At 40.2% G+C, this 134592-nt stretch overlaps 4 protein-coding genes across 5 annotated transcripts; 3 read left to right on the top strand and 1 right to left on the bottom strand.

The window, feature by feature from the left end:
• Positions 1 to 13343: 13343 nt before the first annotated feature.
• On the top strand, positions 13344 to 84171 carry PRKACB (protein kinase cAMP-activated catalytic subunit beta). Of its 2 annotated transcripts, none has more exons than XM_065656079.1 (10): positions 13344 to 13877; positions 66802 to 66863; positions 67816 to 67944; positions 71237 to 71335; positions 71805 to 71887; positions 72414 to 72540; positions 73267 to 73362; positions 74847 to 74969; positions 77029 to 77193; positions 81897 to 84171. In XM_065656079.1, the coding sequence occupies exons 1-10, from the start codon at positions 13832 to 13834 to the stop codon at positions 82020 to 82022; spliced, it is 1056 nt and encodes a 351-aa protein (XP_065512151.1). In that variant the 5' UTR covers positions 13344 to 13831; the 3' UTR covers positions 82023 to 84171. The 2 variants fall into 2 exon arrangements, with proteins under 2 accessions (XP_065512151.1, XP_065512150.1); XM_065656078.1 differs by lacking the exon at positions 13344 to 13877 and adding an exon at positions 49648 to 49834.
• An 11260-nt stretch (positions 84172 to 95431) lies between these two features.
• Positions 95432 to 105646, top strand: SAMD13 (sterile alpha motif domain containing 13). The gene is made up of 4 exons (XM_065657459.1): positions 95432 to 95502; positions 96140 to 96224; positions 100304 to 100415; positions 105503 to 105646. Exons 2-4 carry the CDS (start codon positions 96172 to 96174, stop codon positions 105644 to 105646), a joined length of 309 nt encoding a protein of 102 aa, XP_065513531.1. The 5' UTR covers positions 95432 to 95502; positions 96140 to 96171.
• Positions 105647 to 112116: 6470 nt separating this feature from the next.
• On the bottom strand, positions 112117 to 119151 carry LOC136002144 (uricase-like). The gene is made up of 8 exons (XM_065656978.1): positions 119038 to 119151; positions 118406 to 118669; positions 117519 to 117635; positions 117315 to 117393; positions 114109 to 114295; positions 113444 to 113567; positions 113246 to 113329; positions 112117 to 112255 (listed from the first exon to the last, which is right to left on the bottom strand). Exons 1-8 carry the CDS (start codon positions 119149 to 119151, stop codon positions 112118 to 112120), a joined length of 1107 nt encoding a protein of 368 aa, XP_065513050.1. The 3' UTR covers position 112117.
• Positions 119152 to 120371: 1220 nt separating this feature from the next.
• Positions 120372 to 130360, top strand: DNASE2B (deoxyribonuclease 2 beta). The gene is made up of 7 exons (XM_065656993.1): positions 120372 to 120424; positions 120638 to 120790; positions 124597 to 124774; positions 126057 to 126138; positions 127118 to 127279; positions 128785 to 128982; positions 129546 to 130360. The coding sequence occupies exons 2-7, from the start codon at positions 120678 to 120680 to the stop codon at positions 129899 to 129901; spliced, it is 1089 nt and encodes a 362-aa protein (XP_065513065.1). The 5' UTR covers positions 120372 to 120424; positions 120638 to 120677; the 3' UTR covers positions 129902 to 130360.
• Positions 130361 to 134592: the final 4232 nt, after the last annotated feature.

The following is a 134592-nucleotide window of genomic DNA, read 5'->3' as shown; positions in this document are numbered from 1 at the left end:
TAGAATCCTTTTAGCTTTGACTTGATGGGAGTTGGTTTGTTTGTTTTTTCTAGTATACATGCTTCATTTTTTTCACCTATAAACCAGAAATAATCCTTATAGCCTTCTTTACAAAGGCATGTTAGATCTGTCAGTACCACGTGGCACACAAAGTATTTCCATGCTCACAGTCATTGCCAGGTAGGTGTCAAGAGAAACCGACATAGTGAAATGACAACTGAATCGATACTGCCTTCTCCAGGGCAGCAAGACAGAGAAATTTAATTGATAGTGGAAAAAACTTCATAGCACCAGTACTGCAAGATGCACTGGGCTGCAAAAAGCAAAAACGTTAACTACATGTGCTGAATTCCAGTCCATCAGGGCTGACTTGCTTATACATAGGGTCAGATACTCAGGTGCCTTTACACTGCACTGAGTTTCCTGGGGTGCCTGTTAGCCTGGTGAGGTGGGCAGCAGGTCAGCACACATCACCCCACACCCACACAAATCAGGATGTCACAGCAGAAGACAGAACAGAGACAGACATGGCAAGATATTTCTGGAGAGAGAAAGTGGAAGTTATTGCAGTGGGGACAAGGACTAACCATTTGCATTTATAGGAATAGTCAAGTCTATAAATATAGTAGCCTCTTTTACAACATGCAGTAAATACTATGAAATTTGAGTTTGTACCATACAGTAAGAAGGCAGGATCAGTATCTATTTAGATGAGATAGCTCTGCATGCAAGACATACGGAACACAAGAAGGAATTGAAGGGAAGCTCTCATTGGATCCAGGCTATGGGCAGCAGTCTGAGTCTTCTGCAAACTAAATAAGCCTCTAAGAGTTCAGATTTATATTACAAAGATGCAACATGTCAGGAGGCAGCCAGAGCAGGGCTGCTTGCTAGCAGAACGTAAGCCAAGAGAGATCCCACAGTCACAGGGACCAGCCCCCCTGTACCCAGGCAAGGTAAGCAAGACAGACCTGGAAATGATGCACAGACCCAATTGAGAGCCCATATCATAGGCAGCATCATGGTGATGGGTCAAGCCCGGAAGCCAGTCCATAGGCAAGGATAAGGTCCAGGCAGATCCATATCAATGAAGGAGGGCTGGCACCAGGCTAGGAAACCATCACATGGGCTGAGGACCAGCAGGGGACAGGCTAGGACTGCACAGGAGATCAGCACACTCCAACATAACTTACAAAAACTGAGGGCTGAGGAGTGAACTTAAATAGAGCTCCTGAGCCCATGGTGTGGAGGAGGCTCCAGGTGACGCTGGTCAGGGACATCAAGGCTTATTAGTGCCCTCAGTGCCCTGATTACAAAAGGATACAGAGGAACCTGGAATTCAAGCATTTTTCCTTTGAAATTCTGTAGTACAGATTGTAGGATTTTTCATTTTGTGTTATCTTTCACGGATAATGTTTTTATTGCGTATGTCTTATGAACTTAATATTTGTCTGGATAGGTACATGGGGTTTAATTCAGACTGTAGAAGAAACATCCCTGTTCAGCAATAGAGTTTTGTTTACCCAACCCTTTCAATCAAATCTTGCTTGCTATTTACAACAGGAATATCTGGTTCTAGAAAAGATAAATGATATAGGGGTTAACTCACAGGAGAACTAAGAATACCACAACATAGGTAATATTGTCTACAGGCTGAGTAATGTTTATTTGCTCTTGTCCTGTTATATTTAGAGATGGAAAATTTGTCTTTATTGTGTAGCATTCACCAACAGGAGCTATTGACAGAGATTATAAAGTAAACTGACGAGTATGAAGGGAGGACATGTGGAATAGCACACTCTGAAATGATCTTACTGAGTTCATGTGAATTTCCAATGCAAAAAATTGCTCATGTCTTGAAAGTTGTTTTGTTCTTCCTTAAGGTAATGAGTAGGATGCAAATGTAGAAAGGATAGCCTGATAATAACTCTTATTTCCTTAAAGCATCGTGCTTCTGTTCCAAAATAAATTTTTTTCAGCTGATGATCCAGAGCAGACAGTGGCAGATTATGGGTTTGCTACTCTCCAAGTCCCATCCCACCCCTATGTTGGACTAAAAGTCTGTTGCAACAAAGTTTGTAGAAGAGAAATTACTTGGTACAACTTCACATTTTATAAAAAGTGCACCATAATCAGCAGTTCCATGAAGGCTTTATGAGATTTTACTTTTCAAAGTTTTATCCACAGTTACACAAGATTTAAATTCACATTCAATTTAATGGTTCTGCATTTTTCTCTGGTTTGGCTCAGTTATATATCATGGTTACTTTGCTCTCATTGGAAAGACTACATCAGACTTCAGATTATATGAGTTTGGATTACATAAACAAGAATTGCTTTAATTTCCTTTTTTTTCTCAGAAAAATGAATAGAAGAATGACATTTACAGGATTCAGACAAAAGTTCCAAGTAACTTAATGTTCATTTGTGAGATTCAGTTAGTCTAATCAAGTTACCCCTTCAGGCTTTTTTTCATCATTTAATCACAAACCACGGGTTTTATACATTAAATAATATGACATTGTGCCATAAGTTTTTCATAGCTAAAGTTTAAGAGGTGTATTTCTATGTCAAGTACAAGTTACAGAGCTACAACAATAACAAGAACTAAATGGAGATTTTAATCTTAAATATTACAGACATAAAATAGAGGTCAAAGTGAACTTGTTCATGTATCACCAAGTTCACCTGTCCATATGTCTTCCCCAGATAACAAGTATTTTATAGGTAGCAATGAAAGGGAGCAAAATATAGGAAGAATATCACATTTTAAATCCAGAAAAGCAGTAGTAAAATAACATATATAGCAGTAATAGTAATAATTTTCTGAAGCAACTCGTTGTAATGAAACACTGCCAGGAAAGGAGATAAAGTAGATAAACTTTAAATCTCGTGTCTAAAACACTTTAAAAAAAAAAAAAAAAAAAGTATTTCTAAAGTAACACAGACCTGCCAGATTTTTGGTTTTGTTTGTTTTGGTTTGTGTTTTAATTCTTCAGAATTGTGTATAAGAACCTGTTTCATATCAGTAAGAACAAGCTTTGAAATATTTATCAGCTAGATAATATTTAGCCACTCTATTTATCGTGTGTAATTGGCAGCTCATATTGCAAAGCGTAATATTTTCACTCTTATTTGAATTTCCCCAGTATTTTTAATTAGCCTTCTAATTGTCTTTTCACCTTTCTAAAGTTATTGCCTCAAAAGGCACAATAAATACACACTATCAAAATAAAATGATAAGCACAGTTTTCACTTTTGTATAGTCAAAGTCTTCTTTTTCATATTCTTCTTTCATTATACATAAATACTTAATCAGTAAATGTTTATGTCGCAACAGAAAGCAATATAGAAAACATGAAAAAAAGCTGCTGCCAGAAAACATGTTTATTTTTGCCATATATCACAAATTAAAAGCATGAAGCATTCCCAAAGAAATGTGCAAAATAGGTCTCTGCAAAAGCATCCGTCTCATTGTGCAGGTACGGGCACTCAGGATCTGTCCCTTCCGAAACAACCTAGTTTTTCCTCCAAGTCCCCAGCTTTTTGAAGGCCACATGTTGTTCCACTGATGTTTACAGGAGTTGTCCTAAGCAACCAGATAAACCAGAGAGACTTAAAGGGGCCTGTCCTGTCTGTGCCATAGTCTCCAAAATCACAAAAGGAGCTTTGCAGAGCACTGTGCCTATGGAGAAATGTGCAGCCTGGTGTTTGAGGATCCTTCAAATTCTGCACAATTCTTTTTTGTAGCAAAGAAACGAAAGAGTAGTACTATTATACTTTACATACACATGATAGTTTTTTGTTTTGGTTCGGACTCTGGATTGTAATTTTTCCGAATATAATAGATAATATTAACATAATTTACATTTCCTTATGATCTCATGGGATTCTTATGTCCAAGAAGCAATGGTGATGACATTATTGAGTGTTTACAATTTATTATTTCAATTACGGTAGAAAACAGAGACCCCATTCACGATTAGGACCCTGTTGTGATGCAGCTGTCCAAACATATATTAAAAGACTGTGTCCAGACCAGAGGTCTGCAAGTCGTTCAACTCGGAGCCATCAGGGAGTGAGCAGAGCTCCGCACAGGGAGCAGACACACAGCCAGGGAGGAACCTGGACCGCGCGTACATTGCGGAGTTTGTAACAAAATCATAGGTTCTCCTAGTCATAAGCAGCACTTTTTCTCTACAGATGAAACAGGTCACCTCCCCTACTATTTTCTGTCTTAGAAGACCATATTGCATATTTTCCTGTTGAATGAGGCAAGTTCAACAAGTTCTCTTCCATAATGACTTTATCTGTTTTCCTTTCTCTGCATGTGTATGTGCTCCAATTCTGGCTCTGTTTTCCTCTCTGTTTATCATTCTCAAACCCTCTTCCCTTCTATCCAGCACTATTTCATTCCTTTATCAGTCACCACGTTCTCTTCGCCACGGCAGATGAAGCTGCCCTCCCCGAGGGGTTCTGCTGCTCACCCCACACCTCCTCAGCCTTTCTCATCCCTTGAAATCCCAGCTGCCATGGGACCACTGCTCTCCAACACCACTGAAACCTTCAGAAGCTTCTGACTTCATCTGTCTGTCTTACCCTGAGACACATGGATGAAAAAGCACTGCATAAATGATAAGTGTTGGCATTGATTGTATTTTTAATGTTTGGATGTTAAAGGATAATTGTACAAAACACTTCAGCTGCCCCTTCAAGCAGGTAGTGGATACAAACGAAATATCCCTCCTCTGTCCTCCATAGGGGAAGTGCTTTAAACTGAAGGAGAACAACATAACCTGCATTTGTCATTCCTAAGAAATTATAGGAATAAATTATTTACCCAGGAGAACCATTTCTAACATGTCTTTTGTGCCCATTCAGTATACTGTGCTATGCTAACCTTGAGGGAATGGATATATGGCTAATTATACTCATCTCTGCAGTAAACTGATGGAATGTACAGCACGTAAGCAAAGTATTTTCTTTAAGATAGTTTATGAAAAGTAACAACTGCAAAAATAGAAAACCGACTCAGGCCCAGTGTTGCAGATAATATCCTGATGCCACTGATGGCAAAACTTCAATTGAGTATGAAGAAAGCAGGATTTCATTCAAAACTCTACAAAATTACATCTCTCCTCAGCAACGGCTTTGATGGCCTTTGCCTCAGTGTGTGTGTGCTCAGGGGATTAGAAATCTCAGCTGTGGTTTGTCTTTTCAGCAATGACCACGTCAGCCCCAGCTGATTTAGACATGCCCACGTCTTTATGTTCAACCCTATTAATGAAAGATCTAATGTCCCTGTTACTGGAACGGAGCAAGGGATGCTAAACACCACCATGTGCACTGCTGAATTTCATTAGCTTCGTGAACTCTTTTTAAAAAAAAAAAATAGCAATATGAAAAAGTAAAACTAGGAGGAACAAAAGAAAATTATGTTTAAATCAGAGGATGCTTTTTATTGTGACAAAAATGGAAAGGGATATTTGTGAGGAGAGAGATCAAAGGACAAAAAAGCAGCTGTCTCAAGCGATCTACACATAAAATCCCATTACCTCTGAATTAAAATGTTGCACCAGGACAAAACATAAAGCGTAGACATTATCTGTAACAGGGTCAGACTTCTATACATCCTCTGTTAGAGACCTTGATTGATTGTCTCCACCAGAAATTATTTGAAAGGAATTACAGCACTGGAAATGAGAAACGCTTGAGGGTAATTTTCATATGTAGACATTTATTGGTTAATATATTACTTGGGAATGGATCTACTCTTTGCACAAAATTAAACTAATAGAGTTCTTTCATGTAAATGTAGTGATTTAAATGGTAATAACTGATGCCAATTAAAAAGCTCTGTCTTTCACATTCCTTTGAATAAAAAATGTATTTCGCATGGTTACCATCTTTTAACATGCATTTAAAAAAATGAAAGTTTTACTGGAAGCAGTGTATTTTTTTCAACTATTATTAGAAAATGAGCTCAGCATTTCTGATGTGAAACTGAGTTTAAAATCTGACTAAATGCAAGAAATCAAAGATCCCTGTTTCATGAGATTTTAAAAAATCTCGAAAACATTCAATTTCCTTCGGCTGGTGGATCAGTCACGCATCTATCAAATACACAGAACATCTACTAATATCAAAGCACATTGTGCCAGTGGCTTCTCAGATTCTGGAGTAGAGAAAAAAAGCTTTGACATTGACATTTGCATTACAACCACTTGAAATAGCCACTTCTTTGTGTTGCTGTGGATTAACGTGTTCTTCTTGGCTAGCACCACAGATACTTCTCCTTCTAGCTTTGTCAAACACCAGCCAAAAATAGATCTACAAATATTAAATAAACTTCCTAAGTTGGTTTCTTGGCTGCTTTTTTTCAGATGAAAAGTGGCTTTTACTCTTTGTTTCTTGCATGGATTTTTTTTTCAAATAAATTCATATGTCTGAATAAGATGCTATGATTTTCTTTGTTTATTATTTCTCATAACAAAAGGTTACTGGTGTAAAAGTTCCTTTAGAGGTTTAGCTTTCTGACTTTTAAGTGTGAGGAAAAGGCACTGCAGAAACACATGATTAAAGAACATCTACTGTAATCCTCTGAGTCTGGAACAAGTCCTCATTCATGGCGCTAGCAATAAAAAGAAATCAAAGAAAGAGACTGGGAAGAAATTGGAGCATTTAGAGTCTCAAACTCTGGAAATACCAGAAGCTGCTGGAAAAGAAGGCAAGAACACTTCAATGTACATCTGGAATCAGTAAGTGTTCTTTAAAAGCAAGTCAACCAGAAGGAGGTTTTCCTTCTGAAAATAGCAAGTGCTGATGCATTTGGCATATTTAACAGTTTTCAGCCATCCAGCCAAGGAGGATATTCTTGAAGCTGTTACAAAAAAAATTAGGTGTGTTGCATTCTAAATAAAAATGAAGCATATGAAAGTCCTACGCTTTGAGCCTGAAGATTTTTAAGTACTTCGAAGTTCATAAGACCGGGGAGGCAGCTCTATCTGTTACAAGTGTTATGATAAAACAGGGAATTAGCCTGCCTTAGGCTAAGATCTAAGATATTTAAATTAAAACCAAAAAACAAACAAAACACACAAACACACAAACAAAACCTTCCCATTTTAGAAAGCCACAAGTTTTTGACAGAAAGGCGAGCAAATGATATAGACCCCTGGAAGAAGCAAACTCTGGATGAGGCAATTCAGAATGTGCCAAGAAGCGGGTACTTGAATAAGTGTTGGACGGGACAGTGCTCTGACACCTTAGATATGACCAAGAGCTCAAAATAGCATAGGACAAAGATATTGCAGACAGAAAAGCACGCAGAGCTTGAAATCATAAGCAAGGAATAACACCACAAATAGAGAGATGGGAGAAGCTGAATGTTAAGCGAAAGCTTGTATTAATTCGGCTGCAAGTGCCAGGGGTCTGAACCATGAAAAAACTGCGTGTTGCTGACAGCCCTGCCTTGGATGACTGTTTTCTTAAGATATTTGGGATACTTGCAGAAAAAATATGATGTGTGCAGAAGAAATAATAACCATGAGAGCAAATGAGATGTGAATTACCTTCAGTTAGTCATATGTGCACAACTCCTACTATTTCTAGGAACTGCGTTGTAACCCTAAGAGAAAATCAATAGGTTGTAGAAAGGGAACTGGATAAAATTCCAGGTCTAGGAAAGTGATTTTGTTTCTGTTTAAAACATATGCTTCTAGATACAACTAATAAACCAGAAAAAAAAATCTTAGGCTGTTCTTTCTGGTTTTAGATGGCACTACTAAAGATATTACAGCTGAGAGCTGATTATGCATTAAAAAGCTTGATATGTGACAGTGGGCCGTAACTTACAGGACACAGATTTGAGCAGAATACAGTGAAGCTTAGATTTATATATGTCACTATTAGTCCTCATCATTCTTAATTTATTTGTTGCAGAGTATGTGCAAAAGCCTGGTGAATCCTTTTATGTGAACTCTCTCAGGTAGAATTAAAGTGACCTTCATTTAACAGAGCCTTTTTCACCTGCAAAGTGAGTTAGGCTGAATTGAATTAAGGTAATTTTTAATTCTGAAGAAAAATACATACTGAGGCATTTAATATAGCTTGGTCTCCTTTAAATTAACAGCTGTAACTAACTTGGAGATCTCTGTAGAAAAAAATCTAAAAAGATAAATTAAAAAACACCACTATTTTTGTTTTTAATCTTCTTTATTTGGTAAAAGGTAAGCAATGCAAGGCCACAATATAAAGTAAGAACAAACAAACATCAGTATAATATTGATCACCTCTTGGTTATGGTAAGCATGTAGATAATGAAGTCAACTACCCTGAAAGCGTTTTACTATATAGTTTTTTAAACCTCTATGCATTTGAACAACTTCAACTACACAAGTAGTATTTCTATTCAAATCTGACAAGACTAGAATCTAATGTCAGACAGCTATACCATCAATTTTAATTTAAGTTTCTTTCCTTCTGCAGTTCATGTGCAGCAATCCAAATACATTGCTGAACTACTAAAATACAAGAAAAAAATTTGGAATTATTTTTTGTTGTTTTTTTCTCTACTGGATTTTTGTACACAACCAACTGTTCGGAAGTGCTGCAATTCAAGACAATATAAAATATCTTGCTTTTCTTAGGCTGAGAAATCTAGCACAGATTCAAAAAAAAATGGAACGTGTGTAGAAAAGCAAAGGACTTCTCTTGATATGGATAAGGAAACTTTTAAAATTAGCCTGATGGAGTCTGGATACCCACAAAAGGATCACAAAGTCAGTTAGAAAGGCAAGTAAGAAAGAATTTTCCTTCACAGTAATTAGCGATTTCTGGATCACAAATTTGTAGGCAGTATGCTCTACAAATACGGAATAATCCGCAGAACAATTACAAGCAACTGAAAGCAGGTGCTGCTTGGCTGATAGCAAGAGACTACACCCCCATCCAGAATGATCACAGGAGATAAAGGCCAAGAACTGAGCAGCTGGACTTGGCCATGAAGGAAGTCTGTAGTTTAACTCTGCAAAAAATGTGTCTGGTCAGCAGGACATTGATCACAAAACAACATCTGCCACCTTCTATGAATGAATATTTAGCTGTATCCATAGAAAATTTGACAAACACTATCTTGTCAAGGGACAATACTACTGATGGCAGGCAAAAACAGCCCAAATGTACCTGTTTATATAAAATATGTTTAAAACATCAGAAAAAACCCCCACCTTGCAATTTTATGGGTCTTGAGAGGTTTGTGGTGAAATAACTGTAGTTAAAAATCAATAAGGAAATACATAAACCCTTTGCTTCTGTGTTTACATGTTTCCTTTGACCAGTGGCTATCTTGTGAAACATCTAATGCCAGGAGAGGAAGGGTGGCAGTGGTGAAGTGTTGGCTGCTGGTGTAAACTTTCTTTGGACCTTCTTGCTTTAATTGTACCTAGTCACACTGAAGTAAGACCAAGTTACCCTTATTTAAGAGTCCCTCCTTCTTTGAACTAGAACCTCCCTCAAAATGACAACAGCCACAGTGTGCAGCAGGCTTCCCTAAGGCTCCAGATTCCTTCTGGATTCACAATTGGAGGACATCAAAAAGCATTTTTTAGGAGATCTGGCAGAGCAAGTTGTTGGTCAAGGTGCTCTAGTTTCACTGCAAACTCAGGTGTTGGTAACCTCAGATACTGTGAAAACACAACGTAAGACCTTTTGCTCCTCTCTGTGAGGATGGGTCCTCAACAGGAATTAATTGGGCATCAGCATATCTGGTCCTAACCGCACAAGGATGCATTTCATGGCTCTCCATACAGCTAGTGCAGGGAGCAGGGGGAATTGCCGTACTCCAGCTTTTATCCGTTCCCTTAGCACATCTACATGACATAATTGATATATTCTTGGCAGGTCTGAAATTATGCCGCAGTGATGAATATTCCTGTTTCTGGGTCAGAAGCTGTAAAATTTGGAAAATAACTTCCATATTCACCAAGAGATACATATGCTTCTTGGCACGTTAGCAACCTGCTAGAAAAACATCCCACGCTGGCAGAGTCGGGGTTAGCTGAGAGCAGGAGATGTGCCAGTAGTCTGGAACAACCTGAAAGGAAAACTAAGAGTTAAATGCCAAATATATCAGTCTGTTGAGGAGCAGCCAAAGAGGCTGCCAGGGGTATTCAGATATGCAGGAATGTGGGATTTGGGGAATAGCCATCAAATCCAGTATTCAAACCCTGCCATTTACAGACACTGCTGCAGTGGTAGGGCAGGCTGGCCATATAAAGAGAATTACAACTGAGGCAGGTACATATTCATAACCTGAGCAGAGCCTACATGCTCAGGGTAAGAATTGTCAGTATGGGTGGCAAACCCATCCATCTATGTCTGCCAACCCCTTGCAATACAGGCACACCTTAAATGCGAGGGAAGAAAATTAAGATGCCTGATTTAAATTTAGTGACCTGTTTCAAATGTGTACTGAAAACAACTGCTGTAGTTGCTACAGAAATGCCACTATCTCGTCTAGAAATTGGAATGATTATGAAGTGAAATGATATGTGGCTCCAGAAGTAATTACCGTATGAAAATGGGATTTCTATTAAAAGCACATGAGCACCTTTGACCTAACAGAAATTTATCTTTTCTGTCCTGAAACGACCCTCTCATTTTTGGTTCTGAGTCTACGTAGAGTGAAATATGCAAGTTTCATTGGGGAACTACACATCTGCTACAGAGCTTTAGGCTTTGTCAGAGAAAGATTTGTCTTGCTAGGATATTCCTAATCAATAGTTCCCAACAAATATGTAGAAAAATGGATTAAACCCCACTGTGAGTCACTGAAACTACATCATTAAACGTGTATAGTTCTAAAACTGCTGAGCTGACTTTCTTAGAGTATAGCTATTTTTAAAAATCTTATACAGATCAGCAACACAAATTAAATTTGGATTTTTAGATTGCACCATTACTGAAATATTCTAACATATCCAAACATAACATTTTTCATATTTACATGATTAGATTTTGTAACCAATTTTGCTGAAAAAAAGAAGACAAACTACCTCTGTATGCAGTCATATGAGGTGTTTCAGCATCAAAGGATTTTACATAAGAAAGTTAAGACAGACTGAGGATAGGGCTAAAAGAAGAGCTGATGCTCTGAATACTAAATAAATATATATACATAGCATATATCATCTATATTACATTGGTATGTTCTGCAATTAATTAATGAATATCAACTTGTTAATGTAGCATAGGTTGTGTGACAGGTGCAAATGAGAATGCAAGTGTCCAGCCCTAAGTCCTTGTTTCTTTTATCTTCGATTAGTCATGTAACACTGGGATCGTGGAAGTGCTTCATTTAATGTTTCACAGCACTGTTGACTTACATTTGTTATGGTTTTAATTATGAGACAGTGTATAAGCATTTACGCAAATGCATCAGTGCTGCATGTGTATTCAGAGCATGTGTTTATCCGAGCAGCCCTGTTGTGCATTGCTGCACATCTACCTGCAGTGCTGTGCATGTACATATAGGTTTTTGCTGGAGTACATGCAATGACCAGCCAGCCCTTGTCCAGCAAATCCCAAAGCGCAGTGATGGCTATTGGACCTTGGTGGGTCCTCACATACAGAGCGTACGCTGCATTATTTGCTAGTGAAGGGATGAGCTATAATGCCAAGAATATGCTAAAGATGCTGCAGCGTATCTCATTTGTTAGTGATGCTGCTGCGTCTTCTCAAGGATATCAAAATGCCTGTCAGCACCTGGATGAAAATCAGCTGACTCAGGTTCAATCTGGCCAAAATGAAAATGATGATGGCTGGAGCAGGGAAAATGTTTAAAACTGGGGCAACTTCTTTACCTATGTGTGATAGTGTCTTTGAACATTTACTCAAATGCTACAGCGCCTCAGGTTTCTATTTTTTGTCATTATCTGAGAGGTCAAGGTGGTCGATGGCAAAAGTACCCTCATTTTTTCCCAAGCTTAACCTCTCCTGGTGCAGATCTGGCCATTGCAATGTACGTGCCCTTCCCTGGCAGAATGAATTACCAGTAACCAACTGCACCTCTGGTTAAGTGCGTGAAAGAAAGCAGGGACTCCAGCCTCGGCAAAATGAGACAGCTCTCTTCAACAGTAGCAACTTCACCACCCCCAAAGGCTTGCAGGTTATTTCATCGCTACGTTCAAGACTGGTTTCTGATCTTCAAAGCAATAAAGATCTGGCTTCCTCATAGACCGCTTCTTTAACCATAAAAACACAGGTACTCTTCTGAAGCAAGCAGTATCACACAGATCAGGATAATGCAATTGAAAATGTGAAAATCAAGAGAAAGTCCCTTAACTGTTCATTGATAGAACCTCAACCTACAAAATATCACAATAATTCGGGTAAGTGTTCCCCAGACTTCGCAGCTGGATAATCCAGGCAGGTTGTCAAGGTGGAGCCACGCACTGGCCAGATCAGCCCTGTGTTCGCACTAAACGTACTCCGCTGCACGGCCTGAGCAGACTGGAAATTTCCCAGAGGTATCTGCTTTAGTGCACATTAATCTATGTGTACAAAATCCTGTCTTACAGAGGGCATGGTAATTCAGTATCAGGCTGACAGCGTGTGCTGCACCAGTAGGCAGCACAGGGTGTCAAGAGAGGATTTAGATGGCCCCTGTGAAAGATGGTAGCCAGGATGGCTGCTGCCAGAGCAATTCCTGCAGCTTTGGGGAAAGAATGCTGCCAGAAGAGGCTGGGTGTCACATAAATTGTCCTGGCAGCAGATACACGGCTTGTGATCCATAAGGCTAGCACTTCTGCTCTCCACTCACCCCACTTTAAGGCACATAAAATAGAGCCTTCTTTTTGATTAGCATTTCCTTCCAGAGCTAAAACACCCAAAGCATTCACACCGTAAATATGTATATTTAAAGAGAGCTATCATCGACTTGGAAGCCACAATACGGTAGCTGTAGCTATTTATGACATGAGTGGCAGCAAAAAGGGGGAGGAAAAAAAAAAATCTTTCCTGGCAGCTCGCTTCCTTTCTGTATGTTTTTTCTATAGTCTGTTGAGCCATGTAAATACGATTTGCGAACAGGCGGCAAATGCGAGTTGCCCCGCGTACGCTGCCGGGTGCAGGCCCGGCCGGGACGGCCCGGCCGGCGGCGGCGGCTCCGCGGGGCGGGTGTCCCGGGGATGCTCAGGGGGAGGCGGCCGAGCCCCCGGCGCCGGGCGGGCGCAGCCGCAGGGCCGCGGCGCGCTCGGCCTGCCGGGGTCACCTTGGGCACGGCGCGGCTCGCCCCCGCCTCGGCGGCCGCGCTCCGCGGGCGGGAGGGCCCTGGGACGGCGGGCACGGCGCGGGGGCGCTCCCACGCCGCCGCCCTGTGAGGCCGGGCGCCGGCCGGGGGTACGCGGAGGCGGCCCCGCCACGGCGGCAGGCGCGGAGGCCCGGCGCAGCCAGCCCGCCGCTGCCCTCTGTGAGCCGCGGCAGGCGCCGCCCCGGGCTCCCGCAGCCCGGGCTCTCAGGCCGGGGGGCCGGGACAGCACCCCCCATCACCCGGCGGCAGCGGCCGCGGACAGCGGCGCCCGGCGCGCCCCCGGCAGGCGGCGTAGCAGGGAGGAGGCACCGCCCCGACCGTCATTTCCGCCGTGTATCGGGGTGGGGGAGGGGGGCAGAGCGCTCGCCTCCTCCTCCGCGGCGGCCGGAGACACAGAGACCCAGCGCGGGGCGAGGGGAGCTCAGCCGCCGCCGCGCCCGCGGGCCGCGCCGCCCCGCCAGCCGAGCCCTGTCCCCGCCCGCCGCAGCCGCCCGGCATCCTTCCCGCCGCCCCGGCCTGGCCATGGGGAACGCAGCCACCGCCAAGAAGGGCAACGAGATCGAGAGCGGTGAGTGAGGGGGATCCGCGGCCTCCGCCCCGCGCCTGGCTCCCCTCCCCGAGGAGGGGCCGGCGGGCCGGGGCCGCAGCGCCCGCCCCGCGCCGCCGGCGCAGGCCCCGCGGCCTAGCGGCTGAGGCGCCGAGCCCCCCGCCCCGCGCAGGCCCGGCCGGCCGCCCGCCTGCCCCCGGCTCGGCGCGGCCTGCTGGTCGCCGCGGGGAGCCCGCCGCGGCCCCTGCCGACCGCCGAGCTGCGCTCCCGCCCGCCTCGGGTTTAGTGTCTCAGGAAATAAAGCGGGATAAATCCGCCTGCGGTCGCCGGGCCCAGGCCGCTGTCGGGCCGCGCGTCCGGCTGTCCCGCAGCAGGTGTCCGTGCCCCGCGAAGGAGGAGCTGCTGGCGGGGCCGGGGTGGCGGCGGCGGGCAGGTGTCAGCGCCTCCGCCAGCCGCAGCCTCCATCCTCGCCCCGGCCGGCTCGCTTTCCCCACCCCCGAACACACCCTTGCCGGCGGGGGAGGCCGCCCGCCGCGCCGAGCCCCGCTTGCGGCGGGGGGGGGTTCGTCCCGCAGCGGGGAATGTAGGTCAGAAGCTGCTGGGCCTGCCCGGGTCGCGCAGCCCCGGTGACCGCGCGGGTCCTGCTCGCGACACAGCCCGGGCCCCGCGGCGTGTTTACATCGCTCGGGAGCGCGCTCGGTGCGAACGCTGCTCTCCTGATCCCCGGGTAAAATGGAAGACAAAAGCTTTGGTCTGAACTTGCCATCACAGGGTGCTTTTTGCTAATTTTTTTCTTTTTTTTTTTTTTTCCCCTAAATATTTCATCGTAATCCTTAGATAAACATAAAGCCGATTCAGTTGTTGGGGGCAGGGGAGACACCAACCAAAAAAACCCCCAAACAAAACAGACTCTATTTTTAGTAAGTTTTAACTTCCCTACTTTGCTTCTAGTGGAAAACTTTGAGTATGTTTGTGATGGATAAAAGACAAGACTTAAAGAGCAGCCAGTTGTGCAAGCTCAGTGTTCCTGCAACAATACCTTTTGTTACTGGAAATGCCGTGGGCATTATTAAAATGGAAAGAAGTTTAAGTATTGAAGTTACTTTTCATTTTTTCCCCACTTTGTTTACTTTTTGTGTGTTTACTACTGAGGTCTGGGGCAGGCCAGGGTAACCCGATGTGCACAGGCTGGTGCCTGCCCACACAGCATTCCTCCGGCGTCCCAGAGCTGCACCCGTGTCTCCAGCTGTGGGACCAGGGGCTCAGCTTGACCGACCTAGTTCTGCTGTGTGGTTTTTGTCTTTCAGTTCTTGTGCCTTATTTCATTATTATTATGGATTTCACAATCCAAATGTTTTATGAGTGTTTGACCATTATTGTTTAGTGGTTTTATTTTTTATTTATTTAGCTGAGTGCATTAATTTTTGATAGGAAGTATTTTAGCCTACCTATAAAGATACATGTGGAGAGAGAAGGTGGATTGTTTAAAGTACTTCAGATGACAAAACACTGGATTTTGTATTTCATAGTATCTGTATTGCTATTAGTCCGTGCAGTTAAATAACACTACACCACACAGTGTTTACTTCCATTTAAATTAATTCTTTCCTTATATTACCAAATACAGTGATTTTTAAGTTGCAGAAGGTGTTTACTTCAGAATTCCTCTCTTTTCATTTGCAAACTCTAACAAAGGGAATGCTGTTAGAGACATCAAACTCAGATGTTCAATTACTTGGTATATTTAGCAAAAAAGGTCTGTGATGATACAACTTGTGTAACTAGGAGAAGAAATTGATCATCATTGACATACTGCTGGAAAAGACCAGAATTCACTTACTGTGGAGGATCAATAGTATATGAATACTATACACGTAATAAATTAGAAGCAATATTTGGTTTACTGGCAGTGGAAGTTGTGTAATCTATTAATACAATATATGGCAACTAAAAACTAAAGAAACATAAAATGTGATGGAGCTTTAACACTTCTGATACATATTTACATTGTTGAGCCAGTTTTCCTGTTTGTGTGTTAATGGTCCTTAGTAGCACTTAATTCCAAACTTCAGGACACTGATGAAGCAGTAACAGAAAATATCCAGGTTTGACTTGTAAAAGTGGTGTCATGCCCTCGATCCAAGCATGGAGCATATGGTTTTGTGTGGATCAAGGACATGCTAAGGTCTCTGAAAGAACAATGAAGGGTAACACAGCTTCCACTGATAACTAGACTTACTAGTTCATGGAGTGTAATTTGAGACCTCTTTCACTATCTGTGGTCAGCACAGTAAACGCTGTTCACCTGACTGTGGCCCTTATATTTTTGTTGTTTGTTTTAGCTTTCCATGTGTATTCATGTATCTTCAGTAGTTGTTACTTCGCTCAGGTTGTCGAGAGGAATAAAGCCAGTTTGTGAACGCCAGTAGTAGAATGGAGCAAGTGTTCAGAGTACTTCTAGGCAGAAGTTGCAGGTGAATGAAATCTGAATGCTGGTAAGTTTCTTAAGCTTGGCCACCAAAAAAGTCAATGAGGCTTGCACAGCAGGGAGGGCAAGATAGGTAGGTGGATATAAAGACGGGAAGCTTCAGAGTAGTCTTGTCAGGGTTTTCTTTCTATGCCCTTCTGTTCCAGGTTTTGCTTTGGAGCACCAAAATTAAAAGTGATCCTTTGAGAAGCATAAGGGCTCTGTGGCCATTTTAAATTGTATACCAGTCTTAAATGGGTTCATGGTTTTCCACAGGGCACAGCAGCCTATGAATTCTGAGAGTATTTTAGAATAATAAGTATTTTTCATTTGAGTTATGAAGAGACACAATTGTCAGTTATCTTAAAGTTTCTCTAAGTTTGATACCTCATCGTAATATTCATTTAATTATTCACTTAATTGCTTGTTGGTTTTTTTTCAGCTGCTCAATTTACAGTAGTTGAGAACTTATTTTGCAACCTATGAGTTCAAAATGTCAACGTGTGGTAAGTTATGTATAAAAAAAAGGCCACAGGGAGGCTACCTTGTTGCAATTAATGCAGGAAGATGTTAGCTTTGTTAATATCCATTATGTTGGAATAATTTGTTAAAGTACCACGCAACATAAAAGAAACATAACTACAACACGTGTCTGAGTTTAAAAAAGGTCACATAGTATTTTCTTTAATCCACTAAGTAGATCTGTTACTTTCAAGATCATTATTGGTTTTATATGAAACAGCAACATTTTAACTTTACTGGGACTATTTTCTAAGCAGGAATGAATGTCAGCCCTGAAAACTGTAAAGCTTGTAGAAAGTTTTGGGTTTTTTTTCTTTAGATAACTTGATAATACAGACTTTTGAGGCAGTTACTATATATGGCTCTGAATTATTTGCCCCTTTAGATATGCAAAGTAATGTCATACATAACAGCAAGAAATTTGTTTAGAAATTAATAGTAATCTCAGTGTTTTGTTTGTTTGTTTGTTTTCCTGGATTCAAGAACACTTAGCTGTGATAGTCTGTTTCTTTGTTTTTAATCACCAAACTGGATTAGAGACCTGGTGATTGGAATACACTCTTTGGTGACTGGAAGATTTGTATACTTTCCCTTGTTCCAAAAGATCATGAAACCACACAGGTCTGGCTTCCGACTTGCATTAGCCAGGATTCAGATGGTCTTTTTCGCTTTTTCTGTAGCAATATGTGGTGGTAAATTGCTCTTAAAGTGTATGTTTAAACTCTACATGATTTTCAAAACATACTTCTGTACACCTATCTTTTTACCTGGTAGCTAGATCTCCAGCTTCCAGTGCATGAGGAATTTAGTAGTCTAACATGACTTTACTGACTTTGACTTCCGTGGTCTTTAAATAGCCAGGTACAGTGTGTGTGATGTGTATTCTGTATGTGAGTTTTATGTTCATTCACTCCTCTTCCACTACAGTATCTTCAGCATGACAAGAGTTCATATTATATCATATTATAGTCAATTCTTCTCTTTTTAACTCTTATAATTGTTCTGTAAGTAGTACTCCTTTGAAATGTGCTTGACAGGAAGATGCAATCTTTTTAATTTTCCTTTGCCAGTAGATTTTAACCTCCTCAGGGGCCATTCTTAGAGCCGAAATGCTTTCCCCCTCCCCCCCCCATTTTCATGTGCATTCAGTGCTGGGTCATCTGCTGTATTTACTCATTGAGGGTTAAAAGAGGCCACAAGTTTATTTCTTGGAAAGACTGGATGAGGCACGGCTCTGCCACTGCTGACCTTGATTAGATTAGAATTGGTGAAGTAGAGGTGAAAAGCTCTGTGCCCATTACTGTTCCAAGCTTGCTATCCCTGTCACTTTTCCAGAGACCCTTGGTTTAGTGTTTTTATTCCAAGTGTAGTTTTCTTCAACCACTTATCTTTTTTCTTTTGCTTTTTGTGTTTATACTGTCTGATTTTGAAATGGATAACTTCTGGAGCCTTGTTTACACATTTTAGAACATCAGCAATAGTATGTATTGTATAAAGAGTAATTAACAATATATATTCTAGTGATCCTGGAATGTACTGTGTGGATAACATCTCTAGAAAACATGTTTAAAGCTTCTTCCCTTACATTTTTGAGCTTATATTGTCTCACTATTGATCAATTAGGTTTCAGCAATATGTTACTCCATCATCTGAAAATCAGGGGTAGTTATAATTACTTGCTGAAGAAATACCTAAAGTTCCTTTGCTGTAATCAGCAATGTAAGACTGCCATTATGCACCATCTGAAAAGAGGCACCATCTGAAAGTTCTGCTTTAATTAAAAACAAAATGCTTATTCACAGCTTGGACTAGCAAAGAGAGAGGCTATCAGTGAGTAAATCATAGCCACCTGGTAGCATAACAAAAGGTCAGAAGGACCCCCAAGCGATAAATTAGTTTATGTATTTAGCTGTTGTAGTTAGGCCTTTATTACAGGCTCAGACTGATTTAAAGACAGAATATTTTACATTACCTGATGCTTCCTTGTTGCTGGATTTCTTTAGTTTTCATCCATTTACCCATATATCCACATTCGTAGAAATAATACAATAAAAAATAATATCTTTAAAAATACTCAGATTTCTCATATTTTTTACAACAGTCAAGTTGTTCCTTAGTGTAATTAAGGCTCTGTCTGAGCTGCAAAAATTATCAGGGAGCAGAATGTGGACAGAGAAGTGGAAGAACCATAAGGAGGCAATGCTGCAAGTGATGGTGCTGTGGGCTGCCCTGCCTGAGTGGTGAGCTGTGCTCCACACCGCTTGTCAGGCTGTTGAAGTCTTCTCCAATTAGTTAAGATCTTCCATGACTGGCACATCTCTCCTTTGGACAGAGCTGTGGAAAGGCCTTTGGATGGCTGTCAGATTTCGTGTGTTTTGCCTGCATCCTTACTGTAGACATTGTGAAGGACTGGTTTGCCTGGAAGGTGTTTTTCATTTAGTTGTTTTTCTGGTTTTTTTAACTACAGCTGTTAGTTTAATAAAGAATGTAAAGGATACTGTCTCTGCTATGCACCAGGTAGGTTCTGGATCAGATCCAAGTATGTATTTTCAGTCAGTGCTTCTGGTCATTTAAGCTTGCAGAGTTTTCAGTGTTAGGAACCTTGAGTTGGTGGGGATTTTTTTTTATAAACTTGTGAAACTTAGAGCTAGAACTTGGCAAAGAGTCTGCCCTGCAGTGCTGCTCTTAACCTTTGTCTTTGTTACAGGTGCAAGGTGTTATTTTGTAAACATTTCTTGCAGTTGCAGTTCTGCTTTTCTGTTCCCTGCTACTTTTTTCCTGCCTCTGTGCCCTCAAGTGTGCTGGAGCAGCTATTTATGAGACAGCAAGGTGAACTGAATTTGAGATTGATCTAAGTTAAAAATAACCCTGCAGAAAAGGGAAAGCAGAAGGGACTTAATTAACCTGGATCAGCTTCCTGATCCAGTTCACTGTAGCTGCGCTGCCAGTTGTACCCGTGCAGGTGGAGTGTGGCAGGGGGAGGCTGGAGAGCAGCCACCAAACAGGGGCTGCCTGACCTGCTGCTGGGGAACCCAGAGCTGCGATCTCAGGCCACACTGCGAGTGTTTTCCTACCAAGTAGTTTCTGTGCTATGAGGTTGCTGATATGCTTCCTGGGGAATGTGAAAGAGGACAAAGTAGCAATTGAACTGTGAGGAGGTAAGTGAGAAATGTGTTCTCTTAGGAGTTGCAAAACTGAAAGATAAAAGGAAAAAAAAGAGGTGGTGGTTGTGGTTTTTTTTTGGTTGGTTTTTATTTTTTTTTTTGGTCTTGGTATGATATGATGGGGGAAACGATTATGCATGTTCATCTGTGTAATTTTATTTGTGTTATCCTTGTATTCAGGAGGGCTAGTTGTGGATCAGGACCCCATTTTGTTTATGCAAACACACACAAAAAATTTTCTCCAAAACCCCACATGTTCTGTTTTGGATGATAAGGTGAATACAGACAGATGAGGGTAGCCCTGGCTGTGTTTGGGCTCAGCACCAGTAGATGACAGTCTCTCTGATACTTGGTTGAGCCTGTTTCTTTGGTGTCCTGCTTGCTGTTTCTTTAGCGTCACAGCCGAGTGATGTCGGCTAAGAGTAAGGTTTCACAAAACAGCTGAACCCATCTGCTGGCTCGTACTGTTGAAAAAGATGTTTTTATTCCTAGACCCTTAAAGGGTTACAGTTCTAGTCTTTTTCCCATCCATTGATAAGCTGTTTTACATAGGCAGGAAACTATGTGGGTTTTATCCCTTTGGGTTATCTGTAATTATTTTGCATGCCAAATCAACGCACTGAGGTGTCAGATGGCAACAAACAGGTTCAAAGGAAGCGATGAAAGCACCGTTGGCAATTAAATGGTGAGGTGGCAAGAAAAAGGAATATCTTTTCTTAGCATTGAGCTCTTAGATTAACTCAACAGTTTCCTAAGACCTCGCCCTGCTAACTTCTTGGAAGAATTATTACTCCAAACTACCCCTTTCCTGTCTGCTGTTGTTCATGTAAAGAATTACTTCAAAGCTTGAAGTTTTTAGTAGGAGATGTTAGCACCAGCAGTTGGACTTTGCTTTTTTCAAGCTTTTAGTGTTATATAAAGAAAAATATAGAAAAACATTGCTGCTTTTCATCTCCACACTTATCATATGGATCTTTAAGACAGTAATATTTTAGAAGAGTTTGTTTTTTTCATTTTGTGTTTAGTTTCAGTTCTCTTTTTGCCAATTTTATATTCACGGTAAGAAATGTGCTGAAGCTGTGGGGTTTTTTTAATTCATTCATTTTTTTCATTCATTGAACTATTTTCTGCTATTCTCTACCCAGAGGTGTTCATCTGTAATCATAGCTAGCTTGTGATATGAGTATATATTCCTATATACACATGTAGTAAGGGTTAATCTAACTGTGTGGGTTGCCATTTTGCCATGTAGTAAAGATGTGGAAACACCTTGTGGTTTTTTGTTTTGGGTTGGTGTTTTAGTTGTTTTTATTGTTTTTAAGCCACAATTTTTATGATTTTAGACTATAAACAACCAGTTTGTTTTCAGTGTTCCTTTACATTAGGATATCATCTATCTATAGTTTTGAGGGGTTTAGAAAACCTTTCAGAAAAATCATAGTTATCTAAATACACTCTGCATGTTAGAGATAAATGGACCTCCAGACTCTGAGAAAGCGAAAGTCTTTTCCATGACATAGCTGTTCCCTACTAGAGAAAGCCTGATGAGCATTTTGAGCCAAATTCTCTCCATAGGAAGGGCAAAGAGTTACTGTTCTGCCTTGCACTAACTGTTTCTTCTGAGGGATATGGTGTCTGTGTGATAGACTAACACTGAAATATGACAGTAAGATATCTTACCTGTGATGTTAAAACAAGAGGCATAGAAAATCCTTTTTTGGCATGTTGGTAGATGAATGAGTATCTAATCTGATGGGTAATTTGTAAATGTAAGCGTTATCGTTTTGCCTCTTGTTAACTTTTGTCCTGCAGTTAAAATCCTGTAATGGTTAAACAGAGGATGTCAGGAACTTTTTGTTTGTTTTATTTCATTCAGGTTATGCTGCTTCCAGCAAGTATGTACTTGTTAACCTGCTGCACTTGCTGTTAGCACCCATCTGTAAACCCAGAGATTCCACCGCTCAGTGTGGTTCAAGAAATTAAAACAAAGGAAACTGCATTTCTGGCACGAAGATGGAAACTTTAAAGATAGAAAAGATGGTTATTTTGCCTGTGCCCAGAATCCGTTTGCTCTTCCCTCTCATGAAATGACATAATTAAAGGTGTATGTACTCAGATACATTAGCAGGTGCATTGTAATAGTAATTAAGGTTAGTTTTGATTACTATGATATTAGGCAGTTTGAAATTCTTTGTTTGTCTTCTAGCAGGTAACAGTAATAGGTTTATTGTATATTTAAATTTTAATTGTTAAGCATATGATAATCTAGCCTTACTTTGCACAGGGGAAAATGTGACTTAACTGCACCAAAGTCTATTATTAAGATGAAGTTTTTAATGCAAATTACCTGTATTCAAGCATTTTATTAAGTGATCCATAGAGTAATGTGGAACCTGGAGGTTTTAATCAGAGTTTCTCATTGAAAAACAGGGTAGGTGGTGAGAGAGAGAGGGGGGGAGAAAAGCATTGTGTAGCTAAAATCATGCCAAACCAATTTGAAAGATCATGGTATTTCCTTCCAACAAGTGTCGTGATGATAAAGGGAGATATGTTTCATTGACTTTTCGAGGACCATTTTGTATTAGGCAGTTTTTAAAGACTGAGTGCTTTGGTCATACATGTGGTCCTTGTGAAGACTTGAGGAGGAGAGGTCTCCTTGGAACCCAGGACTGCACGTACTGCAGAGCCCAGCGCTGGGGCTCTGCTGTGGGAATTACAGGTTAAACATCCTCAAGGAGAAGATTGCAACAGTGCAGCCTGTGGTCACGCGGGTTTCTCTCTGTTGGCTTAGAAGTCTACATTTTAGTGGTACTTGTTCACATTAACTGAACTTCAGAGTGAAATAAGGTGCTGAAACATTTAGCTTAATTTAATGGCCTATATAAATATCAAATTGCAAAACAGATAACGTTTTGCAATTAGCATGAGTCTGAAGCAGCTTAATGGGAGGTGGAATCATCTGTGAGGTTCAGGGTGTGTACAGCTTTGTAATGGTTCTTATGATGTCTGCTAGTTCTTTTGCAAATCAGCAGGTTTTTTTTTTCTTTGAATTTCTTGAGGACTGATGATCAGATGCAAAACTAACTCGAAGACAAAATTAGCTTCAGTTTTTCAGACAGATTGCTCTAATACCTAAGAACAGTTCCATTTCTATCTACATTTTGTCTTTTATGGCACGCTTTCTGTCAAAAGATTGCACTTCTGAATCTACCTATGTCATTATCCAAATGTTTATTTAGTATTGAAAGGCAGATTTTATTTCATTTGCTTATTAACTTAGTTTTTTTACATTGCATTCCAAGGTAGAACATTCTTGAACTTTAAAAGAATGTGTCCACTTTTTTTTTTTTAAATCCTGTTTTCATTGCTGAGTAACATTTGTAGGCAACAAAGAGTTCAAACATGTAGCATCTAAGGTGAACACTGGAAAAGGATGGCAAAAGGTACTGACTGATTTCCATATAAAGAATTACCATGTAAGTGACATCTCTTCTATCTAGGATAAGACAATATGAACTGTGAAATTGTGTGGCATAGGAAGGGAGAAGTGTCCTATTCTTGCTTTTCTTTAAGCAGTCACTTCAAGTTATAGTTTCTGTTGGCTTTTTTCTTAGGCACAGGTAACAATTTATTCCTAATAAAGCATTAGAGGCCTCCTTGAGAATGAGGAACTACAGAAAAAGAGAATGAAGAGAAACCAGGCAACAGCTGGTAAAAGGAGGAGGAGTGTGGGTCAAGAAATGTAAAAGTAGGGAGCACTCAGCAGAGTTTGGTCTGAGTCTTGTCCACGTTCTCTTGTCCCAGAAGATGGAGCTGATGAACACTGGCTGGAGATGCCCTGCCTGAGAAGGTAGAAGTAGATGCCACAGGTGTCAGGGTCATCCCATGAAGCTCCTTCCTCCCAGTTGCAGCTTGGCGAGAGCAAGCAGAGTTGAAGAAGATACCCTGCATCACATAGAGCCTTAGAGGGGAAGTGTATAAATATAAAGGTGAGCGAAGAGCATCTTAATTAGATGTTTTGGAGAAGCTGGAGGAGGGGTTGCCACTTGTCCCACTTGGGCCTTGCCACACATGTGTGTTCCACCTTATCCCAGAGGGACCTAAACTCTCAGGACCCTGTGAACAGCAGTATGGATGTACCATCTCTTTGGAGTATTTTTCCTGCTGGGCTCTGGCTTAGCCCAGAATACAAGCAGGTCCATGCTCCTGCTGTCTGGGCAGGGCATAAGGTGAGAACGCGCGTTATGAGCGCACAGTGGAATTTTCCAAGATGAGGTGTGAAGATCAACTGGGTATCATGAAGTCTGCTGAAACACTGCGTGGGGAAGCGTGTGTATGGAAGGGACTACAATCTTCCGTTGATGTGACAGTTCCTTTAATCTTGAAACAAAGAGTTACACAGTTGCTGGAGAGGTGGTGTTGCAACCTCCATGACTGGCTTCATGCCAGATACTCAAAGCCACATTCTGAATTTTGGTTCTGCCACAGATGCCAGGTATTATTGGTGTGTTGTATCAGCCATCGTTAGCATTGTCCTTTGATACCTGTTATGGTTAGTCCCTTATTTACCTACAGTCCTAATGTTCTTTGTGCACTTAACTGCATTCTTAGCAGTCCTCGCCCATGTTTTACTCTAGTCTGACAGTTTTACATTGCACTGAAGAAGTACATTGTTTTCTGTACTGAAGTGGTGCTTTTAATCTGATCTTTTTATCCTGATAATTGTATACCTTTAAACAGGATTTTTTTAAATACATGGTGTCCTTTAGAAGCTTGCTATTTTCAGGAGCTAAACTGATATTATAAAGTTGTTCCCTTCAGAAGCGTTGGATTTTTTTTTTTTTAATCGTGATGGCTTTTGTGTTTTGTTTAGTTTTTTTTTTTAAACAGATGCTTGAAACGATGCCATTTATTAAAGAAAAGCATTTGCTAAGTGGGTGACAGCAGGAATATAGAACATAATTTGGCCAAGTAACTGTTACGGTTTTCAACCATAGGACAGTGTTGTATGATGATTTGGTTGAATTTCTAAATCAATGATAGCCACAATTTGTTGGTATTACTTGAAGTGGTTTTTCAGAACCTCTTTTAGGAGCAATTTTATCATTTCTGCTGGCAAGACCTGTGTTTTCAGAGTAGAACCTGATTTTTACTGGTATGATGTTTTTTGAAAACAGACAAAACATGGTTGTATTGCCTCAAACCTCAAGCTGGAGACTATAATTATGGAACTTTTTTCAACTTGCTGCTTATGAAGTAGTTACGTGACCAAATTTCTTTGACAGTAGAGTTGACTTGAAAAAATCCTGCCCTGATCACACCTGCTACCCTGTTATATTTGCAATTTGCTGCTCTTCCTGTGCTGATACAGCTGTTTGAGGTCTGCTCTGAAGTGTTACTGAAATGGTTAAAATCTTTGCTCGAACCCAGCCCTATTTTAACCCATTAGTTTCATGGACCTCTCTTTAAACATGGCCCCACCTTGTGTTGAACTGATACAAAGGAGAAGAAAGAGTGAAATGTTGTTTCAGTGGATTTTGCCTCTGAAGAAAAGGTACTAAGCTCTTCACTGAAGGAAAAGAAAAAGTGTCATGTCACACGGTGTTGATCTAAGATTTTATATGTGTTAACCTGAGGTGATTATTAATTCGAGAGGCTCATTGGAGCTTTCGCTTCTACCAGAGATGCTGTTAACTGACTTTTGTAACAATGTGCATCAACATGCCATTCTCAAATATTGTTGGCAAAAGTTATTCCATTTTTGCTTACTACTAAGACTAAAATAGTATTTGTAATGTTTTAGTTCTGTTAAATGTGATTGCCCTCATGGTCACCAGAGCAAAATTTATTTTGACGAAGTTAGCAAAAGGATCACCAGCCTTCTGCTTTATATTTTTAATTACTCCAGAATGTAGTTGTTAGGACAAATAAAAGTGGGAGATGACTAATACATACACACTCGTTTTAGATACGGCATGTGAGTAGGGAGTAACAGGAGGAGGAAGAGAGATGTGCAGATCTGTGCAGTAGCAAAATGAGAGGTGAAAGAGCCAGGTATCAAAGCTAGCCTAGACGATACAGTAAGGCTAGAGATATGAGCACTGAAAATTTAGTATGGTATTTGACAAGAAGAATGAAGGCATCTCTTGCATTTACCTTTCCTACAGCTGAACTGAATTTTCCACTTAATGGTGAAAATACCGATTTTCAGCAGGATGTATTTTTCATTTAAAGTGAAAATAAAGTTTGTAGCCTTACTGCCCTTTCGTTCAAAGGATAACTTGTAGTTCTGCCTTTCTTTGTGTGAAAATAATCCCAAATAGAAAACAGTAGCTGGCTGGTTTTCCACAGTTCTATTCAGAACATTGTAATTTTCTCCACCAACTAAATTGACTCATTCATTTCCACTAATACATACAAACTTACTTGTTCCGCTGCCAGCCTTGTCATTAAGAGGACTGGCCCAAAACACAGTGGCTGGGGAAACAGAGTCGTAGATGTTCAGTATGGAAAGCCATAAAAGCTGGCCTTTCACACGCGGTCCCTTCGGATGTGTTACAGAGAAGCCGAGGAGCAAAGCAGTTCTGTTCAGAGCTGGAGATTGTTGTTACTCATGCGGCACTTGAGAGGGGTTTGTAGGAAGTGACTGCAGGTTGGGAAGGAGAGAACAGAGATTGGGTACATTTATGAGAAACAGAGCGGTGGTGAGAATTTGGGCTTCTCTCAGGTGATGTGGTGGTGGTTGGGTAGCATGAAGAGGGCAAGAGTTACATGAAAAGCAGTTTTGATTTCTTGTTGAATGTACATTTAATCACGAAAAAAAGAAACGTAGTGAGTTTGAGGAAAATGTATACTGCAGTTGCAAAGGCTGAATATATTCAGTGTTAAGGGCATAAGACATAATACTGGCAGTTTCCTGAAAGTCATAGTAGTAAATACTGAAGAAGGAAGATGCAAGAGAGTAAAGAAGTAGTATGTTTAGTCCCTGTTAAGTATTTACTAATGATATAGGTAGCAGCAATAACATTATAGCATTAAGAATATTTTTCCTTTTCCAAAATACAGAAGTACACTAGTGTTACAGGAAATAAATACATTTTAAAAACTGCTGATGCATGTAAAAGCCCAGGTTTTTTATTGGTAATAAGGAGCATTAACTTCTCGATGTGGTAGAAAAAAGGTCTGGTCACGCATATCTTAATGTTACTCTTCTTTGGGACTCTCGCTCCCTCACTGACAAGAGGCCATCAGCCCTTTACCCGCGCTCCAAAAAATAGGATAAAACAGTAAATCTCCCTCTTTATGCTTACATCAAGAACTATTGAATAAAAGGTAGCATTAAATTTTTTTCTGGTGTTTCATCATATGGCAGAGCATGTTCTCTCATGAAAGATTAAATTGCAGATGCTGCTGACATCTGTTACTCTTTGGGAAGTTCCTGTTTCTTTGTGTATTTGGAGGAGGATGATCTGAATCATAATTACTTGTCTGCTGCAGCAGCAGCAACTTTGCAGTATCCTTTGATACGAGACAATCTGGAACTACAAATAAAAACAATGCTTCATTTTTATACATATCTGCTCTTAGCGATATGGTTTTGTGGTCTAAACACAGCTTAATTGTCACAGTGTTGGATGATTTCGAAGTAGACTTAGAGGACTGCTCTGTGAAGTACCAAAATACTGTGCTTAGAATTATACATTGTTGCTGTTTAAAAAGTATTTCCAGCTAATGGTTCTTCTCAAGTACTTCCTCAGTGGTGGCAGTATTTAAGAAAGGACAGCAAAATTAGGATAGTTTTGAAAGATGACCTACAAGCAGATATAAATATGGTCCTTCCAAGTTGTTACAATTTAAGAAAGCAAAAATGTAGCCACAACAGTAGGCTAATATATATGGCTTCTTTATACTGAAGTATGCATATACTGTATGTGTAGATGGAATTCACTTAGTAACTGAAGAAAAATCTCTGAACAAGGGGAAGAGGGAATTTCCCCAAGCCCCTTCATGAATTTTCAGGTTAGAGAAAGTGAGCAGAAGGGCGACAGTTTTATTGCAACAAATATTTATGCTCTAGGTAAGATCTTTATTTGTAAACATTTTATTGTATTTTGACAAATAAGATACTGGTGAGTGATACATTTGAGATGAAGTTACAGAAGATGGAAGAAATGGTATTTAATATATCAACAGTTACAGCTTGAAGCATTAATGTGGTAGTTAAAATTCTGTAATATGCATTAATATTCTGTAGGGTTATGTGAGATACTAAGGAAACTGGAGATCAGTTTACCTTTTTTCAAGCAAATGCACAAAAGAGTGGAGATGATGGCTAGTTATTGTTCCATTCACATCTGAAAGTGGTTTTTGCCAAAGCAACCATAATAATAAGCCTGTGTCAAGGGAAGCTCTTTTTTTTTAATTAGGTGTATTTGTTTTATTCATTTATATAAAAGGAAATAAAATATTTATTTTTACTCCTGTAGGTTTTTTTTTTTAATTTGAATCTCAGAATGCATAGATGGTACTGCTATTCCAAACAGCAGTAATTGTGATCAGAAGATAATGCTATGTACTTAAGCTCCCTGTAAATAGACCGTAAATCATTGGCAGTCTAGTGGTGGTGGTGAGGTGGTTCTGTTTTACAATTTGTGTCTGGTTCAGGGTAGGAAAAAACTGGACATTTATGTTCAAAGTTGAGTTTTTAAAATTATATTATTAATAAGTAAGGGATCCGCTTTTCTTCTATTGGCACTTGCTCATACTAGTATGGTACAATTCATTTTTTCTTACCTCAATTTTTTTAGCCTTTTAACAAAAGCATTTTTAATAAGTTGTTTTTAATTAAGAAACTGAAAATATTTTTACAATGAAACACATTTTGTGGTGTCTTGTTAGACAGTATTAATTTCATTAATTCAAGCTGCATGATGCAGTATTACTTGGAAATTTATTAACAGAGAGTCTAGTTTAGGAGCAAGTTATTTAATGAGCATCAAGACAGTTTGTCTTAATTCATTGTTTCTATTTTAGTACACGTGGCAACATCAAAAATGCAAATATCTTCTTTATTGAAGAGTATTTTCTGTTAAGTTTTTTCCTTTAAGTCATTTTAATCACAAACGCTATTAGTATTCTCACTAAATAAGTTGAATTTGGGATGTATCTTTCCTGCCAACAGGTGTTCATACACTGTGCGTCTGTCTCTTTAGTGTCTTTTGTCTTCTAAAATCTAGTATAGAAATTACTGCAGGCTGCCAAGACTGTCACGCTTACTGAACTTAACCCCTCAAATTCTGCACCTACTCCAGTAATCAGGAAGACATTTCACTTTTATGAAAAGAGGACATGTACATCGTGTTGAAACAAAGTGTCATGGGGTACTTTGTAATTCAGTTATGTGTATTTCAAGAAAGTATTTTTATCTCTTATTTCAGGATAATAGGAATTTTTAAAATAGTAAACACTGATGTCTGTTTCAGGTTAGAAACTTTGCATTTTAGTAAGTTTAGCTACTATATATTAGTTACAATATTCTTTGCTTAAAGATTACATTATTTCAGTGCGGTTTTCGGTATCTTTCTTTGCCTGATAGCATTATTCAAACCCTTTGGAGTTACATTTCTTTTGCTGCTCCTTCTTGCTGTCACATTTGTGATATTATGGGATGGATAAACTTTTAGTGACAGTAAAGGATGGAAATGTGTCTGTCTTGTTCTTGGTAAATAAAACAAACAAAAAAATCCACCAAAACTCAAACCAATCAAGTTAGTGTTTTCAAATAAAACAAAACAAAAACCACAATCCAAACAAACCAAAACCCCCATGCAGCACACTGAAATATTTCAGGAAGGAGAACTGTAGCACTTAAGGAGCGTACCTGGCTGTCATTTGGTGCAGGTGTGTGTACATGTGTTCCTGAGGGGGGAATCAAAGACACAGCAAGAAAGCCCCCAGGTGCAGTTTGGGCAAACACTGGAACGTGGCCTGTGAAATTCATAGCAAGGTATTTTTGTCTGAGCACGGCTGAAGAAGCCTTATTATGGTCGTCTTAGGTTCATTTCTTCTTTCTAGAGGTAGGCTTTTAGATGGTCTTGTAAATACCCAAGACTGTGTCAAGATAATCTGCAGAGAGCGGCATCTCACCTGTTTCTGTTCAAGTGGTGAGTGGATGATGGGAACAGGCAGCCAGCTCAGGTCATGCGGGCAGCAATGTGCATTTGTGAAAGCAGCATGGGTTATTTTTCTTTCTTGACTGACTGACAGCTATAATGATATGTACTGTCCTGAAGATTATTTTGTTGTTATACCTACTCATATTTCTTTGCTTTTGATTTATGGTTTATTATTTAAATCAACAAACTTAAACATGAATTTTTCAACTGATGCATCCATTTCCCCTTCTGGACGGTTAAATACCAATGTATGCTTTCTCTATAGAAACTGCTTCTTGGAGTTTGTGGCCGCATTCCACCAGATACACAGTGTGTCAGTTTATTTTGCGAAACTGATGGTTCCTTGCTGCCAAGAATGTTGGCAATTCTTATATAAGTTTATAAGCTATAAAATATTCTGCTGCAACTCTTCCATTTATGTCAGACCTTTATTGTCTGTGAGTAAAGAGCTTAAAAATGAACTTTTGTGGTCATGGAGCTGTGATAAAAGTTCGAGGATTCCTTGCTTGGGCAAATTAAAATCAGTGTCGTGGGGCCAGGGGGAAGGTTTTTATTAAGGAACCAAACTTGATTCTGTATTCCTGTGTATTATTCCTATGATTCTTGAACTTCTTTTAGGTATCATTAGCATACACGTCCTCCTCTCTTTTTTTGTTGCACCTTTTTTTCAAGCTTTCTGTCTAGCTCTGTTTTGACCAGATTAGTTTTGTGTATCCATTATGATTGGAATTTATACAATAACACACACATCACTTCAGACTCTTTTCTATTGAAGTTTTATGTGAAAGTTATTTGATTTAATGTTACCAAAACTTTAGCAAACAATGGATAGAGAATAAAATGAAACCATAATTTCCACCGTGCTTATGTTCTTCCTGTTCTAATCACTTTGTGGAACAAAAAATAATCTTCAGTGCAGTATTGAACCAACTTTCTCCATTGCTTTATGAAGTGAAATGTTCAAGTAGCCTTGAAATCTTAGCAATGTTGACATTACAGAGTTCTTAAGCTGGTATGCTACAACTTTGGTTTATTCCTGTGTGTGTTATGAGTTAGGGAATTGTAAGATTCTGCATCTGTGACTGTAGCTGAACCATAGTGCAGATAAAGTAAATGTGAGGATTAGGAAGGAATCCAAAAAGAAGGCAAGGAGATCAATAGAACTGTTATCAGAAATAAGAAAGGAACGCGGTATTTTCAAAATTTTCCATTCTTTGAAAACTTTTCTGAGAGAGGCTTTCATAGCTGCTGTGGCAGAGGTTTATGGGAGGGTCTGCTGATGAGCCACCTCTTAATCCAGGTGGTGCCATAAGGTGATCCTTGGCTTTTAGGTTTCCTTTTTTAAAAAAACCTCTAAGTTTCTGTAATCAAAATGAGAAAGAAAAAATAGTAATGTTGCAAAATCATATTTTAAATGTCAGGAAGTGCAGAATGAATATTACCTGGGTGACTGTGTTTTAGCTCCCTTGCACCTATGTTGTAAGAGAAAAATTTGCATGATTATATGCTCCTTCTTTCCCCCACCCTTAAAAGATCTTGCTGCTTCCAGTGCACAGGACATCAAGCAGCACTCATTAAGAAAGTTTTATTTTCTTTATTATTTTCAGTGCATGTCTGCCTTATTTACTGCACATTATTGTTTTCCTTGGGAGCTTTTTACAGAAATCATTATCTTGGTACATGACTGTTTGCAAGCATTGAATTTACCTTTACAACATCCTGCTAAATGAGGTTTTCTTATTCCCATCTTACAAACAGGGAACTAAGACACAGAGGTGATGGTAAAATGTTTCCCTTTATTTAGGGAGCCCTGTCTGGTGTGATAAAGGCTTTATTTCTTGGGGCGCATAACACATGAAATTGCCTGAAGTATTCAGGTGCTGTTTATATAGATTTCTGTGGCAGTTACAATTGTTCCTTCTTTGTGAAACCGGCACCCAAATACCCTTTGGTCGGATGAGGGACAGGAAAGCAGCAGCACATCCAGCTGGAAATAGCACAGGGTGAGGAACTTGTCACAGAGCAGGGACAGTGTCCGCTCTCCAAGGATGACATTCAGTAGCCTTCAGCAGCAGCGTGTCCTGCTGCTTCCCAGCGCTGTGTACATCTTGCCACCCTACACAAAGGAGCCCTATAGATAAGTTTCCTTCACCGCTTCATCCTGAATGACGGACGGGGCAGGTCGGTGTGCTGTGCTGCAGGAGGTGTCAGTCTGTGGAAAAATGAGTACATGATGCTGTTACAAAGCACGTGTAAAAGGCCATGCTGAGGTTACTAAAATGATGCTAATTCTGACCTTTTTTATGCTTTTGAATACCAAAATAGGAAACAGGAATGTTTTTAAAACATAGTTTTCTGTTTGAAATAAGTCACATAGACAAGTACTTATTTATGCAGTTTGATTTGTAAATGTCTTCCTATAAAAAGGCAGTAACTTTTACTAGTCAGTTATTGTCTTTATTCATAAATATTCATAATTAGTATGACAATAGGTTGATGGCAAATTAGTTCACTTTATCAAATGTCAGTTGAATTTCTTCTTATTGATTGAACGTACAATAAAGCTAAGGGATAATACAATAGCTTTTTCAGTGGCAAAGTTTGTAGCTTGTATGTTTTTGTGCTCAAGTTGGAAGAATTTATTAAAAAAATTTGACATTGATTTGTATAGATATTACCTCAAGTTAGAAAACTCGGGATCATGCAGAGGGAATAGTTATCGGTGATAAGCCTTTGCTCACTGGAAACATTAGGGAGTTCTTTTGCTAAACTCAGAAGTACTCTTGAAAACCCCATTAAAAGCCCACCCATCTGTGTTCTGTAAGAGTAACAGAAATGTGTCAGGCTATGGTATCACAGCATGAAAATTGTTTGTAGATACGATTTGGCTCATAGCTGAGGTCAAACCACAGTATTTGTTGACCTTCCGACTTGGGCTTGATACACTGAAAATTTGGGCTGTTAGACTTGGGAGTCATATGATTGTCTAAATCCTTACTTTCAGTCGTGATGTTCCAGAAAAACAAGGCAGAACCAGTGCAATCAGACTTAACAGTCCTATTGCTTTTAACCGTTTCTAAGTTTCTTGTAGGGAATGTATAGCTTTTAGGAAAACTATTAGCTTTTTAAAATTAGTTGGCACTATTAAGCACATTTGAAAACTGGAACCTTACTGCAAATATTTATTAAACATTTAACTTTTTAGAAGAATTAGGCATACAGCAATACAGTGAATACTTGTACTACATTACTGTAGGCTTATAGTAACACTTCTAGTAACGTAAAATAATGTGTATCTTCATTTTTCTTTAGTCATGCATTTACATTGGCAAGTCTGTTACACAGAGAAAACTATACCTTATTTTATGGCAATTAGTATATCAATTTACTTCACGTTCTCAAAGTGCTTATTAATTTTAGCTCAAAATAGATCAAATGTACCACATGTGACTGCTGTATCATAATACTACTTATCTATTTTTAAATCTAAATGGACTCTGGGAAAGTACTTTGCAAACTTTTGGCTTCTATTGCAGAGCTGGTTTCCTATGTATTTCTGGGTAAAGGGCCTTCTAATGTATTATCCATTGGTCTTTTCTGGCCATGTTTCAAGGCTTTTATGTTTATTAATCAAAAAAATGAAATAACTCAGGTAAATTGTGTAAATCCTTTTTCAAAAAGAGCAAGCTGTGGAGACTGTCTTTTCCATTTCAGTCCTGAAAATGTTCTGATATTGCAAAGGAAAATGAGATGTATAAGTCTCAGGTTCAGAATTGTATCGTGGTATTTTGTTTTGTAAATGTTTTCTCGCTGAACTTACATTCAAGATCACAAATAATTATTTTTTCTCTGTGTGTATGTTATAAGCTTTTCAAAACAGATTAAATGTCTCATTGAAAATACATTGACTAATGGAAAGCAAACGGTCTTCACCTTTCTTACTCTGTAATCATGGAGTTATGGCTCAAAAGTTATAAGTTAATATTTCTTCTGTAGTGGTTGTGATCTGTTTATTTCTACCACACGTGGTCCAAGTTAAATGTTAGGACTTTTCTAGCAGGATCTCACCTCACCAAAATATCATAGTAATGGAAATGAATAAACTAAGAGAATCTCCAAGGCAGTGGAGAACTTTAGTATTTTCTAGGTTGAAGGCAGCTGTAAAATAAGCCAAATCTAAGGAGAGCAGATGAAATGTTACTGAACTGGTTAGTTCCATGGTTGCATCTGAGTGCTGTTGTGTTATATGCTAATTGTAGTTTGGCTTTTGAGCATAAATCTGTGTAATTGCCATTTGTAGTAATTCAGTCTGAGAGTTACAAAGACAAAAATACTGACAACAAGCAGCACCACAGAGATGATGTCAGTATTTAACAAAACATGATAAAGGAACATTAATTATCTTTGCAGTCTGAGCTGCATCATAATTTGGGATCCAAGGGAGTACCCTTAGGTGACAAACATTGACAAACACAACGCACAATAGACTGCGGATGGTTTCTTTGCTCAGCCTGCAAGCCAAACAGCAGAAGTGGAGTGCGGCTGTTCTGAAGTCGCTCTTCATGCTGCAGTCTCATCTCTCGCTGAAGAGGTAGCACCCTGAAGTCAGGTTTTTTTTCTTTTTTTAATTTCTTATAAAGACATCAACATGTTAGTGATGCTGCAACAACTAAGGTTTATAACTTAAACATCTCCATCTATATCTGTAGCAACATCAAATAGAAATTAAGGAGGATAGCAAACAAACTTAACAAACACTAGTGCTTGAGGCATTCTCTTTTCTCAGTGTGCCCAAAGTATATCTGTAGTTTGGTATTCATATCCTGAGCCAGTTATTGCTAAGTCAGAAGCTGCTAAGATATTGAAGAATATTAAAGTGGGTGTTTTGTCTTTCATTTATGCACAGTTGGCAGTCAGTAACTAAATTCAGTTTTCAGTTTCAGAAATGAAATGAAAAGAGTTGAGATAAATAGATCGTGTTGAATCAGTGTTTGGCCTTTAACCTTCTAAAAATTAGTGTCTAAAACAGAATTAAGGGTGGAATTTTATATATAGACATGGAGTGTTGTCCTTTTAAGTTGAAATGGCTGAAAAATTAGGGGAGTGAGGAAGTAGGCTTTTTTCTTCTTCTCCCTGAACAGTGATATGCAGACCTTTTTTCATCTAGACAAACTTTGCCCACACTCTTGGTGACTTGCATTGTACAACATCTCTCTCTCTTTTTTTTTTTTTGTCTGATTCTGTTTTTTAGTGAGACCATTGTAGGCACTTGATTTTTTTTTTTTTTTTTTCTATGTGAGAGAATAAAACTATTCTAATTGTTTGGGAAAATACTGGTGAAGATGTCTTTTCTCGCTCTATAGCTTACACTCAGACTCAGGTTTCACCTCCAATCCCAGCAGCTGTTGGAGATGCAGAGCCCTTGTCCTTCCTTCGCTCCTTGGTTCAGGTTTCCCTCTGTCCTGTGGCAGCTCCCTAATGCAGTCTTGCGTCAGGACTCAATTCCTTGCCTGTTAGCCCTTCCTCTGCTTTTTAATTATTTCTTTTGTTTGTTTGTTTCCCACCCTCCCTGCCCCCCTTCTCGAGTTCTGTTGCGAAATGTTTATTTTTTACTGAGTGTCAGAGACGTTCTGGTAAATTCCATTATATTCCCTGTGTTTGCATCATAGTTAATCCTGAAGTGGACACTTAATGGCAGAGAATAGAAAAATATTTTCATTTTAAGCTGTGTATTAACAGCTCAGTAATTATTTGTAAGCAAAGAAGAAAACATAGTTTCCTTCATCTTTCATATTTCAGCCTGTCGCATCAATAATTCATCTCAAGGTTGCTCGTGTAAATATTACTGTCATATCTGTAAAAGATCTATTTCAGTCTTTTGAATCAATATATTTTCTTAGTAGGCCCTAATTTGGGCTTTATTTACTTGTGGCAAAAATCAGACCTCATTAAATGTGGCTTTTGTTTCTGTATACTTTTTATTCTCTTAATCTGTAATATCTCAGCCAATTTAAATTGTTTACTGTCAGAAGTCTGATGTTAATCCATGTTCTTGGCTGATGCAGAAAAAAGTTTAACAACAATGTTTGAACTTGACAATGACAATTCAAGCATATGAAACACCTAAATAAGTCTTAATTTAAACAAAAAACATTTAATTTTATTTGCAATTGTTTCCATATTTAAGCCTTACTTTTGTATTAAATTTCTGGCTACCAATTATTTTTAGACTGTACTTATAAATTAATGAAAACAAATGGAATGTATGATTAGAAATTTTGGCATGTTGAGCAGTCAGGCTGATCTGGAAAATATTTGAATGCATAATATGTAGGACAAAATTATATCAAAGAGCTACTTGATTGCAAAACCAAGGGTGTAAAAGGATGCTTTGAAGAAAGGTGGAGAGAACATCCGAGCTCCTTTCTGCTGCGCACTATGAGTACGTGGCCGCCTCTTGTCCAAATGGCTGTGTCCAGTCGGGTGTTGTACTTGTAGCTCTAGATGTGAATTCCCCCCTCTAAGGGTGTGAAACAATTTCAGTAAAACTGTCCAAAGGAGGGGGAGGGAGAGAGATTCTGGTTTTCAAAAATGCTGCTTAACAGATATATATTCATATAATAATGATGCTCCTATATGATGTACAGAATTAAAATATTTACCGAGAAACTTTTTTCTTTTTTTTTTAGTATTGATAAGAACTTGTCTTTGTAGACAAGGAGAAGACTTAAAAGTTCATGCTGAGTTTGTTGCCCTCCATTTCATATGTGTTCTAAGTGACTGCCAGCATTTTGTTGACAGGGTTGTTAATTATGGTTTTGATTGGAGTTCTACTGAAAGTATGTTTTTATTATCTGTATTCCTTGAGCTGGTTGCTTTAAGTAGAACAAAATTTGTACCCAGGATATCAGCTTTTCTTTTCTTAGGGTGGGTATATACATACCCATTTTTCCTTAGAGGGCGGAAGGAAGAGAAACTTTTGTGTTTCAGCATGAATGGCTATGAGGCTGCAAGTTCTCCAGCAAAGTATAAAGCTTTGATCTTTTAGCTGAAGTTGTAATTAAGGAGTAAGAGAAAGGGATTTTAGGTTAGATTTGTAAATTGTTTCTGTTTAGGCTGGGTAGACTGCTAGGAAGGGATAAGCTACATCCAAGTGAATGGGTGTAAAGCAAACGTAACAGAAGGTGGAAACAATTTCTGTGAAATAACAGATTGATAAACTACACACAATTTTAGATGCCACAGTATTGGTGGAGGATGGCAATGGATATTAATAAGGTGCTTTTAGTAAAAACTGTTTTTCAATCTGAACTAGTGGTGTAGCTTTTCCATTATGAGAGTAGGGTGTGCTGCTTTGTCCCTACAGTTCGTGAGTCGGGCGGTCCTACACAAAGTGAGGAGGCAAGATACCTTCAGAGCTGGACATATGGTATATTTTTATGGGGTTTGGAATGCTGTTGTCCATGGAGGCTGGTGCTGCACACAGACTAGTCCAGTTCCTGGTGGATGTAACTTAGAGTTACTGAAGCAGTCGTCATTAGTCCAGTATGGACTGCTGTTGTATTTAATCTGCTCTTAATTAGCTCATGGACATAGGTATTAATGAACAAATACCTGAAGATAGGTACAGAGATGTAGTTAATGTATTAATTGTGACAAGTGAATCTCTAGAAAGAACAAAAAGTGAGCAGGTTATAAACTTAGCAAATCTAGATGAATAATGCATTTTCTAGTGCTGCTTTTGTTTTAGCTAAGGGAAGATCAGCACAATTTGAGTTAGTTCAAATAATTTCCGTCTTGATTGCCTCCTACCCAATTCCTCCTTTCTCTTTCTACTCATCTTTCCATATGTGTATTTTAGCCCCACAAGATCCTTAGCACATCGTTAGGTTCAGAATTGGATCATTGAGGAGTAAAATAATATGTTCCCATTTTAACATGTTTTCCATGACCTATATGTACATTCTACCCTCTGAAGAGTTTGGTTCAGTGTGCCAAAGTAGTAGCGGATATAGTAGGGGTTGCATAGACTTGAGGTGTACCCAAAGAAGTAGTTCAGATATAGATTTCAAACTGAGTAGAACCTATAATTGCGTTCAACACGGAGTCTCAGAAGCCATTAATCTTCAGAACTTGGCCACATTTGGCATCCTGAACGCCCAACAAACCCTCTGGGAACTGCGCAGAGTTGCGTTAGACAGCATATTAGTGTTGTTAACCTTTCACAATTTTTCAGAGAAATTAGGTACCAGCAGTGTTTTCAAAAATTACAATAATACATCATTTGCCTTATTTGGCTGATAAATCACTTTTCTAAAAGTGTTGTCTTTAGAGAGGCAAAGAAATGGAAATGTCAGTAGGTTACCTAATAATAAATGAGCAGTCCTTTTCACTTCAGGTAAGGATTCATTTAGGCTTTCATTTCTGGGTAATTTAAGTGTTGTGTTTCTATCATGTAAGAAAGGTGAGGAGAGGGCTCAGTAATTGCAATTACTAAGTTCATTATTGTGATATTTCACATAAATGGGATGCCATGTGTTTCCTCCCCCTACAAGAGTGGAAGAAGGCGGATCTTTATAGTGGTAATAAGTTTAAAAATTTGCCCAATGCATTGCAACTGGTACCTCATTTTGGCAGTTTTCTTGGGTAGAGTCTAACTTGAGAGGAATTGGAAGAAAACCAGAATCGTCCTACATGCAATCTGACTCCCAGAAATAACAACTCTGTATTGAGCTTGTTGGGAAAAGTTATGAGCATCTGAGAGCAGATCTAAGTGAAACAAACATGTTTGTTCTTCCAGGAGGAAAAAAAGAAGCCTCTGGCTAGGCACAAAATTTTAGGCATTTTTCTCAAAGTGGTTCAAGTAAATAAAGGTAATAAATTCAAGAGAGAAGGCGTCTTCCAGCTCTACCAAATTAGAGGGGTTTTTTTACCTCCCAGAAATTAGCAGGGGCTGCACGATGCTACCATAAGGCAGGCTTTAACTATTCAAAACAGGGTTATTCAAAACCTATTTGTTTAGTGGTAATCATGAATAGGATGCCCCTGTCACTGCAAGATTAAGGATAACACTCCCAGTTATTAGCAGGAATCCCCTCAAAGGGTGAAGCCTGTGTAGGCACGTTCTCTGTTTTCCCTGGGCGTCTGCAGTGGAGGTGTGCAGGGAAGCTGTCAGCTATTTCAGACATGCACATTTTTGCGACTCCAGACTTTTTGGCAGAGACATCTCATTTAAGCATGAAAATATTTGGACGTTTGTCATTTGTCACAATTCTCAAATTCTGACCTGCGTAGGTTTCCCGTGTGCGGTTTGGGGTGGGTTTTCTTTGCAAGAATTCTGCTGATGAGAACAAATCAAAAGAAATACCAGTGGCATCTCTTAAAAACAAATTAAAAAACCCCTGTCTTTGAGCAGTTACTTGTTTTTCTTGGCTTGCTTTCATACGTACAGTAATCAAGTAGTAAGCCTAAGCAATTTATAATTAATCTGTGGAAGGTCAGAGCAAGGCTCTCACAGCTCTTTGCCTGGGAACTGTTCGCTCCCGGCTCTGTGGCAGCTGGTTCTTACCAAGTAGGTCTCTTGGCTTTGGAGACTAAGGTGAAAGTGGAGCTAAAGGTGGGTATATGTTGAGATGACTGACTTTGCCATCAACAGTTCGTTTCTGTAAATATCAGAAATGGAAACCAGTGGAAAGAAAATTGGAGAGTGAACTTTGATAGTTAATATTGTTTGGTATCAAATGCATTGCATCTATGCTGCAAAAATTTCTTTACATGTTGGAGTCTTCATTAGCTCAGAGGGAAAGTTCACTGCGGGGACAGATTTTGCTTGAATATGAGTTTGGGGAATTATTTGGATAACAGTGGTATAGAAGAGCCTTGCAGTATCCTTGTTAAGAAGAATATGGGGTTGAGTGTTGATGCTTTGAGGTGACCTACTGTGAGAAGCTGCTCTTAGTGGCATTTCACAGCATGCAATACAGTGATGCATTTTTAGTTATTGTTTGCTCCTATTTATCTCTAAAGCAAATTAAAGATAAATACAATTACAAGTAATGGATGCTCCTGTATCTAATTAAAAAATAACTTCAAGAATATTTGCTGTTAATTTATATGTCAGTTGAAAGTTTATATTACATTTAAGAAAAGAAATATTTTTAAATCAATACTGTTGAACTGTGGGAAAGGTGGTTCATTGTGCAGTCTAATAGAGTGAGCTATAATAGAATTGGCCAGCATAATGAGAACCTGCCTATTAGAAAGAAAATCTTTGGCTTTTAAGCAAAATGCAGAATTGTCAAACTTCTTGGAATAAAGATGTTACGTATTATCAAACACTGATTTTTGCACTAAAAATAAGGAAGCTTCGTATGTTCAACACAGCTTCTAACTTATTCCCTGTAAGATGGTGAAGGACATCGCTAGTTTCTTTTGATCTCAAAAAAAAAAAAAAAATCTTTGATCATTTTGCTTTGAGAGTGAAAATGCAATTGCAAGGTTGTGACTGCTTGAGGACACAGTGTTAAGGAATTGTATCTTTTCTCTGCTGTCATTCATACTGCATGCAGAGCTGTCATGTCATGTGAATTGTTTTATTTCGTTGAATTACAAATAGTGGTGTATTTTATCCATACTTTCTTCTAAAGCTTTTCTCAAGGGTTCTGTGTTGTGAATAAAGACGCTTACATAGCAACCTTTAGAATTTTGTTTTATGAATTCTTAGTTATTAAAATTGTCTTGTATTAATAAATACCAAGTGAAACAGCAGCTTGGCAAATTCTGCCTACTGGCAATTGCATCTTGCAATCTACAGTTTTCTCAATTTCAAGATACATATCTGAGCTTTAGTTGTTTTGGCCTTTATTGCAAAGTAATGCTTGGGAATGGATACTATGGACTGAGAAGTAAAGAGCCTTGTTGCTTACTGGTAGCTGGAAAACACATTTCATGAACAGCAAAAGGGAAATGTTTCATTTTAGGTGGTGTTTTTTAACTTGGTAAATGATTTCTGTTTTATCAAAATGCAAATACTATTTAATAATATATCTGGACTGCTAATAAATAAACCTTACATGAAACAAACTGGATATAAATTATAATAAAACCCCTCACAGGTGGGGGAAAAAAAAAATCTGTTCACTTTGCTCATACCTCACTGAGAAAAATAGCCAGTAGTTAGAAAGTTGGTCTGGGAATTATTTCCCCTCTAAAAAATCTGAGATATTTCATTGTGTTTATACAACAGATTACAGATGAATGACCAAGTACTTTTAAAGCTTACTGTTTGGTATTACAGTTTTCGTACCTCACACTTTGTTTGTTCTTAAACCAGCAGATAGTATTTGTTACTCCATTTAAGTGTGGACTAACAGATTCTGTAAACCCAGTGTAATTAACTTCAGTATATAGAGAAGTCCTGTTGTCTGAGCTGTACTTCAGATGCCTCTGTATTAATGCAAGTTCTTGTAACTGGGTTATTGCTTACTTAGCACAATGTGTATTAGGAGCATTTAACAAACTTTGAAATATCCTCTTACACATTCTGCAGCCTCTTGTCTTGGGGCCAGCAGCATCCCTTCTACTTTTCAGGGACTTAATGCCAGTTTTCCACTCCAGCTGCTGTGAGGGATAGTGCTAGATCTCTGCTAATGCAGATGTTCCCATGTTTTGTAGAATGTCTGAAGCTGAGCTGGCTGGTAGGAGTGGAGAGCCCAGGACACCCAGGGCAGTCTGTGGTCCAGCGATGAGGTGCAGGAATACGGGATCTGTTCCCAGTACAGAGGTGTGCACATCTCCACACCATATGAGCAAATGCTTTGTACTTTAGAACATACTGTATGAAAGCCACTGCTCTGTTCTGATTTGTGCTCTGTACTCTTTCATTCTCTGAAGAAGCACTATCCCTTCCAATGAAGTAACTTTGGTTTTGCCTTCTTTCTTATTTGGATATTTTCCTAATTGAAACTGTCATATAATTGGGGAACGCTCTTTTGGATGAAAACAACAGTATTAATTTAAAATATTTAGCTCGAAGTGGAGTCAGTCGTTTTTGTTTCGGTTTGGGTTTTTCCCTCTAGGGAATGTGCTGGTGATTTCAGATGCAGACTGGCTTCCTGAAAGGGGTACTGAAGTTATTCTAGTTACTCTACTATTTATCATTCTGGTCTTTTACTGTACAATACAGAATCTGATAGCAGAGCGTAGCTACTACTGTAGTAAAGAATTTTTATCTACAAGACTTTAGTTTTGGTGAGCGTTTTACTACTGTCCCTTCCCTTACTTCCTCCCATTATCCCATATCAGGAATTAGCACTAAGCATGAGCCCAGATCTCTCAGGTTTAATTATCATTTGTTATGTGCGGCACTCTTGACTCGGGACACATAATGCTTAGTGTCCCCTGAGAGCTGTTTTCAAACATAAACGTGCTTCTTATGGTGCAGTTCCATAGTATGACTAAGTAGCTAAACTGAGGGAGGATAGACCAGACCTGCAGATTCTAGAAAAAATGGAGGTCATTAGCTTTTGTAGCCAAGGTCCCCTCCGCAGCAGCTGCTTTACCTGCAGGAGCCTGGACTGGTTCTGTGAGGGAGACAGATCTTCAGCATCCCTGTTCTGATGGGAGGTTGGCCAGAATTCAAGCAGGTAGCTGTTCCTTCCACACAGTCAGATATTGAGCAAAACGTACAAATTTTAGCGTGTTTCTTCTAATTCAGGAACTTCATGGTACTCGTTTTGATGGGTAGCACTTTAATGCTCATTATTAATCAATAGTATATTTTGTTGTAAATTAAGCGAACCAAAACTTTTGTCTGTGTCTGTTAGTTTTTTCAGAGAGACAGAGATGCTGAGCTCATATGCTAAATGTCTTCAAAATTTAACCTTGGATTTTAATTCAAGTAAGTCCATACACTTACCTGTTTTTTCTAGAACTCATTTGTCCAAAAGCAAGAAAGGAGAGGAGTCCAGTTCTCTTTGGCGTGTTGGACAGTTTTGTGCTTCTAATAGAAACAGTTCTCTGTCCACTTCTTCTCACCACTAGATTTGGGACTATGACTACAAGCTATTTTACTTCAAAATAACCGTATTATATGTTGATAGAAATGAGGAAACTTGATCTGCTGCCATGGTGCGTCCGTGGAAAATCACATTGTCTTCAATAACAAATTTGTCAAATTTTGACAAGAAGACTGGTAAGAGTGAGAGCCTTTAGCTTGCGTATAAAAAAATCAGATGCTAAATTTGACTTTTTTCTTCTTAGTTATTTCTTTATTCCTTTTATATCATCATGTATTAAGAATAGATGATGCTGTTGGACCACATGAGCCTTAATTTATGCTTCGTGATGAGAGATGAAGGTATTAAATGTCTGCTGCAATTAAGCTCGTGTACAGTAGATGCCAGTAGAGGTCTACTGAGTCAAAATAGAAATACGACCAGCATTTCCATAGCAACAACTTCCTCTTGGCAAGTCCTATTTATAGAACTGCTGCAGTCCCAGCCCCAGTGCAGCTCTCAGGGGGGCTCTCTAGTAAGGGTTCACCGTTCTACAAAAAATGTACACAGAAAGACACACTGACTGCATGCGGTTACTTTCTTGTGGTTTTTGTTAAACAGCGAAGTTATTGGTTGTGTTTATTTTGTTTATTTACATTTTGATTATTTTTTTTAATGGAAAGCCATTCAGTCTCCAGGATATTAGCAAATTCTGCTCTTCCATGTATTTAAAAAGAAATGCAAGCTGGTAGCATAGAGCTGGACGTATAGCGAGAAGCAAAATACATCTGCTTTTTCAAAAAGCCTTTTTCTGCCTGTTTCTACCCATAATTCTTTCTGAAATATGCATGGTTGGCAACACTCAAAATGGATTCTGTTTAATTACATAATTTCTTATGAAAATGTTCTTTTATTTTTTAGTAATGAAATGCTTATCTGTATACTTTATTTTACGTTCTTTTCTCTTGAGCTTTGTGTAACACATAGAAAATTACCTACATATTTCCTCAGGCTTATATCACAGAACACTCTGGTTTTTAGTATATATTATTTAACAAATTTTAGGCTTACTAAATGTGTATAAATTTTGGATTTTCTAATTAAAAATTTGAAAATTAAATTATTTTTCTTAAATTAGTTGGCTGCATCTTTCAATTTATAAGTATTTTATTTGTCAATAAGAGACCTGCTAAATTCAGCAAGATCCTCCAGCTCTTAAAAATGGAGGAACCCTCACTAACACTTTGTATCAAATAATTGCTCACTCCTTTTGCAATAAATAATAAATAGTAAAGTTGGACTTTGTTGAAATAACCGATGCATAAAGGAAAAGATGTGCTTTATCAAGCCATCAATTTTTAAAGCAAATACTTTCTTTAACCTTTAGAAAAAATGTTCTTTATTATTCATTTATAAGTTCTTTTTTCAATAGATTACAAACAGAATAAATATGCAGAAAAAGTCACAGTATGTCTTTTTTACTCGTGGATGAAGGCCAGTGCTGAAAAGAAGAAATGCTAATTTTAAGTATTTAAAATAAGATAGAAAAGGATATTTTTATTTAGCCCTTAAAGAGAGGTGGAACATGCATAAACAGACAGATTGAGACTCAGCTTTGTAGGTAACCAGGAAAATATTAGGTTTCAAGATTTGGAATTAAGACCTGAATTTTAGTTAGCTATAGGTGGTGTGAAATTTATTTTGCATCATGGATCCATTTTTCAGTATCCTGTCAAGGAATACAGTTAATTCTCAAAAACTCCTGTATGTTTTTTGGTTGCAAGATATTAATGGTTACCCTTGATTCAACAAGATGCTCCTAGTTTTGACATAGGGTGAGGGAATTTCAGTTCTCTGTATGAAACTAAGTAGTATGGCAGTAGATCCTAGGAGTGAATTAAATACATTTCAAATATATAAAGATGTGCTGTAGTGTTTAATGTTTTTCTATTTTGTACTTTAAAATTCAAGAATTTATGGGAACTTTACTTGAGGAATATCTTAAACATTTTAAAATCATAATATAAGTATTTTTTCTTGTTCAGTTAAAGCCGGAGTGTACAAATCATGCAATTACTCAACCATCTAGGTCCTTCAAGGAAAGGAGGGTGCTCCCTTTCTTAGTCCTTAATTTTAAGGCTTGACCGGTAGGGTAGAATTGCTTCTCAGAATTTGTGAAATGATATTTTGGCAGAGATTATTAAAAAGAAGTTGTCTGTGTAGCTACACTATTTCCTGATTCTTTTTCAGGCAGAAGCTGAAAGAGTCAGTGGCCGGGTTACAGTGCTGGATGTTGTGACCTGTGGCTGAGAGACACTGGGCATTGAGTGCTGGGGAACGCACACAAGGTTATGGGTTAGCCATTAGGAAAAGCATAAATGGCTCTGTTGCCGTTGTCACATTAGAGGACCGCAGTGTTCACCATTTTCTATGGCTAGCGTTATTGTGTTGGTTTTTTATACGTTTGTGGGAGAGTACCTTAAAAATTTTGACTAAAATATTATTTATCTAAATACTGTAACTTGCGCATGTATTGTTTCCATTCATAGCTGAATCTGTTACCCACCTGTCTTGGTGTTTTAACATGTTTTAAAATATTGCCAAGATTTCATGGCTAGAATTTAGTGAAAATAGAATTTCTGCCTAAAGGAAATTCTTCATGTTTCAGTGTTGACTTTGGCTGCAAGGAGAAGCTGGAGCTGCATTATCTCTTTTAGAACAGAAATTTTAGAAACCAGTTTTAAATCTTTCTGTGTAACTAACACTTTCCTTGAATTATACACGTAGCCGGTGTGAACTGAGCGTGTTCGGGAGCGCTTTGAGGAGATGGAGCTCTGCGGGCATGGGGGCCCCCGTGCCGGTGCTGAGCCCTGGGCTGATGGTGCTCAGGCCGGCACCGGGCCGGGAGCTGCCGGGCACACACCAGGTAGTGCGTACGCTGTGTAGCCTGGGAAGTTTGGGTTAATTTCACAGTAAATGTGGACAAAGAGGGGATTGTCAATGTTGCCTGGCTGTAGAAACTAATATGAGACCTGGATGGCAACTGACTGGTCTTAATGTTTTCAGACATAATTGTTGTAAACAACTGACCTGAAGTAAGCAAATCTTTTGTAGCGGAAAGGTTTCCTAGGTCACAGACACTGTCTGTAGAGGAAAAGTTATTCAGTGAAAGTTAAATTAACCTAATCAGGCTTGATATTTTACAGGCCATACCTGTGCCCAGAGTTTGACACACACCTGGTGTGACTTGCATTGGGTGGGTAGAACATCTGGATGTTCGTGGTCTGCCTGGAGCACAGCCAGCTTCTGCTCTTTTGGAAGGGTGTACAAGATCTGCACAGCTTTAGATCAAAGCTGGCTCAGGTTCTTCTTCCAGCTCAGAACATAAGTAAGATGACCTCAGGTCTGTTTGCACATCTCTGTATCAGCATTTAATTGTATTTAAAGATTTACAAACTGGCAGTACTGGCTAGCAAGTGGAAATCTGAAGACAAGCAGAGCCACAGAGTTTTGCCTTTGATAAAGCACTATCCATTGCTGATTATTGAGCTTTTGGGCAGTAAGATAGAGCTTGCGGATTCTGTGCTTCATATGTAGCACATAAAATACTTGATGTGGATCGATTAATGTTGAGTTGATTTGATAGATTAGTATGTCAGTAAGATGGAAGATTAGGTAAAAGGGAGTAGGAGATTCTACCTTGAAAAGTCATGGACTTATTTGAAGACATCCAAGTCCACACGGGTTGTGAGGTTCACAGAAAGTCAGTGTGGTAGTTTTGTATTATCATTGGGCAATGCCAATCAATGCCAAAAATTTCTAAGATTAGGAGAGAGTATTACTATTTGTGTATAAATATGACCAGTACTTTGTTTTGCATGTGGAGAGGAACCTCTATAACAGAGTTTGCTGGCAGTAGTTCGTAGAATTCTGGCAAATCCAGGTTTTCTCTTAGGTTGTCTTCTAACAGTCCCTTTTTGACAACCTGTTCTCACTTAAACCAGTTCACTTCTGTGATCCTAGAGGATGCATATTTCTGCTTCCTATTTTTGACACTTAATTCAAGTGTCCGGGTTAGTCACTTGGGTGCATTCAGAGCTCTGAATTTTCATGGGCAGAGCTGCTCTCTGGCAGTTCCTGCATCTCTCCGTTGACACTAGAGGTTGGCAGACTCTAACATATGTGATGTGAATTTTGTAAGTTACTCTCTTTCAGGTCAGGGAAACAAAATTATTTCATTGAAGACATTAGGAAAGATAAGACAACAGCATAAAGGCTCAGAAGCATGGGAGAGGAGAGAGACAAGACGAGCATACCATCATACCAGGTGGCTTTGTGTACCGGAGAAAATAGCCAAGGTCAGAGAAAAAAATAGTCTCTTGGAAGAATTCCCTGGGTGCCCAGAGACTTGCGGTGAACAGGGGAGCACAGCTGTACAATTCCAGAGGGGCTCTTCAGCTCCAGAAAGTCCACCAGTCAGGGAAATAAGTATCTTGTTGTTAAGTATTTCTTACACTGCTTTATGAAAGATGGCATAGCATTACTCTCAAAGTATTTGGTTATGTGTGGTGCATAATATATCCCCATGGCATATTTGTAACCTCTGATAATGCAAACAGATCTCAATGGTCGTCACTAGCTCTTGTTTCTGCCAGCAGAACCTGGAACCGATGGGATGTCATAGACGTCAGCATTGATCTCGTGACAAAGCAGGTGAAAGGGTGGAAAGCATAATGTGGCAAAGGACCTGTATTGGCATCTGGAAAGGTTGCAGCACTGGACCCTGACCAGGGAGAGCAGCCTGGTCACCAACGAGTTAGCAGGTTCTCATCCAAATATGCAGACCGGTGTATAAAATTATAAGTGTTTAGACGGTTCCAAATTTTGAACAGGTGCTGGAGAAAAACTTTACGTTATCAGAGTATTATCCAGACCTTGAAAGCAAAGAGTGTTTCTGTACTTTGCATAGAGTCTAGAAATTTAAACTACTGTGTTGACTGAGGCTGATTACAAGAAGTCTCGAAGTGCCCGTTAGGAGGAATGTAACCAAATCCATAAAGTCTGTCCCTCAGCATTTTTATTGTTTTATCATTATCATAGGCGGTTTGTCATATTTTTTTTTTTCTGAAGCACAGAGCTGTTATGAAATAGTTATGTAATGTCCAAGGCTGGATATCTGCTGACATTTGAAAACTATTCAGTGAGAAGTATGGTGGTGAGAAATGAGAGGTATGTCTTTAACACGTGTTGACTGTAAGACAGGAGACAGATTGCAGAGAAGTTATTTCAATCTTTCTTAAGAATAGCCTAAATTTTTAAGAAGCCACATCTTTTATGTGCAGAAGATATACTGGGAAACCTGCCTAATGCATGTTTCCATTTTCACAAGAATGAATATCTAGTATTACCCCTTGTAACCATGCAAAATAACACAATTTGCAAATTAATATAATGTTAAATGCACCTTTCAATTTATTTCCCCTAGGTTTTGCACCATTAAAAATGATGCTTTCTAGACTTACTCTACAGCTGAAAATACTCAAATTTATTGTGAATGAAAAAGCTTTCTTACGCAATTCCAGGAGACTTGCATGCAAAGCTTTTACATAAGCAACGTCAGGAGCTGGTGATCAGGAGCTGGTGAGTGACCGTGACTTTGTGACTCTCCTTCCATCTGCCTTTGGGGCAGGGAGGGTGAGCATGCTGCTGGATAACGATCTGCCAGAGCTGGTTGTTCTGGTACTTTATTCCTGAAAAAGTTAAATGAATTTGGTTCATTCTTGGAGCAAGTAGAACTCAATTTTGATAAGTACAATGCAGTTGTGTTTATATGTACGTTAGAATTGAACTTCTTCAGTCTGATAATTCTCGAAGGAGGAAAGTATTACTCTTTTTTTCCCCTCAATGATAAAATACTAGTTTATTCAGTAGGTTTTGCAAGTAACCTCCTTGCTTAGAAAGTTGCTTCATTGAAAACATGAGACTACTGATGATGAGATTACAGCTGGTTATGTTTGCTATGATGGTGGTAGTACTCCATCTTCATAACGGGGAAGAGCTGCAGAATGGTCACTTATTTTTTCACGCATGGTTGTGGTAAATTAAAAAAAGATCTACCTTCCGATCTTCTAAACAAGTTGTTTATATTATAATATTTTAACACGTGTGTGTGTGTATATATATATATACACATAATGTGAGGCATTCAAAAAATGTGAAAAGACCTTCTGGAGCAATTATTGCGTATTTTTAAAAGGCAAACTTTTCGATTGACATGAGAAGAGAGTTTTAGCAGTGTAAACCAGACATGATGGAGCTTTTGAGAACAGGAAGCAGAAGCGAGCGGTGGTTGAGCAAACCCTGCCCACAGGAAGCCTGACACATGCACGGCTCCTCGTGCCTCTGGCTTCTCCAGCTCCCTTTAGATATTTTTCTATCTTGCTTTTGCAAAAGTTGCTGGTGTGTTAGATGGCAGCTCAGAGGGAGGTCCCTTGTCAGCAGTGCACAGGGACAGCCACAGCACTGCAGAGGCTGGAAGGGTTTGCTAACCGGCTTTTCCATAGGCATTCCAAGAGCGGTGCCCATGACCAGAGAGCGGCTCTGGAACATGAGAGCCAGCGCTGCTCTGAGCTCGCTGTCCTGTGGGACAAATCGAGTAAGTAGGGGGGTTTTGCTTATTTTAAAGAGATTTGCTCTTGAGTTTGCAGAGTAAGTGAAGAACTTGCATGTTTGTAATCAAATATGGGCACTGGTCTGTGATCGATTTTTGCGGCAGTTTTACAATTCATTACCTAAAGGTATTAATTTGCAGAACAGCATATGGCACCGGGCAAGGGGAAGTGGGGGGCCGGTTCATGGACCTGTGGCTGGCAGGAGAATTTATCCCTCGTCCCTTCTTTTCTCTTAAAGCACAGTTGATTTGTTTTCTCAACCCCCACCCCAATTTTTACTTCTAAATTACTTCCTTTGTTTTCAAATTATATCAGCTAGTTTAGCAGAAATAGAAAACTCATTAAAGATTGTAATGTTTCAACTTTGGAATAGGCAGATGTTGCTGCACAGATTTAACTTTTTATCATTCATTGTTTTATTTTAAGGGATATATACATCAGAATGCTCCGTACAGTGGTAAACAATATAAAATTGTGTTTGGTTTAACTATTACATATTAATTTAGTGTGGGAATACTGACTATCATTTCTTAATTAGTGAACAGTTTACAGTATTATTTGTGTGGATGAACTTTTCATGATTGCATTTTGGGTAATGAAAGTGAGAGATTTAAAAGAATATCCCAATCTAAGTAAATTGACATTTGATTTTCGTGGTTTTTTTTTTTCTTTTAAAGCTGTGCATTATTTTGCAAAGCAATTATTGTCTCTGTGGTTAAGTACTTGTTTTAAAGTTACAATATGGTAATTGACGATTATTTTTTTCCAGATTTCAGATTCACTGATGGATTTGAGATAGCACAATTAGTTGAAAATAGGCCTTACTGGAAGTGCTTAACATCAGTGTTACCATGAAGAAAATCAGTGTTTATACATTTCCCTGCTTGCAATTTAAAATATTGTATTAGTAGGGAGTGAATCTGTTCTCAGAGGATAAGCACTAAACATGGGAACAAAAAGGTGCTAATGCATTGACCTAAAATAGATTCAATCTGGGTCTCCCAAATGAGATGAGAAAGGATCAACTAGTTTTGTTGGGAAGATAAATGATGAAAGTGCATAAATTCTGAGCTTCCTCTTCTCAAAAATATTTTCAGCTTGGTAAAAATAGATGCATACTTCTGTTTATGTAGAAGCTCTTTTTATGTAAATATCTATTTGAAAAAATAACACTGAAGCATTTTTGTTTATATAACATGAAGAAAAAAATGGTATTGACCTACTGACACTTACAAATTGTGACCTGTTTGTCTACAAGTCTCTACTATTTCCCGCCCCCCCTGCCTCTATTTAAGGCTGGCTTCCTCATGTGACATGCTTGATGAGGAAATGGACTGTCATGTCTCTTGATGATAAACATGGTGAAAATGGCTGTTCTGTGAATGCTATTTTAAGTCGCAATTCAGCGCAGTGGTTGCATGCAGTTTTTCTTAGCCAAAGTTACTGAGCTGGTTGCTGAATGGTGGTTGATTATGTAGCTTTGGGTTTGGGTTGAAATTCTGCATCTTTATCCTGAACCTTTACTCTCAATTTGTAGAATTTTTTTTTTTTTTAATAGTAAATAAGAATACTGTAGGTACACGTGGACCGAGTCTACATTTCAGGTTTCTCGTTTCACTACCACTGTAGCCAAATGCGTAATAGAGAAGATAAGGAGTACAGTGGAGGGACTATTTCTGTCTACTACTGACTCCTAACTGTATCTTTACAAAAATACATAATCTGTGAAAATTATTTGTAAAAAATGAAAGAGGAAGTTCTGGTGGTGCTGTGTGTGTTGGTTGTTTTGTTTTTACCTGAGAGTTCAATGTCATAGAATTGTGTAGGGTCACTGAATTCAGGTTGTCGATTAATTTCACAGGAAGTTTAATGACTAAGCCATGTTTTAGAAACATACTGGTGTTTGTCTTGTAAGGATATTTGAATGTTCTCAACTGTTCTGCCCATATCATTGCAGCTTCTGGAATGTTGGTGTAAGGTTTTAGGTGAAGCTACACAGCAGACAGCATGAATTACTACTGATGTTTGAGACAAAAGCACTCTCTTTAATTACTGAAAAAATTTGGAAAGTGATTTCTCAAAATTTTGTTGGTTTAGGTTTGAGGTAGAATCCATTTGAAAACAAAGTTAATATATTTATACCTGCTGCTGTAAGGAAATACTGTAACAGGTCTGTTTCTGTGTATGTCCCTTTACAAGCAGTTACTGTGAAGCTCCAGGTTTGAAGGGAAAGGAGCTGCTGACATTGTGTTGTCGCTCATCTAGTGTTGCGGGTTTGAGTGATTTGCCATGTGGTCCATAGGGGCTTTTCAGTGGTTGGTTTTGAAATTTGGTATCTTTGCTTTGTCTTTTTCATATGTAAAACATGCAGTTTTTCTAATGTGCCTTCGATTCTTGGTTGATGCATGAAACAAATGGATGCGTTCCGTGAAATCCTCAGAACGCAGTAGGGCAGAACCCAGGGCACCGTGGGCCATGGAATCGGTTTTAAAAAGCTGATTGAGCACACGTGTGATGGTACAGCCTGAACTGGTAACCAGGGCGCTTGTGCAGCACAGCCGGAGGCTGACAGGGCTGCGACAGCAGGCACCACAACGCTCCGTTTCGTTCTCCGTTTACGGGTCTTGACTGTGACCACTTGAGCTTATATGGAATATATGGCTTGATTTTTGTTTCGTTTTCGTAGTTGCTTGTTGGTCTTTGTAAGATTGAAATGGGAAAGGAAAGGAGAGACTGCTGTGTTTTGAACATGAAGACAGTAAGATCAGTGTGAATGTTTTATTCTTGAATTGATACAAATATTTTCCAGATCTGTGCATAATAAGAGAACACATTAACAACTTAAATAATTGAAATGGTCAGGAGAGTCACTAGTGCATCTTGGTCGTCTTCATAGTCTCTGAATTGGAAACGAAAGGGTGATGAATAGTCAGAGGAATATTGTTTGGTCTCTGATTCAAAATAACATCAGTTATTATGCTTTCAAATACCATGGCATGACTTGTATTTATCTGAATAATGGCTATATATGTGTGTGTAGAGAAATATCTATATGAAGTATGAAATAATGTGCAGAGTACATTGTGTGAACTGAATAAAGCTTTAGAATAACTATGAGTTGGGTGCAAGTCAACAGATAATTCTGGTCTAAGGTTGCCATGGAAACAACCAGTGCTTGATATAATTGAGAACATCTTAAAACCTCCTGGTGTTTGCATGCTTTTTTCCCCTGCCATTTTGAGTTGCTTTAGACATGAATAGGTAGCACTGGTCAGAACAGAAGTAGTTAATGAGCAAAACCAAATACCTGTGTCCTGAATATTGATTTTGTTTTACTGCTGGTATTTTCTGCTTCATAGTTTGTTGCATCACAAAGAGCTCGTAAGGAAGAGCAGCTCTCTGGATTCTGTGTGCGCTCTCTTTCCATTTAGTGTGTGTGTTTAAAGATTGAAGCAGAGATTCGGTAGACATGAGCATACTTCATCAACTGTTGGATTAATATTAGGAGCAATATGTTTCTGAAAACTAGCTTTTCAGCATGGATGGTAAGTCTTTTCTATTACCTTGGGCACTATTTTTTTTGTTTCGTCTTCACAATCAGGAAAAATCTACCAGGTTTCCCTTTCTTGTCTGCAGAGCTGCATCGACTACTGATTTCTTTGTTTTTGTTTTCAACTCACTGTGGGTTTCTATTAAAATTTACTTGTCTTAAAGATTTGCTGTTTTTATTGAAAATTTTGCTTTGCATAACTGGTATTTAGTATTTGAAATTTTATTTTAAAGCTTTCTTTTGGAAATAACTGCTACAAATCATTAAGGCACAGAATCCGATTTGGAAAATTTTATAATTCAATTATATATATGTCGGTTCCCTTAATTTTCTGTGCCACTTGTGATAAATTATTTCGTGTGAATTGATAAAATCAGAGGGGCCTTCTGAGATCATTGTAATCATCACCTAAAAATTCTAAACTGTCTTTTGTTGTTTTTCATCTGAACCAGCTTATTCATCTATGGCTTTTATTCTTTTTAAATGATGGGGTAGCAGGATAGTTGAGGTCATGGAAGCAGGGAATGGGAGTCTTATTTGAAAATAGATACTGTAATAGGTCTAGTAAACTTAGGAGGCAGGTATTTGCTTTCCAAAATCATTGTGGCTACTTATTATAAGGTACTTTGAGTTTAATTGAATTATGAAGTACTGTATTCTTACTTGGAATATTATTGAAAATTGTACCTAAATATATAAATTCTGTGCCTTTATTTCCTTAGAAAGAGATATCCTTTGAAAATTGTTTGCAAAAAGCCCAAATATGTTAGTTTATGAAACAATGCCCTTTTGTTTCAGGCAGATGGTCTGGAGCTTTGGAAAATTGAGATGATTAGAGATTGCTTGGAAAGAAAAAGCAGATAATCATGTATATGGGGTTTGTGTGTGTCTCTGTGTGGTTTTGCATTATCCTACAAATTTAAAGGACCATTTTTACGAAGGTTTCACTTTTGTGCATGTCATGAGATAAAGAGTGGGAGGAGTCATATCACTGCTGATATCAGCTTCTGTGCACTTATCTCAGGCGAATGTGTGGAGGTCATCTCCCCCGGTATGAGCAGTGTGGCTGTTGTTCCCTTGTGTACAAGGTGCAGTAGACAAATGTCAAAATCGGCACAGTTATAAGACAAGATTTCAGAACTTCATATGTACATTATGAAGACTTTATGTTACAGCCTCGGGGCTGCTCAAGTGCCCCTCGGTGCAGGCTGTCCCCGGCAGAGGTGGCCTGACCGCCTGTGTGTGCCCCCGCAGCCCTGCGGGACGCAGGTGGGAGCCCAGTGGAGCCCGTGTGGCCTCGGGCTGACGATGGCCGGCCTGGGCTCGGCCAGGGTCCCACCGACCTGCTCACGGACACCTGCCCCTGCTCAGCCTCTCTGGAAATGGGGGCCGGTGAAACCGCAGCCTGGCTGCGCCTTCATCTGCCATGGAGAGAGAGAGGTCTCTCGTTGGGTCCGAGGGTCTCTGCTCATCACGTTACCAGGCTGGGTTTTCCATCACCTTCACGCTTAAATTGTAGCTTCCATGGGAATTAAGGTTTATGGAAGTCAGCTTTATGAATTTTGAATTTTGTTGCTTGGGTAGCTTGTTTTGGTGTGGTTTGGTTTTGTTTTGGTATTCTGTTGTGATTGAATCATTTTAAGGGAATACATTTCCTACAAAAGAGGTAAAAAAAGAGATTACAGGTGTTTTGTTTTGTTGGTTGTTATGTTTTGGGTTTTTTTAGGGGATGGTGGTGTTTTTGTTTTGTTTTCCTTACCCTGGGGCTTTGTTCCACAATTTGCATCTGTAGATTTAATTCATCTTGACATCCAGGCTCCTGGTTCCATTAAAAATAGAAATAAATAGCTGCAACTTTTACCAAGTGTCAGTTCCCAGTCAAAAATCTATAAATGAGGAGTCTAATTTTGACAAGGGAAAGGTGACTGTCTTCTGCTCTATCAAGAGAGGATTAGATTAAGTCTTTAGAAACATTTCCCCAGTTAAGCCACTTTTGCTTTTCAGTGCACCTTTGTGGCTCTCTTTACTGCAGCGGTGTTACATTACACCCTGTCAGTGGATAAAATCAGGTGCTCTCCTTGTGAAAGATTGCCGAGATGCAAGTGAAGCCTTGATGAAAAGTGATGTATCTTCTTCAATTGTAAGTACAATTGGCTTTTTTTTTTTTTTTTTTTAACAGGAGTTGTGGTGTGTTGTTTTGGGTTTTGTTTTTTTTTTTTTCCTGGAAAGACTTGAAGGAGAAACTGATTTTAGATTTCTTTGGTTTAGGGTTTTTGTTTTGAACAACAGAACATTCTCGAACAGATCAAAACTGGAAGACCAGGTAACTAACAGCCCCGACTCCCAGTTCTGAAAGGTGCTGCTCTGCTAGATCTCCTGTCTCACTAGGAACAGGCTTAATACTCACAAGTATCACCAAGTACACAACTGGGCTAGTACTTTCAAATACTGCAAATAGAGAGAATTGCTGATACAGAAATTTACACTCGTAAGACAGCACTTACCAAAGGTGTGTGGGACAGAGCAGTATGAGGGAAGGGTATGAGCAATGCTGGTAGGCTGCTGAGTTCCTGTCCAGCTTGGTGTGCACTGGAGTGTTTCAGGAGTGAGGGGGAAGGGAGGTTGGGTAAAAGTCTTAGTTATGTGCACTGGGAATCATACATGCATCTTTTAAGGGCAAGGGACAATAAGTAGCAACTAATTATTCCCACTGCTGAAAAGACTATAGAAAATGGAAGGATGCCATGGAATTTCCAGGTGCCAGAAGCATGCATCTTCCTATATGCGTCTCATGGGACTAATGTTTGTTTTCTTTCAGAAATTCCACAATATTACATGTTACCCTCTGGTAGCAGACTAGGATAATTTCTTAGGTGTTAACCTCGGTTCATGTTTTGTTCTGATTCTTGTATGAAATATTTGAAAAAAAGAAAAGGCAACACAGGCATTGCTGCATTGACGTAGTTCTTAAAATGCATCCATACAGTGAACAGTCCCTCAGGGTGCTTGGTTTGGAGTATAAGCAAAAAATGAGTTTGATAGAATTGGGGTTTCTTCCAAAGGAAAGGGTATTTGTTATGTTGTAATCTTGCATCTCTTGAACTGTGACTTACTGTAGTCCCTGTTGTTACATTTCTTACATATATTTTGCTACCAGTAAGACTTTCTGTGGTTTTTAGTTTACATCTCAAATTGTTTATATAATTATTTGTTCCTGGTTCCTCTAAGAGTTGCTGCTGGTACTGCTGTTGCAGGCTAAAGTTCACAACAGGAGGTTCCCGGCTTTAATTATTGAGGCTGTTAGGGGCAATTTTGTAAATTAAACAATGTTTTTGGTGTCTTCCTTTATTCATTAGAGTTGCTGACATTAATGTGGTTTAGTTTTTTATTTAATTTTTTTTTCAGGATTTGCAGCTCAGTTCTATGCAAGTTTTATGTCTGCATTTTATCCAAATAAGCACTGACTGTAACTAGTTTCTCTCTAGTCCCATTCTTTATCAGAATGGATAGTAGACACTCTTACCTACTTTTTGCCTGCCCCAGTCCTGAGGCAAACAAAATTTTGTTGTTCAATCAATACGTTGAATTGTGAAATGTGTTTATTTACATAAGACTTCCTTATTCAGGAAGTCAGCCTCGCTGCTATTTAAGGTTATAAATGAACTTCTCCTGCTTGGCTGGTTACCGCAGGCAGGCCTTTCCTGTAAATATGGAAAGCGTGTCCTGCAGGAGATATGTCAGTGTAGCGATGTGTCATAAGCTCACATCTTGCGAAGAGATGAAGAGCTGTTTTGCTGATTTACCCTGACAGCTGTGAAGATGTGTCTTACTGATTCCAGCATGTTTATGAGAATTTGAGTGGTTTTGCTAATGCAAGGGCTGGGACAAAGTAGCTTTGTGGGAAGTGGACTTAAACATGAGTGCAGTTAAACTAAGATTGGTGTATCTACTATTATTTCGATACCTCGTATGAAATATTTGAAAAAAGAAAAATAAACACAAGAGTTGCTCTTTTCCAGTAACTTGTAAAGGGCATCTGTACAATGAACAGCGCCTGTGGTTCTTTAGTTTGCAGTATGAAGACGACATTAATTTAGCAAAACTTGGGTTACTCCTGAAGAAGAGAGTTATTTGTGCATGAGTGTATCTTATGAGAGGCACTGCCTGCTTGCAGGGAATTTATTAGTCAATGTGCAATGCTTAACTGTTCCTTATAATCTAACCATGAAACGTGCTCTCCGTGATAGCCACCCAGTAAGATGTTATCCTTTTTAGTTGCTGGACTTTCGCAGAGAGGGAAGGTGAGGTAGTAATATGGAGAGGAAAGGTGGTACCCGGTCAGTTCCAGTGCAGAGGGGTGGGTAGCTTAACTACAGGAAAACTGCAGCAGGTGCTGTAAACATTTTGCTTGGTGTGTGGTTTTGATTGTAAGAGGAAAATCTGATTATTATGTATATTTGCATTTAACTATTAGAATTTGCTAACAAACTTTACTCATGAATGTGATACATTTACATGATATTTTGTAGTAGTGCCCTAGAAAATTTTGTTCTTGGAACTCACATTCTTAAAATGTTTGGGGTTTTTTTAATTGGGCGGGGTATTGTTTTTTGGTTTGTGTTTTGGTTTTTTTGTTTTCTTTTTTGTTTTGTATTGGTTGGGTTGGTTGGTGTTTGTTTTCCACATGGTAACCATGGAAATACATGCACTGCAGAAACAGAAGTGGTTTAGTTTTCACAATTTTAGCAGAGTTTTCAATTTTCTTTCTAAAGTAATACCTGTTTGACGCAGGAAAGTAGTCTTTTACACTATGGATCCTGTGGTAGTTGCAACATTTTAGATTACTTGCTAGATAAAGCTCAGCTACAATTATGGAGAGTGGTACTGGACAGATGAAGCTTAGTTCCTAATTGCTCACAAAGCACATCAGCGTATGATAATTGAGGATTGTACGTGTTAACACTTCATATAACCTTTTATGTATGAACTAATTTTATATGTAGGGAGTGTTAAGTACTGCCTTTGAAAGTAGTTGTATTAAACTTAAGTATTAATTTAAAATTTTAAGTTAATAGAATTAACTTATCTAATAGAATAATTGAAGATTAATAACTTAGAATTATTGCTCAGAAGCCTGTTCAGTAGCGCTACTTTCATGGTCCTGTTACACTAGCACAAACTGGCATTCCTTCAGCAAAGAAGCTGTTCTGTCTACCCCACATATCTGCCCATTTCCACCCTACCTGTCCCCTCCCCAGGAGGAACATTTATGTGATGAAAAGAACTAGGAGCTGTTTTGGATTAAAATTAGCTTCCCTTGTCCTTGTCTGCCTTCTATCCATTACTTTTTAATCTGGCCTGATTCCCTGACCTGGCTGGGCAGTCAGCCACAAAGATGCTTTTACTCTTTCAAGGAAGGTCATGATAGAGCAGCAGTGACTGTGGAAGGACAGGACTGGGGTGTTTTGTGTTTATACCAGCCCATACTGAACACTGGATTGCAGCCTAACAAACCAAACTGCTATTTCTTGGACTTTTAAGCCTTAAAGCATGTGGATTGTTGCAAGAGAGGTCACAGATTTACAAATGTGTCGTCTCCGGCAGTTTGGAATTATTCCCTTCAATGAACACTTAAAGGGCAGGAAGAAGGTGTGTGAGACACTCCTTTCCTTAGGCCAAAGCTTAGTTTTAACATATTCAAGAAGTAACTGGATGCCAGTTCCAACTGGTCATTTTAGAAAACTGGGACAAAAAAAATCAACTCCAATCAGAAAAAGGTTGCTAACAACGCTTTAATTTGAAAGGAAAGCTTGGGCAAGAAAGAGAGGTGCCACCCTGAAGGACCGAGAGACCAGAAAGGGGCAGAACAGCTCTCGCCCACCAGGAATCTGCAAGACACTTCAGGTCATGTCCCATGCTTTGGTGTTCAAATGGAGCTATTCTGCTTGTCTGCATTCAGGAAGTCTTGCATGTAATCAATAATTTCGGGTTTGAATAATAAATCCTAGTTTGGTTCATAGGTTTCAGTTGGCTCTTTTCAGGGTTTTTGGAAGAGAGTCTTTTGGTGTAACTGGAAAATGTAGCATTTATCTGTGTCTTGAGGGACAAGTCACTTTTTTTTAATGAAGTATATTAATTTTTAATTTTTTAATGAGCACTGGGTCTGGGTTCTCTTTTAAATTAAGAAAGCAGAGTTTTTTATCTCTTTTTTTGGTGGGAAATCATTGAATTGGGACATATATGCATGTACAACTCTGCTGAGCAGAGCTACTACAAGACCTGATTGTGTTTGTGACTGAATACCTTTCCTGATTTACATTACAAATTTGAGGTTTTTTAAACAACGTATCAGGGATTCACATTTTAAGTGGCTTGGTGTTAGTTGGGTTTGGTCCTGTCTCCCAAGAGTGGTCTCAGTTATGTTGTACTTCTGGCATTAGCGGGGTTCACTGCCTCTGTTTGGACCAGTACTTCATCATTTAAGAAAAAGAACAAGGAGGAAAGGCTGAAAATTGAAGGGGAGTGGCGCAGTGAGGGAATTGTTGTCTCAAAAATAGAAGGAAGAAGAAAGTCAGTCTGACTGTGGCAGTTGTATGCAGTATGTAGAGTATCTACTGCTCAAAATTCAACAGAGAAAGGCATTATCCCTGATAGCTGAAAACCCAGCTCCTGTTGGTTTGTCTAAATCTGTCATCTCTTATGCAGGCTGTTGCTGTCTAGCCAGCCAAGTAAAGGGCATGAAAATTAAGTAAGACTTCAGCTTTGTTTTATTTACAGCTTAAAGTTATAGTCTGTAGCACTGAAAGTTAAGAACAAAAAAGGAAGAAATGTTGGGCTTTTTATAGAGCTCTTAACTGCTGCAAATTTGTGTTTATAAGAGTGACAAAAAACTGTCTAGCTCAAGACTTCAAAATCACCAACAGGATTAAAATAAGATTTTGCCAGCATTCCAAATTTTGCATTCTAGTGGATGAGAACAGTGCGTATTTTAAAATTCCTGCACATTGTAAATTAATTCCTGAATGTGCTCCCCCAAAAATCAAATTCTAGTTCTGTCTTCTAGTCTCAGGCATGGCAGCTATAATTGCTTTTAATTTACTGCTTATCCCATTTCTCTCCCTTTTTCTCAATGGTTTTTCCATGCCCTTCTCTACTTGTTACCATCCTTGCCAGTATTCCTCAGAAGTGTTTACAGTGTGCGATTAGATTAATTGATGGCACTTCCATTTTAATAGCAAACTTCTATGCAGTTAATAATTCTTATGTGATCCTTCATTTACTCAGAACTTTTAGGTTTTGTGTTCCAGCGAATGAGCTCTTTCAGAACTGCTCCATGTGCTTTGGTTTATTGGGGTGTTGTTGTTTGTTTGGGGGTTTATTTTTGGTGGGTTTTCTTTTGGGTGGTTGTTTTTTTTAACTGAAGGTTCTTAGCCGTTGTAGCTGGGTAAGTTAGCTTGCTCTGCAGCACCAATTTTGAACATAATTAATGTTTAAACAGAAATATAAGATCAAAACCTTACTCTCAAAGTAAAAAAAAAAAAAGAAAAAAAAAAAGAAAAAAAAAAAGAAAAAGGCTAAATAAGATATTAAATTGATGCAGTTCCTTAATCTAGTTTTTGAGACTTTGCATCTCGTAGAGCAGAAAAAAAGACACAATTCTCACTGGTCAGTTTTTCACAAGAGCCAGCAAGTGTCTCGCCACAATGGTGACTTGTCCTCGACCAGGCCTCTATCACACTGGACTCTTTTTTTCATCACTGTTTTCACATTGTGCAAAACAGAGCGTTTTGTTCTTGTTGACGTTTTGTTTCAATGATACTATTTTAGTTTCTGTTTTGAAGAGTTTCCCAGCTATTAAAATGTTAACTGGTGCTCACGCTGCTTCCTTTGAGTGTATTAACACTTAGTTGTGTTTATTTTCAAAGACTTGCCAGGGTAGAAGAATCTTGCTGAAAGCCTTGTGATGTTTTTCCTGCTAATCGAAAGAGAAATTTTAAGATATTTAAGACAAGAGGTTAATGGTGTAAGAGTGGGACTTAGAACTTGAATTGTTGGCTTCTCACTTGCTTCTGAAATGTGGTTACCATAACCACTGGATTCACAGAGGCCTCTATATACATCTCGATAATGTTTAAGGCTATAAATATTGTTTTTATAAAAATGAAATACACAGATATATTTACCAGAATATCTTCATACGCATTTTTTTTCATTAAATGAAATATGGAGATTTAATTAAATAGCTCATTTAATTCCAGACTTCAAGTGATAATATTACAGTTTTGGAACAGAAATTGAATTGTATTTTGATAAAGGGCACTTTAAATACCAAGCAGAGATTGGCATTTAGCACAGCAGATGGGGGTTTGTAGTGATGCCCAATGTTTAGTCTTAATCAGTTTAGTTCTTGCTTTCTTGCCATGAATCCCATCCAAATGCTTTCTGGGGTTTTTTTGTGTGTGTGGTTTTTGGGGGGGTTTTTTGTTTTTCTTCCCCTCCCCAAAAAATTCTGGATTGCTGGCTCTTGTGGGAGATGTGCTTGAGAATAACAATTACAGTGCATGTGGGAGGTGGGAGAAAGGCAGAAAGTACCTGCTAGGAGCTCCTCAGGACTGCGCCGTCCACAGATGGAGCCTTTCCCTCTGCTGTCATTGTACCCCTGCAGAGAGATCCTTAAACTCTTGGATGTTTTTTCTGGAGCTTTCCTCTGATTCACTCACTCTTCAACTGTGTTTTAGGCCAGCACACACTTTATAGTACTGGTATACATTTGTTAACAATTTGTTTTATGTTTGCTAACTCTTTGTACAAAAGTTAATCGATAAAAATATTGTGCATAGTGTGAATATACTGTTAGATAATAAATCTGCTGTTTGGGGGTGGGCTCGGGATTTTTGGGTTTTTGTGTGGTAGGGTTTATCCATTTGGTATTGTTGATGACTGTTTTTTGGTTGGTTTGGGGTTTTTTTTTGGGGGGGGGGGGCGTGGGGAGGAGCGTGGACCTGTGTATGTATGCTTTTGTTTGGTTGGGGTTTTTGTGGGTTTGGTTGGTTGGGCATTTCTTGGTTTGTTTTTCATTAATACCTCTTTGTATGCCAGTATTGCCTGGGAACCTCTTGATCTTGAGTCCTGCTTCCCACAGCAGCCTCTCCAGCGAACTGAGCTGCCGTGTCCGGTTGCCCTGGCTGTGGGCACAGCTCTCCATGGGCCCGGCCTTCCGCTGCCTGTGATACGCAGGGACCACTTTGCTCTTTCTTGTTCAGCTGTGTGTGCACTGGAGCATTGCTTCTGAGCAGGGTTTGAGCTGAAGCAGGCACAAGTTACAAAACTGCTTCAGTTCTTTCAGTTGTAACTCCTTGGCCGTTACCCCATTTCTTACTGCCGTTTCTGAATCTCCCCAGATTTCTGACTAAATGCTTTGAGTGTTTTAGCATTGCATAAAACTTGCTTCTCCTGCCAGCTATCGCTCTTGCTGGTCACAAAGAGCTATGTTTACGCTGTGTGTTTGTGCTTAACCTAATCTCTGGACTACTTGTGCATCCTCCCCAGTTCCAGCTGGTGTCCTTCCCGACACTTCCAGTTGTTTTGGCTGTTGCTCTGTCCCTCATTGTGCCAGTGCTGTCACTTGGGATTCGTCCTCTCCTTCCAGCACCTTTCTCTCTTGTGCAGCAGCTTTTCTTCTTTTCGTTTCAACCTCCTTTGCTCCAACTTCTGCTGTACCAGTGAAACCAGTCTGAAAAGGGTCTGTTTGCTGGTCTTTGCGTACACTCCCTGCATCCTCTTCTTCCCTTTCCTCAGCCACATACGAGCGATCCTTGCTCTTTAGTGCTTATGGCAACCTGTATATTAACGTCTCTTTCCTGGGCTCTGTTTTTCGACAGTCTTATAAAATTAAATCATACTTGTATGGCGACCATACAGGATTCCTGTGTGCATTCCAGTTTGCATACAGCAACTTCAGCTCTGAAGTTGAGACTCTACAAAGAGTTTTGTTGCTGTTGTTGGGTAATGAGACTGAAATTTGATTGTGAATTTTTTTTGGAGACTGCTTGCCATTTCTATGCTATCCACCACATGCCATGCAATTCACACATGCTGTCTTTTGGAAGAAAGTGCCAAGTAGTGGGAAGATCACCCGATTACAGGTTTTATTGTGATCCACCATGCTGCAATGAAGATAGATACACTTGTTAGCAACAGTTCCTTGGATGTGTGTGTCTTGGAATAAATTAATTGTTAAAGATGCCAACTTGATCTCCTGAAGTTTTGTAAGCTGTGCTTATATCTGTGATGCATCATCTCTTTTTTTTGTACTGAATTTAGCTGCCTTTGGGTTTTTTTGTCTTTTCTTTGCTCAAGCATTCTGTGATTTAGCATGAGTCATTCTGTCTGTGTGGGAAAGGGCTGGTATATTACAGGGTCTGTTCTTCAGTGGGGAGGGGAAAGGGTGGAATGTATTTGTGTTTTCTATGTGTTGTGGAAATGCATAAAACTTTTTTCTTCTCTTTCTTTCCTCTCTTCATCATCTCATCTGTGTGGGTGAATGTTCCTGCAACCCTTGGGGAACCTATAGAGACTTTTGGTATGCTCATTCCTTCATTAGTGCCCAAAGTCACAGATGCTAGGAACAGTTTAAAAACTAGAAAAGCGAACAAGAGTCACATTGTAACAATGTAAAGTGGCTAAAAGTGTGCACCTGAGGAAAACTTCCAAGTCATCATCTAATAAACCTATTTGTTTGCATCATCACAACAATACCAGTGGCCACTACTATCCAGTTGGTGTAAATTTTGATTCTGCGCTTGAAAAAGTAGGAACGAAATGTGTTCTCCTGTAGCAAGACCTAACGTTTTGTGATCAAGATGTAATTTTCAAAAGTACTTATCCTGTTACAAATTGTGAGTTCTATTTTCAGAAGTGACTGAAGTGTATGCACTGAATTTGCCTAAATTCTGTTTGAAATCACCTACCAAATTGTGTTGTAGTGTAGGAGCCCAGGTGACCTCTGAAAATGAGAACCAGGCACAATTTGACCCACTTTCTCATTAGGAAAAAATGTAAGTCTAGTAAAACACACTACAGAATATGAAATAGTTTTTAAAAGATAGTGATTTTAAGATAAATGAGTGCCATTAGGTAGCTTTATTTTGCAAATACGTGTTCAATGCTGCTTTCCAAGAAAAGAGAGCGAAAGCAAAGTAGAATAAGTTTTATTGAAGGAGAGATTGTGGCTTATTGAAATTAGAGATTTTTTTTGCATTCTTCTACAATTTGAATATTTCCAACTGAATCACATTTTTTTCATAAACAGCATTTATTCCATGAGTAGAACAGAGACAAAGATGACCACATGTAAATATCATTGTATATTTTTGTAAATACTGAATAATTTTAGTTCAGTGCAAAATATGTAGAAACTTAAATATCCCTCATGTTGTCTCCATTTTTCTTATAAATTAATATTTTAAGACCTATGTACTGCAATTACATGAAAAATGAGACCAATTATTTCATGTTTTGCTTGTGGTACATACTGTTAAAGTTAATGTTCATTTTAAGCTATAGCCAGTTCAGTTTGAAGACTCAGCTTCTTGGTACTCTTAATGATCATCTTAGGTTTTTTCTTGTCAGTAAGAGAAAATAATGTTAGTACTACTTTGACATAAGTTGATGTTTAAAAAACTTTTATCAGTAGTTATCATTTCATCAGGTCATCTCTGTTCTCCTCATGGAACAAGGGTCATCAGGTATAAATTTGGACATCATTAGCTTCCCCTTTTTGTATTGAAAAATTATTTCATGCCACAGGAAATCCTGTCCTTTTTCAAATTATAATAATTAAAAGTCATTACGTGAGTAACCCCAACAATTTAAAAACGATGGAAATATTAATCCAGTGTGGAAAAAATATGTCAAACATTTTACTGATTACCCACTAAAATATTTTGAACTCTTAGTGAGTTTTAATGTCAATGTAAAAGAGTTCCTTTGATATGAACTATGTTATTCTTACTGTACGTAACCATAAGTTTAGGGTAATAAGTGTGTTCCTCCTCTTTGGTATTGCTTATTTCTCTTAAAAATTACTGAGCGGATATTGTGCTTTAAGCAACTTTCAAACCTTGAGGTCTGCCAGAATGCTGCTCCACCAGAGCCAGTGACGGTGGGAGCCATAATCCCCCTTGAGTTTTGTGATAGTTGAGTCCCATAATGCACTTGAGAGGGGGGAAAAAGGAAAACAAGAAAATTCATGACCAGTCTTTTCCTGGGCTGCCATTGTTGTTGCTGTTGCTTTAACTGTAGCAGTAACAGAAAAGCGATAAGAGAATTTTGAAAAGTTCTCTGTGCAGACACTAGTATTCTCTGAAAAGTACAAAAATGTTCTGTTTCATCAGATGATTGTTTACGACCCCTTATAAACTTGATCTTTTAATGACCATCAGAAGGTAAAATACGGTTGCTAAAATCTATGTTCCTAGATACTGACCAGAATAATCTTGGCGCACACTGAGTATTTTTAGAAATTGCTTGTGGCAGAACATCGCAGTACAGAAAATCCACTGTTATTAACATTATATGATGTGAAATGATTCAGAGAACACAAAAACAGTGTGATATTTTCTTCTTGGTTCTGTGACTCTTTTGGAACCACAGTGATGTCTGAAACACCTCCCGTTTATGACTCTGCATTAAGTAATCTCCATTGATCTGGCTGATAATTGATATTCAAAAACCAGAACGGCTGATAGATGATCTGAACAAAATATGTTGGTGCACATTTTAAACGGTCATCCAGAATTTTGCTATTACACATTCCTTCAATTTCAATGGAAAATGAATATTTAAAATATATATTCTCTGACTGTGGGCATGCCTGATGTGCAGTGTCGTTGTAGCCCTGTGCTTTGTCTGTGCTTGCAGTAATGCTGTCCATTTGGTACATGAGCTTGCAAACAGCCTTTAAATAAAGGTGATGGGGGAAAAAAGCAATACGATTGACATTACGCTCAATCAGTTGAAAGAAGATGTAACTTTTATTTAACAAAAATAGATGTGGAGTGGCTATTTATAAATGTCAGGGTTTTTTTCCCAGTCGAATTAAGAATGTCTTACATCACCTTAAAGCCTGCTTGCGTATACAGTATTGTGAGTTATTAGAGCTGATGTAGTTTAAGTAATTTGTGTAGAATGATGTAGTTACTCCAGAAAGCTTAGAGATCACCTGGAGATATTGTAGCAGCTCTAGAGGCATTGGTACTTGTTTTCATACCTGGTGAAAATAGCATATTAGAAGTTGAAGAAAGAAGTTGATAATGAAGTTTACATATTTTGTTAACAAAGCTTCCCCATTGCATCCATGATGAATTACATTGACGAAAATGTACTTTTTTGTGTTTTCAGTGAAAGAGTTCTTAGCCAAAGCCAAAGAAGACTTTTTAAGAAAATGGGAAAGCCCCCCTCAGGTACCAGTTGTTTAAACATTCAATAATTTTCTCTGTTGCTTTTTTTTCTATAATGTCATCAGTGTGTTATCAGTCTGTAATGAGCAGTGCAGAAAACAGTTTAAGGCAATTTTTAAAGAAGTTTCCATTTCTAATGTCAGTTTTGTCATTGAAGGTCATCAGCAAAGTCTCTCTGGTCTTGTCCAGATTTGAGCTGATGAAATGCTCATACTGAACAAGAGCTTTCTCTCATTGACAATGTTGTTCACCATCAACGTGACAAGACTCAAAATCTATTGGCATATTTTATCTGGCTTTTTGTAACATTAAGTATTGGCGCATCTGTAATTTACCCTGTTAATAACTTCCCTCATGCTATTAAGGGGAACTGAGAGTATTAAGTCCTGCCGCATGGGGCTTGGGGGCAGGTTAAGGAGCTTGTTAGAGGAAAATCTCTTAAAAAAGTGAACTTGGGGGTTTGGGTTGTTTGGGAAGAGTCATTTTTGTTTTTAAAGCAGCATTTGAAATGCTATGGTAATTAATATCTGAGGAAAATTTACTCAGTGATAGGCTCTCCGGACAACTCTCATGTAGAACTGTCTCTAGAGCTTGGGGTTTTTGTGTGTTCTAATAATTTTATTTGTGAAACATATGGAGGTTATTTACGTGCATGTTAAATTCATGATCTGTTTACTGCTAAATGTTTCTTACTAAGCATGTGTTATCAGTATGGACAAATTATAGAAGTGTTGATACAATTCAGTTAAGTCTTTTTCTGTTTTAATGAGTGAAACCTAAAATCTCTTATTAAAATTTGACAGGCATGAAATTATAACAACACTATAATTGGCTATAGTTTTCTTTGATAAATGTAATTTTACTCAATTTTCTTTCATAAATTAATTCAGTCCATACAGTTAAAATTGTCTTTGGGTATTAAATTGTAAATAATGTCATATCTTTGTACTTGCAGAATACTGCTGGCCTAGATGATTTTGAGAGGCAAAAAACCCTTGGAACAGGATCATTTGGGAGAGTTATGATGGTGAAACATAAAGCCACAGAACAGTATTATGCTATGAAGATACTGGACAAACAGAAGGTTGGTGTATCTTAGTGGTTTTTTTGTTTACAAAATATTTTTATGTAGACAAAGATTTGGCAACTGGCTAAGCTTTGCGCTTACTGTGCTTTTGCTTATCGCACTTGAATACTGGTGATACTTTAAACAGTTGACTTTCTTTTTCAGTCAGCAGACTTAGTAGTTGGCATTGTGTAGAATTTTTACAATGGCCACTGACATTAATAGCAGGCTAAAGAGGCTCTAAATAGTGTCAAAGTATTACATTTTGTGTGCATAATTATGTAATAATCCTGTTGCATCTATAGTAACTGCACAGGAAGAACAGTTGTGTCTCTCAGAACAGCTGTCACACAACAGACATTTTCTATGTTGAAAATTTACGTGCGGTAGTCTGAATCTGTATTGTTACTCCAGCCTGATTTTAACAGTTTATTACTCTTGGATTAACTAAGCAACATCATTTGATAAAGTTTAAATTTTTAAATAAAATAGAATTCCAGAATAAGTATTTTTAAGAAATGTATCAATACAGTCAGGTTTTGGTGGTTTTGTCAAGTTTTTCAGAAGTACATTATTTAGGTTAGTAGATTTTAAGGTTGTCAATAGAAGAGCTCTTCTGACTTTGTGAGGCACTATGTATTGCTACTGTATAATAAAAATCACGTTGAGAAAATATTAATCTGGCAATGAGAACTTTAATAATCAGCAACTGACAAAATGAAAGTCAGTGTTGCCTCAGTGTGGGTTCTTGCACTTAAGCATTATTACATTCCTGAGTAATTTTATATAACGGAACTATGACAGTGGCATAATCAAACCGTTTTCCCTGAGTTGCAGTTAGAGTATTCTTTATGTGTGATTTGAGGTCCTCGACCTTGAACAATGTGTCATTTAATTAGACTGCTTTATAATGGTCAGACAAGAAGAAACTAAAACTTACCTTTCAGTGTCAATTCTGGCATTATTTTTTTTAATTGGAAAAGCTCAATTTTTTGCAACTTCAGCATTCTCCTGTAACAGTAGTTTCTAACTTTTATTTTAAAAAATATCCAATTAAATTAAAAAGACATTCCAACATAGTACAACTGAAAGAGAGCCCAGACCATTCCCACCTGTGTGGAGCTTTCCCATGCCATTACCTCAGGGTGGCTGGTGGCATCTGCAGGGAGTGTTGTTGGAACACGAGGTGTGATGAGCATCCCGCTGCTGTACCAGAGCCCGTCGGCAAATGTCACATTTGCAACTGTTTTTTCTTTGAACCCTTTTTCATGAATGGCTGAGGCCTTGTCACTGGAGCCGTTTAGGAAATGACATCTTACTGCAGAAACCTGCCATGAAAATAGTCTGAAGCTTAAAAAAAACCACCACCACCAACAAAACCCCATTGCTACCTCTCAGTTAAAATTGGAAAGCTATAGCTACGAAATGATCTGGTAAAGGCAAAAGTTCAACATTTTTAATGATTGTAGTGGACTTGCAGCAAAAGATTCACAGGATTAAAGATGTTTGTGTCCAGGTGTCAGTCCTCTATTGAAAAGTAGATGATTTTGTCTGGAATCAGAAATCTGAAGTTCCTTTATGAAATACTCGCTTTTTCTACTCAGCATATAGTTATATACACATTTCTATCACTTTGTACACTATAGAAAGCATACAGATGTCTGAAATCAGACAATATGCAGGCTGCCTATAATTTTTCATTTACATTTTACTTGGAAATAAGAGCATATTGTGTGTCCCTTTGTTATCCAGTCTTGGTTCATCAGGATATGAAAAGAAAAAAAGTTTAATAGATGTTGATGTAGCAGTAGTTTTGTGCGTAGCATTGTTATTTCTTCATTTATCTGCCTTAATTTCAGAAGGCTTTACCACAACATTGCTTGGCTAGTTTTCTTAGGTAATTGTGTTTGGAAAGAAAATATTGTTAATAAAAGCTCAGACACAAACAAGCTGTTGGAGAATTTACCATGACCGGATACCATTTGGTATGTGACTGACTTGCCCTGAGCTTGAACTTCAGTGTGAGCAAAGCCGGGCTCTCAGAGGCCCTGGTCTGATCCAGTGTCACCGAGCAGCTTCAGCCGGTGGTACTGCTGCCGCCACCCTCCAGTACCCAACGGCACAGGGTGGGAAGGGCGGTAAAGGCTCGCCAGCCCTGCCGCTGAACGCGTCACAATGTCACAGCAGAACCCTCGCTTGCTTTGATTGTCAAGGTAATTCCAGTACTGAGGCCTTTTAGGGGTGAAGGGGACACTTCCCACAAAGGAGGTGATTTTATTTTTATCTCTAAAGGTCTGCTATGCAAAAGAGATTTAATATTTTAAACTCACTATTTAATTTGAGTGACATTTATTTCAAAACAGTAGTGTTTTGGGTTGTTTTTTTTTTTTTTCATAGGAGCTACCTTTTGCATCTAAAAGCTAAATTTAAACAGTTTCAATCAGGGTTGGAATATCTTGCTTATCCATTACTTGCAGCAGTTAGATTTGATTTCTGAACATGCAAAATCAGACTTGTTTTTATCACGCTTGTACACCTTCTCCTTGTTTCCTATGAAAAACAAAACATAACTTTACTTGGAAATCATGCTGTTCTCAAAATGAGAGATAAATTGTGCAACAGGGGTTAGGTAAAATGGAAATAATCAATTATGCAATGGTGGGGTTTAACACAAGGAAACCAATTGTTAGTTACTGAGAGAGCAATTATCAGAAATCTGCCACTTGCTGCCTTGTTAGCAGCTTCATATTATAATGGATTCCAAGAAGGTAGCATTTAATTTTTTTAATATGTTTGCTGAGCAGAAAAGCAAAACCCCTTGAAAGGTCTGGCAGAAGTAACTCTTGTTTATAAGAATGGAAATTTTGAATTTGTATTCTCCTTAGGTTTCTCCTTAGTAATGTGTGAGCTATGTAAATTAAGTCAGTTTACTCCTGTTCACACATAACAAAATTCATAATTAAATGTGTCTGACACAATTTCCTGCCTTTCTTAGCAAAGGGCCTACAGATCAAATGGATTTTATTGAACTGTCATCTTGGCTGCAGAAGGATCTCCTTTACAAACACAAGTGATTCTTACTGGTTCCTATACTTGGCATGTAGAAAGAAGCACTATTTCTGGAGTTATCTGCAAACCGTATTGCATGAGTATTACTCTTTAAAATGTCATTAGACTTTTTAATCCAGTAATCCATAAGGTTTTTCATTATCTATAAAGCTACGAGCTTGTTTTTGGCTAATTGTTTTACACTGAAAAATTTATCAACAACTATAAAATGTCAAACTGAAGATTGGTTTTTCTCTCCTAGGTTGTCAAACTGAAGCAAATAGAACACACACTGAATGAGAAAAGAATATTACAAGCAGTGAACTTTCCTTTCCTTGTAAAACTGGAGTATTCTTTTAAGGTAATCACTATTTTGAAAGTAGTTGTTTGGGTTTCAGAGAAATATGTCTTCAAAATTTAGATAGTAAAACATTTAACTCTTGTAGTACACTAATTGTAGTATTTTTGTTTTCAAAGGTGCTTCACATGGCACTGTTGAACAGGAGTTCCTGCACTTGTGTGCACACTTGCACACACCCCAGTTCACCAGGTGGTGATTAAAAAGATATCTCCAAATAAATAAAAAAAAAAAAAAAGAAATTTAAACTTTTAGAGATTTCCCTTGTTTTAGAGGGAAACTGACTTTTGTACAGCAGGGAGCTTTTAGGCATCATTCTGTCTTTGAGAGAAATCAAAGGATGTATTTCTGTACCAATGTATGGAATGGTAAATTTGTAGTTGTTCTGCAGATTTTTTTGCTTGGGGTTTATACCTGAGGCTGTTCTCAATGACAGTCTTATATATTTGTGTGTGTTTACTTGCTTCCTTAGGACAATTCTAATTTATACATGGTAATGGAGTATGTTCCTGGTGGTGAAATGTTTTCACATCTAAGAAGAATCGGAAGGTTCAGGTAAGAGTATTAATGACCTTATTCCTTTAAAAAGGCTATGTTGCTAATTTGGGAAGATGGTTTTATCAAATTTGTTAGTATTGAAAAAAATTCTGGAGGAGTAAGTGCATTTAATTTACTACTTTTTCAGTGGAATTAAACTAGTCAGGCAATAAAAAACTCATAATTATTCCTTATTTTTCAGTTAGTTAATGCAGGCATTTGTGATCTATGCATGATAGAATCTTGGAATTCCTGTGCATATTGTCACTGAAATTGATAGCTTGTAAAAGTAAAATTTTAAGTCTAAGCTCTGTATTGTGGCATGTGTTAATCTTGATTTGCATGTGTATTTTAACTGCGAGACTTAAATTTAGGAAATGAGTGTATCAATTCTAAATGTTTTGCTGTTTGCTTCTTTTTTCTTGTTACACAGTAAAAGAGCCAGTTAAAAGATACTTAATTTATCTATGCCTGGCAGTTACATGGTTCTTTCAGTATCTTAGCATAGCGTTGAGGTACTTAATATTCTTTTAATTCTTCACAGTGAACCACATGCACGGTTTTATGCAGCTCAGATAGTGCTAACATTTGAGTACCTCCATTCATTAGACCTCATCTACAGAGATCTAAAGCCTGAAAATCTTTTAATTGATCAGCAAGGATACATCCAGGTATGATATTCTTCATATGTTTAGGAAGTGGGGTCTTGTCTTACCATGTAGAGTTAAGTAATTCTCGCAAATATGTTTAGAATAAATGGTCTGAAGCTGGTTGGCATGATAACGTGTATTCAGGGAGCACTGAAATGTCCTCTGCTTAGTAATGGTTAAAACCATGGGATTGTGCTTCCTCTGACTAAAATTAAGCATGCACCATGGAGCTGTCTGCAGTTGAGCAAGTTCTCAAGGTTTCCCTTGGGGTCTGTGGTGAGAGGGGGGTGATTACATGGCTCTGTTCCTCTGACCTATTTTATACATCTGCCCTAGAACAAGATGAAAGGTGCCCTAAAATGTCTGGTTCCCTGCATTGTCTGTATAAGTAGTTAAGGATAACCAGCGTAGATGTCAGCAAGTACTATAGTATGTAGTGTCAGTCAGATAAATCCCACACTTGATATGTTGTTTATTCATTTATTACTAGAAACCTGCTATCTCTCTGAATTAGAAATGTCAGAAGGACTGGCTACTGAAGGTGCCTCTCACTGTATCATAGAATCATAGGATACCAGGTTGGAAGGGACCCCAAGGATCGTCTTGTCCAAACTTTCTATACTGTGTGATTTGAGAAACAAGTTTTTCTTCTGTATAAAATAGCTTTCCAAAATATTTCAGAAGTACTTAATTTTAAATTTAATTATAAAAATGCACTTGCAGTTAATTTGCTTCTTCTGACAACAGGTCACGGACTTCGGCTTTGCAAAAAGAGTAAAAGGAAGAACTTGGACGTTATGCGGAACTCCAGAATACCTGGCACCTGAAATAATTCTCAGCAAGGTACTTTGTCTTGTTTTTTAGCCATGCATTTGATGCAGTTAAAACTTATGACCCGATTATTGTATTAAACTCTGAGATAATTGCTGATACTTGCAAAAATCATATCTTGACTAGTCAACTCTTTATGAATTACACAAAATGTGATTGTTGCATTTTTCTAGTATACTAAAACTTACTCCAAAACATTACTGTACAGAACTTTCTACATATGCTTTCTGTGTATAATAACTTGTGTGGGAAAAAGGGATTTAAAGAATCTGTAATTGGGTTGTTTAATTAGCATCCTTATCAGAACCGCAGATCTGAGTGACCACGTTCTGAAGTGTTTAACAGACTAGAACAGGAGCTCCAGAGTTAACAAGAACCACATATAATAACTAGTTGCAGTGTGTTTCAGGTTTAAGGCACTTTACATGAAATCAAACATGACAAACCACTGGTTTTACACATCAGGTACCTGCAGTCTGGGGTTGCTGTTGATCAGTTTGTGTCTTGTACTTGCACTAAGTCTTTGAACATAGAAGAAATATCATTTATTATAAAGCTGTTCAACTGTAGACCTTCATGTTTTGCAAAGGAAAAGTACCCTTATAGTTTATGGAACTGCTTATGATATAAACAATCATAATGCACGCTGTGAAATTATCACTTTAATATGTGATTTAATTAAATACCCTTTGCAGGTCTTTGAAAGGAAACTGAAAATACTATTATTTGAGGAAAAAATGTTTGTTATTTGCAGCTTTTTTGTCCTTATGCAGTTAAAGCAGCAGTAGAAATTGCAATGTGCCTACTACAAATTCTCCGTAGCAGATTTTTCAGGAAAAACTGAATCTTAGCCCAGAGCTTTGTAAAATATCTCAGTCAAAACATAAAATTGATGTGGTTGGTGGGGTTTTCTGTCTTTTTAAATATTAAATAGGATTTACTAATGATTTTATGTTTAGGCTTTAAAGACCAGGTCATTAGTCTATAACAGCTAATTAACTAAACTTTTAGGCTCTTAAGTCTAGTTTACTAAATATCAAAACAAATGTTCTGAAATGCAGATAGTCAAGCAAAAAGATGATAGTATACAATAGAGGATGTCTTGTATTTCATGAAATTTCCCTAAGCTTTGAAAGAAGTTTCAGTCATTCTGTAACAAGATTATTTTGTTTTTAAATAACTAAGTAAATAAATTGTGCCAATTTCTGTCGCTCAGGGACTCTTGTCGCATCAGTGTAAAGACATCACTGAAACTCAGCACAGGAATATGTGAAAAAGGTTTAACTTTCATCTCTGTTTCAGTGTCATCACCGTATTAGATTTTTAGGTATACTGCTGTTGAAATCTGTGAGCTTCAGTTTGGTTTGAACAAGGTTGTAGGTTCTGTATTAAACAAGCAATAATGCATTTGCTTTCTTTGAATTTCAGAGATACATCTTGAAAATGCTAAACTGTGTTAGAAATGTGCTAACAGTGGTATTTCTTGTTTTATCCAGGGTTACAACAAGGCAGTGGATTGGTGGGCATTAGGAGTGTTAATCTATGAAATGGCAGCTGGATATCCCCCATTCTTTGCAGATCAGCCCATTCAGATTTACGAGAAGATTGTGTCTGGCAAGGTGAGTGAAGCCTCTGTCTGTTTTTGCAAGTGCAGTTGTTTGTCTTTGTGGAACCTGGGTTTTGTGTGGACTAGATGCAGAATTTGCTGGCTACTAGACAGTGAGCCATTTGGAAAGGATATGGAAAAAGTTTGTAATGTATACTTGTTAAGTACAGACACTGCTACCATAATATTAAAAACCAAACTTCTAAAAATCTGTTCCTGCCTTCAAATTTAAAATGCAAGTTATTTAAGTTTACAGGCTTTGTAGTATTATATCATTATATGCTTCCATAAAAATGGTCCAGCAACTATTAACAACTATTTAGCTGTATGCTTAATTTGCCTAGCAATTTTCTTTTCTAGATTTTTTTTTGCAACATTTGAGAAGCTTTTAAGAGTTTCTATAATTCATAATAGGCTTTTTTACTCCTGCAGTCCTGTAGTTGAAGGTATGTCTAATGTTCTGTTCAGCTTTCCTTGTTATATAAAATTTTAAATCAGTGTTTCCAACTTTTTACTTTTATTTTTCATTAATATCATTTAGCGTGACAGCGTGCAAATGTGATCGTTCTGTGGCTTCTCCTGCCAGCCAGTGTTGTATCTTCATGTTTTGTTGTGCTTACTCAATTTGTTATGGTGGTTCTTCCTTGTCCCTACACAAACACACTCTGTGCTGCACCTCCCGTACTTCTGTAATTCTAGTCAAGGGAGGTGCCTCAGCAGGTCCTGTGTGCGCTGCAGTGAGACGGATTCCTGTGTAGGACCTTATTTAAATCAAGAAAGTGGTTGCTCTTTGAAAGATTAATACTGTGACCCTTCAGCCGTCTCCGTGAATATATAGGAATTCATTTACGAAGATACATTTTTAAAGGAATGTTTATCTTCTAAACAAAAAAACTTGGGCATTTTTTGCGGTTGTATCTAATTTGCTCAACATTTGTACAGTTGATCATCTACCTTTTTTACTGAGTCCATGGATGGATGGGTGCAGAAACAGCACTGGACTTGAACTCTGGAAACTCTAACATTCAGTTCTCAGCTAGCAGTATGTTTCTTTTATAACCTTAAGTCTTGTTTTAATCTTACCTCAAGCACTTAGTTCTCTACTTGAAAAATGGAGTTAGTGTTTCCTTACTTCTCAGCTGTCTAGGTATTATATTCATTAAAACCTGTGAATTTCTCATGTACTACAATAGGGCCATATTGACAGGTAAACTGAAGCAATGTCCTTCATTATCAGACCTCTTGATTTTGCAACATGTTTTTATGTTAAATCATTCCATCTTCTGCATTTGCATCATAACCGATCTGCTGAATGTTGTCAGTGTCAAATGCTGAGACTATGGGCATGACAAGTACAACTTTCTGCCTGGTTTTTGTTCCCCTTCTCTCTGCCATCTCAGATGATGTCTGTAGATCTTTTGCTAGTAAAACCCTGTGTAATCGTATCCCATGAATCATCTTTAAATACTTCTTAGCAAGGTTTGAATGAATTGTATTGGCAAGTCACTTGTGTGTTATCTTCAAACAGTGCTCTTTTATTTATTTAAGGCTTTTGATGTTGATGTATTTAGTTATCAGAAACAGATTAGAGTACAGCATAATGTTCCAGATTGGATTTTCAGTTATTTCACAGCATATCTGTATATTTATATGATATACTATACTATACTGTATCTTGTGTGTGTGTATATAAAATATAATCTAAAAATTTTTTCCTAGAAAACAGTTGAGAAAGCCATGAGCTGATGTTGTGTTGGTGAGATACCAAGTTAAATTTTGCTTTTATGTCATTATTACATTAAATTAACATTTTCCCCCAACTCAAACAGATCTAGAAACTTTCAGTTCAAAAAATGGGAAATAGACAAGGTATTAATAAAGGCTCTGTGAAACAGAAAGACATGTGCAACAATAATAATCTCTCCCTTCATGCATTCCTACTTGATTTGTTTGTAGAGGAAGAAGAGAAAATAGTCCAAGTATTTCCTTTTGTGTGAACGTTGTTTTACCTCACTTCGGGAAGAATCAGGTTGTGTATATTGTTTCTTAATGTTGTGGATGTATAATTTTAGGTAAGGTTCCCATCACACTTCAGTTCAGACCTTAAGGATCTTCTAAGAAATTTACTCCAGGTAGATTTGACCAAACGATACGGAAATCTCAAGAATGGTGTAAATGACATAAAGAATCACAAGTGGTTTGCAACTACAGATTGGATTGCCATTTATCAGAGAAAGGTAAGACCTTCCCGTTCAAAACTACTATCCGTCTTTAAGGGGTTGAAGTAAAATTTCTAATTATTTTCATTATTTTTTGCCTCCTTAAATCTGTAACTTTTAATTAAACTGAGAAAAGGTGAAAGTAGTTTAATCTTTAAGACTCTGAAGAGTATATATATTGGTTGAATTGTGTTTGTTTCTCATTAGTATTTTATCCTGGACCTCTGTGTAACATTCATGTTCCCTTAACACATGTTATGCTTTAGTCTATTTCTGGAATAGCTCAGAATGAGCCATCTCTTGCCTCTCTCACTTTTTATTTAACCCCTGCTATAGTGGCATCTGTAAATACTCCTCCACAGCAGAGAGGAATCTGTTTTCCTTTCCAGCTAGTTCTTAGCAGTCAGACTCTGCTTTAGTGCGGAAGAGCTCTAGCCAAAGCTCAAGCTTTTCTTTTGCTGCTAAAGAAGTACGGTCCCTCCTTCTTGCTCTCGCTTTCTCTGTGGTTGAGACCAGGTCAGATGTAGAGAGCATCTACTCAGCCTTCAGTGTCTGCTGAGGAGTTTTTGTCTTCCGACACTCGGCTTTAATGGACTGCAGTTCCATAAGCTGCAGCAATGAGAAGAGCGCTGCTGAAGGCTTTTTTTCTGGCATTTTTAGAATGGTTTTCTAGACCTGCCTGGCCAACATGGTTTGTAATGTGGTTTTTAGAAAGTCCCTGCCCAGTCTGCACTATGAACTTCAGGCTGCATAAGAAAGAAAGCAATAGAGAAATTGGGAATATTTTCAGAGCAGCCATTAACATATTGGCCAGAGGAGAGCACGTTAGTGGCTGCTGGGATGAACGAAGCGGAGCTGAGGGAGGGAGCTGGGGACAGGGATGAGGATGGTGACAGTTCAGTCTAGGTCTGTCTTCGAGTAGCTCCAAAGCTCCCTCTTCCCTTGAAGGCAGAGTCAAATATCTGTAGATGAGTGAGTTTCTAGAAACAGACTCCTAAGAAATTGTCCTCTTAAATGCAGCCTCTGAATTCTTGTTTTTTCAATAGACACAATAAAAGACTAAAATAACTTTGGTGTTGTCCCAGAAGACTCAGGTAGAGAAATAATTTTGTGTCTAGATATTGGTTAAAAGGCTAAATAATAACATTTGAAGGAACTGGTTTACGTTGTTCAGATGCTAACAGTCTTGACTAGAGAGGCATGAACTTGCTGCTGTAACAGCAGTGTGTTAAAGGCCAAACCTAAATACGAACAATAGTTTATAAAAAGAAACTGGTTGTTTGGCTATACAAACTGACAGTACAGTTGTTTTAGTATTCATTCATGTATTAATTATGAGAAGACAGGGTACAATTAACACATTCTGTTTTCTTTGTATTAAGTATAGATGTTTTTAAGGAGAGATTCCCCATTGCAGAATTGTAATTATCTTTCTTTACTTTCTTAGTGCCTGTTTGTAAGGCAGATTTATATGCACTGAGTTTCATTTGCCAGTATGCTGTTTGGGGACATGCAGGCCCCATAATATTAAATTGGATGTTTTAATGCTGTGCTAAATATTCTTAGCATTGCTAGTGCACTGCTGTAGAGAATTACTTTCACAGAAACAAGAAATATTTTTAAATGTGAACTAACAGTACAGTCAGAATAACTGTTACTGGTCCTAAAGGATTGTGAAAGCTGATGCTGAGTAAGTTTGAAGCTTCTAATTGAAAGGAATAAATACTGTAATACTAAGGGTCTGAAACAACAGCATGGATTGTAATACCTTTTAAGCAGTCACAGAAATACAGCAATAAACTTGGGGTTTTTACCAGCTTTCCACAGTGGCTGTTACCACAGCATGTATTTTCCTGATTAAATATAGTGTTCCTTGGCAGCTAATGTAATGTGAATACTTTGTTGTGCTACAGTCATAAGTGAACCGGTGAATTACTTAATATTTCAGATAATATCAAGGCTTGTTTTCTTTGTGCAGTTTATTAAAGTACTGCCTGATAATATGGTTGCACTTAGGGCTAAACAGGTATTTCTTCTATGAACTGGTGTTATCTCCTGCAATCTCTTTTTAACAATTTCCTTGGTGAAGAAAATAGCAAAAAGTCTGAGGTGTCTCATTTGAACACCTTCTAAAATTCCAGCAGTAAATAAGATCTTTCTTGTGCTCTGAGCTTTGCTGTGAGAGAGTAATTGAAAATCAATTTGAGAAGATATAGAGACACAATTCAGATAATGGTAAATGTGTGGCTCTGCAGACTAGGCATGTACACAGAGTGTATATTGTCTCTGGATAGATCACCTAAATACATATATTGTTTTAGGAACAAAAGGATACACACATGACAATTGTAGCACAGTCTATAAATGCAGAAAGTTGGTGTTGTTTCTTGGGAATGTATAGTGTTACCGCCCAAAGTCATCTCTTTAATTTACTGATTTACACACACACCCTCTACCTCAATAATTTTGCTATAATTTTACTTATTGTAAAGGTGGATAAATCAGGCACCTGTTAAATGGAGAAGAGGGATGCGGTGCTGGTAGTCGTGCCTCACGCTCCAGTTTGCCATAGACCTGTTGCAGTAGAACATCTTCTCCCTGGTCATCCCTTCTCTCTGGTCACTTCCTTCCCATCCGTTCTTCACCATTGCCTCTCATCAACCCCGAACCCTGACCGTTCCTTCTTCCAGCCTGTGACTGAGTCTAAAGTTTCAGGTATTTTAGGAAGTAATTAAGCTTAATTTTGAACTTTGAGATGTGAGAGGCTAGAAGGATCAAGATCTGAATTAATATTAGCTGAACGAAAGCAGAATTTAGTAGTCTGATCTCTAAAATTGCATTTCAGTATCTGCAAGTTGAGAACAACCCTCCTTTCCCCCTCCCCCTGCTGTGTGGGGACAGCACAAGCTGTTACCTGGTAACAATGCAGGTGTGTCCCTGTGCAGACCCACACCTTCGTTTTATGTCATCTTCAGTTTAACTTCCAAGATAAGTAGAGGCTGGAAGTAGGGATACAAAGATTGAGACTGTTAAGTTGTAGCCAGACCCAAGGATTTTATTGCAAGGTCAACTTTAAAAAGCTGCAGGTCCCTGCATATGACAACCCCGCAGTTCACACCATGTGTCTGAGGGTGTTGTCCAGTCTCTCCTTGAACACTGTCAGGCTTGGGGCTGTGGCACCTCCCTGGGGAGCCTGTTCCAGTGCTCCACCACCCTCTGGGTGAAGAACCTTTTCCTAATATCCAACCTGAACCTCCCCTGGCACATCTTCCTGCCATTCCCTCAGGTTCTGTCATTGATCGCTAAAGAGGAGAGTTCGGTGCCTGCCCCACCTCTTAGTCTCCTCCAGGCTGAACAAACCAAGTGACTTTAGCCGCTCCTCATACGGCTTCCTCTCCAAACCCTTTGCCAACTTCGTAGCCCTCTTCTGGACACTCTGCAGTAGCTTAATATCTTTTTCTGTACTGTGGTGCCCAGAGCTGCACACAGTGCTCCAGGTGAGGCCGCACCAGTGCAGAGCAGAGCGGGACAATCGCCTCCCTCGCCCGGCTGGCCGTGCTGTGCTGGATGCACCCAGGACATGGGTCCTCTTGGCTGCCAGGGCACAACTGTTGGCTCATGTTCAACTTGCCATTGGCCAGAACCCCCAGGTCCCTCTCAGCAGAGCTGTTCTCTAGCATCTCATCCACCAGTCTGTATGTACAGCCAGGGTTGCCATGTCCCAGGTGCAAAATCTGGCACTTGCCCTTGTTGAACTTCATGCGGTTGGTGATTGCCCAGTTCTCCAGTTTGTCCAGATCCCTCTGCAGGGCCTCTCTGCCCTCGAGTGTCAACAGCTCCCCCCAGTTCTGTGTCATCGGCAAACTTACTAAGCAATCCCTCAAGTCCTGAGTCTAGGTCACTTAGGGCCAGCGCGCTTCAATGTCTTGATAGGATGGATCCCTGCGGAACCCCGCTAGTGACTGGTTGCCAGCCCAACATTACCCCATTTACTAAAACCCTTTGAGCCCGGCCCGTCAGCCAATTGCTCACCCACTGCACTGTGTGTTTCCTCAACTGTACGCTGGCCATCTTGTCCAGGAGAATACTGTGAGACACAGTATCAAAGGCTTTCTTAGAGCTCCACTGGCTTTTTGTGCAGTCTTTTAGTGACCCCTTCAAGTCATTGCTGGTCTCCCAGTTGTGGCCTGCTTTCAAGAAGTTTTCTCACAGTTAGCTCCTGGGAGGAACTTGGCAGGAGATAGAGAACAAATTGTTTTAAACTTGTATTAGGTTAGTTTTTATTTGGAAATAGAGGACTGTTGATAAATAGGAGGACACAGGTTCCAAACTGCCCCAAGATTTTTGAGCAGTGTTGATGGTGATCAATCGACTCCGCTTCCACCATGACCATGCGACGGTGACGTGCAGCCCTTGCCACGCTGTGAACCGCGCTGTGCAGCTGAGGGAGCAGGGTCTCCTGCAAGAAGTAAACTTTGTTTTGAAGTGGAACTATTTTTTAGTTGATGTTTGTCAGTGGCATACTAGTCTTTTTCAACTTGCATTCATAAATCTAAGTTTGCACCTTCTTAGGCTGGGGTTATGTGCCATGACTTTAAGCTGTAATATCTCGTGTCTTGGGAGGATTTGAGGAGTCCTGGTAATATTGTTGTGCTCATTATCACAATGTTAAATCAAAGGCCAGTAATATTAATGTGTGGTTTTTGTTCCCCAAAAAACAGGTAGAAGCTCCTTTCATACCAAAGTGCAGAGGCCCTGGAGATACCAGCAACTTTGATGACTATGAAGAAGAAGATATTCGTGCGTCTCTAACAGAAAAATGTGCAAAAGAATTTGCTGATTTTTAGTAGGAGTAAGAGGACAAGATGACATCAGGGCTCACATTGGGATCTTTGCACTCTGTTAACAGATGAGGTGGAGCTGAGACCATCATATGTCAAAACAGTTACCTAGTTACTTCATTCCACAAAGCTGACTGAGGTCTTTATTGCCATCTTCCATGTGTGCAGTTTGCACCAACCCTTCTAACTAGGCACAATTAAGCAAGCACTGTTTGTGCAGTAACACAGAATAATAGACCACTTTCCTGCTTAACTTTGGTTTCTGTCGTTCTTTGTTTCTGTGTATTGTTCATTTTCCCCTTTTAAAATGAAGTAGTTTTTTACCCAAGAATGCTCCATTTTATTTTGAATAATGTATTATTTGTGTGAGTGAAATGGAAGGTGTTGCGGCTAGTGTGATTTAGACTGAAGTGAAAGATAAATGTTGCTTCTAGTCTGTGCCAGCCAATAATTGTCTGTCTTGTGTCTGATGCTACAATTTATAATAATTTTTTAGTAGCTCAGACTAAACCTAGCCAACATTTTTAGCATTTTTGAAGGTAGTATTTATCGCCATATAAATGTCTGCTAAATTAACTTAAAAACATTTCTTCCTGGAGACTGACCAAAATTCAGTAGAGTCAATTGGATGGCTTGAGTAGGGGACAGTAGCTAGACCCCGTGCCTTGGTTTTCTACATCCCTGCAGTTTTCATCACTGCCTCCTTCCTTTGTCTTTCCCACCTTGGCAGCAGGTAAATTGCCATAACCAGACTGTACCATGGAAAGCTTGCAGTCTTGTGAGAGGGAGTAATTCCACCTGGTCTGGATTTTGGACCATATTTAATCAAGTCAACTTACCAGCATTTCAGTTGGCAGGTATGAAATGGCTTTTTTAAGAACATGAACCCTAAACTCTTAAAGGAAGTTTTGGTCAGTATTGTAGAGAATGATTCATTTTGATTCACTTTTTTTTTTTTTCTTAAAAAAAAGCCAATGTTTGGGCTCCCGACGTATTCCTTGTTTTGAGCTTGTTTTGCTTAAAAAGGCATCCATTAAAATAAAAACCGTCATACCACAAAAAGCAAAATGCGCTCTGTCATTAGCTACGAAAAACAAATGGTTTAGCAAATGCAAAATCATTTTCTAGATGCATCGCTGGGTGAACACGGTTCTTTTTTGTTAGCTGTTAAGAATAAGAGGTTATTGCCAAGTTTTTATTCTGGTATACTATATTCGTAAACTGAGGATGGAGTACTGCTACAATCATGTTCTTTTTAATTACAGCACTTCATTCGTGAAGAAAAGAGACAAAGTTTAAAAACTGCAACAGCTGGGTTTACTTTAGTTGCGTTGTGTCTTCATTTCTAACCTACTTTCTTTCAATCAAACAGAATGTATGGTCACACAGATATAAGTATTTGGGCTTAATTATATTTTGTATACTCTCACCAACTGACTTAAAGGATACTGCTACCATGTGCTAGCTTTGGGCACTTCTACACATTTATTTCAATGTTAATAATAAGTGGCTCAGCACTTTTTTGGGGGTTGCTTTTAAACTTATTCATAGTAGTTTTATTTGTACACTTGATTCTGGCTGTCTCGGTGACCTGTCTTAAAACAGCACATCTAAACAGTTTAAACTAGACTCACATTTTACGATAAATTTACGCGCATACAAGGATGAATTGTTTTTAAAAAAAAAAAAGAGCTATATTGATACATAGCCATTGTATGTGTTTGAATGTCAGTGCAAATAAACCACTGGCATTCCTTCCTTTTAACCTGTTTGGACTCCTTTAAGAAAAGCCTTTGTAGACATTTTACAAAAGAGTATGAAACGTACCATCCAACATTCTGTATGTTTAGGTTGTTGAGCATTTTTGCACAACGTCATTAGGAGGCTGACACTGAATGCAGTCTTTGTCCACCCATATTTACATATGTGCAAGAAAAGTATAAGATACTTTGCTGTAGCAAATTTTATGTAACAAAGATATATCGTCACATTAATAAATTTAAAGAAATCCTTTGTATGAAAATGTTAAAATCTTTTGTATTTCATTTAGACCAAGGACATGCTGCTGTATGCTAGCTGTATGCGATAAATTCTACAGTAACTTTGTTGTCGTTTATGAACTTTAAAAGATTTTAATAAATGTTGGAGATCACAATTTGATTCTGTTATGATTTTAATTTTTAATCATTAGATTTACAATTCTAGTAAGGCTCAGAGATTTTTCTGTTTTGTAAAATACTGTAATCATTCATCTTGCGTGTACAATAAGACAAAAGTCTAGGAAATTGGTTCTGACATGTCTGTCTGATAACCAGATTAAATTCTACGTGGGCATAAGTGGAAAAGTCATCTTGATGCCATGATATTATGCTATTTTTTAATTTTATGAAAATCCTGTTAGAAAGTAAAATACTTTTCCAATATGGCATAATAGACTTCAGTATGGAAATGAGATTCTATTTTGGAAAAGGAGGGGAAGTGTGCAATTTCCAAGGCATTAGTGAGTACATTTGACAATGTGAGTATTATACGGCCCTCTCATTTAAACACAGTCATAAAATATAACTACAGAATATTATGTTACCTGTATTTAATTTGAAAAATTCTTTTCACAATATGGAAAAATTGTATATCTATGACAGTAGAAGCTTGTTAATTTTACACATTTGAGGAATTAAGTGTTGAACTACATGGTATATTTTAATTGTACTCTAGTTGTATGTAACTTTCATTTCCAACATAAAGGATTGTATCTCATTAAGTAAATTGCTTTTTTATTATCTTGTCAGTTGCATTAAAACCCTTATTTTTAAATCCTTTAAAGTATTTTACTAATTTTTGCAAATAATTAGATGTTTTTAAGTGCTGCAATAGTGTGCAATATAGTAAACATTTATATACAGAAGTGCAAATTAAATTATGTACAACACTTGTGCTGCTTCTTTGTGAATCAGAACGTTGTGTGACGAGAGACGTTGCATCTCCCCACACGCTGCAAACGGGGTTTGAAAGTGAGAGGAAAAGGTTATGAAAGATACTGGACATGTTAGTTGGGACCTGTTAGGCTTTATACTAACCAGGCTGTGTGGAGAACATGAAAGGCACTGTGAGAACTCAGTGAGTTGCACTTCTTAGGCAATTGAAGGCGAGCAAGGCGATCGTGATCTGAAATGTTGTCTTCGTATTTTCACATCCAGACTCGAGGCTTTTTATTAAAGATAATTGCCTGTTCCTAAATTGTCTGCAGATCCCGCTGTACAAACTTGTGCTGTGTGTCGTGCTGTGAAACAACTGATAGAAGTAAAGACTGTTCCTGTGCTTGGCCTTGTCTGTCTTGAGGCTTTTTCCGCCAGTGTGTTTGGAGAGGCTCTGGCACCGCGCTGGGGAACGCGGCTGCTCCTTCTCCCTTTCCTGCTGTCTGAGCGGAGCTGCGGCCTCTGTGCTTCTGCTGCTGTGTTCCCGCTGCCTGTGCTTTTGTGTTCTTCTTGCTTTCGTAGTACAAATGCTGTATTACATTTTAAAGACCTTTGTACTTTCTCTAGAGCTGAGCTAAGAGACCACAAAAAGATTGTCTTCTGTTTTCACTAGAGCTCCCATGCAAACAGCATGTCGAGCAGCAGATTCGAAGGTGTCATTCAAATCTGTTGTTCTCATTTGCCACGTGTAAGGAAGACTTAGCCCAGATAAGAATTTGAAAACTGTTCCATAAGAAGCTGGTAAAATGATGATCCGTTCACCAGCTGGAGTGTATATAGCTGATCTGGATGTGTTTGACCAAAAAAAAAAAAAAGTTGTATTACCACCATAGTTTTACAAGTGTGGGTCTTGCACATGTTCGGAAATATATTTTAACTGACAGCTTGAGGAATCAACTGATTTGAGGTCTCAGACAGAAAGGGTAAAATATGAGTTTTCTAATGTGAGGCTGGGCACTGATCACTTCCAGTAAAATCGTTCAAGCTCCACAAGGATGTTAGAAAGTTTATACATAGAAAATACTTGCCATCTTGCACAGGAATTGTGTGAAGTGTTGGGGTTTTTAGAAGGATAAGACGGGTATCTCGGGGCAAGGTAGGATCTCGGATAGCTTCCCTTCCTGACTTTTGAATTTGATGATGTGGATAGAAGTTTGAATTCAATCTGAGGTCTAGTCACATTTTGACCTTTCGTTGTTGCCTTTTTTTTTTTTCCTCTTGTATACTAGAAAAAGGGATGCCCACCTGAAGGAAGGTTGCATGTATTGAAAATGTAGTTTATTCTTATAATTCACTGCTATGAGAAGTTCTTACCTCAGTGGGACTACAGCAGCTTGAGGTTTCCACAAAATCATTGGGAGGATTTCCCAATAGTCTGTTTCAAAGCCAGTAAAAATTCCTTTAGAATCCTTACAGCCTAGTTGTCCTGTTCCCTCCCTTTGAGGGCAAAATACAAATGTCATTGCAAAAATGTATTTATAAAAATTGTATTTATGTGGCTCTTTGCTTTAAATTTTAAAAGCGACATATTCATGGTGTTCATTTGTATTCACTTATTTATGGTCAGTGAAGCATGTGAAAGACCCAGTGACAAACTTGCACATTCCTTATTAGTGCCCAGTTTACAAGATTTAGACTTCGATAGATTGCACAGTAGCAATCTAGTATTGCATTGCAAATTCTGCTATTGCTGTTAAAAAGCAGCTTGTCTGAGGATGAGGCACCTTTGCTAAGGACAAGGCAGTGAAAACACCTTGCCCGGCACGTGGACGTGGTTGCAGCACAAAGGCTCTTTAGGATGAAAAGGCTGTTCCAGTTGGAAGAACTTTGAGGACAGAGGTCGGTGATCTGTTGTCGTGCATCTCAGCCACAGTAAGAGATATTTTCCTTTGCTGGGAGGTAGAGAGCAGAGACTTCTGCCTTTGTGCCTTTTGCTTCCAAGATGCTGTGCAGGATTGGACAGGACACAGCTGTAGGTATGTTGACTCAAATGGAGCAAGGTCTCAGCAGCCTGGCATGTAGCACAGTACGTTCTGAATGTGTACCATTGGTTACAGGAAGAAATACTGGTGATTTGTGCAAGAAAGAGAAAACTGGACTGCTGGAGAGGCTTGCTTAAGTTTCTGAGATTATTCTACCATCAAGATAATTTGATTAAATAAAAAAATTTAAAAAAAAAAACCAAACCAAAACAACAACCCACACCTCACTTACATCTAGTGGCATATCAGTGCTTTGGTCTACACAGCAATATCACAACAATTGTTTTCTACTGGAAGCATTGTTCTTTACTGTGTATGTTTATTGCTGCTTTGAATGTGTATATATAGTTATCTAAGTAATAGTTCAGCAAAATGAATGCTCGATTGGGGTGTCCTTTCAATTTTTTCCATCTTTACTGTCATCTTTCTACTTGATGTTTGAAAAAGTGGGGATCTAGGTGCCAGGACTCCATTAATGGTAGGTAACACCTTGAATGAGTGAAACAACTTAATTCACCTGTCTCGCAAGTGTGTTTATTGACCTTAAACAATACTTGGTTATTTCATAAATGCCCAGAGTTTGTAAAATAATCTATCTTTAAACTGCCACATTAAAAAAAAAAAAAAACAAAAAACAAACAAACAAACAAAAAACCCCAACCAACTATGTCCCCAGTATAAATACATTACATTTATTTCCCTTTATTCTTTTACCGCGCATATGGGGGAAGTTTGCATCTGGCTAGCTTGCTTACCGGTGGGCAAAACTAAGAGAGGAGCTGAGCAGGTAGCCTTGGTAGAGACATTATGTTGCACCAGAAACAAGACCGTGGTGGCAGAATCATTCCAAGGCTTACATGATATAACCTGTATAATGTAGTGATATTGTTTGTTAATGTTAGGATGCCAGTTCACGTCAGGAGTGTGGTTCTCCTGTATAAGTCTCCACTCTGTGGTTTAGGACGTAACCCAGGGACACGGCTCCAGGGGGACATCCACACCAGAGAGCCACCCTCCATGGCCAGAGCACCCAGAGCTTGTTCATTCTGGAAGAGACTTTCTGAACGGGACTGGGCCAGCTGCAGGGTACGTTTCCTGCCAAGAGAAGTGTTGCAATGAATGCTGGAGGGGGGAAATATCCCCCTGCTGTCTCAAAAATTAGTTGGCCTCTTTTAAAGCTACACAAGGAAACCTGAAATGTCAACAGAAATGCTTTTTCACTCAGGATTTATACAACCCAAAGCTATGCTTTAGGGCATTTCTAGTATTAAACTGGTATTAATTCTGCAATTACTTATTGACTAACAACTCAACTTTGACTTTTCTTGAACTTTTTTTATGTCCCAGATTCCTACAGAAACCTGTAAACCAAAATGAATCATGATTCCACCTTCATGTAGCTTTTCTGTGACAAAATGCTCGTTGCATTCATTTGCCGGTAGATGGCACATCTGTATGGTGTGAAACAGTGTGTGGAAGAGACGTCAGCTGCAGAATATAGTAATAACAAGAGACTTGGAAAAATGTTGAAGAGCAGTAGGGAATGAGAAATTTGGACTGTACCAGTCACATAATATGTCAGATAATATATGCAATACCAGCCGTGAGTGTTTGTTTATGTATTAGTAGAATATGTATTTTAGATTAGATATAAGGAAGAAATTCTTCCCTGTGAGGGTGGTGAGGTGCTGGAACAGGCTGCCCAGAGAAGCTGGGGATGCCCCATCCCTGGCAGTGTTCAAGGCCAGGCTGGACGGGGCTGTGAGCAACCTGGTCTAGTGGAAGGTGTCCCTGCCCATGGCAGGGGGGTGCAACCAGATGATCTTTAAGGTCCCTTCCAACTCAAACTAGTCAAGGATTCTATGACTGTCCTTTTATTAAGAAGACGGCAGCCTCAGTCCTGTAAATATTGGCTGAAGAACAAGGAGGAGGAGCAGAAGTGTACACAGTGCCGACCCCGAGAGCACCGCAGGGCAAAGCTGTCTGGTGGGGCCAGGTTCCTGCCTCCTGCAGCAAAAGCAGCTGTGAATCGCACTGTCACCAAGTGGGTCACTGGGCCACCAAGGTATCCAAATCAGGCTTTTGATGGTTTTTCAGTTACAGACAGGTTCTTCGCTCTTGGAGAAAAGCTTCCCAGCAAAGTGGGGGAAAAAAAGCTAGCACTAGTTTCTTAATCTAGTGTTTGAAACGTAGTCGAGATTTCTGCTTGTGTTTTATTGGTATTTTTCTGTCTATAACTGTATTTTTCCATTCTTGTGTGCATCAGCATGTTGTGCTTTTTCATTTGCCTCACTCCATGCAACCAAAGTGCTACCTTTCAGATTTCCCATAAATTTAACAACTATTTCACAGAGATGTGAGCCACATTTATATAAAATATTTTTATTAGGCTGGATTCTGTTTTACAATGTTGGTATTTCATATGAATAGTTTTTATAAGCTTCTTGCTACATTATCACAAGCTAGGTAAATATGTGGCTGGTACTACTGCTCGTATAGGCAGAATGAGTTGTGTTTTATACAATGATTTTTCTATATAAAGTATAAGCTTTAAGATAACAAGAGTTTAGGTCTGGACAGTAGCTTTATTAAACATGAGCAACTACCAGAATAAGAAGGAGCACAATCAAAGAAGTAGGGCAGGAGATTCTCAGTGAAGTGGATGTAATTCACGTGCAGGAAGATTTATTTAAGCAATTCAGTCTTGGAAAACAGAGGAAGGAAAAGCAGAAAGGTACCGCTGGCCTTGCACGGCAGTCAGCTGCTGTACACATTCATTTTTAGCCTGGTGTGCAGAGGGTGCAGTTCCAGTCATCTTCTTGGAGATTCATATGATTACAGAAAAAAGGCTGGATAATGCTGATTGTGTAAAAAGGACCTTAGCATACTTAATGCAAAGATTTAAGGGACTGGCTATCAGGACAAAGCAGAGGGTCTTTGCCATTCTGTTAATTCTTGCCTTGTCAGTAAATCTGAGCGGCGCTCCTCCCCTCCAGGCGTGCAGCAAGGGAGCCATGTTGCTGATTCGGCACTGTGTACCTGCAGAGCTCTTAACCCATGCCTTGATCCTGAAACCCAGAGGTTTTACAAAACTTTTCACACATCTCTGGACCCTGGGATTTTTTACCTTATAAGAGTGTGCCCAGGAAACTGCATGGAGTATAAATAGAGAGTGACTGGGTCTTGTGTTCTGACCTAGTACTTAAACACACACTTCAATTTAATTGCCTTACAAATGAATGACAGGTTGGTACAAGCCACTCTGCTGTATTCTTGGGACAGGTTTTTTGCCTTCCTTCCCTCCACGCTTGCTTTACACCAATGCTATCTTTGGCCTTTTGTCTAGGCTTTATGCAATGCTCACCCGTGCAGAAAACCCCAGCACGTCAGGAGCGGGCTGTGAAGAAGACACAGAACAGCTTTTGGGATGAGCTTCCTGGCCAAGGCAGGAATCGAAGAGAGGAGCTTTGTCGCTGGACTCTGCAGGCGGACGGGAGCACCTTGCTGGGAACTGTCCCTCATCCCCTTATGTGACGCCTAAGTAGGGAAGGGAGAGCACGACAATGGGTATTAAGCTGTTGATGCTGCAGAGCAAGGTAAGTGGCAAAATTCCATTCAAGGAAACTATAAAGAAAATGGACTGGAGTGGAAAAGACATTAACTGAGGAAAGAGAATTTTCTTAGAACGAAGTGTTGGAAAGGTGCAACTTGGACCCAGTAACCGGGATTTTACCTCTTTCTGGGTATAGCGTAATTCCCAGAGACTGTGGAAAAGATCCTGAGGTACTTACTAATCCTGGGATGACTAAAATCATCAGCGCGGTACAGGTGTGATAAAAGAGCTCCATAAGTGTCGTGTGGAGTCACGGGGTCTCCAGAGCAGACAGGGAAGGCAGGAGGTACTGCTGAGACCCCACTGCACCCCGGGGTGCAGCTCCAGATGTCTGCTCCTGGGAGGTGAGTGCACATAAAGAGGAAAGGGAGGTGAGCTCAGAAAACGCAGAGCTTATTTCAGAGAGAGTCTTAAAGGGCCATGGTCATTCAGACAGCTGAGTCTATATAAGCAAGAAAATACCAGAAAAGCAGAGAAGTCAACTATTAAACTAAACAAGGTTACTGCAGGAACAAATGGGTATAAACTGTTCATGTGTTTTGCAAGTTGTAAATGACAAGTTCTCAACCAGCGGCCCGGGGGGCGAGGCCCCCGGTGGGCTCGGGGCCCGCGCTGCACGCGGACGTGGTGGTGCCAGGGCTGGCGGCAGCAGATCCGACGCCGTGCCCGCAAGGGCCCTTTTTAGTCCTGCGTCGCTGGGAAGGAAATGATGCAAAAGGGATTTTTAGACCACCGTTATTAACAGGCTGGAGATAGCTATAAATTAATACAGTCCGGGTGGCAAGCAGTCGCCTTAAACCTGTGTCACTTCCAGATCTGTGACAAGAATTACTTAAAACCAGCCTGTGTCCCCTGTCTATTTCTCCTGCCCCCAGCGCTGCACATTAGGAGGAGCTGATGCTTCGGCCGCTGATCACGTTTGGGTGAAATCTCTCAGCATTTGGCTGTCTCTGGTTCACCGCCTTCCCCTCGTGAGCAGCATTTCCACAAATGATCGGTGCCAGCCCCAAAATGTCTCCCTGCACGCCCGGAGGAAAGCATACCGCCCGCCAGCGTGTGCGGTTCGCTCCTTGCCGGCAGCCGGCTGGGCTCGAACCGCGGTCCCCGCTGACCGCGGGGCCGGCCCGAGGCGGCGGGGCCGGGCGGGCGCTGCGGGACTCCCGTTCCCAGCGGGCCCCGCGGCGGCGGGGCGGGGCGCGCGGTGCCGGCGGCCGTTACTGCCCCTCGCGCCCAGGGCGGCTGAGGGGAGGGCGGCGTCGGGCGGCCCGGCCCGGCCCGGCCCGGCCCGGCCCCTCCCCGGCACCTGCCGCGGGCACGGGCAGCGAAACATTTGTGTTGTACACGGGTGCAGTCCCTTCTGCTCTGCATAAGCGGAGTTCGCGCGGAGGAGCTGTCCTAGCTTCCCTTCAGGTGAAACCACAGAAGTCCTTTGTCGTTTTCTCACTTGACTTGCCCCGTGAATACGTTTAACCGTGTTTTACCCAAGACAGTGGAATAAGAAAGGTTTGAAGGGCTTTATTTTGCCCTTGGGGAGCTGCAATTCACTCCCCACTGCACAGCTAACACAGGGCGCTGCGCTCTCCTTTGCCACACGTGCAATGCACGTTGTCTTCATGTACTGCTGTCACTTCCACAGACAAAAAAAAAATTAGCTTTTCAGTAAAAAAACGGCGTTTTTCAATACCCAGAAAAAACAGGGTCAATTGGTGTCCAGTAACCACAGTCACTTCTGCATGTTTCTCCTCGTGTAACAGCGGAGGTTCGGAAACACTCAGGGCTTGACCCCTCAACGTGCACTCACCTGGGGCCCTGCGTGGCCTGGAAATGTGGTTGTTGGGTTTTTTTTTCTCCCAGAAGCAGGATGCAAATAGTCAAAAGTCTAATTCACTTCCCTACTTTGTCTCCTTCCAGGCATAATATCATTTTAATTAAATTACCTTACCCCAATGAATGAGAATACGAACCACAGATCATATTCCACGTTGAATTTTTCCACAGCCTATTTTCTTAAAATTCCTTTCTCTGCTCTTCAAGGTCTTTTAGACAGAACACATGTGCTGTGTGAGCCTCTCTTCGGATACTCTAAGGATTAATTGAAGAACATGATGGAAGGAAGAGGAGAGCGTGAGTAAAATAGCTGGTTTATATTTTTGTCCTCAAATGTCAGTTGATTACTAAAGTTAGAAAACAGCTGATGCAGAAATCTCAATATGGCCTCATTTAGAATGCATATTTCTTGAGAGACAAAAAATAATTGCCTTGTGTTGCTTACTTGTCCAACACAAATATGCCACATTTTACAGTATGCTTTTGAGATGTGAAGTAAAGAGGTTTTTCTTTAGGGTGCAGTATATTTAATGACCTATTTAACTTGTTTATTTGCATTTATTTAAAATCTAAAGTAGTAAAGACTCTCACTGCTCTCTATTCTCAACATTCCTTATTGATACTCGAGTCACATTATCTGCATAGTTTTTGTGAGTTTTGGTTATTTATTTGGCAGCTTGTAGACCAGGCAAAATCAAATGGTCAGGGAAGTCACATCTGCAGTCCTTTGCACAAAAGTGCAGTTTTCCTGTGACTTTAGTGCTTTTACCAGTGTCTCAGTAGCAGTCAGGTAACTGGGATCTGTGTTCGCAAGTGCAGCCAGGATGCAGGAACCTGCTTCTGGGAGTGGGACAGCTGCACGGTGCCTGGGACAGCCCCATGCCCGCTCTGCTGGCCAGCAGGCTGGGGCTCTCGTGTCACGGACCCGTTTGCAGAAATCAGGCTGAAGTCACCAGCTGGTTCGGTATGAATCCCCCGGTAGCTTGCAATGTCCCGCTTGCCTTGCAGAGAACAGCAAAGGTGTAATTTGAGTGGTTTGACTCAGAAGGAAATTCTGCAAGCAAAACATCCCACAAATTTGTAACTAAGTGTTAAGGATGGTCAGAAGGTCACTGCGTCTGAGCTGTGGCTGGGACGCAGCCCTGGTGCTGAGGGGAGTTCTTCAAAGCCCATGTGTGGGGAGGCACAGGGTATGTTGGTTGGTATCATCTGCCTGCTTTCCCTGACCTTGGCAGTGTGTCATCCATGTAACACTTCTATGCCATTAGAAAACATCCTGAATCAAGGGAAATTTGGAAGAAGAAATTAAAAATTACTGTAATATAGAAGAAAGGTGCAGTTGCTGTAGAAATTTGCCAACATTTCTATTAATCTCTGTGGATGAGATTTTATCGCCAGCAGGCCAGACTTGGTCATCTGTAGGCACTTTGACTCGCACCTTACCTACAGGATTTGCTGTACAGTATCTGTGAGTCTCCTTGTGAAATAAGGCTTGGTGCTCACACGAGTAAGAGATGTGGCTGTCCCTGGGAACTCCTGTCTCCGTGTCCTCTCTTCACTCGGTCCCAGGGGTGGCACGGTTGTGCTGTCCTTAGTGGCTCCTCCTTCCCATCACCCTGAGCCTGCAATGTTCCAGTTCCAGAGACAAGTGTCTACTATTCATCTGCAAGTTGACAAACTCATTCTAGAAATGAGTTTCACGCAACTTTGTCAATTTCCTGACACCTGGCCGTTCCTATTTCTCACCTTGTGTCAGTTTCACGGGATCAGCTACCATACCCTTCAAAAAATATCTGCGGATTTTTTGCCTTTCCCCCCACTCCCGCCGTTACTACGTGCACCCCTTTTGGTAGGAGGAGTAGAAATGTTTACAAGGAGGTCCCAAGCAGCTCAGCTCATGAATCCTGCACTGGGTGCTCCTCTCCGGCCGGGTGCCGCGGGCGGGTTTGCCGCCGCTCTCCCGCAGGTAAGCGCTGCCGGAGGGAAGACGCTCTCCGGAGGTGCCGGTCCCTGCTCCTCCCTCCCGTCCCCAGCCCGACAAACCTCCCCCCGGCTCTCTCCCGAGCCTCCGCGGCGCGGGCGCTTGTGAGGGAGCGGGGGGCGGCGCAGCGCTGCGCCTTTAAAACGGCCGCCATGACGCGGGCGGCGGTTGGCGGGGCCGTGTGTGGCGGCGGCGTCAGGCGGGCCGGGAGCCAGGCGGGGCTGCTCCCGGTGTCAAACTGAGCCGCCGCAGAGCGCCCCGCTGCCGGCGGGGGGGGCGGGAGCGGGGGGCTCCGCCGCTCCGGAGCAGCCTGTAGCAATGCTTTGGTTTAGTTGCTCGTAGGTAGGTTTTTCTGTCTTACTTCCCCCCGCCCTCCGCCAGCCCAAAAATGACAATGTGGTGCAGTGCTGCCTGGCGAACGGGTTCGGAGATGCTTGTGAAATGGTGCACGCGTGTCACGCAGTCCCGGCGGAGCCGCCTCCTCGCCCGCCGGGGGGTGAGGGGAGCCCCCGGAGCCTCCTGCCGGCCGGGTGGCTCCGCGGGAGGTGCCCAGCCCCGAGCCCGGGGCGGCTGCCGGGTCCTGCGCGGCCGGGGCGAGGGGACCCTCCGCAGTCGGGCTGCTGCGGGTGTCGCCGTGCAGTCACCTCAGGTGAACCAAGAAGTGATTCGAGGGAATGCGTCGAGTTATTGGGTCAGCGGTGAAGGAAGAAGCGTCTTTCTGATTACTTTGTCACTGTTTTCTTGGTGCTTTATGTGCTGCTAGCTATATAATAAAGGGTCTTTTTTTTTTTTTCTTCCTTTAACAGCATTATTAATTGTTATCCTCTGTTTTTTGCAAAGTTTTATCTGAAGAGTGTGATTTCCCTATTCTGTACTTCCCAGAGCTCTGTGACATTTCACTGGTATCCGTTAATGCTACGGCAAGAACATCCTGAGTCCTTGGTCAGCTCTTTGGTCCTCTGAGATAGAAATGGCTTACTTGAGAACAGAAAGAAAAGCCTCGGGCCATGCCTGCATGTTTCGTGGAGCGGTGGAAAAAGCTGTGTGGTGAACGTATTCCAGCGCGCTGCGAGGAGGGAAACAAACTGGATTTTCTCCTGTGTCCTTTGTATGCTCCTTTTCATAGTTCAGTATACCGTACCTATAGAAGAAGCTGTGCTAGTGCAGGAAGGATGGCCTTATGAATAAGATATTGATTTAGGCCTCAGGAGTTTGGTGCTCAGTCAGTAACTCTGCCTACCAGCTTTCTGTGTCAGTTGGGTATAAGTCACTTTGTACTCATCTGTATCCCAGATCCTGTATTTGTAAAGCAAGGCTATGGATTTCAAAACCTCACTAGGGATAAGATCAGAGCATATGTCTGTTTGGATCCTCTGTATAGCAAGGTGACTGGAGGCATAGTAAGTCCTTTTGATATCTAGCTATATGTTGCAGGTCAATGTCTGTATGAATATATAGCTCGATCAAAATTTTATTAGTTTCAAAAAGGATCAAATGTAACAGTACCTTCCTTGATTTTCAGGCATGAAATATTTCTTGCGTTTGAAGCGCAGGTCAGCTTTCCATAGTTCATTAGCTATTATCAGCTTTGCCAGGCTTCTGAGGAAAGCAGTCTTTGACAGCATCTTTCCTCTCAGGTGGAAATATGGTTGTGTCCCTCTAGAATGCTTGTTTCTGTTACATTACGTTGCTCTTTTCATATTACCGATAATTAAACACAGCTTTTTTTCCTCCCTATTGATCAGTTGCTGAAGTAAAAGAAACCTCTATCCTCCCCATGCTAACTGTTGACATGGAAAACAAGGAAAATGGCTCTCTGGATGTCAAAAAGTAAGTGAATCCCTAGTGTTCAGTTTGTGTAAACAGCACATGGATTTTGATTACAGTTTTCCTTTGATTTAATGTGGTTGGCAAGGGTGGGCACCTCCATCTTCACTCATTTCAAACCTTCCTTGTTCTCGATTACATTTGTTGTATTTCAGCTTTGAAACAGAAAAGTCTCAGGCATGCAATTGATTAAAAGTGATATGTGGGAGGACTGGTATAGCAATGGAGAGATGTAGAAGCTAGTAACTTAAGTTAGGGGTATATCTTTTCCATTGATTTCTCCTCTCAACCAGAGATTAAAGCAGGCGGTAGCACTGTAACAAATGCTCTACTTCTGCTCACCTGTTTGCTAGTGGCTTGGGCAGAACCAGTGTCTGATGGGTAGAAGTGTCCTATGTGTAAGTCTCCTCTGCTTCTTTCAGAGACACATGTGCCCTTCTCTGCAGACTGCCCAGCCATCTAGAGCTGAGAAGCAGCAGCATCTATCTTTGGTGTCAGTTCTGTTCTGGAACAGATATTTTAAGCTGTTTGCTGGAGAAGCCCTAAACTGCTGGGTTGTTACTTCAGACCTAGGGTGGGAATAAGATGGAAACATGGTGTGCACTGCTGTACGATTTTAATGTGGCAGAATGCAGGCTAAGGGATAGGAGGCATTTCTGTAACCTTAAAGGTCAGCAATTCTTATATTAGGACTAGCAATTCTGAATGAAGTTATGAACTGAGGAGTGGAGTTTGGTGTGGAAAATCTGGGTCTTGCTGCTTTAGGGTTACAGAAGCCATGCTGAGATACATATATAGATATATTAAAAAACAAAACAAACCAAAACACAAAGAAAGGTACTAGAGAGAATTCTTTGTCTTCTCAAACTGCAACATTTCTGCAAAGCTGCATCTCATTCTTTGCATTTAGTTCTCTTTTCCATAAGCCTTCCAAGAAAACTTGACAATGCTTATATTCCCAGGCACTACAGTAGTAGTAGTAATAATAATAATAATAACGATGGTGATGATGATGGTCATTTCAGAGTGCTGATAAAATGCCTGATTATGACACAGCATCAAAAGATCTGACGGTGGCCATTAAAATCAGCATGCTGCCCCTTCGCTTGAGACATTGGTCACAGCACACCAACGTAAAATGCATTTCTCCATTCAGTGACTATGAATAGATTATAGCATGTATGTCCCGCAGAAGCCACCTTCTGTTGGCAAACTTGCTTTCTACAGTGAGAGCTCCATAGTGGGAGGAGAAGGCAGGCAGTCAAAGCAAAGACAGTTTACATTTAATAATTTTCCCCTGAGGCTCAAGTGATAAAGGCTCAATTCTTCATTGTGAAGGTGGCTTCTTAAAACTGGATGGGGATTGTCATTAAACTGACCAGGACCTGTGGTTTCTAAATGAATGTATACAGTATGTATGTGTGCATATCTACAAAGGAAATATTTGGCACTTTCTTGAAGTGGTTATAAATAGCTTGAATAAAACGTTTGTTCACAGCTAGATCCCTTCAGGCCTTGCTGCTTCTGCCACATGATGGCAATAAAGGCACAGGGACAGTGGTGAAAAGCAGACAAGCCTCATCCTTATTCATTAACAGTGCATCTAGTACCTCATTACAAAGCCTAAAATGCCAGTCCTCTTAAGATTTTACAGCATCCAGGATGTGTGGCATAGACCAGTGTATGGCTAAGCCATGGCTGTTATATATTGCCTTTTCTTGTCTAAAGGATAGAACCGGGTGCAGCAGCAGGGCAAGGAGGAGACTGTTAAAGTCTAGAAGCCAAATGAGCATCTGTGTGTGTATATGGGTTAAGATCCAGGCAGCCTCCAACAGCCTGCAACATGCCTGTGAGTCTTCTGCAGCTGTAGCTGTGGAAATTGGCTCCACTTGAGGTCCAGCATGGTGCTATTCCTTGAAGCAGGAACTTGCAATTATTTCCTGTGATTATTTAATGACTAAGGCAGAGCCCCTGAAGTCATTGCGGTTGAGCCTGGCATGGGGCTGGACCCAGTGGTAGTTCCCTAGTGGTAAAAGAGGAGCTACATGAAGAACTAATGCACCTGGGCTGAAATATAAAATTGTGGGAAGGAGGGTTTAGAATTTAGTTTGAAATTGAAGTGTCTTTGGGAAGTCAGCAAAATACAGTTAGGAGGTATCTTTGCAGATTGAGTATTTTGTTTGCTGTTTAGGAGAATTAAATTAAATATATTTTAGGAATTATTCCTTTTTAAAAAATACTGAGTTGTTGGGGTGTTGTTTGTTTATTTTTAAATTTAAGTAGAAGATGAGTCATTGAAAGCGATTGTCTGTCTTAGGCAAAATGCAAAGACTTAAATATAATCCTTCAAATGCTGCTTTTACAAATATGTGTAGGTTTTGTGTGGTGCTTTTCACATTTTACTTCCTGAGCCTCAGAATGTGCACAACACCAAAAATCTAAATTGAAAGGCATTCTTTGATTTTTTTTTTTTTTTTTTTAAAAAAGCAGCAGCTCTGATAAGGCCAGATAGTCTCATTTTCAATTTTGCTGAGTGTTGCCTTTCTATGTAATCACAATCAGTGAAGCAATTACTTGACGAGCGAAAGTGAGAAACTCTGGCCCTTTGCTCATTGCTCTGAGATACGTGTATATTCCATAAGTGAAAGAAACTGCTTTTGGATAGTCAAGTGCAGCAGTTGCAGTGTGAGTCTCTAGGGCTAGAATTTCGTTGTCACATTGGCGGGTACTTCCCAAGAGTTAGGGGAGAAGCAAAAACTGTTGTACTCACGAGCCCTTCTTCCCAGGGCTCAGGTAGTTGTAGAAACTGGGATGTTGTAGAAACTGGGATGTTATAGAAACAGCGATGGGAGGCACCGTATGTGATTCTGTTCACTTCTCTTCATGGCTGGTTGGAAAAATGATGGGCCCTTGATTCACTCAGTTATTTTGCTGAAAGACATAAAAGTCTAGGCAAGACAGAGGTAGTGACAGTTGGAAAAGAAAAATTTGAAGGACAGAACAAAAATGCTGTCAGCAGAGTATAATCTGTGTTTCTTTTCTAGCTGGTGCTGTTGAAAATCAAAGTCCTGCCTCTAAGCTTCAGGACCTGAAATGGACAGGATTCTGAAATCTACCATGATCTGCATGTTTTTGATATTTCTTCATTAGCATTCTGGTTAAGCATGCAGAACAGTAGAAAATGTCTGGCATGAACTTTGGGACTTCTAGCTGGAGAAACACGTTAAAGAAGTTTTTTCTTTTGATGTCTTGCTCTTCATCCTCCTAAATTGCTATAGGAAAGGCAATCACGCTCACTGTGTGTCTTTTTACTAATAATCTGCAGATACACATAGGTTACCTGAGATAGGGTGGTGGCAGGTTGAGGATGAGAAATGCAGAAGAATAGTAATATGAATGATTGGTTGTTTTTGCTACCGTGAAAAACAATTACCTGAGGTCAGTCACAGAAGGAATTAATTCTAATTGTGTTTAACAGATATTTTGTCTGATTCATAGCTATTTTAAAAGTCCATAGATTTGTTCTAGGATTAGTCCAATTTTGAGAAATTTTCTATATTGAGCAATTAGTGCAGTCATTGGTGTTTCTTTTTTGTTTTGTTTTTGCAAGGTAAAAATGGTTTTCAGGAGTTTCTACCCATGTTACAAGGAAGCACAGTTTCATCGGGGAAAAGTATAATCCATGTACTGCAATTCTTTATAACTACTTGGTAGCTGAAAACAAACTGCAGTCTTGAAAGACAGGGGTTTGGTACCTCAGTCACAGTAGTCTTTTTTTCTCCAACTGCAAAGGCAGCGCACTTGCAGGAAAAGATCCTGACTGATTACCTTTGGCTTATGTGAAGATTCATATACTTTCTTCTTTTCTGAAAGGAGAGGTAACTCAGTTGTCCCAGCATCAGGTCTTTGAAATGGAAGAGAACAGGGGTGACTGTTCTGTATCGGGGCAGAGGGGAGGTGTGTCAAAGGACACCTTTCCTGGAGGAACAAGGAAGGAACAGATATGCATGGAGTGTGCACAAAGAAGCAACAGATGCTCTGCATACATTTAGTGATTACTTGTCTGGATTTACACTTTGCAGTTCAGTAGAGAATGGGAGACCTCCGGATCCTGCTGACTGGGCTGTTATCGATGTTGTGAATTATTTCAGAACAGCTGGATTTGAAGAACAAGCCAATGCTTTCCAAGAACAGGTAAATCTGCTAGGAAAAACTTTTTGACTGCCATCAGTTTCTCATATTGCACATTTTTGCTGTGGACCTGGTTATATGCTGTTAAATGGGAGTGAAAATCCCACATTAATGGGAGACTTGAGTTTGTTGTTGAGTGAAAATCAATGAGACTATGATTTTTGAGTAACAATATTGTTCTGCAAGGTGTATATAATGGGTTGGAGTTTAAGACAGTCATCTGAAAGGTGAGGAATCTAAGCAAATTTTCTGGCTTGGACTCAGTCTCCCTGTACAACCCTCTCAGTTTCACAGTCTCATTATTTAAAATGTGAGTGGTAATTCCCTTCTTCCTTAATGTATTGTGCAAATACACTCCTGAGTATTTATAAAATCCAGGGCTCCTAAGAAGGAAATTGCTTTTGAAGACCTAGTGTGAGAAAGGGCCTGCTGTGTTGCATTGAACTTGGCAGTGCAAGTGGACAGGGAAAAGACAAGCTGGCAATAGAGGGGAAGAATCTTCGTAGGTGCAGGAGCAGCATGTTTGTAGGACTTGGTCTGAGAAAGGGGCCGGGTCTTCATTTCTGGGCTTTATAACTGCTGATACTAATGGATGGCTGCTTTCGGTAGTCATGTGACCCTTTGTAACGACCCATCAGCACACTGGTGGGGTGCTGTAGTAGGGCACGATAAGGCAGTTGGCTTACGGGGCCTACAGTCCACCTGTTCTGTGGAGAGGGAACTTGTCCAGGTTGTCAGTTCAGCACCTTCCCGGATATGTTTATAGGTTTGCGTGTGACTGCCAGGAAATTAGTTATCAACGCTTGTATTTAGTATCAAAGTAGATGGGTTGACTTTCCAAGACACTGAGCTAGTGCAAGTTACCAGCAGCTTTGCAGGGAAACTTTACATCTCATGTGAAATAACATGAATGTTGGTCAAGTTAGTCTTGCTGACCTTCAGCACCTGGACAGTGAAATCCCATCTGGTTGTAACTGACGAGTACAACAAAGTATCACAATTTAGCTCTTTGTTTTCAGAGATGAAAAGCCTGGTGGTTGGGTAATTCTCTGGCAGGGTGCAGAGAGAGGCTCTTTCTGCAGCTGCTACTGATTTTTCAGAATTTGAAGATGAGTAAACAGGCAAAAAAATTATTTAAGTGTATCCATTCCTCAATACCAGCATCCATGTCTCCTCAACAGCCTTGGAAATGTGGCCCAGAAAAACACATGGGCAAAGTAATCGCAGCCTCTGGTATTTTTTCCTTATACTGACAGATACCTCTGACTTTCATCAAATATCTTAACCTCTCTGCACCTTAGTTGGCTTGTCAATAATACCGCAGCAATTACTACTGATCTTGCAGCAGCAAGGTGAGGCTAACTCCTGAATTTTGGCAGAGCAATTTGCAACAGCCTGATGGAAAGCAGCATAGAAGTGAGTGTAAAGCTTTTATTAGTATTCTGCAGTGAGGGCAAGTGGCTTCAGGAGGATGGCTGAAGTAAGCTGCTTTTTAGCAATGTGTTGGCAAGGCTCTGCTAGGATAGCCATGGGCAGAAACATGGCTGTGATTCTGCTGCCAACTTCCCTTTGTACCAAAGCCTTGGAGAGAGAGGCTGACAGCTGCCACCAGCATACAGCCAGGAGATGTGGGATGGACACTCACAGCAGAAGCCATTGCCACTTCCTTCCCCCTCCACTACCTTGGCAGCAGGGGGAGCAGCAAGTGCCTGGTTCTCCGTTCCAGCTCTGCCAGCCCGTCCCCTGTCTGACCCAGGAACAACTCTGTCCCTAACCTCTTACCGGGGTGGTGCTCTGTTTCCTCCACACTATTTACTAGCCACTAACTTTGACTCTGTGTACTTACAGTATTTGCTACCAGGATGTCCCAGGCATGGCAGTGCAGTCAGGTTCACTTTGAACACTTAGCCATCCTCTGTAGGGTGACAAGCATGTGGCTAAAGCTCTGGCCATCTCAGTTTTTCTCTGCCATTTGTACCGCAGCTTACCTCGGCCTCAGAAATCTAAATTAATTTGATCTGCCACTGCACTGAATATGTACTGGAAGGGGAATGAGGAATGAGATTATAAATAGTAAAGTGTTCCATTTCACCTACAACACTGGGAAACTGTTTTCAACTGAGCTGCTTCAGTAGGTGTAGCACAACAGTTTCCTTACAAAACATCCATAGACCAGAATGTAATAATGAGATCTATTACTACGTTCAACTTTCACACAACAGTAACTGAGATCACACGTTCTTTTGATGAATCTGAATACATATGGACTTACCCAAAGCAAGTGACTCAGAATTTTTAAGACCTGAATTTTTCTCACAACATTTTAAGGAAAATGGGAAGATGTTGCAAGGACTGCAGAATGTTTTATTTAAGCTATATTGTAAGTGCTGGTAAGAAGTGATGATTGTATGATGATTATACATTATTCCTTCTTGGAGTTCCACTGAGGTCAGAAAGTCAAAAGAGCTCACCGATGAAGACAGATTCAACAGAAAGATATTGCCCACACAAACACATCACATCAGCAAGCAAATCAGACAAGCCAAGAAGTTGGGGGCACAGGATAACTGAAGAGAGAGGCAGACCAGATGCAGGATGGGGGTGTGAACACCTTCAGAGAACCGCTGCCTGCCAGGACATGGCTGAGCTTTCTCCAGGAGGCTTGGGAACTCAGGGGGCTGGAGCTCACTCAAAGGCTGAAGCTGTTTGCTGTGTCTCAAGACAAGCTAGTGCTATGCCTGACCTTCGTTATTGCCCATCTGGCTTCTTGGCCATTAGTATTGCAATAGCCAGATGAGGCCAAGTAACACAGGGGTAGTTTGCTGGCTTCACTGCAAAGCCCTACCTGCAGGGAAACGGTTTGGTGCCAGCTTGTGTCCGCTGTGGCTTTCCAGCAGAGCTGTGGCATGGGGGAGCATGTGGGCATGCTGGCTGCCAGGCTTTCGTGTCAGCTGTATTGAAAGACCTTGCAGTGCTCAGTCACTTAAAGAGCAGAAAGAGTGCTGGGACAACTTGAAGCTTAGCACGATCCTTGGTTATTTGCTGAAGACGATACACTAGTGCTGCTGGCGTCATCCTGACACAGGCGGGAATTGCTATTAGCCGTAGTTGTGCAGAGGAGTACCTCTGCAGATGACATTAAAAAGGTATACGGAAAACTAACCTTGAAGAGAAGTAGCAGAGAAGAAATTCACGGAAGTCACCAAAGCATACAAAATCTTATCTGGTGCCAAAACCCAGGATGGCTATGAAAAATCTACAGAAGCAGGTTTAAGTGGAAAGCTAAAAAGAGCTGGAAGAGGTAAAGCTTATGATACATACAAAGATATAAAACACTTAAATTCTGAATACAGAATTCCTCATTTCTACCCAGATATGTTTAGAGAATCAGTTTTCCGTTCAATGAAAGCATTAGGAGTTGCCAACATTTCTAGAATCCACGGGGAACCCTGTCAAAGAAGAAGGGAAAGGAATAGATGCTTTTTTCCTATTCTTGGAGTTTCTCCTGTCCCAGGTACTGGATTTACTTCATTGGGATCCTACCAAGCTGGAGGCTGTTCTTCCTCTGTAACATCGTTGAACAGAAGCAGCAAAGGCAACTTCAGATTGGTCATAGTAATGAGCAAAATACTCACTGGTGTCAAAACTCCCACAGAAAGAATTGTGATAAACGGAAAAAAGAGAATAGAAACTGGTTTTAACCATGAACATTCTCAACAGTAATTGGCATGAGACATCTGCTATAATTGAGTAAAAAGTTATTTGAAACATTTTTTCTTTTAGAAATAATGTTACATGAGGGCTCAGGAGTCATATCTTTTAGGGAGATTTTAAAGAAATCCCACTTGCAGCTGATCTTTTGACTATGTTGTGGTTTGTCCATGTATTTTGTATTCATAAACTTTATCAAATCATAAGAGAGATCAGTCTGGACAAATTCATTATGAACTCTTATACAAGTCTTCCTCATTTCACTTTGAGTTGTACTCAAGGATGGGATCTCTGACATTTCTAAGGCAACATTTAATATTTCTGAGGCAGATGCCGCAATGGGATAAACGGATCTGTGATGTTTATAATATTTATAAAAATACAAAATTTTGGCAATGTATTATGTACAACAAAAATATATGTAAGCATTTGAACTGGTTGTTGGCTATTGATAACAAATTCAACATTTACTAGTTGTGGTGTGTTTTTTGTTTTGTTTTTTTTAATTGAAAATAAAAAACCCCCATGCAACAGCAGAGTGAGGTCCAGTGCAGGAGAATGCTAAAGGCTACATCCTTCTTTGAGCTATGACAACCTTGGGAGGCCTAGCTGTGTTGTGAGACACTGGTCAATGCATTATTGTGTTGGTGTAGCCCCCGTTTCCTGAGTAGTGCAGTGTGAATGAACAAGCGGGGTTGTTGAGACCTGAGCTGTTGTTTTTAGCTTCTTCCACTGTAAGTGGAAGCCTCATCTAGGTGTTCCTGCTCCGGCAGGGGGATTGGACTAGATGATCTTTTGAGGTCCCTTCCAATCTCTAACATTCTGTGATTCTGTGGAGGAGGAAAAGTTCCCTCAGAGTGTTGAGCTCCACAGTTAGGCCCTTCTAAAATTTCTGATGGCAGAAGTCTATTTTTTTTCCCCCACAGGAAGCATGGGAAGGTTGGCCTTTTAAAGAAAGCACCTGCAGTCAGTAGCAGATGCTGACTAGTCCAAACTTGCATATCATTATCAATGGTAATTCTTCTGAAATGCACTTCATAAGCCACCTTCTTAAGAGTATCCTTACCTTAATGGCTGATAATTAGGCAGTCTGCACATGTACCTATTAATTTGAAACAGATTTACAAGGACAGAATTTTTAAATAAGGCTACTTGGGTTTTGTGCTTGACTAAATGGTACTTATGCCTTAGTCATCACAGGTGAGCACCTGAAAAGCAGGCAGCAGAATTTAGCAGCTACAAACATAGTTTCAGAAAAAGAAAAGCCACTATTTCTTTTCTTATTGATCCTCTGTAGTAGTCTTCCATTTGTTGCATGACTGTTCCCATCTGTTAGATTTGTACATTTGTCTTTATCAGCTCTTTAATTCTTCTTATAGGAAATTGATGGCAAATCATTACTCTTGATGACAAGAAATGATGTACTGACTGGACTTTCATTAAAACTGGGGCCTGCGCTGAAAATCTATGAATATCACGTAAAACCTCTACAGACACAACATCTAAAGAACAACTCTTTATAGCGAATTGTCTAATTGGGGTCGTGTTGTGCCTCAAACAATAAATAAGCAATTTGGTTTCATGTGATGGAACTTTGTAAAGAGAGAATATATCTATTAAGAATTTAAACCAAATTACAATATATATCCTATTGGATAGAGTTGGCAATATACCATATACTGAGTCTGAACTGAGAGAGGTGGTATGTATTTTTTACATAGTACATAGTGATTTTCTCTTTTAGGAATTGTCAATGAGCATGTTGAGATAGCTACATCACTGTATCCAGAACAAAAGGGATGTATGTCATTCTCATTTTTGAGCCAGACATGTTCTTTATTTAATGAATTAAAATACCAAAAATAGAAACCAAACCCAAATAAAGGTTACATGCATCTTTGGGAGAGAAAAACCAATTAAAGTAGGTTTTGGTTTACATTAAAGAACTACTAAAATTACTATTCATAATTTTAGGATGAGACTGACACTTGCCAACTCACCCTTTTTTGCAGAGGGTCCTATTTTGACCTTATTAAGGTTTACTTGTGGTGTGCTGCAATGTTTAAAGCTGTACATACAACTAACATAACCCCTTCGATAGCAGAAGGCATTTCTGACAGGTGAAACTGGGTTGTGTATTTTTTGCTGTCCTTTAAATTTTCAGCTTGTTTTCACCTGTTTTTAATAGTAGTTCTGTGTAAAGCGTAGTTGGTTTTAAAAAGTTTGTGTTGCTTTGCAAAACAAAACCCCTTCATTTTATTTCTTATTTTTAATTTATGATAACTTGTTTTCTAACATTATGCAGAAATTTGTAAAAAGAGTGAAATTCTGCACATTTTTAATATTGTCTGTCATTGGTGTTGTAATGGTTGATTTATTTTTTTTTAAAATGCTTTACTTAACAGTTTGAATACTTGTTTTAAAAACTGAAAGAAGCTGTCTCATCACTATACATCTCTGTTAAAAGAGAGTCTTGTTCAATCTGTTTGTACCAGTTCCCTATTTGATAGGTTGCTTGCTATATTCCAATAAAACATTGCTTATGTTTGGATTCAGTTTATTTTACAGATCTTTTACTTTCTCTGTTTCTTTGTTGTGGTATATTTGAGCTCCTGTTTTTCTCCATTTTTCCATTAAAAAGTACTAAAACTGACTTAATATTCAATGTTGTTGTGATTACTTTTAACGCCACCTATCAAGATATTTAAAGATTTTATTATTTTTGCCTTTTCTTATCTAGTGTTATACACTGCTGAAGGAAAGAATATGGAGCCCTGGTCATAGTTCACCAGTAACATCTGTGCTTCGCTTTCCAGAGCTGTTGGTGGTGCAGAGGCAGGGTGGCTTACCCCAAAACATAGTGCTATGTTACTGAAAGATGAATTTAATATTCTCTTTTTCTCTGTTTACATGTTTGGTGTGGGATTGACACATTTTGTAGATGTATGGATGACACAGAATTTAAAGTAAAACATACTTATTCCATCAGGGAGTAAAATTCTCCACTGTACAGTCATGAGAGCTCATTTGGTGATGACTGAACACTGTGCTTTCTTTTAACATGTTTTAATGAGCAAATGAATTGCATTCGGAACCATCCAGATTGTATTCCCCTTTTGATCAGCACTGCTAACTGGTTCATACAAGCAGAGGCCCAACAGAAACCTCGCAGCAAGTGTGAAAGGGAATTTGGAGGATACTCAGAACTGTAGCAATTTATTTTTATTGCCCCTGATCTTTATTGTAGTTTCCCACTGTTCTCTGAGCTTTCTAATGCTGCTGTTCTCTTTGTGCAGGTGACCATTCTGAGTTTTGTCTGTTACATTCCCCTTGCTGTTTCTGGGAGAACAAAAAATCTTTTTAAAAGAGACTGGAGGGTTTGAAAGAGGAAGTTAAAGCCAGATTATTTTTAGCTACCATTCCTCTTGCAGAAAACACAGCTGCTGTTGAGATGAGGAAGCGACTGGTGTGCAATACTGGATACCATTTCAATACTGCAGTTCTGAGTGTTGCAGAGCTGTGCAGGAATCCAGTTTATAACGTGCCCTTCATGTGCCCGCAGCTAGGTGAGCCACTCTTCCTCAAAAGCCCTCCCTGTGCTTTGGGTGGTGGTTAAACTGCCAGGTGTCCAACTGCTCAGCTGATTCTGGGTGTGAGAGTGACCATGGTCTGAGGCTGTGTTGCTTTTCATATGATAATTATTATAACAAGGTCTTTTTATTTTCTTAGCTCCTGTAGTTAAGAAATTGTTTGATTTAGTGATGTTCCTTTGGATCCTGCATGTGTTGAATACTTACTCCCAGAATAACACTGACTGGTAGATGCTGTAAATTTGGGGAATGCAGCTGTAACCTCAAACACCTGAAGAGCCCAAGGGAAGCACCATGAAGACTGTAAGTGGCCCTTGGTCTCCATGTGAGAGTTTCATTGCTCTGAAGGCTGCTGATGAGTACTGGAGACCACTGTTGTGTTTATAGGCTGCACTCATGAGCATCTTTGTTAAAGGAACAGTCAGCAGTTGTAACTGCTGTATCATTACCTCATCTGCTGATAAAGCAACAGCAAATGTCTTGGCATTGGCAAGCTTGCACTCATCTCAGGATGTTCTCTTCCCCTTTTGAGATGATTGCTGTAATCCAGCTGCCCCTCTAGAAACACTCTGCAGTACTTGCCATGTTGAGGATGGCCCTGACTTTGTAGCAGCTAAATTGTACCAAAAAAGTGAGGAAAGGCTCATCATTTGCACTGATCTCTGATTCAAGAGTAATCTTGCTTTATCTTTTGCTGGTGGATTGCAGCGGGAGGAAGGAAGTAAAGAGTAAGGAACTTGTTGCTGAGTTTGCTTCCCAGCTGGTAGCCAAACTGTAGGGTGAACTGTGGAAGCAGATGTGTACCTGGGTGTAGGAACCCTGTTTTTCAAGGATACTCCTACTCCCTCCTCCTTTCTGTATAAATAACCACATGCCAGTTCACCTGGGCTTCTCCACCTGGAAATATGGGTAATCTAGAAGATTTGGAACATTGCAGGAGTACAAGGGCGTTAAGACTTGATCTTTTCCAGCCAGATGTAGATGTTAATGTGGGAATTCACACCTAATGCTGCTATTGAGAGGCAACAGAAGCCCCCCTCAGTGCTCAGGCACTCTGGTTTCTGCTGTTGTGTTTCCCTCTGCACCAAAGGTTTCTCTCCCCCTTCTTTTTCTAGTTTTGTTTGGTTTGGGTTTTCAGCTCTAAAGCAGCCAGACAGGAGAGATACTTGTCCTCACTGATTTTATCTTCTGTTCTCTCCATTCTTTGATTTGTCTGATATTTTTTACTATTGTTATATTTCTCTGTCCCTTCCTGCTGATTCCCCTTGCCCCTGTCTTTCTTGCTTATCTTCTAGTATCTCTTGCCTCTGTTACTTTATGTTCCCATTCCAGGCTGGCCCCCCTGTGCACCTCCATCCTTCAGGACCTGGGCTACAAATGCCTGTCCCCACAGGGAAGCATTTACTCGCAGCAATACCTGACCTGCTATGGTCAGCTGGCGGACTGAACGTTTGCTTCTCCCCAGGGCTGTGAACTGCTCCTCCAGCTCTCTCTGGCAGGCGGCAATGAGGCGAGTGCCCCTTTCCTGGTTCTCTCCACCACTCGTGTTTTGTGAGCCTGGCAGATGTGAGCTGCTGTGCTAGAGTGCAGAGTGGGCTGGATCTTGAAGGGAACATGGCAGGTTTCAACTCTATGCAGCTGAGAGTTTGCAAGTCTGTAATAAAACTATGTGACAACTAATCCCAGCTCATGTTGTTACTTATTTGATTGCCATAGATCCAGCTGCACACCAGCTGATGTAGTAAGTGTCATTTATACATATATTTTTATATATATACGTATACGTATATGTATGAGACCAGGTATGTGTACATGCATTCAGGTACGTGTGTGTCTTTTCTTTCTCAGCCTCTTATGAATGTTAAGGTTCAATCTCAGAACCACAAACCAGTTCATATCCAAATTATAGCTGAGATGTGAGTTAATATTTTTGATCCTATAACTGAAGACATTCTGTATGTTTCCCTTCTAGATACACTGTGCGCTTTCCAGAAAGAAAATGGTTGGCTGTTTTATGTACACAAATAGTGGGATTCTAACTTCAAAAGTACTTATACTGAGATTTCTAGCCAGAAAGGGTTTTTTTGTCACTTTAAGTCAGCTCAGTTCAACTTAAAATCAGGGTCCTGTACTCCTGATAAAAGCAAGATTATTAAAAAAAAAAAAAAAAAAAAGGACAACTTTAAAGAAGGGGAAAAAAAAAGTGGCTGTAATAGTTAATAAAAACTGACAGGTTTAAATGTATATTGGAAAGTGGGTAGCCTGAATATATATAGAATAATACAGCCAGTGAAGACAGATAACTTGTACTGACCCTGAAGGTGACATTTCATCTCTGGTTTAGATATTGGCTAATGAGTTTAGCTAGTGCCTTTTATCTGTGTGACATCAGTTGCACGTGGAGCACGATCAGCAGCTGAGGAGGATTGCGGTTGAACTGTCCTGGGCAGCTATCAGAACTGAACAGGAACAGGATGCGAAAGAATCAGGCACTAAAATGGTGGTAAGATGTTTGTGCACTCAAAATACCCTGTTTCTTGGTAGGAGGCCCCAGGTGCTATAAACTCCTGGGATATGGCCCAGGGCCAGCAAGGTCCATGTTATCAGCAAGAAGATATATTTTAAATGGCATTTTTACAATCTGATAGCTGCTGCTTATTTTCATCAAGTGTGATTTCATCAGGAAAGCATCACAGCTGCCCCTCAGTAAAACACAGTAAGCAACTGGACAGGAACTGAAAAAAATGTCACTCTCAAAATAATGCAAGTCCATTGCAGAGATTGAATCTAAAGAAGCCAGTGGGAGTTTGGTCAGGTTTCAGGCCCAAGTAAGTCTGGCTAAGTCCCATTTTCAAGAATGATTTATGCCATTGTTATCTGAATCTAATTGCTGTATGGAAAAGTTTGGCTTCTTCTGATTGCCTAAGTACTTTCTTTAGAAGCAGTCTGCCTGCGTCAGTGACTCAAGTCTGCAGTGCTGGATGGAGCTGTGCCGAGATGCCTTTAAAGGCTTGCTGAATGTCTGCATGTTTGTGGAGGTTTACAGGAACCACATTTCATGAGTGCACGCATGTGCTTGTTGCCACAAGTAAGTCTAAATAAACTGGTTGCTGCTTTTTGTCCTTGTTCTGCCATGAAGGTTGGTCCGCTGCTGCCTTACAAGTGTACAAATGAAGTGCAAGTAGTAACAATGTAACAAATTTCTCATAAGGTAGAAAGTGAGTTGTGAAGAACTACTTTGTTTAGAAAGGGCTAAATATTGAAACACTCATTAAGATCCTTTTTCATCTATTTTTAACTGTCATTTGGAAAAAAAGACTGATTGCTTTTTGAGGTAAAATTGGCTGATGTAGAACTTATTTATTTTACTTACAATGTTTGCATAAGTAGTAAATGGTTTCATTTCTTATTTTGGTAAGCAGTCAAATACTAGTTTATTTTTCAGTATTGCTCTTTATTTGCCCTTAAAAGATACATTAATAAATTATAAGCACCTAAAGATGGCAGAAATAGCAAGACATAAGCCCACAAGTACAACACAATCTAACAAGGCAAGAAAAATGTCCCCAGCAAAAGCTAAAAGTGTAATCAAATAAAAAGATAGGCGTTGTTTGTCTGTCTAGCTTTCTCCCTGCCCCTCCTGAAAGTAATAGGGTTACCTAGGTTGACTCCTGCCTGTTCAGAAGTCATGATGAGACCATGAGACTAAAGAAAACTATTTAATTAGACATACAGAGATAGTCCAAAACCTTGAACACCTCAGTGATTAATAGAAAAGTAATTATATAGCAACTGTATAGTCTGAGGAGTAGCAGCAGCAGCTATGCAGCCAGAGTACTTGCAGAGAAATTAGTTAACAGCTGTAATTATTCACATTGCAAAGGAAACAGAATAGAAACTTTTTTTTTCCACCATTTCCTTCACAGTGTCTGACTGATTCCCTGTTCAGTTTCTGGGTCAGACCCTCCACTCTGTAGATCAGTGTGGCATCAAGGGGGTTACACCAATGAAACATCTGGTCTCATGCCTGTATATAAACTTTACTGAAGGAACATCAATAAATAGAATATACAGAGTTGCTGATTTCACATGTCAAAAGCATATTACAGACATTATCAAATTCATTGTTTTGTTAAGAGGTCTGGGAATAGCTGGTTTAAAAATTGACTGTAATGTTTCCGGCTGGGATTTTCAAAAGAGCGTGTGGAGTTTCAATCTGCAAATCACACTGAGATTTAGGGTCGGACTTTGATTTCCAAACTCTTGAGAGTCCTTCAGAAGCCCCAACCTCAGGATTTCATAGAGGGAAAAGCAGTCAGCAGTGGAAGTGGCCGATAAGGAGGTACGTTGCTGGGAAAGCCATACTGTGAAGTTACCAGGAAGGCGTGAGTGTAGCCAAGAGGTTTAGTTTCCCTGGGCAGCTGTCAGTAGAAACTGACTTTGCCTCTCATCTTTTAGCATGTGGGCTTGTGCTTCTAAGAACTTCTTCCTGCCAAGTGTGCAAGTGCAGAAGCCATAAGGAGTTTCCACTGGAATCTGAACCTGAGGGGGATGAGCATAAACAGGTCATTTCTGAGACAGGGGAGTGCCAGCACTGTCACAGCAGGAACTGCAGCTGTTCACCTCCTCTCAAATCACCCCCAGGCCCTTCCCCTCTCCTGTGAACCCCAATGGGAGACGTTGCTGTTATCTCAAGTGAAAGTGGATCTATAACATCCACCTGAAAGAGGGCAAGGGTAGGATAGGATGGCAGCGGAATCATAATACTTAGGGAAGGAGACTAGAAAATGAGCAGGCTATAGACAATTGATGCAAAACGAAATAACCCAGTTTCTCTCTGTCGTGTGAGTATAACACAACAAGCTTTCAATTGGACCTGGCTGTCAGCTAGAGCAGCTGTGGAGGGAAGAGAAAATCCATCTCATCTCCTACATCTCACCCTCTGCCTGATCTCAGGCTTATACCTTATCTGCTGTTGGACCACTCTACTTTGGCTCCTAATGGCTTTGCTGCTCCCTGAGGGCTGGTCCACTGTCACCTGGAGTCAGCCTGTGGCCTCAACAACCTACGTGTGACCCTGCTGCACCAAGGTGCTTCCTGGCCTCGGTGGTGCTGCCAGTGGAGCAGAGAGAAGAGCCACAGCGGGCTGGGTTTCCATGGTGCCTGGCTCTATGAAAGGATGCTGTGATGCGTTCTGCTTGGTTAAAACTGCATGGGTTGATGCTATCACTAAAAGTTAAATTCAGTGGAGAAAACAGGAATGGTTTTTCAGGGGTAGTTTCTGATACAGATCCCTTTGATATCCAAAGTGTTCCACTGTGCTGCTTTAGCTTTTATCAACAACACAAGAAAGCAATTATCCTTCTTGTGTAATCAGTCTAAATCTCTTTTAGAGGTAAGGTGGAGCTTTCACTAGGGTTGAGGGAGAAAGTTTGCTCTCTCTAACGCTGTTCTGTGCAGAACTGCTGCTATGCTTTAAGGCTCAATATTTCCTAAGAGTCCAGGCAAGCTGCGTTTGGAGCATTTACTTACTTCTTTGTCATTGGTCAAGCCCAGGTTCTTCATGTCTAAGACATTATAAAAAACATTGTTCAAGACGGTTTCTATGACCTGTACCTGAAACCATGAAAACAGATGAGACAATGAATTTGGGCACCTTTTCAGCCAACAGCCTGGCAGTCTTGTCACTGACTATAAAGAAAAAAACAGCAGCAGGAGGAAAGAAGATACCTGTGACACTTTGGAAAGGATATGCATCTGGATACTGTTGACAGTCTTCTGGTAAGAGGGTGAATATTCCCCACAGTCAGGTGGCCCAGCAAAGGCTTCAAGGATACATTCACGGATTTTGTTCCTAGAGGTAACACAGGTTCTTACAAAGCTTTGTATCAACTGTTTCTGCCTAGATCCATAATTTTTTACTGTGGTAGTGGGGTAGGAGGGTTTGGTTGGTTGTGTGGGTTTTTTTTTACTTTGTTTTTAATTTTCTCTGTCTTTTCTGACAAAGACATTGCCTAGTGGGATTTCACGGCTGAACAATTTCTTTGTCCTGTTACCTCCAAATTCCCACCCCCTGCCGCAACTCTATAATTCACAAATAGGTGTTTTGCTACAAGTATTGAACAAACTAGTTGTTAGTTTGTTCTTCTAAAGTGCTCTGTACTGAACACCGAACTGTCCATTTAAGTGCTGTCCCTTGATGCACCAGCAGAGAGAGGAGTAACCCCCAGGGCTGCTTCTCGCCCCCCGGACCACGGGCTTGGTGCTGCCACTGAGATCTGCCAGAGTGACTGGTGCACAGCGACTGCAGATCGGGCCCTTACCCCTGCTGTACTGCGTAGAGGGACTTTGGGATGGTAGATTAGGTAATAAGCATTATTTGATTTGACACATACCATATGGAATCAAAGTCAAAATCCCTGCATTCGCCATATGACCATTTGCAGAAGAGCTCTCCACATAAAATCCTGTCGTGCCTTTCAGGAAGCGTGGTGTGTTCATTCTTAAAGAAGCCTTCGAATCCAGACTGTGTTGTTTTCATAAGCTTCAGATCTTTAATTCCAGCAGAAAGAACCAGAGGACCTGTGATCCAAAAATATGAGATGGTGTGAGCTCCTTTTCAGGCAGGGAGAAAGAAACCTCTGGGTACGTACTCGCAGTGACACTCCAGGACTCACTCATGTGCTCCTGTCACAAGCCTAGGTACGTTAAATATTATTTTCTGCACACTGATGTTAGCAGAAAGGTAAGAAATAAGACAGAAACTACTGAAATCAGGGCTCAATCTATAAAACAGAGAATCCCATCAAGTGACCTGCAGTCAAGGTGAGCCAAGGACACACTTTATCTCACCTCCTTGAAACTGGGACATGCAATGGGTTGACTCTCACTGGTGTCAGTGCAGGGACTACTAATTGCTCTAAAGGGAAATGAAATAGGCTACTAGTGCTGCGGGGTACAGGAGAGCTGAGGCGAGCCTTTCCTAGTGACACAGATGAATGTAGAAACTCTCTGTGCAAAGGCTTGAAGCCTCAGCCAAAAATTCACTTTGCATACCCATCCTGTTGTGGGTTTTGCATCCCTAAGAACAAGAGGGTGAGGAGCCAGGGCAAATCCCTGCAGCTCAGCTAATTAGGAACTGGCACTGATGCAGATACCGCCCACGGATTCAAACTGACAGTGTTTTTGCTCTTAGCCACTATTTATAAAATGTGCTGTTGTAGATCACTGTTGCATGGGTGGATTATAATATTCTGAAGACCAAACAGTTGTGTCCTGAACCTTTTCTTTTAACATATTTTGGATGGTGACTAAAAAATTTCAAGCGATCAGTCATTTAGAGCACATGAAACTGATAACTGAAAATTTCACTGACCAGAGCTGCCAAAAAAGCAGATTCAAAGGAGAAACTCCATGGCACAGACGCTTATCCAGAGCCCGTACAGTCAGTGGCTGCAGCCCAAGCTGCTGTTTCTGTGCTGCTCTTGGTGCTCACACCAGCTAGTTCAAAATTAATCCTTGAATACATCTGGTGCAGAGTAATCCTTCCTTTGATTGGGAAGACTGATAGACTTGGTCTTTAAACTGTGTCTTTGCAGGAGTTTATACTGGAAATAATTCCACTGTGATGGATATTTCTAAATGACATGATTGTTTAGAGGGTTTTTTTTTTAAAAAAAAAAAAAACTGCTCTGTCACTGGAAATGATCAAAACTGTATTTTATCTGTTTCTTCTATAGTTTACATTCGTTATTGTTTGTCAAAGGAGTTGTATCAATAATTTCGGCTACATCCCTGTTATTTACTAAAGCTTTAAAAAAATCTGAAGAAGAGACTATCCTTGGACAGGATACTCTGGGGTTTGTTCAGATCTTCATGAACTCATTGCTTGGGTATAAGACTGTAATGCACAGATATTAATGTAGTGCAGATACTATCAATGAATCTGGGGAGGTATGTATCTCATATTCAAATGCGCAGCCTTGTTTGAAAGAGCTCTTTGCAATGAATGCTTTACTGCCACGCTGGCTGCCTCTGCAGCCATCGACCTGAAGCTCACGCAGAAGAACATAAAATGTAGGCAGAGTTTTTGAGGTGAATGGCGTGTGCTGCGCTTTCAGTATGTTTTGTGCTTTCGATATGTTTTGTGCTGTCTTTTCAGTTGTCTAATATTGACTCTATTAAGTTACTTACAATGTTTTCAGTTTCCAAAAGAGTCTGAGCCTTTTATCAGCCAATATAATGGCAAAAAAATAAGCTTGTAATTCTATTAAGTCTCACTAGGTTTCTTTAAATGATGAGAAAAGTGTTAAAAGATAGGATTAACTGAGAAATAAATTTCTGTGTCTGGCTGATATGTGCATAGGAGGGTGCTAAAGGTAGAGAAGGTTCTCTTAAAAGAAAAATAAAAAGCATTTCAAAATCTTCTCTTTGGTTATTGTTCACCTAGGCAAGGAATCCTAAAGAAACAGCTAAAGGACTACATGAAGGGAAGACTAAGAAGGAAAGGCAGTTTCTTCAGTAAGCCTTCAAGGCTTTTTGTTTGTGTAGAAACTGAAATAACAGACTTCCATGCTGAATTTTAAAGATGATGAAAAATTTATATTCAACCTGTACGTTAAGAGCAGCAGCTTTTCAGGAAAGCATAGCCTTTCAGAACTTGTGTCTTGTCTGCAAGGGAAGCTGGTCTTGCCACTTGTACTGACCCTGACGTGTTAGGAATATAGGGAGAGATGGCAGGATGGGAAACAGTTCTAAGTTACGTTAGGACAATAATAGACAGATACTGAACTAAGGCCTAAAACCTTTAAACCCCCTGTGTGAAACCATGGTGGTCTCAGCTCAGTTCCCAGTAGTCTGAGAGATGGGTTAAATGAAACTCCAACACGGAGAGACCGAACTAACACTTTTGTTGTGAGTCATAGTAAGAAGAGAGAATTCTTACTCTCGCTTTGGAATGCTGACTTACAGACAGACAGTTGATCTTGAAAGTCTATGTCTTTTAAGCATCACAAAACTCTTAGTGAAGCCAAGTGATGCTTTGTTTACACATGGCATGCAAAAATAGCAAGCACACTCTGGAGTAGCTTCGTGTGAAAAATTGTTTGCTTGTAGACCTGAGTGCTCACAGTGTTCAAGCCAGCCTGGCTGCAGTAATGAAATTGCACCTTTCCTAGAAATGCATGCTGGCAGGGAATTGGAAATAACTGTAAACTAAGTGATTGGGCTACAGCAGTGTGGTTTCATAGCACATTCTCTAGAGGCTAATGATAATAGTGAGACTGTAATGTACAAAAGCAAGCAGACCATTCTCAGGAGGCTATTAAATCCTGTCACAATATATAGCGGTTCTGTTGTATGTGCTGTTGTAACTGCTGTATGTTTAGGATATACATACAAGTGTGAGCTACATTAGTTCTTCAGACATGTCTCAGAGATCAAGGAGCACAAAATTAGACCATGAAAATATCCTTTGTTTTAGACCTCTGGAGAGGTTTGGCTGTGCTGTAAGCCCCGTGACAGCTTTTGCTGTCTCTAAATCCATCTCTCCTCAGCGGAAGTGTTTACAGAGAAGTAGGGGAAGTTGCAAATTCTCTCTCACCATTTCGGCACTGCTCAGCTTCACAAAAGCGGATTCCATCAGGAACACATATAAATGAGTGGACGTGAGGAACGCTGTTCTGCAATTTAGAGGAGATGTGTAAGTAAAAGTGCAGCAAATAACATCTCAACTTGAAAACAGGAACCGAGAGAATGACAAATGGCTCCAGCATAAACAAACTGAATGTATTAGTATTTTAGATACCTCGTGTAGACGTTGCCATGGCACTTCTTGAACGTAGGTTTTGACGTACGCCACTTGGCAAAATGTTGTCATGAAGTGTTTGCAGATATCTATAGCAAATTGTTCTATAGTTGGGATCTAAGACACAAACAGTATTATTAGAAAGAAGCAATTACCTCATGTACAAAAGTAGACTGTTCTAATTGTAAATACTTGGGAAGGATCAATGTTGTTAAAAATACAGATTTCTTTCAATTCTGGTTTTGTGCACTGTGCCCAGTCATTTGATCAGCTTGCAGCATACACTGCAAATAGCTACAGAGTCATGTCAAAAATCTCCCATTATGTGGTACAGTGAGCTGCAGTCCTTGAACTGAGCAAAACTGCTACAGAAGCCTTATACTTCAAGGATATAATGCTGAAATAATCATAGCAATATCCTGATTAAGCTTTACAGGCTAAAGATGGGATTTCATTACTGTGATAGGATAGGCAATTTGCACACTAAAGATTGTCATTATGATAGACGCAACTGAGGGAGGTAAGAGCACAGATAACAGAATTAAGAGGAGTCTTACTTTGAGACCTTCCGTTGAAAAGTGCTATATAGCAATAATGCAGTATTATATGCTATTAATTTTTTAAAAATGATCTTATATGACAAATCTATGACAAATACTGCTATCTATGAGGAAAAAAAGGCTTTGGAAAACTAAGGAGGAGTCTGCTGGATAAGAACTGGAGGAAGAAAAATTCTCTCTCAAATCAGTGAAGGTGACTTTAGTGCTGATCTGCCGTGCTGATGGAGGGAGAGATTCTTTTGATGCATTTTGAAAATAAAAAGTGTAACAAACACTTCCAAATGAAGTCATAAGAAACAGCAAGGCTAGTTAAAAAATAAAAAATACCCCATTTTTTTTGGCCAACACAAGGACGATATTCTTCATGGTGTCAGTAGGTATCACAAGAGAGTTGTTTCCTTCCAGGTACTCCTGAGCAGAAGTCAGCCGGAGATGCGTGCACACCTCCACTTCTTTAATGAAGTGCTTCTTCCCTTCTCTGTGGAGGCGAAGGAACTTAATTGTGTTCTTGCCATATTCACAGTTGAGGACTTCTACATCCTTGATCTGCAGAGAAAATACGTGACAGTTGTGAAGGAACTCAATGGAAGCCTGAGTAATGCTCAGTCAATGAAACATAAACAATGTTTATGGCCTTTATATCTGAGGTTAACTGTGATGAAAATATTTCCATTATAAATTGCAATGTCCTGATAGGAAGAAAAAAATGCTTTAGGAAGATATTACTACATTAGTAACAGCTGTGATAGAATTTTAACATTTTATGGGCAGATCATTTAACAGGGGTAAGAGTGAACTGGTCTCTCTTGTTCGCCATCTTTGGATTAATCCAAAGACTCTACTGAGCCTCGTGTCCATCACCTGTCTCTGAACCCAGTGTCCCTGAGCATTCAGTCACCACAAGCACCACCGTGCAGCGGGCACCAGCTCTCACACCCGCGTCCTCCGCGGCCGCTCACCGGGCTGGCTGTGCCACTCCAGGTACAGCTCTGATTGCCCTGACACTGAGAACAGGCTTGCACCACCTCCCCCTCCTCTGGCTCCCGGCTCTCACAGCTGCTGTCAGGCTCCATGTGTGCGATATGCGGACCCCTCTCCATTTTCACGCAGAGGCTGACAAGCCATGGTTGGCAGCCTTGCATGGCAGAGCCCCCGTTAGCAGCAGAGCACTCTGTGTCCCCAGCTGTCCCCGTCACGCACGCAGGGCGTGGGGACTTGCTGCTCTGAGGCTGAGTAGAAGTGGTGAGTATCAGAGCAATTCTCCCGTGGGGGTGGGAAGGTTGCTTTGTAAGCACCAGAAGTCCCAAACGGAAAATGGAAACAGCTGTCACGTTGTTGGCATGTTGTGTGTTTTGTCACGCTCCCTATGCACCTTGCAATTCCCGAGAGCAAGAAGACAAGACAGACCGAGCCGGGCTGGGTGAAAGCCTTTCCTCACACCTGTGTTACAGTTCTGATCTCCCACAATAGGGATCAGGAGCGAGTCTGAGCAGCAAAATTCAGGTTTTGATCCACACCTCCAAAATCCTGGCTTTCTGGGATCATTGCTTTTGTTTGCACTAAGCCCTATTCAGTTTGATCTTGTTTCAGTCAAACACACCCTATTTCCACATCTATTGCAGGGTTGGAGAGGCTATACTGGAAAGAAGACAAAATACTGCCAACGTTGTGAGCATTTCTGTTATGCTAAAATATCCAGAGCTTATTGCACTAGACTTTTCTTGAGGCTGAAATATACTGTACTGAGTATAAACATATTTTAAGGTAAATCAGCACCTTTTAATTAAGCATAATGAGGAGGGAGAAAGAATATTCTACACACCAAAATATAAATTGAAGCTTTTTATGTGTGAGTGGCTAAAAGATTATCAGATATAATGTTGCTCAATTCAGACGTTTGCTTCTAAGAGAAATGCTAATGCACTTAAAAGATAATAATAAAAAAAATCTTAACTAATTGTAAGTAAATTACTGCGGCTCAGAGATCAGAGCGTTTTCTCGGACTGTCAGTCCCTGCGGGCTCAAACCCCACAGACAAACAGAAGCCCCAGCGCCAGCACCAGGCAGCGCTCAGCGCTTCCCCAGAAACCCTCTTGGCAGGGACGGAGCAGAGGCTCTGCTCGCTGCAAGGGCTGGGTGGAGTAGCGAGATAGAAATGATGTTGTTTTGCTTGCCTGAACACCAATGCTTTTTTCAGGCAGTTGTAAAAAATTCATACTTCAGTCACGCAGCAAGCACTAAAAAGAAAACAGAAAGTGTTTTGCTATCTGCAGCTTTTTTTTTTTTTTAAAGTGGAATACCTTGAATATTCTAAATAGTCAAAATGCTACCTCCCAAAACACAATGGTAAGTTTTCTCAAAAACATAACTTGACAACTCTCATTTTGCCATTTTGTTGCCCAAAGAAATCGTGAGCAGTTTCCGGCAGATCCTGGGAGCCCTGTCCCTGCAGCGGGAGCCCGACCTCCCAGCTGGCCCTGGTGTCCCAGGAGCCGCCGGGGCCGTGCTTACAGCAGCAGCAGGAGCTGAGAGTTAACGCGACACAACTTCTCCTTTTAGAGTGTACGCAGTGACCGCCCTGTGCAGCTGAGAAACCAAAATGCCCGCGGGATCTGCACGGTGTTACCCTGCTCTGCTGCTGCTTCTCTGCTTCGCGCGCCTGTGGGCAGCTGAGATTTCCTGCAGGAATGAAGATGGGGAGATGGTCGACTGGTAAGTAAACACTGCGCAGGGGAGAAACGCTGGGTGAGTAAATAACACTTGAGATAAAACCGCATGAAGTAGGTGGATCACTGAGAAGTAATGCACAGGAATCACTGTTTTAATCCTGTTTGCCTGTGAATAGTAGCTGAATTTTGCATTTGGGAAACCACAGATAAGTTATTGGAATGTGATTTCATTTCACTGAACCAGACACCTTACTGCATTATGACTAACTGCAAAATAATCACCGTTTTACAGTGTGCATGTCTCATCATCAAAGGCAGCGTAGCCTGTGTTCGGGTGCCAAGGCTGCGCTCGCCAGGGGCAGCCCCAGGGTGCCCGGCCAGGGCCCCAGCACGCAGCTCCTCCGGCTGAGGGAACCGAGCCGAGGGGTGAAACCTTCGTATCTCGCCCTGAGCCTTGTCTCTCGTACCCACACAGCAGCGTGGTGGGACTTGTCCCCTTGCCCCCTTGGGAGGGATGCGGGAGCATCGTGGGGCGGCGGTGCCAGACAGACCCATCTGTGCCTCCTGACTGGGGAGCAGCTCCCACCGCCCGAGCTGCCGGCGCGTTACAGCCGGTACCATCCCACTGCCAGCAGTGAGACCGAGTCTGGGTATTAAATGATTAATTGGATTAATGTGCTTTGAAGATGAAAGCCGCAAAATATAATTACATAATACCCAGCCCAGGTTTAAAAAGTGAAACAAGGGCTCTTAAAAAAGAGCACAGAACCTCCCAAAGATAAATATCAACCAATTTCAAAAGAAACGTGTCTTTCTCACAGAACAATTATTAGTTTGGATAAGAGAGATAAAGAAGTAGGTGCTATTCTTTGCACATCCCTTCCCTTGCACACAGAGCTGACTGAAGGGAAGGCAGGAGCTCCTCAGGCTGCAGGCAGGCCGCTCAAGCAGGGGCATAAAGCTGGCTTGGCTCTGTATCGGTGTAACATCGAATGTATGAGGATCTGGTCCATCCCTGTGATTTGTCTCTCTTGCCAAGGCCCTTCTGGATAATGTGATTTTTTTTTCAGGAATCAGACTCTTACTTGGTGCAGCTACCCAACAACTTAAAGATACGAGTCTGTTTTGTGCTAAAGCTAAAAAGCAAAACAAAACAAAACCACAAAACAAAAAACCAAACCAAAACTCAAACAAACAAAACCAAACAAAACCAAAATTACCATCAATTTCTGAAATGAACACAATTTTTGCATCCAAGTTATCTAAGAAATTATTTGAAAGCTGTAACCAGGAGTCATTCACCTGTGCCACCATGTGTGTGAACACCAGCAACGTGGGACCCATTCCAGGTGGGAGCAGGAGGGTCTGCACAGGTAAAACCCTGCTCTCTTCTGCCAAGTTTAGCAGGGAGGACACGAGGGTTTCATTTTAAATGTGCTGTGATCAAATGAAAGATGCACTTGCCTATCTGCAGGGGTCATCCTAGTTTACTGACAAGAAATTTTTGCCTGATTCTGGATTTGGCTGTTATGAAGCTGATAGGAGAAGCAAAACCAAAACTGCTGATAAAAGCTTCCTCTTAACCAAAAGATGTTGATAGCCTTTCAAACAAACACAGCACTGCAGGTTTTATATTTGGTGAGCAAGAGCTTCATGTGATTTCCTTCTGTTCAGTAGTTCCATCCTGCAACATTCCATGGTTACTCATTATTAGTATTCACACACCCTGTCGTTTGCCAGTAAACCGGAGGAGTCACTTTCCTTATCAGCCCCGCTCCCGCCGGCACTCCCGGCCGTGCAGCAGCCCCGGCCCACGCGCGGGGCCTGGGCTGGGCTCGTCCCCCCGTGTTCCCGTTCCCCTCCGGAGCTCATCCCGCCAGCCTCGCGGCACCCGCACCGGGGCTGCCACAGCAAACAGCCGCTCACCAAGGAGGGCAGAGGGTCTCCCCTTTATTCCTCCAAACACACTGTATTCTGTGGGAAGCTTTTCATGCAAATAAAACCCAAAACTCTGCTTTCTGAGAAATGTTGAGTCAAGGACTGAAACCACAGATGCCCATTGTTTGGGTTTTGTTTTGGTGTTTGTTGTGGTTTGGTTGGTTGGTTTTTTTGGGGAAGTGAAGAACTAAAGCTGTGATTAAGAAGTAAAGATGCAATTATTTGAAGTAAGTTAGTGTTCGGTCACATGCAAACAATGTGACAATGCTAATCAGCTAGAAGCAGATTTGCTTTTCCTCGGTTCTCAGGAAAATAACTTAACACTCTGCTCCCACAAATGCATACGCTCTTGCGAAACTTCCTTGCACAAATAGCAGTGCAGACTTCTATACAATTTTAATTGCTAATACACTCAGCTGGCCTTCTGGAAAGGGCTAAAACATGTATCCACTGGGAGCTGTCAGGCAATTTACTGATAGCTGAACTGCCAGCATTTCCATAACATACCTGCGTTTGGCAGATGCGAGGCTGTAAACACCCCGAGAGCACGAATCTTCTAATGCATTTCAAAGCAGTTTGGAAAGGCTACGTATACTAATTCCTGGATCAGCTTGTACCACTGTAGCTATCGCTGTTCCTCTCCTTTCCAAACCTTCATTTCAAATAAAGGGATTGCTGTGACTCCTCGTGCATGGCCAGCTCTCCCCAACCTTGCTGGGTAAATCACTTTTCTGTGGTCTGTCATCAGCAACAATTTCTCCTGAGATATTTGAGGAATATCACTCAGTCAGTGGCAATGCAGGTGGGTTACCAGGATCACCAGTGGTGTGTGTTTCTCTTCTGCCTGTACATGTACATTTTCCATGGATGAAATGTTCCTCTAGCCAATATTTTTCTGCCACTTCTTACCTGCTTTTGGAGATGCCTTTTTTGACCAACTCGAGACTGTAAATCAACTGGGCAAGGCTTATTCCTCCTAGTATACTTGAAGAGTTAAGTACAGTCAAGCTACATTTTTAATAAATAGTATAGGATTGAAAATAATGCCACTCAGTTCTTACTATTGACATAAATAACGAATTACTCAATTACAGCACTCAAAGAAAGTGGCTCAATTAATTATACTGCAATTAATCCCATGGACTTGCGCACTGGGAAAACCTGTTTACTTCATCAGCGACATTAATATGAACCGAGCCACTTACTGACAATATTGAGTACTCTACAATTTTGAAAAGATTGTGTTTCTGGCTAATGGTTTGCAAGTATCCAGTCTGCAACAGTTCAGCAGAGTGAATTTGTTATGAAAAGTAGGATTGGACCAGCATTATCAAATAGCTTTATACTTATTTTGTGGGTTTGATATGTATAAATATAACATTATGCATTTTTATAATTTTAATATATAATTTTATCTACTTCATATAAAGTCGTATTTGTATAATATAAAAATGGATAGGTAAGAGGTGTCTAGGTTGATCACAAGAATATCAGACTGAGTTTGGAACCTGCAGTTCTCCAGCAGAATCAGGAGCAATAGGGGTTTGGTGGCTAAATGGGACTCCAAACCAGGGTTGCCTCTAATTCTTTTGGGGTACCAACAGCAGTCTGGCCACAGCAACAGGAGTTTGGTGCTGAATCAGACTCCCTTGTGTGCCAAGAAGCAGAACAAACTTGTCTGCAGCAGGTATTGTGCTGGCAAACTGCTGCTGGCTCCTGCTCTGGGTCACCTCCTCGAGGCTGAGATGTCCACACCGCACGCTGGTGGCACTGGACCGCTGCCAGTGTGGACATCCCCAGAGTCACCCTTCCCTGAAACCCCCAGGTAGGAAGGAGATATGGATTTACACGTTCAAATAAGATGGTTGTAAAAAAAAAAAAAAAAAAAAAAATCGCTCTTCACTGTTGCAGGTTTTCCCTTTACAAGTTTCCAAAACATGCGAAAGGAGAGATTCCCATGCTGGGGCTGGAATACATGTACATGGACACCCTGGCTCCCCAGTGGCAGCTCAGTACATACCTCATCAACATGACACAGGGTGCTCTGGGACAAACACTGAAGCAGCTGTACGACACATACGAATCTGAGGCAAGTGACGTTTAATTATCATTTTGGTAGTATGCTCACTTGATATTACATGCAAATGAAATTAAACTAGTCAAAATGAGCATGTAGAGGTATGGCCAGACCTGACCAACTAGATCTACTAAAACATGTCAAGGGGAGCATCTTGACTGCTGGGCAGACTATTTGCGGTTTTGGCTACAATTAGAAATTACCCTCAGACTTCTAATTCAACTTCTAATCAAGCCTTTCACACACTTCAAGTATTGCCCATCAAAAAAATGATGGTACGTAGTCCCTTTGGCTTCTTCTCTGCAATTCGTGTTGAGCAACACCAGAAGCTGCGAACTGGCTGTGAACTCAGACCAGGGCCAGTGGTGACTATTACAGACACTTGTCTTAAACCCTCCCATGTCCATGTGTTTCATGCTCTGCCTCAAATCAAATCTGGGTTTTTCTCTTTCCCCTGAAATCACTGTGACTGCTTCAGCAGTGATACGCTGCTTGTCAGGCCCCCACAGTCAGACACCTCATTTAGATTTGTGTGAAGTGATTATAAAATACCCCAAGATCTGTTTTTTTTTATCATCCACATAGTATTCTTGGGAGTCTGGCTGTGTCTTTGCATTTCTGCTGTGCGTTAGTGGCAGGATGTCATTAATTGTATGTATGTATTATATTGTATTATATCTAGAAGAATTTCCCAGAAAGTCAGTCAACTATCGGCAATCTGGTCAGCTGTCCTATTCCAGGTCTTACTTACTTGTAATAAACCGTTTACAGACTCAAAGTACACCAGGAAGCATGTCCCGACTCCTTTGAAGCTCTCTATTCAGGTGGAACAAGGTGTGGTTATATGTAAATATTTTTCAAAAAAGCATTAATTGCTTTTCCTTCATAAGAATACTTATTGTGTCTATTTTTCCTCAGCAAACATTTTCACTGGATTTGGCTGCTAAATCAAAAAAAGACACCAAAAAATAAAGAGGGGGGAACTTCTTTGCAAGCAAGTGCACAATAAACCCATGTAAACTGTCTTAGTGAGCATATTCAACCTCCTGAGGAAGAGCTCTTGCAATGACTGACAAAAATTCCACTTTATATTAACTAAGATCCTAATGCTGAATCTTCAGGTTTATTTTGCTGTAACTTCTGCAGACTGTGTCAGCTGAATTGGGAGAAGGATTAGGCATGTGATGTTCACACAGAGAAGTCCTGAACTCTTTCTTCTGTTCCCAGCAGATGTTCACTTAAATGCCTTCCTTTTACTGAATGTCATGTTTCAGAAATGTGTGTTTTCCTGCAGAAGAACAGTATTGCGTATGCAATATACAACGACGAGGTCCCCAAATCAGGCTCCAATGGGTGGAAAAGAGGACATACCAAAGGTACAGGGAAAGTCCCAAGCTACTCTTCTCTCCTTTCTAAAGTTGTAGATAGCATCTACTTGTCTGTTTGTCTATCTGCTTATCAAAAATTCCTACCTAAAGCAAAACTGGAGAATGATTTGCATGATGCATGGTTTGCTGTATAGTTGTACACGCTGCAGCTCCTGTTTCGGTTTTGCTGTGCTGAACAACTCTTAGGGCTTATGGACCCTTTATTTTCAAGAGCTGAAACTCATACAGCTCCTTTCAGTGAGTATAAACCACATTATCCTGAGCCTAATGGCAACAGCAGTGCAAGGTGTGAAGGGGAAGGCACCCCAAAACATAAACCACCAAACTCTCTGGGGCAAGAAACTGCTGCCAAGATCATGGAAGCACTAAAGTATGCAGTTAAAGTAAAGCAAGACTTTAAATAAGCATAAGCTTCAGTGGAGGTCCAAACGTTCCCTTGAGGAAGCGGCTGGGGTTTGCCCAGCCCCACTGGGATGAACGCGTTTTGCAGGGCTGGATTTCCAGGCGGCAGCACTGGGGTGGCTGGGGAGCCCCTCTCCCTGCTGCTGCCCGGGGAGGAGCCTGCTCCGGGCAAGAAGACACGGTGCTGACCGAGTCTGGTTCCCCTCATGCAGTGAATGTATGAAGGGAAGGAAAATGAGCAGTGGAGAGAGGGTCACAGCCACTAAATAATCAGACTTTTTGAAGACTAAATTTGGGCAGAGAAAGGTTTTTAATTTTTTTTTTTTCAAAAGAAACATGGTGACCGTTTGAGTTACGCTATGCAGGAGAGAGTTAATGCAATTTTAATACAATATTAGTGTGTCCTATAATCCATTAATTTACTTTAGAGTCAGTTTACTGTAGACACGAACAAACTGAAGTGTGATATCTGCAGCAGCAAATCCAAAGCAGGACAGAGCTCTATTGTCTCAGGGCTTTTTCTCTTTAATTCCTTTGCAATAACTTTTTTTTTTTTTTTTGACAGGATTTCTGCTCTTGGACAAATCACAAGGCTTCTGGGTGATTCACAGTGTGCCCCTTTTCCCTCCCATTCCTGAGGATGGTTATCAGTATCCAGCTACTGGGGAGTCCTACGGACAGACGGCCATCTGTATAACCTTCAAATATGATCAGTTCACAGAATTAGGTATGAAGAGCTTCTCCCTAAGAAAGCCTTGCCTCGCTGCATTTCTCTGGCTACTTTCCTTGAGGCTTTGCCTCAAAATTTGCTTGTTCTTGTCCTTCATTGTCATATTGGGAAACTAAGTGGGGCCTGGAAACAGCATTCTTGGCTTCAGTTATGTTTGTCCAATGACTTCCTGTGTGAATGGGGGAAATTCACTCTTCCACTGTCTCCATCTCCCCATGGGGACTATTGAGATAATAACAGTCATGAGTGCATACCAAGGGTAAACTCAGCCCATGCATACAAAGTGCTATGGAAATATAAAGCATGATGTTTAATCATTTTTAACGCTAATGGCTCATTTAGTTGCAGTCTGCAGTTATAAAAATGTAAGGCAACAACTGCTCGAGCTGGAGTAGTAGCCTTGACTACTACGAAATACGAAGTATGGAATAATTATCACTTAGAATTTCTCCAGGTACTTTTTGTCCTATAAAATATCAATGCTAAAACCAAAAAAAGCCCAAATCTATACCTCTACGATTCAGAACAGTCTGACAATGATACCTGGTACTGGAATCCTAAAAAGGGACTATCAAAAGGCATTACAAGAAGCCATACTGGCATGCTCCTTAAAACTTTTACACTGTTTTCAACTCTCTTCTCAGTTAAAGACCTCAAATAATATCAATGAAACGCACACACTGTGTGAATGGCCAGGCTGGCCGCACCCCAGAGCTATCTGAACCAGGTTCCTGTTTGCATCTGTGCATGTATTTAGGGAAAGAGGATGAGAAAATGAGATGCATACACTAATGCTTTTCCTACTCCATCCTCTCAGCTTCTGGTAATCTGTAGTTCAAGAATTTCTGGAGCCAGAAAGACTGGAAAATTCCTGATGGTCTGATCTTCCATGAACTCATCTAATGAGCCCATTTGTTCCCTTGCTCTTTGTGATACCAATGGCAAGGACTTCTACAGTTAAGCTGGACACTGTAGAGAAAAGTAAATTTATTCTGCAAATTCAATCCAGATGCTGAAAGTCAAACTCTTTTCTCCCTAAACCCAAACTAGACCCTTCAGCAGCTCTTCTGTTTGCATTTGGCTTGGCAACCGTAACTGACTTGAAACTACTCCTGTAAATACAGACAGGCTGGGACCGACACATGCTGTCTGAGCGCTGTGTGACTGAGCTCAGAGGCTTGAAGATGAGTACAGGTGGAAGTGGCAGGGGCCGGAGACCACTGGTTAACAGTTCTGCTAAAAATAATGAGGTCTAAGTGGAAAAGCCTGAGTGTACTCTCCCAGCCAGCCCATGTGCTTCAGGGCCAGCTGGAATACAAAGCAATTAAACGTATTTTTAGTTGCTAAAATAAGATACTTTGACATGGAACTCCTCCAGGAGATAGGCTGTGAAGATTAAAGAGGATTTAGTTTTCCTTTCCAAGGCAGAACTTTACTCTCTTGATTGCTTCGCTTTAAGCATTTTAATTCTACATGTGTTCCTTTCTTTGGGCTTTTCTCAGACCAACAGATGCTAAGTTATAATCCAGGAATCTACAGCTGTTCCATCCCTAACATCTTCCAAGCTGATCTCCCAAATCTGCAGAAGCTCTGTGCGGGGTCCAGGCTGCCCTCGGGCCCCTTGCGCCACCTCTCCAAGCTCCAGTCGGCTCACGGGGAGACCTTTCTCCACTTCGCAAAGTCACACTTCTTCATAGATGGTAAGAGACCCTATTGCTCTATCTATCACACATTCTTAAGCAAGAAATAAGCAATTAATATATCTTTGACAATAGGTATTTTCTTTGAGGGGAAAGAGAAGTTCAGCTTCAGAAATAAATGTGACAGAGGGCAAGGAAGGATGTCCTATCATAATGTTCTCTCAGCCCCACGAAGCAAAAGGCTGTCTAGTCCATCAAATGCCTGAAGGTGTTCAACAATGGGATTTTCAGATAATTTATTTCCTGTTATTCGATAGTAAAAACGAAGAAAAATGGGGCTTGAATAATCTACTTTTTTGTCATTGTTGTTATTGTGAAGAAGGCTTGACGTATTTTTCCTTTACTTTTTTACCTGATGATTTTAACAGATTTTACAGGAGAAGAAGAAAAAGTAGAAATTATCTTCTGAAAGAAAAGTCAAAATAAGGGGAGGGGGCAAAATCCCCTCTGGGTCACTTTATGCATTGGAGCAAAATGAGCCCAGTTTATGTGATAATTTTCAGTCCCCATTTACATGAAGGAACATGAAAGACTAATTCCCCACACCCTGTGTTGTTCCACAGATATCTACGTGGCCTGGATGGCTCAGGAACTGAAGACCGATTTGTTGGCTGAATCCTGGCAGCATTCTGGCCAAACACTTCCCTCAAATTGCTCTCTTGACTATCACGTCTACAACATAAACCAAATAGGGACGCCGTTGAATTACACCTTTTATTCTATTACTGATCACTCCAAATGGGCTGTTTCAAGGCAATACAAAGATCAGTGGACCTGCATCGGAGACTTAAACCGCGCTGCCGAGCAAGCTTGGAGAAGTGGTGGGTTCATCTGTACACAGAACGAACACATTTACAAAGCCTTCAGGCACTTGATAACCCACTATGAAAGCTGCTCTGAGGCTTCCACGTTGTTGTAATGAACCATTCCTCCCAAACAGCACAGTCCCTTTGCTGTCCTGGGGCGAACTTGTGAGTGATGTTGGGCGTGGGATGGGAGGAGCAACAGAAACCTGTCTTGTTAGCTGGGTTGTTGGGGCTGGGCAGTCAGCAAAAGTACCCCGAAATGCTTTAAAATCGCCCTGCATCCCAGGAGCTATTGAGATCAATCACAGCATTTCTGCTCAGTTTGGGTTGGATCTCTTCAAGAGCTGACATGATTGAACACAGTCAGGGAGACGAGTAGATTTGTGGACAGGAAGGCTTCAGTTTTACATGACTAAATTTTAGAGAAGAAACGAGCTTTAAATCGTTTGTAACCAATAGCTTGGGAGTCTTTCTAGTGCTTTTATCCATGTACAGCAATCTTATAAACAAATAAACATGTCCAGAATATGAATAAGCAAAATAAATTAAGAGCAAAAACGGTCTGTCTACAGTCTTCCTCTTTCATTTTTATAGTTATTTGTGGTTGGTTACAATGTTTTATAGCTGTCAAATGGAGACAATTAGGGGAAAAATAAGGAGAAAAGAGAAGAAAATATTTGAAGGAAAATGTTATTTCACCTACATTTTCACACTACAGGAAACATGGCTGTTAATTTTCAATATCTGCTGTCTCAGGCTTAGGACCTGAAGTTTGCAAGGACTTGCTATAAAGACAAAGTTAATTTGCAAAATCCTGATACATGCTTGGGTTCAGATTTCAAAAGTGTATTTGTATTTAATACATTTGTAAATATATTTACAGGGTTACATCTCACTTGTATTTTTTTTCCTGAATTGCTAATATAAATTCCAGTCTGAAAAGCTGTCTGTCCCGCCGATATTTCCATTTTGCCGTGTTCACAGTCCATACCACTGATTCTCTACGAGTGTCTTAAAAGGAAGTAGATATAAAGAAATGCCCCACAACTGCAAGAAGTTTTTGAAGATTTCCTTCCCTTTTCACCCTGAAAAATCAACCAAACAATGTGTACAAAGTACTAAACAAATTAATTTCTGAAAACTTTTGTGCATACTTCTTGAAGAAATGAAAAAAAGGATGTATCTGTCCTGATTAATGAGGAGAATTGTCCAGGAATAGATTTTATATGTAGTCAATCTGGACTGAAGGCAAACCTGAGTCTCATAGCTCAGTGAAAATCACGTAGATAGTTCAGATATTCTGCACAAAACTGGACTCTTTCTTTTCCCTGCATATGACCAAATCACGTTTGATAAAGTAGTTGCTTGATAATGTTATTTCTCTGATGTGATTCGTATCTACTTGTCATTGTTTTATGAGCTGTGGTCAAGCAACACCTACTTGTTACAGTGAAAACTGCCAGTGACACAGAGCGGCGAGCAGTGGGACAGTAGGGCATTACTCAGATAAGACAAGATAAAGCTCATTTATCTTCTCCACCTTTTCATGGCAGACACCAGCCTAACCTGACCTGTCTCAACTCCTACATCTTGCCCACAACCGTGCACGCGTGTGACCTCAGTGTACAGGAACAGCAAGAAATCCTTCACTGGAGACGCTGCTGGTGAGGTTCACCTGGTGCATCAGAGGGCTCCTGAACCTGGGACACAACCTGTATTTCTTGTGGAAAGTGCTCAGCCACAGCACTTGGGTCACAGGCTGCAATAGCAAAGAGTCTCCATCCACCATCTGTCACAACAGCGTTGTCACAGCCCTGCTCCCTGAGCTAAAAGACAGTTGACTTTAAGTGCTGATTGTTAGTCTTAATTATTTGATCAATCAACTGCTGTCATAAAGCTTCACCAGACTACTTACAACGTTCCTCTTTCATCATACACAAGACTGGTGGCCTTCATTTTAGCTGATACTGAAGGGGCGCAAACAGCAGTGGGAAGATGGCAACAGGGGTACCACACAACATTACAAGCACCTCAATAGCCAGGTTGTGCACGCACTCCTGTCAGTGAATAAACCAGCTGCAGTTCTGGCGCTCTCGTTTTTTGACTGTAAACAGTTTTAATTCAGTTTTGTTTTCGTTATGTAACTTCCATATTTGCATATCCCGGTATTTCTACTACACATATTATGAAATATGGGCAGACTGGTTTGTTTCCCAAAAGAGACTGATATTCAACAAGTTAAACCATACAGATTTTTAAAGGTTTTGTAACTCTCAGGCTTCTTGTGCAAATGCAAGACCATTTGCCACTTACTCAGCCTCATATGCCCTCCCAGCATGCACTGTGATCAGTCATCGGTGTGAAAGATTTATTTCTGCATGTTTTATGTATATATTCACAAAAGTTTTAAGTTTAAAATGTGCTGTTCTTTTCCAAAATGCCAAACTCTCAACAAATACCTGCCTGTCCCAGGGACTGCGTGCTGCCTTTGCTGCCCACTGTGACTCTTTTGACCAACAGAGCTTCTCCTGAGTAAAGGACCATCTGGCGCTGCTCCCTCCGCTGTTTCAGGGGAACCCGACCTGCAAAGCTGAGAGTGCAGAAGGGCAGAAGTCTCAGAACACCCTGGCACGGAGAGGGGAGAAAGCTGGTCTCTCTTCTGGAAACCCAGAGCCTCTTCTCCTCGGTACACAGGTATGGCTATTCTGACCCCTGGGCTCCCTTCCGCTTAGACTAAATGAGAACATTTATTATACACAAAAATTGTTTGCCAAGGGAGTAGGAGACGCCCAAAGCAGACATTATTAATCCACTAAACATTACTGAATTGCAGCCAAATTTGTCACAAACACAATAGCAGTGATCTTTGTTTGGTACAAACTGCCTTGTAATCATTTCCACAAGCCGAGGCTGGGTCCCAGCTTGCCTGACAAGCTCACCAGGGGCGGGAAATGCAAATATAGCCTTCCCAAATATACACCTCCTGCTCACTCACCGCCAGGATGGCTCCTACCCTCACCATAGCCACGGCCAACCCAAACAAGGGCACAGCTCTGCGCCCTGTCACTACGCCAGAAAATCTGATGGTTTTTCTGTAAACCCCCATATCCCCATGGATGCTTCTATACCACAAGCAACTGTGAATCATTAGGGTAGTGGTTTGCTGTGTAGAAAGAGACTCAATGCAAGAGGTCAGAGGATTAGACATTAGCTTCACTAGGAGAGGAAAAAAAAAAATCGAAGGCATAAAAGCTTAAACTGTATGAAGTTTAATTCCAGCCGGGAAATTGCAGTCCTGGGAAACAGGCATGGGCATTGCAGCCTGAGCCCGCTTCAGAGCGCAGCCTTGCTGGTGGGATTGCTTCTGGTGTCTCCACAAGGAGCGACAATATACTGAGCCCAATGTGTTGGAGAATTTGTCAAGGACCCCTGGGGCTCCATGCCAGAGTCTGCCAGCAAGCCAAGGGAACCTTTGGGAGAAATTTCTCTGAGTGGGCTGGGAACCTTCCCTTCTCCAAGGTGTGCTCACTTGTACTTACCATGGAGGTTCGCAGGTATATTTCTGAACCACGGCAAAGGCTGTTTCAAAGTGTGCTAGATTGTCCTTTTTGCAAATACAGAAGTCCTGCAAATCTCAGGAGGTTTTGATTCTTTCACTGTCAGTAATGCCACTTCTTCCAGCTATCCTGGCAAACCACACAGGCTGCTCCCCTGTCAGCACACTTTGTGTAGTTTTCTTCTCTCGAAACTGGAAGTTTCCAGTAAACACATCTAATGTAAGCACCTGCATCAAACAGGGCTTCCGCGGCTTGCCTGCAGTCTGAAGGGAGAAGGCTTATTTTTGCAAAGACATATGGGCCTCTCTCTCTCATCCCTCTCTTAAGTATATACACTCCTGACTGAGTCCTGACAGTAATGAAATGCTCAAGAACATTATTGTGACAATTTGTTTTAATGTGTCAAAGCATCCTTGGCGTTATTAGTATAGTCACGTAATTATCCCCAGAGAAATTTCCACCCGTATGTTAACGCCCATACATTATTGTGTGAATCTCTTTTATACCTTTATTTTCAGTTTCTGGGAAAGATACATCAATGGGTACTTAGTATAGTAATTGCTTCAGAACGTAAACTGCCTATGCCCTGGGTAAAATGTTCGGGAGACAGAGTAGTGCTGGCAGTGTCTTCTGAAAGCTCAGTGTAAGCCAAAGCCTAAGTGTGCTCAGAACGTGATGTAAGAATATGCGGCACCTCTTTTATTTCACAAGAGATTTCTTAAAAAGACAGGAATTTAAAAATGAGAATTGAGATGAATAGAAATTTATGTTAGGCGAAGTCTGGAAAAAAAGTCTTGTAGCAGGGAATAAATTCTTTGTAGTCCAAAGCAGAGAGCCTGACCTGAAATGTCAAGCTAGGACACCAACATCAGTGTTTTCTAGATACCTGGATACCCTGGGCAGCCTAGCTGTATCTGACACTGTTCTATTTAGCTTGGAGATACCAGATTAAAAGCCTAATCTGAATTTTCTCATAATCCTTCAGAACTTGGCATGAATACAGTAAAAGATGCTGCACAGGAACTCAGAAATCAGTCATAGCGCTTTCAGATCTCAGCCTCAGGAGCTAGCTCACAATATTGGTTTTTTTAAGTTGGCCCCTTGTATGCTTATCTTTGGTTTTTAACAGATTTATCCTAGTATTAAGAGTGTGCGATTCTTTGCATGTTTGATATGTTCATTTCACTCAAACTGCTAAATACAAACCATCAGGACTTGAAAAATATAGATCTAGTTACTTATAAACA

This window comes from Caloenas nicobarica, chromosome Z, assembly GCF_036013445.1.
Source record: "Caloenas nicobarica isolate bCalNic1 chromosome Z, bCalNic1.hap1, whole genome shotgun sequence".
Classification (NCBI taxonomy): Eukaryota; Metazoa; Chordata; class Aves; order Columbiformes; family Columbidae; genus Caloenas; species Caloenas nicobarica.
This window is presented reverse-complemented; position numbering and strand designations above follow the sequence as displayed.

Excerpts from the sequence above, each read along its gene's own strand:
- SAMD13 (XM_065657459.1), top strand. The coding sequence starts at position 96,172 with ATGCTAACTGTTGACATGGAAAACAAGGAAAATGGCTCTCTGGATGTC. Across the intron at positions 96,225-100,303 it reads GGCTCTCTGGATGTCAAAAA|TTCAGTAGAGAATGGGAGAC; the intron begins GTAAGTGAATCC and ends TACACTTTGCAG. Across the intron at positions 100,416-105,502 it reads CCAATGCTTTCCAAGAACAG|GAAATTGATGGCAAATCATT; the intron begins GTAAATCTGCTA and ends TTCTTCTTATAG.
- PRKACB (XM_065656078.1), top strand. The coding sequence starts at position 49,648 with ATGGCAGCTCAGAGGGAGGTCCCTTGTCAGCAGTGCACAGGGACAGCC. Across the intron at positions 49,835-66,801 it reads TGTCCTGTGGGACAAATCGA|TGAAAGAGTTCTTAGCCAAA; the intron begins GTAAGTAGGGGG and ends TTGTGTTTTCAG. Across the intron at positions 77,194-81,896 it reads TTGCCATTTATCAGAGAAAG|GTAGAAGCTCCTTTCATACC; the intron begins GTAAGACCTTCC and ends CCCAAAAAACAG.
- DNASE2B (XM_065656993.1), top strand. The coding sequence starts at position 120,678 with ATGCCCGCGGGATCTGCACGGTGTTACCCTGCTCTGCTGCTGCTTCTC. Across the intron at positions 120,791-124,596 it reads GATGGGGAGATGGTCGACTG|GTTTTCCCTTTACAAGTTTC; the intron begins GTAAGTAAACAC and ends TCACTGTTGCAG. Across the intron at positions 124,775-126,056 it reads ACGACACATACGAATCTGAG|AAGAACAGTATTGCGTATGC; the intron begins GCAAGTGACGTT and ends GTTTTCCTGCAG.
- LOC136002144 (XM_065656978.1), bottom strand. The coding sequence starts at position 119,151 with ATGGAGCCTGACAGCAGCTGTGAGAGCCGGGAGCCAGAGGAGGGGGAG. Across the intron at positions 117,394-117,518 it reads CATGGCAACGTCTACACGAG|AACAGCGTTCCTCACGTCCA; the intron begins GTATCTAAAATA and ends TCTAAATTGCAG. Across the intron at positions 113,568-114,108 it reads TTTGACTTTGATTCCATATG|GAACAAAATCCGTGAATGTA; the intron begins GTATGTGTCAAA and ends TGTTACCTCTAG.